Here is a 110,988-nt window from a genome sequence, read left to right as displayed (position 1 = left end):
AAAAAGTTAAAAAAAATGCTTTAATCTATTGGTCAAAATAAAATCATCTAAAGCGAATTTCAAAGTTTAAATTTCAGTTAAAACCTAAAAGCTGTCTTTTTCTTTTTTTTTTTTTTTTTACTGGCATTCACAGTGAGCTCTTGCTGATGGTTATCCCTTTTCCTTATTTATTATTATTTTTTTTGCATGTAATGTTCAGATCTGTATACAAATCTAAATTATTATTGCCCAAATATTATAATTTATTCTTATTCATATCTTGAAATTTTATTCTCAGAGCTAGTTTTGAGTTATTATTGTTACTAGTTTTGAGTTATTACAGTTATGCAAAAAGCAGTGTAGATCTCTTCTCTAATAGTAGAATGAAGAAATTTGAAGGTAACTAGATCGGACTTGTAGAAAGACCATGGAATCAAACAATTGTCATGAATAGGCCAATGTCACAAATATTATGCTCTGAAAATTCAAGATGTGTTTTTTTATTCTTTGTATGAGTAATTTATTATTAGACTTTCTATAAAAATTTATTAATCTGTATTCCATATTTGTATATAGTTTAAAAAAAAAAAATTTACATCTCAGTTCGGATAAATTTGGATAGAATAGATTTTAAAAAAGTTTGAATCAAATTAAAAATAAAGAGGATTACTTTTCCAAAGATTTTAGAATCAAAATCTATAAATCTAATCTAATTTAATTTCAAATTTAAAGAAAAGTAGACAAAAGAAGAAGAATAAAATATCAACGCAAAAACCAATTTAACTAGAATCAAAACTAAGTCAAAATAGTTTCTCATGTAACGATTAGTATTTTGACTTATTTTTATTATTAATAATGTTTGGTGGCGTAATATTTATAACAGTATTTAGAGTTTAAGAGAACATATTGTAAAACGTTACTCTCCCAGTAACTATAATATTTTTTATCTACCAGCCATAATGTTCAAATCTAGCTAGCTTTTATATGACATTATCAGTCAGTAGAACTTAGTGCATTTTTTTTTTCACTCTATTATCATTTCATTTTTTAAAAAAATAAAAGAAACATTACTTTAAAATTTATAACAGGTGTTTAATGTTTTATTGGAAATTTACCTGCATGGGAATAATAAATTTAATAAAGGCAATTAGTAAAAATTGGATAAAAAAAATACAAGAAAAATAATGAGCCAGAATTGAATGTATAAGGAATGGATTGGCAAGCATTTTCCCCCTTTTCTTTTTTATACGGAAAAGGTTGAATGAACCGAAATACTACATGGTAAGGTAACTCTCATCTTTAAATAACATTCACTAAATTGATTAAGGAAGACCAATCAAATCACATCTGATTGGTAAGTATTTAAAACTTGTTTCTTGTAAATGACAAATAAATTAACATGTAAATTTCAAATTAATATATTAAGACAGAATACGAATTTTTTAGAATAAAATATTTTATTTTCTATTGCCATGTTAGTATTTTTTATGATGGTATTCCGATAAGTGAACTCCCGTTGAAACAAAAATCAAAATTTAATGACTAAAAAATGACAAATTAAAGTTAGGTGACCTTATAAAATTAAATGTGAATTTAGGTGACTCTTAGTATAATTTGACCATTTAAAAGTGAGAATACATCACATATTTGAATTTGAGGAGGATAAGAATTTATTTAAAAAAATAAATATTACATAATTTATTTTAATTCGAAATATAAGTAAAATTGTGATGGATAGAATTATTGATCGAAGTGGTAAGTAATCTGAATTTTTATAAGATTGATAACACAAATTCAATTATGGAGAAACTCACCTTGCAACAAAAAAAAAACATGGTAATAATTTTGGACAGACCAACACATTAAATAGCATGAAGAATTAATAATTATAATTTCTACCTATCGGGATGGATTTTTTATTTTCTTTGTGAATAAAAAAAAAATTACCTGTTCTCGAATCACTCTCACGCTATAAACAGCAAAATCAAATGCTTATTTACATCGTATTTAACAATAATATTTTTAATAGCTTTTAGCTTTTTGAAGAGTTAATAATTATAATTTCTACCTATCAGGTTGGATTTTTTTATTTTCTTTAAAAAAAAAATAGTTGTTATCGAACCGCGGTCATACTATAAATAGCAAAATCAAATGCATATATTTAGACCGTGTTTGGAATAATATTTTAAGTAGATTTTAACTTTTTAACTGGTGAAAACGCTAAATGTTATTTTTTATAGTGTTCTGTGATATAACAATTGAATTAACTTTTAGAGGTCAACGTTTTATAAAAAATTAATTCATGTAACGTTTAGCTTTTAACGTTTCATGAAAAGCTACTTAAACACTAATAGCCAAACGTTATTAAAACAGTTAACAACCATCAAAATAGTTAAGAACTAACTCAAGTCAATATGCTTCCTAACACTATATTTGGGTGTTAAGAACTTATCCCGATTTAAAATTTGAAAGTGCAGCAAAATTAAAAAAAAAAAAATTCATAAGCAAATTTATATATTCAGCCCACTATAAACCCAACAATAACAACAATAAAATAATTTTCAAAAATTGACAAAGTAATAATTTATAAATTTTTATTAATTAAAATTTATTTTTAAAATTGTAAATAGAACATTTTTAAGCACTGTAAAATCAAAATTCAATAATTTTTTAGTAATTTTTAACAACTAGTCCCTCGCCGAGCCTGCGGGATGAACGGATTGTAATATGGGTTTTAAGACTTTTTTCCAAGATCCAGTCGCTAAATCCAGCTGTAATAATGATGATATGAATTTGGTAAAGTTTTATGGTTTTATATATATATATATATATATATTTTTTTTTTTTTTTTTTTTCTGGATCTTATATTTTAAGCTCCATTTGTAAAGTTTATTTTATTTACCCTTTGTTAAAAAAACAGTTAAAAAAATTTCAAAAAACTTTTTTTCTGAACAGTAATTGAATTGACAATAAATGCGAACAAAAATACTATGGACCCACCACTTTTTTTTTTATTTGTACCATATACCGTACCTCTACAGTCCAAAAGCAAAGTGCATTACTGATCACACCATAGCTCCTCCTCCTTCCTTCTGTATATATATCCCCTCAAGCTCAACCCCCAAACCCACTACCACCTCCACCACCACTACCCTCAGTTGTTTTCTTTGCTTCTTTCTACTCCTCTACTTATTCTTGCATGGCAGTGAGGTTGCTCGCACTTGAGGTATCCGACCTCTGTTTAGGCAAGCCTGCTTTGAGGTCTCTTCCAGTCACAGCCACCATAGCTGAAGCTCTTTCAGCTCTGAAGAACTCTGACGATAACTTCTTAAGTTTATGGAATTGTGACCATACCAAAAAAACAAATTCTGGGTTTGAAACAGAGGAGTGTAAATGTGTAGGGAAAGTAAGCATTGTAGATGTGATATGTTATCTTTGTCGAGATGAAAATTTGTTGTCACCTTCAACTGCTTTAAATTCTCCTGTCTCCGTTCTTTTGCCTAAGATTCCTCACCTTGTTATGCATGTGGAACCATCTTCAAGGTATTGAAAATTGTGTTTTTGGCTTTTTGGTTACCTTTTTAGTTTCAGATTTTTTGTCTGAATCTTATCTGGGTTTTTATTCTTTATTTTTTCAGTTTATTTTCTTTATGGGAGTTTCTTCTTCCAAGGTGTTCTGTTTTATGCTTGTTGAAAGATAGATATGAGCAAATGGTAAAAGCTTCCCATCATAGACTTTATCTTTCGCTTCAAAGTTTTGTTTAATTTTGACATTTTTCTGATTAATTACTTTACTTCCCCCCATAATCTTTTTTGGCTACTATTCCCTTTTTTTTTTTTTACTTTGTTTTTGTTAATTAATTGCTTTCTTAATCAGATTAAGAATGTTTTTGTTTTATAATTGGATCTTTTTTTTTTTTTTTTTCTAATCTGAAATTTTGTTGTCAATTTTGGAGTTAGGGGTTTATCCAAATTTAAAGATTTTGTTCTTTTTCTTGTAATCCTGTTAATCTCAATCACTGTATCTGTTTGTAACTTGTATATATAAATTTTAGTTGCAGCTAAGATTTGAATCTTGCTCTGTTTATTGCAATTCTGTTAATACTTACTCTGTTTTCTTTTTTACTTTCAGCTTATTAGAAGCAATTGACCGAATCCTTCAAGGAGCTCAAAACCTAGTGGTGCCAATAAAGACTAGGCTCAGTTCGTCCAGTTTAAGAAGAAAACAGCAGCAGAAACTCTCAGCAGCAACCACCACCATTCACGACGGCCGTGAATTTTGCTGGCTAACTCAAGAAGATATAATCAGATTCCTTTTGAGCTCCATCGGCCTTTTCTCTCCCTTCCCTGCTCTCTCCATTGACGAACTTGGCATCATTAGCACTGATATAATCACCATAGACTACAATTCCCCTGCTTCCTCTGCGCTTGAACCCATTTATCGCGCTCTCACTACTCAGACCTCTATTGCAGTTGTGGACGAGGATGAGGGAATCTTGATTGGTGAACTCTCGCCACTCGCACTAGACTGCTGCGATGAAACTGTCGCAGCAGCCATAGCTACCCTGTCTTGTGCGGATTTAATGTCCTACATTGATTGTAGAGGCCCGCCAGAGGACCTAGTCCGTCTGGTGATGTCAAGATTGAAGCAAAGAGGACTAGACACTCTGCTTCATCAGTTCACTAACTCAACAAATTCACTTGGTCCTGTTTTATCATCATCATCTTCATCAGATGAAGAATCAGGAGGAGCAACAATGTGTAGATCAGGGAAGTACAGTAGGTCCTTGAGTTACTCTGCAAGAATGGTGAGAAGAGCAGAAGCAATAGTTTGTCATCCAAAAAGCTCACTTGTTGCAGTGATGATCCAAGCTATTACTCATAGAGTTAATTATGTGTGGGTAATAGAGGAAGATTGTGGTTTAGTTGGCATTGTCACGTTCTGTAACATGTTAAAAGTTTTTAGGGAACATTTAGAGGACATGGCCTAACATAAATAAATAAAAAAACCAAGTTTGGGGAGATGAGAGGGTGTGAAGAACAACTTTTCTAGTAAAAGTTTTCTTCTTTTTGGTGTTCAATCATCTTCTAAGGCTTTAAAATGCTAACTTGGTGAGAGATTAGTTGAAGAGAATAAGGGATTAGCAATGTTTATGTGATGTGGATATGCAACTTTTTTTCTGTTTTTTGTGTTTGTTTAATCAATTTGGATGAGGGGTTTGTTGGTTCTTTGTATTCTTTCTTTTCTTTGTTTATGTCATGTGATTTTTACCCTTTTCTTTGTTTTTTCACTGTGAATTCAAGAAAGTAGAAATGGGTAGGGGAGATGATGTTTTATGTCATCTATCTTCTTTATTTTCATTATTTGCTTGTTTGATATTATTAATAATAGAAGTGTTAACATCTTTTTTAGGTATTATAGTGGATAGGTATCAATCCTTGTCACATGTAACCATAGTGATATGTTACTTCACTTTTACTTATCATTTTAAGAACAGTCCATGGAAGGAATGGAGCCATTTGAGAAAAATCCAGACAATGGAGTTTGCTCATCCGCTTTAATGATGACAACTCAGAGGTGTGTGGATTACACATTCTAGAACAAAATCTCTCTCTCTCTCAAATTATTCATTTCTTCATTTTTGGAATATAAAATGCAAATCAATATGTTTGTATGCAAAAATATTTCTATACTTTTATATAACAATTCTAATAATAAATTACTTATACATATATAAAAATAATATTAATTTGAAGTATTTAATAGAATCGACAAAGCATAATATTTGTGTTGTAGGAAATCACTTGCTCCATTTTGTGGCTATTCATTGTCATGTTTGATTCCATAGTCTTTTTATAAATTTAATATGATCACTTTCAAATTTTTTACTTTTATCAAAGATGAGATCAACACTGTTTTCTGCATAATTATCGAAATAATAAAAGACCTTCAACAAAATTACTATAATGGTAACAACAATAAATCAGAACTGAAAATAAAATCTTAAGATATGAGTAATAATAAATCTCAATTTTTAGACGATAATAATTTCAATTTATATATAAATTTAAAAATCATTTTAAAAAAATACAAATGAAAAAATAAATAAATGATCATCGGTGAGAGCTCACGGTTACCATATGAGGAAAAGAAAACACTTTTACATTTGAAGTTTTCGAAGAAAGAAAAAGCCCAAGGACTGCAAGTCTTTTATTAGAGTGACATATCTCCCTAAAATTATCTGTAGCAGTTTAATTTGCAAGCTTACATTAGAAATATGTATATTCTATAGTTCTTGGATCTAGTAGTGTGAATTGTTTTACACGCAACTTTGCCTCATCTCACGCGCCTTTGCCAATCGGTGTAACGTTAACAACAAACTTTTAATTGGTATAGACAAAAACAATTGTAATACGTATAAAAATATATAAAAGCTCAAACATAGTAGTTGAGATGGCATAATGCTAGAAATATTATTTTATTGAGTTGGAGTCTTTTTTTTTTTAAGAAAATTATTTTTTAATACAATTGATAGAAAAATTAATAATATTAATGATATTCCTCAGTTTTTTATTAACTTAATAGAATTAATAATATTTAATTTTTAAAAATAATTAACGATATCAATAATATTTACACTGGAAAAAAAACCCAGCGACAGACTAAAATTAATTGCTACATTGCGATTACACAATGACTAATTGCGACCGATACATGATTAAATGAAAGGATATTTTCAGCGAACAAAACAACCTATTTGCGATCGAGTCCAAAGCAGTCACTAAACGTGGCACCAAAAATTTCCACGAACGTTAGTCATTGATTTGCGATTGATGTGTGACTATCATTGATGTTCATTTTCTTCAAATTTTTTTTTTTTATTGTTATGGAATTTATATAGTTTTCAATGTGGCACAATATCAAAGTATTAAGGTGCTACCATTGCATAATACAAAAAAAATTATCCTGCTGAATTATAATTAATATTTTTACTTTTTAATATAACTAGTCTTTTTTTTTTCAACGTGCTTGTACTCGTTTTTTTACTTGTAAATAATTCTTTTACTCTTTTATATTATATAACATTATTATTTTTAAAATATATTTTTAATTGTCACAATTTATTGTTACTTTTCTTAATTTTTTTTATAGTAAATTCATTTGATTTAATAATTGATTGTTTTGATAATTTTAGCACTTATACATACATGTTTTTCATTATATTTTACTTGTTATTCTTACTTGTATTTTAATTTTTGTACATCTATGAACCTCTTGCTAATTCAATATTTTTCTCAATTAGTTTTAAGTTTATAAAATTATTTGAGCTAAGTTATAGCTAATGCTCCAGAGTTACCGTTTAAAGTTGAATTTGGCAAAATAGTTAATCAAATATGAAATTAACAACTAAATTTATAGTTCTTATAATATTTTCCTTAATTTAGCATATAATTTATAAGATTTGCTGAAATTCATGTTGTAATTATTTTATTTACTTTTATTTTATTTATTAGTTAGAGTATAATTTAATTTACATAAGAAACTAATATAATCGATTAAATTAAATTAAATTTACTTTATTTTTTCAACAAATGAAATTAAAAGCTTTCTAAAGATATTTTTTATAATAGATATTTTTTTAGTCACTAATCCATTCATCTAATCAATATAACAAAATATGTTAGTTATAATCAATACAACAAAATATTATCAATGCATTTAATAATGTAATAGAAAGAATTCATTCATTTTAATAGAATGATTTGCAATATATATATTATACCAAATTATATGTGTTGACACTAAATTATAAAATAATATATGAACTTACACATAAATATATTATCAGTATATATGTATGCACCTTTTTAAAAGAAAATTAATTTGTCTAGGAAAAATAGTTAACAAATAATAGTACATGTGTTTTATATATGAAAATAAATACATACATAAATTCTTGATATTCAAATTGAAAAGATTTTTGTGATAGTATACCAAAATAAAAAAGTTATAAATATTATGAATGTTTTAAGATAATAGACATCAACTAAAAAAGACATTGACTGTCAAAATATAATATAATATAATTTATATATGATTTATTTAAGTATTGTTTTATGTTTATCGATAATCTTTCATTATAAAATTTATTTATTATTGTGAATTTAATAATTCCAATTGTAAATGGCAAAGAATTTGTTTTTGGCTCTTCGATTATATCTAATAAATCAAATGGGATTTTTTTAGATATTGTATGCAATTAATTACCCCTCATATGGTATTCATAATATAATTTTTTTTAATAGATTTTAAATGTAGTTTCAAATTTTCGTAACTATAAATATAAGTAAACAGTTTAACGAAATAAATATTGTACAATAAAAAATTTCAAATACTTTAATATATAAAATAAATATATTAAAATGTACTATTTAATTACATGCAATAAGTTTCCTATTTAAAATTAAATTAAACTTTCTAATATAATTTATATTCAAATTGAAAATTAACTTACCCAATCAAAATTAAACTATCTTTATTTTTCAATTAATAAAATCAAAATATAATATTTAATTTATCAGTTATTAAAAATTCATGTTATTTAATAAAATCAAATTATTATCAATTATCCAAAAGGATATTTTAGAACTTTTAAAATTTCATTGAGCTTATTATAGGTAATCTCGTTATTCCCTCTCTCATTTTCACTTTTATATATAGTACTAGTCGTTTGTATTATTCCCTCCCTCATTCCCACTTTTATATATATTACTAGTCGTTTGTATGGCATGCATTGCACATTGACTATATTCGTTATATGCTCATTTTTTTATCCATATAATATTAAATCATAAGTCCTGTTTAGATTAAAATAAATGTAAATGATTAATTTGTATTATATTTTATTGTACAAACTATTTGCAATACTACTTATTATGTACTTAATTCTATATATAATGAAGTGATCTTAGAATAAAGTTGGACCCAATTCTTAGACTTAATTCTTTAGGCCATAATTTATAATATGCAGATTTTCAAACTCTAATAAGTGCTTGAAAGGAAAATAAAGTCATTACTCAATCTCCAACCTACTGGCCTCAACCCCAAATCAACCCAATCCTTAAATTTAATTCTTTAAGCCATAATTTATAAAATGCAGATTTTCAAAACCTTAATAGATACTCAAAAAGAAAATTAAGTCATTACTCAATCTCCAACCTCATGCCCTTAACCCTAAATCAATATCTATATACAATTATAATGAAGAATAATATATCCAATCAAATCTTACAAACATAAAGAACAAAAACATTAATAAAAATGATATTTTTTTTTCTTCTTTTTTATATGTCTCCTAAATAAAATATTATACATATACTATTTGAAAATTTATTTTTTTAAAAGAATATCCAATCATATCATACAAAGCAAAAAATATATATATTTTTTCTTTTTTTATATATTTTCTAAAAAGAATTAAACGTTTAATAAATAAAATATAAAAAAATTTCAAATATCTCATTATCGTGGTATATTCATTTAGAAAAATAAATTTAGTAAAAATAAAAATTAAAAATTTGAAATGTTTAATTATTTATATGTATTTATTTAAAAAATGGTTTTTTTATTCATTTGGAAACATAATCGGCCAAAATAACACTGTGAATTACACAATAATCAAATGGTGAAAACACTCGTGATCGAGAGATATCTACTCTTCACATAAGTGAGAAGACAATCAAACTGCATATGATTGGCTTAAAATTAATTTTTATAAATTATATCCAATCAACTAATAAACTGTAATTTTATAATTGAACATCATTACGGGTATTTAGAATATTTTAAATTGCATTAAGGGTGATATAAAAAATCACATTATTCCCACTCATTCCCACTTTTATATTAGTATAGATAGATTGATAGAGAACTTGAATTCGTATCATTAAATGATATTCTTCAATTTTTCCAATAAATTAATTATATTATTAACATTCTAAAAACTTTTCACTTTCTTTTTTTAAATAATTAACAATATCATTAATATTTATATCCATATAAATATAACATTAATATTTATTATCTTTATATTTTTTATATTGTTATGGAATTTTGTATGGATTTTCTTTTTAATATAATGAAACTATAAAGAAAATCAGAATTATACATTCACCAAAAATGAAGTGAATTTCTCTTTGCAAATAATATCAAGATTATTTCCATGGTATTTTATTGATGTGAATTTGATCGATATAACAATGGTTGTGTGATTACAGAGTTGTTCGATTTTTATGATCAATTGAGATATGATTTTATGATTTGTGAATCAATAGATAACTATTAGCGTTTTAGGTCCACACAAAAACATATTAGGTATTGTTATTCTACTTAGATGTTAATTATTGACGTATAAAATTTGAATTATTTATTCAAAATGAATTTAACGACTGATATTTATAAATATCATTAATAATATTAAATGTTAACTAAATAATTAATAATAATATCATTAATATTATTTCATATTTTAAAAGTTTTCAGTTTCCTTTTTCTGGTGATATAAAATTAATAATATTATTTAATAACATTATCGTTAATAAAAAATAAAAAACATTGTTTTCTTATACAATTAAAAATTTGTAAAATGTAACTAAGTTGACAAGAAAAACAGTATTTTATGCTATTTTCAATTTTATTTTTTTTCAATTTAGATATTAGTTGAATTAACATTAATATTAATATCATTAATAATATTATACTTTTTTCAATTGTTTTCAATAGTTAAATAATTAATAATATTATCATTAATATTATTTTCAAATAATAAAACTTTTCAGTTTATTTTTTTAATAATTAATGAAATTAACAATATAATTTAATAATTCATTAATTAAAATTTCATAACTGTTCTTCTTATACTATTACTAATTTGTAAAGTGATTATAAATAGAAAAAAATAGTGAAAAATTTAAATTTAAAATTTATATATGATTATTAATTATTAAAATATCTGAAGAATTTTTTCATTAATATAATCAAATTATTGTTGAAATTATTAATTTAAAAAAAAGAGTTTTTTTTGTAGAAAAAAAAATAGTTTTTTAGTAATACAATAAACTTATTATAGGCTTATTCATTATTACTGCATACAAGTAATTAAAATTTATATCTCATGACTTTAGAATATAATGATAAGAACAAAAATATTAAATTAATATAATGCTATTTAAATTTCTAAAAATAATATATTAAAATGGCATATTTCGCGTAACGTACCACACATAACTAGATTGGTAATATTTAAAATTTTTTTTTGGTACAAATACTTTATAATACGTGTAGGCGTGTCAACTATCAACCTTTCAATATTTTTTTTTATTATGGAAGTTGTTAGGTAATACATGAGCACATTATGTGTTTTAAACTTTTAAAATTGCATTGCAAGTAAAATTCACTTAAAAATGTGATTTAACCGTTTGTTTGAAAATATCACTTTCGGTAACAACTTTTAAACTAGTAAAAGCTTTTAACGTTTTAATCAAATCAAAAATTTATTTGTAACATTCGGTAACATAACTTTTATAATAACTTATAGAGAGATTATTTCATAAAACGTTAAATATTCTAACATTTAGCTTTTAACGTTTATCATATTCATTATTATTTTTCCTCTAAATTCAGCTAATTAAACAATTAAAATGACTTTTTTTATCATTTTAAATCAAAACAACTAATTACACAGCTACTTTTACACTTCTAATTTAAATTGTTATATAAACAGTTAACAGCTACTACAATTAACAGATGCTAAAACGATTAATATTGCCCAACAGACAAACGTGCAGTCTACTTTTTGATGAATACATTTCATTATTTGTTTGACTTTAAAAAATTGAAATGGAAATGGAAGTAGATGTTTTGAATTCAAAAAATCTAATTGTAAATTTATTTTTTAAATAATCAAATAAAATCAATTAATTATATGAAGAGCTAAATTTAAAACATATATTATTTCAATATAAATTAGAGATATTTACATATAGAAATATAAACAAAATTAAAATTCTCGTGAACCAAACAAAAAAAAAAAAAAGAATCAGATTTTAAGAATTGCATTTATTTTCAGTTCTGGAGTGAATCGAACATAGTCTTAATAAAATTTTATCACACTTGTATTAAAATTCAAAATTTATCACACTTGTATTAAAATTTGCTTTCCTCGTAGCCTCCCTACACTGGTGCACTTCTTTCATCTTCTTTAATTTGAGACAGATGGTCAATCCCTCTCCTTCAGACATTTTCTTTTTAGTTTTATTTTTCTTTGAATAATCCTCACACATGTGTCCTTTTAATACAGGTTTTGAATAAATATCCTCAGATCTACCAATTTTAATAGATTTTCAATATTTATTTTCAGATCTATCTGTTTTGATAGACTTTTTAAGTTTTCTTTTTAAGTTTGCTTTCACATTGATTTTATGTACGTCATTTCGTTATTTAAACAGTAATATAGATCGAAATACAGATCTCTTCTCCAGTAGATAAAATAACTTTGAAAGTTATCATATTGTATTTGTTGAAAGATCATAAAATCGACTAGTAGCCATAAATCACCAAATAGAGCATACTTACCACCGGTGGCATAATTTTATTACTCTGTCAATTCAATTGAAACCCTCAAATCAAGCTAAAAGTATGTATTCTTTGTATAATTGATTTGTTATTAGACTCCTTATGTAAAAATATAGAAGCTTGTTAATTCATATATGTATTTCATGTTTATATTGTATTTCCTTTTAATGAAATTTCCACATTCTTTCTTCCAAAAAAAAAAACACATCTAAGCTTTATATAAGGGAAGGAAAACATGCCTTTCTTCCGTTAATATTTCATCTCCTTGGGGAAGGAAAACATGCCTTTCTTCCATTAATATTTCATCTCCTTGTATAATATTGCCCTTCATTATTCTCTTCCCTTCCTCTAATACTCCCCAAAAGGGGTATATACAAATAGAGCAAGAAATCTCATTTTAGTCATTGAAATTCAATTAACTAATTAATATAAGAATTTAGAAAGTACCTAATTGATTTTAAATTAAAATAAAGGATTTAATTGATAAAAATCTCAATTCATGAAATGGGCACATAGAGCAAGTTACGGTGGAGATTTTATAAGCTAATCCTGCGCCATTGAAAATCTCAGGACATACCAATAGAAATGGGCTTCAGGTTTTTATCAACAGTGGTCCTCAACGATATTTTTGTGTGGTCCTTAAGGATGCTTGTGCGGTTACGATAGCACACAGTTACTGCTATTAATTGTATGCTATGGTACGGACTGATTCTGATTCTGATTCTTCTTTTTCTGCTGGCCTTTCTCCCTCCAAAGCTACCATTTAACATGTAATGTGCAAGTCCAATCACATTTCATCACAAAAAATCTGTGGTTGATTACTGTTCTTGTACTGTAAACAAAAAATTTAATTAAACTTCCAATGATTTCTCATTTAGCAACACAACACAAGCCGGATATGCAGAAAAAGCCCTCAGATTCAATTTTTACTAAAAACACCTTTAAAGAGAGGCGAAGAGTCTTAATCGCGAGCCCCGAGCAGGATTAGACGTATATGATAATAGCATCCGGATACCGATGGTTAAAAAAAAAAAAAAAAAGGTATGGTCATAATTATCCAATTCCAGCCAAGCTCATAATTATCACCCTACTTAGACTTAACTCTTTCTATAGTTAGGTTAAGTCATCCCCAGAGAAGTACTGTTTCAGATTTTAACCATTTATGAGAAAAAATTGAAACAAAAATTGTGGCTTGTTCATAAAGGTATGGTCATATCAATACAGCTGGTGGATATATTAATAAGCATTGAAAACGAAAGGAAACTGAAAAAGAAAATATTAATATTGGCCAACTTCTGTTCTGTGACTTACACAGAAAGACCCTTTAATAAAATCTAAATTGATAATGCATGTATTGTACATTTTTGTTTGGTTATTAATGAAGGAAAAATGATATAATATTATAGTGTTTGGCTTCAAAGAAAAAGGACATAATAATTTATTTATATATAATCTATATTTCTAGATTGCACATGCTTATTATCTCCTATCTATTTACCCACTACAACTTCCATGTCATGTTAGTCATGTTTTGGGGAGAAAATTTTGCCCAAATTATAACAATCTCGTTATTAGATAATAGAGAATTATTGTTTCAAAAATTATATTTACTATCAATGAAGTGTTGACTGAAATGATAAGCGACTTCAATCTCCATAAGGATCAGAACACAAACTCAATTTCTAAAAAGCAGAAGGGCAAAAAATATTTACGCTATAATGTCACAAAATTTTTTATGAAAAATAAATTGTGAATTTATGCATTTAGCAAAAAAGATTTTTTTTGATGAAATGAAATTCTTTTGATAGCTAAAAAGGGTAAGCGAAGAGAGGAATTATGCTATGCTTTTTCAGACAAGCTCTTTTAGTGTCATTTAAGGACAATATAACTGAATCAAGCTGATAAAGCCATGTCTACAAAATGTTAAGACATAAGATAGAGTTTGTCTCGGAAAGAAAAAAAAAAAAATGGAAAAAGGGCATAGAAGTAATTTACATGTATAGAAATTATTGAATGTATTTGGTGTTTGTAAAAATTAACCGACTTAATTTTATTTTATAGATAATTCAATTTAGTTTAATTTTCTTTATATAAAAATTTGGTTCATTTGACTTGTATTAGTTCGGTTTGATTTAAACCAAATCAATCCAATGCTTACCTTTAGCATTGAAAAATTTCATGTAGCAGGAAATACTTTACAATTATCAGTTTCTTTATTTGGTTTTGCATAAATAATTTGATTTAATTTTTATGAAAAAATATCTATTAATAAGTTTTTTTATCTTAGATATTTATTATTAATATTTGCAATGGCGAAAATGGATTATGCTACACAAGGCCCACGTTTTACTCATCTCCTATGCAGACTATTGTGATAACTTTAATGCTTAGTACTGAGTAATGATCATTATAGTACCTTTTCTTTAAAAAAAAAAAAAAAAAGGGATTATTAGGAAAATAAAATTGAGAAGAAAAAGGTGTAACGATGAATGGTGGAAAATCATAGATGATTTGTAATTTATATTCTATTTGGACTTTATTAATCTCGTAAAAATGATTTTAAATTAATTTTTGTAAATATTTTGTTTATAATTATTTAAATAATTTTTTTCTGTTAAACATTATTTTTAAGAAAATTTTATTTATATAATACATTAAAATAAAAAATATATATTTTCACCTTAATAAGTTTTCAAAAAAATATTCGTTATACATCATAAATATAAAAATAATTATATCCTTAATTGTACTTTGCTTTTTTAGCAAACGCCCACATTCATCAACTGACCCATAACTAAACCAAACGGGCTTTCATATTGGGTGAAATATGAAATTTCCCAACCAAAAAGATCTAATGAACATTACCAAATATAAATTATAATCCACCACTAACATTTGAGACAAATTTACAATACTAACGACAATGTTCTTTCTGGCTTATTTCCTTATCAGTTAGCAAATTTGTACTTGCTAGTTGGTAATGACCCTCTCAACGTAGGGTGTTAGCCTTAATCTCTTGGAGGGTTGTTCCTCTTTTAGAGAGATTTTTTTTTCTCAATTTAATGTATTCAATATTGAATTTACTAGAATTTAACCTGGTGTATGCAGGAGAAGAATAAGTATCTCAATATTTTCAAAACAAATATAATGATAAAATAGTAATTAAACGTTACAATGTTACACCTGCTAGTCTTTTTCATGAAAACATTAACTTAACACTGTACTCAAATAGCTACATTTTGCCAAATTCTCTGATGAAAAAAATAAAAAATCTACCAGTATCCAGTTATTACACAAATCCATAAAATTAATGGCAGCCCCTCAACACTCATTCAGAAGCAACGTCTGTATCATCTGCCAATTCTGGAACAAAAATTTCTGTTGGTTCAAGGCAACCTCTCAATGTGTCATGCCCAAGTTGTGCTCTTTCATTATCTCCAAATCCAAATATCTGCCCTTGGCTAGTGACTGCAACGGTGTGATACAGGCCTGTGCTGATCTGAGAAACTCGATATGCTCTCAAGCTATCGAGAATTCGAGGCCTCATCACTTTGTCAGACACTCTTCTATCTGGAAAACCAAGGCTACCAAAACCCATCCAACCAAAGCCATAAACACGGCCACCATCAACCAGAACAAAGGTTTTCCTTTTTCTTGCACAGACCTAAAAGATAATAATAAACAAAGCCATTGATGGGTCTCGCACGATACATAAACAGAGAAAAGAATGTGTAAGGGAAAGATGATGTGAGTTATATTTCAGCTGATTTCATGATTGTTCTACAGAATCGTGGTTGCATTTCCTAAGAAAATCACAGAAAAAGTTGTTGAACCTCTTGATACAAAAGCTTCAAGAAATTTCTGCCATACCACACAATCAGGCATAAGAGAAGTAAAGCGCTTTAAGGACAAACAAAAGCAAACCCCATAACTAGCACGAATACTTAGCTCATCTACTTTCTTGAGTATCCAAAATTAAAAATCACAAAAAGGTGAAAGGGCCAACACATGTATGGCTCTAGTAATTTACAGTATAAACTATAATAATATGGAAACAAGCATTGTAATCCCTCCCCAATTTCTTACATGCTTTTCATTGTTGAGAAATGTTAAAATAGATGCACCAAGACGGTGTTTTCTATCTCACCATGAAAACTCCATAATCCATTATAAAGAGGCATCCAACTGCCTTCATTTATCCTTGTCTCTATAAAAAATGTTGCCTCAATGTGCAATAATTTGTATGTACTGAGCTATCATTAGTACACTTGGAGTTAAACATTCAGTTCTTATCGGGTAGCTCTTTGACATGCATCAGCAAGAGAATTTTGAGCAATATCACTAAGCCAACCTCAAACTCCAGTAGTGAATTCACAGAGGAGAAATCAAGCTCTAATCTAAACTGGTAGGTAACGACTTACATGTGGAAGGTCAATGGAAAAGCTTCAGAACAAGAATAATCCATGGAGTTTTCTCTTTGCAGTTTAGTGGAGGAAAGGTCTTCCAAATGTTATACCACAATAGATATTATTAGTTTTCTTTTAGTTTTAGATCAATTTTAACGTCAGGTTCATGGGTTTTTAGTAGTTGACTAGTTAGTCTGAGCTTAATTGTCTCCTTTTTCAAACAATAACAGTGGATTGGACTTAGAGGAATTATAACTTGGAATGACTGATACAGATATCAATGACTGTCAAATAGGACTTGGGACCAATCATGGAAATATCTAGTGCATGCTTTCACAGGTCAGAACGCATTTTGCACAAGTAAATTCTCTTCCTTGGAAGGAATAAACAGGGGATAAAGATTAATAAATTCACTTCCAATATAAACAATATCAGTATTTTGGGGGAATAAGGTAGCTATGAGAATCGAACTTCATATAGACACATCCTGCATATTCATTAGGTCCTAAGAGGGTTCTAGTTCTACCCCTCAATTAGAGTATTAGAGTCGACCATAGGTGGCCTACGACTAAGATTAAAGTTAATGACAATCAAGTAGACTGAACGAACCTGCACAGCAAGGTGGCTTTTAAGGCTGTTCAAGGGTTCGGGAAGAGTCTTATCAATCTCATCTCCATGGCCAAGTGCACCACAGTAACCTTTTCCCCAAGTATATACCTACAATCGCCATAACAAAAAATTAAAGTTATTGAAAGTGTTAAGCCAAAGAAAGTAAGGACTGAAAAAAAAAATCTTTAATGAAGAGACTAACAAATCCACTGGAATCAAGTGCCACTGCATGTTCATCTCCAGCAGACACACGAACCACATGAATTCCCTTTCTTCTGAAAGTCTGGATTGCACGAGGCAGAAACTCATTATGCTGCTCTCCATGGCCAAGACAAAAATTAGAACCAGAGCCAAAAGAGTAAACTGTCCCATTGTCAGTTACAGCTAAGACATAACTGGGACCAGCTGCAATTTGGACAACAGAGCCAACTCCCTCAAGTGCTTCGATGATTTTGGGTGTTGGTCGGTCCAGTGTGTCACCATGACCAAGCTGCCCATGTGTGTTGGTCCCACAGCTGTATACATGGCCTTGTCTTGTGAGGAATACAGTAAAGTTCAATCCCGCAGCAACCTGAAACAAGTTTAGCACTTTAGTATTAATTTTCAGTAGGTCTGACTTGTCTTCATTTCAGGAGAAGCATAATCCAGATGCTAACTATATTAATGTCCCACAGAGAGAAGAAGACGATTTAATACCCAACTTAAATTCTCAAATAAGAGCTTTGGCCCCTTCATTTAGTAAACATTTCAGAAATAATCATGAAATATGTTCCCAAAATGCTCAATACTTCACAAATGAGCAGAGTACTTTATTAGATGAAATGCAAAATACTTCACGAATGAGCAGAGTACTTTATGGCATGAAAAGATTTAACTATTACGCTCATGATATATTTCTAAGATATTGCAGATGATCACTAAACCAAGAACCAGACTGATAGTATTGAAACAATAACCGAATACAGCAGTAGAACTCCTAACCTCCTTCAAATAAAGCAACAAATATCTGCACCCTATATTCAGGACCAACTAAATACCACATATCTGTTCTTATCTAACTCATAAACAATTTATTTTGGCAACATAAAAGTACACTATATATAATAACATGTAATGACATTTACCTGCTTACAAGGAACTCCCTTAAATGCCTCAACAAGTCTAGGCCTAAATATTGGGCGGCTTGTATCTTGGTGACCACAGCAAGATGATGAATTATCTCCACATGTGAAAACCTGCATCAGTAGTTGACAACATTAGGTTCATATGAAAGAAAAACTTTTCCCCAAAACTACACTCAATTTTATAAACCACGTGTAACACTGCCAGTCTATAAGGTTCATATTGTGAAGGTTCTTGGTTGCAATATGAAAATCTTTAAAGGAAAAAAGAGAAACAATAATATCAGTGCAGCAACCTGTCCAGTAGGGTTGACAGTATGCGTTTAATCTCCCTACATGACAAAATCCTGAGTATACATATGCACCACTAGATCAATATTTCATAGATGCATGAGAAAAAAAGAAACAAAACCAAGGCAATGCTATGAAGTTTAAGCCAGCAGAACTAAATACATATCCGTGACAAAAAGATTCATATATAGCCCCCTCTTCGCAATGCTAAACACCAATAACCGTGTCTATAAAACATTGGACTCAATCAAGGATGCTTTGTCAAGATAAAGGCACAAGCAAGCCGAGCAGTGAGCCTAAAACTTAGTAATTAAAGCACGAGTTCTGTTCAAATTACAAGCTTGTATTTGTGTTGAAGAAAAAGCATTTCACACAAGTTCTCAAGCCAAGGTTATGGTTGCATTTATTTCATCTTGTAAACAAAACATTGCGTTTTGTTTGAATATGGAAATTAAGCATGGAAATTAAGCCAACAAGTTCCAAGCCTAATAAAATTAAAACTTCTAACTTATTTTGCATTTTCCATAACAACATAGTTTGCTTATAAATTTCAATGACACGGCATTCCTCTAACACTTAAGCAGCAGTACTTCAGTGATGAGTGAAATGCCTTAGATCCTCGCACAGCAAATGATTTTCCCCGTGCATGTGGGTTGGCAACCCCTTGTTGCTATTGAATGATATCGTTCTCTTTGCAGCCTGTCTTATTTTCATTTTTCTTGGAATTTGGGCTTCCAAGTTAAATAATACCTGAGATATTATAGATGAGGACCCTCACTTTTCTCTTTAAAAATATTGAATTCATATTGGACAAAGACTCCTGGCCATAATTTATTTAGTGAGTTTTATTTTGGCCATTTTTAATTTTTACCAAGCATATGTGTGCACCTCACTACAAGTTGGCTTTGTTCATTTACATCACAGGTCAAGCACCACTTCCACATCAAACACATAGCTGTAAAAGCATACTCAATAATTTTATATTAGCCTTTTGACAAATATCAGATTAGTCTTCCGAAGCTATAGCAACCTAAAGCAACTACTAATTGGTTCAGAATAAAGTATGTCCCTCATGAAGAACGATTACAAACCTTTCCAGACTCCATAACAAAAGCTGCATGATTGTGGGAGGCTGAGACTTGAACCACACGACCCAAATATGGGAAATTAATCCGATTAAATGCCACACATTGTGTCGTTTCAGGGCCATGTCCAAGAACACCACACAAGCTGGAACCACAAGAATAGACAGATGAATTGCTGATCAGCAATGTGTGATACCTTCCAGTTGTGATCTGCATCTGCTGATTTAACCAAATGGAGGGGGGAAATGACAAATATAAGAACTCTTCTAGAATCATCAGAGAATGAAAGAGGCAATTGCACAAACAATGAGAATACAATCACATGAACAAGAAAGCTATTGCCGGAAATCAAAAATTATATTACAAAGATGGAATGTAGTAAATAGTTTTTTATCATTCTTCAAAGGTAAATGACCTGGTGCTAATTGTGTCAATTGCTCATAGGTAAATGAAAATGATGACTCAAGGCCTCTTAATAGGTTTTATATCTATAACAATTGGGCCTGTTTCACAAGTGGAAGCACTGGCAAATGATATTCATCATCAGAATTCAAATAAGTGAATATTTCCTATTTTACTTGAATGATCATAATAAATATTCACAAATGCTAAGAATCATTTGCCAGACATGAATATTCCAAAAAGAAAAAAAATAGAGAAAGAAAGAAAGAAAAGAAAATATAGTATATTTGTTATTTTTTCACTGCTTTTGAGTTGCTTGATAACTAAAATTTGAATGATAAGCAAATGGTTTGGAGTGGTAGTACCTTGCATACTTAATAACTCTACCATATGCAATATGCAATTCATATTTCATTCAATTAATCTAATCAAAACATAAAAGCAAATATATAAAGAAATAGTACATTGCCTGCTGAAGTCTTGACCATGCTAGACGATTCCTCCACAGTCTGCAAGAATCTTAAGACCCGCTTCCAATTCCCTCCACACCGATCAAACAATTCTTTCTGAGCATTCCATCCCATCCCATTATAAACGCCATGAGAAACACAAAGCTGAAATGCTGCAAAATCTACCATTGACTTGAACTTGTGAGGGTACAGCCCATGGCTCCCTCCAAAAGTCTTTGAAGTTAACTCTAAACAAACAAGATCAATGGCACTAAGCCTGCCTGTTGTCAATATTTCTAAAACCAAATGTGATGGTAAGTCCTCAATTGACACCAACGTATACCTATCTGCCATTTATATCAATTCTTCACTTTTCACCTCCACAGTTAAAACCCACCAACTTTCTCACCCTCAAATTTCAAATTCAAGGCTTAACCACAAAAATGAGCTCAAAAGCACAGAGGTACCGAAGACGTCAAATTTTCAGGCGAAATCTAAAGCAATTAAAGCCACTTATAAAGAAAACAACATCAGAGGGAAGGAAAATAGATGGGATGGAGTACAAGAAAGGGGGCCTAGATGAGAAATTCACAGGTTTTTGATTCAGTGATTGAAAATAAAACATCAGAAGGGACGTTTCACACACAAAAAACCCGAGAAATTATTGTAAATTTTGTCAAAACGTGGGACCTCACCTGCCAATGAAATACAATTCAATCAGATTAGTGCAAAAAGAAGAATGAATTAATCAAAATTTGATAACTTGAAGCAATAGATAACGAAATGTGAGGTTATTTGAGATCATAACTCGGTTCAAACCAATAAAAAATATAAAGGGTTCTTACAATAAAGTAGGCAATTAGCGATAACTTACTAGGAAAAGAAACGCAAGTGACGCTTTTCGGTGCCGATCTCAACTTTTTAAACCGAAATGCAGCAATTTGAGCTCAAAAGAAACAGTAAATTAGGAAATTATAGAGTGTAAAAGAAGAGAGACACCAAATAAGAGAAGAAAGTTTAGGGTTTTGGTATCTTTACAGCCGAATTCCCTTAGCTGTCATGCGCCCTCTCTCTAGACCTTTTGATTCTATTATGGATTTTTCTCTCTCTAGAGAGATGAGGGAATTAGGGCACAAAATTGGAAAGAAAGAGAAAGAAATGTCTTTTGGTCAGTTTTTACATCTGGGATTCGACATGTTCTAGTTCACTGTTTTCCTACTTCGTTTTGACACGTGGATGTCTGTGATATTGCCACGTGGGAAGCGTTTATAGGCTTTTGTGACTCGCGCAGCACTATTGGAGGAGCGAGAAAATGTGGATGCTTACCCACCAATTGTGCGATCGAGTAGGTAACAGCTAGACGCTCTACGCGCTAACAAGCTGACAATGCCAAATGTAGCTAATTCGTATCTACATTGTGTTTGATTCTGATTGGTACATCTAGGCATGCCCCGGTTCGTCAATTTAACCCCTGGAGTGAATAAATGGATTACGATAATCCGCGTCCGGTTCAGATTCAATAGGTCGGGTACCCATTATCCAGGTCGAGTATCCGATATCCGTTTGTTTTAAAACCAAAATTTTATGATGAATGATGGAATTAAACTAACGAGTTCCTCCATGCAATAATTAAACTATTTTACCACCGGCTATTTGTCATTTTATCTTATTTTTTAGTATCATTATATATATTATTATTATACTTATACATATACGTCTAGTGTTGAAAATTTAAGAATTACAATGATTATAAATAATTATAACCTAAAAAATATATTATCTAATAAAGAATTACTAAGCTTAATACTTTATCTAGTATTATTGTCACTACAATACTGAAATATAATTACGGCCTTTTAATTAATAGCTAACATTATAATAATAAAGTAATTTTTACTATTAAAATAACGTAACAAGTCTAAATCACAAATAAAACTATATCGCTTAGAGTTGCATTCAGAAGTATTATTAATAATTATAAATACTATTAAGAATATATTTTTTAAAATATTAATATTATTTACATATAATTATAAATTTATAATATTTGTTATGTATTGTACCTATTATCTAGCATACCATCGCTTTAAGGTATAATTACAATATTACTTAGTATAATAATAATTGTGATACCAGACATAATTATAATTAAAAAGTTTTATAATTAATTAATTTATTTGAATAATATTCATAATTAAAATAATTGTGATTAGAATAATATTAGAAACACACAATTATAATGATATCAAAATATTAATGATAATTAAAATAAAGCAAGTATGAATAGATTTATAAATGAGCCCTTCGTTAGCCTAGTAAACAAACTAACTCGTGAACTCACTAACCCTGTTCACGAACTTACTAAACGAGTCCATTCACATGCTTGCTCATGAGCCTTGTAAACGAAACTGTTCACATGCGTTAACCTCATGCTCAAGCTTGGTTCGTTTATTTAAACGAGTCTAAAATTTTGTTCAAGTTTGGTTAGTTTAGAAAATGAACTCGAATCGAGCCAAACTTTTATCGAGCTGAACCTCAACTAGTCCACAAACAATTTGGTTCATTTACATCCTTAATTTCCAGTGCATATTGTTAATAAAGAGTTCAGCTCCGGATTATCCTTGCATTGAAAATCAACAAAATGATGATGAAGAAAGCAAATAGGGAAAAATCAATGGTAATCCAACCATTTGTTTACACAACTGTATATGCTACAAACTGTTACTCTCAGAATTACAAACATGAGGTTTTTCAAATCAAGCTTCCAGACAAATTTTAAGAATACAAAAATTTGAAGCAGGAGTACCGAAGGGACATGAATGAGCTACTGGTCTGGAATTTTGTCCTTCAAATATTTCAGAACAGCTTTTGTTCCTCTATCTAAAATTGTTCTTCGGATGCTGTAGAATAAAAAAAAAAAATACAGAATTATAATCAGTACGGTGATGCAAATGCTCGGGAGAACCAGAAGGTTAAACTTATCTCTTTTGCTTAGACCCTATTTGGTATAAAATAATTCTAAAAAATTTTGTAGAATTCATTTGGAATTTCATGTTTTTTGCATATTATTTCAGAAAAAGTTCAACTACCAAGTACCAAGATATCAAACTATCAAATGAAATTCATGCATCAAAACCATCTAGTCAACTCAATCAAAATCAAGCTATAACTTGAACTAGCAAATAAATCCTTTTGTTACCATACCTTCTCAATGGATTTCCATCGAGTCTCAAGGCCTGCAGGCTTGGTTCAAGCAAACCCTGGACCAACAAAAAAGAAGGAAAAAAAAAAATTATTCCACAATAGCACAACTCTATAACGTTAAAATAGTTAATAAAGATAAATGCTTCAATGATTTACATAGCAAGTTCTAATGGCAAAAAGTGCACAAAAAGCTAAAATAAACAGGTTCTTGTACCAATTAACAAATGCTTGGAGAAAACAACATTTTAGTTATCTATGACTATGACCCATAGCAATAGAATTGACAGTCAGTATAGGAGAAACAAATTCATGTCTTATCTGTGGTTCATAACATTAAAATTGGGAGCTAAAGAAGGTCTGGTTCCTTTTTATAGCACAGCTTCTTTATATAATTTCATTAGCATGATATTTTTAATTTGCTACAAATAGACTAACATTCACAACCCTCAATCATACAACACCTGTTCATTAGGAATATGAGGACTATCACTATAATAGCAGAGATTAAGCTCATTCTGAAAAATGGTGATTTGATATTACCAAACCAACCATCTCTTCTCTTTTCGTTTAAGTTGGAGAAGAGGTAGGGAAGTTTTTCGAACAAGATTTCCTATAACCCATAAATAGCGAAAGGATTTGGTATACTGACCAGCTCTGGTGGAAGTGCTGAAATATTATTGTCAGACAGGTCAAGCTCTGTAAGAGAAGTAAGATTTTTGAAACCCTGCATGGAAAAGTAACAAACAGTCAAGCACCTGCAGGCTGGCAATCCAGTGTAAATGATTTTCTTTTATTTCTCCAAAGAGGGAAATGAAGGCATTTCATTTATTTCTAACATACAATTAAATAACTTACTAAAATAATTTTTTATTGGCTTAACACACACAGAGAGAGACACAGAAAGGAATTTGTATGCAGAAATCACGTAGCAGATGAATCGTTTCCCATGTTTCTTATCTATCAGAATCGAAGTCATGGCAATCATGACGACTTTAACCATTTCTTAGCTAATGGTTTCATATGCTGAATTTTTTATCCAGCAAATAAATATTGTTACCTCAGGGATTGATTGCAGAGAGTTTCGGCTCAAGTCAAGGATCCGCAGTTGTTGTAAGCTCAATATATCTGATGGTAACTCATTAAGTTGAACTTGTCTGTCATGTTAAAACAGAAAAAAGATAAATGAAATTTTGATATCCACAAAACTACTTTGCATGTCAAAGCATAAATAAATGCAGAGAACGTCACACATATTTATGAAACAATTATACATGTGTGCATGCCCCAGCCACAATTACCAGCTGACTGACCTCAAGTAAAGCTCTTGCAAATGTGACAAGCTAGAAAATGCTGGATGGTCACGAAACGAAGCTGGATTACCACTTAGATCCAGAATCTGAAGTTTTGAAAATGCTTGGAATCCATCTGATGGAATCTACAGGTCAAGTAAGATAAAATATACCCAATTGATCAGAGTAGAAATGCACATATAAATACAAAAGGAAAACTTGAAATCCAGCACATGCAACAATGGATCAAGACAATAGGATGACCAGATCATACTAAATGAAAGCAGGCAGCATTACACAAAAGGATAAGTTTTGAGCTGCATCCACTGTTAAAAACCACAAGATGTCTATAAACACAAAAGGAAAACTTGAAAACCTCAAGATGTCTGACGTATGCAATCTTGACAAGACAAAAAGGGGAGAATGGGAAGAAGAATGAAGACCTTAAGGAAACATCTTTGGAACCCAGACTAGCCGCAACATCATCTTAACTTTTTTAATGAAGGATTAATTTTTTCATGATCGATAACTAACAATTCTTACTGGGCACAAACTGGCTGGATATCAATTTTCTATCTCAATGCCCCTATATTAATGACAGCAAAGATCGAAAGTTATCCTCGAAAAGTTGAGAAGAACATGATAAAAGAAAAACATCTACCAAAAAAAAAAAAGAATTCTATAACGAATCCCTTAGTCCATTTTATAAGAATCATAAATCAGGTGTTTTATACCTGTCTAAGTGGATTATTGTCCAGCTTCAAACATGCAAGATTAGAAAGTGATTTCAGAATTGCACCAGGCCACTCTTGGATCTTGTTCCTGGATAAAATCAAAGTCTGCAGATTTGCATAAATATGAAGATAAATCAGTGATAGTTTACATGACACCTCCTATCGGTAGGCCATACTCTTACCCTTTTCAGCCTCCAGAGAGTATTGTTAATTACATGACATAAAATCAATTTTTTTTTATCACACAAAACAATCATAGATGGCAAATATCAAATAATCTATGACCTGGTAATGCCAACAACCTCCCCACTCAAAGCATATGAAAAACATCAGTTTCAATGTTCACGGTGCCAGGCACTAGTACCTAATCAAGATGTTCAAGATTAAACACAACGACAGTAGATGTTAGCATCTACATGATTAACAGATTCTTGTCGACAGATCCTTTAAACATGACATGCAATGTTATCTATCAAACCTATTTCTGCATTTCTTATACTTCATACCCATTATAAAAATTCTGAAATAAGATAAGAAACAAAAAAAAAAAAAAAATGGACTGGCTCAAATTTTTATCATACTTGGGAAAAGAGTAAAAATAATAAAATACTAGCATTTTTCATCTGAAATTCCAGTATGTTAATAAATACAGAAAATAAAATAAATTTACCTTGAGGGAAACACATGAAGAAAGTTGAACTGGAAGCTCTTGAATGGAATTCCTAGAGAGATCAACTTTTAAAACTTCACCCGATTCCCATACTTCTGATGGAACAGCACTCAAACCCAGCCCTTCCAGAGAAAGTTCCTGAAAGTACAAGCATTAATTGAGCTAAAGAAATCAAATATATAAGTTATAGACTAATTAGACAGAAAGAAAATTTAAGCTGTCTGCTAGGATTACCACATTATTTATGGGGAACAATGCAATTAACAGCACAGTAATATAATAAGATTTGTAGGCACCAGGCACCAGCCAGCTTAGCTGGAAACATCTCTTGGTATCAATACCAATGACATTAGACTGTATTCTATTCATACCTCGATTGCGATGTCTAAGGGAAAGGAAAGGCAAGGCTACCCCAATGCATACTGCAAATGATTACCAAAAATGTCCCACATCTCGCATGTGGGAAGTGGGAGACTGACGGTGCCATCCTTCTAAGCAGAATTTAACTACCCCAAATGCATAATTAGCATGTTTTAGAATAAACCCAAAGTAAGACAATATCATGTTTAAGAATCCACAACACGTTGGCTCCAAGTTATTTTATGCAGCAGATTACTAAGCCTCAATCTCAAACTAGTTGGGGTCGGTTATATGAATCCTTTGTTATCATTTCCACTCTGATCAATTAATAGCAAGAAATAAATTTTTTAAAAAAGCATAAACTAGGGAAACAAAGGATTTTGAAATGAGAAAATAATGCTGGTAAAAACTTTAAAAATTTTTAAAATCATTTGCTTTATTAAGTAATAAACAAGCATATGCCTTAAGCCTATACTAGTTTGGGTCGGATCTGGTCATTCAGATTCAAGTTGGATGTAGTACAGAATTACATACAAAATTAGCTAAGAGAACAGCCTCTGAAGAAAAACCCAGTAAATAGAAGAAATTAGTTTATTGCATTGACAAGATCACAAGTGCACATAAATGGTCAAAATTTCAACGGTCAATTTCAAGCTCAAAGCTTCCAAGTAAGCCTAATCTACAAAAAAATCTAAAAAAAGGTCAAGTTGAAATTAAAAATGACGGGTACCTTTGAACTAACAGATAATCGAGCCGCCTTGGAAATAACTTCCTCCTTTGCTGGAGTAGTAGCTTCAGAATCTATATGAGAAGGACAATTCTTTTAAGTGATTTATAGATGTAAATCATGTGCATCTAGTACTGGGAAGAAATCAGTACTTTAACAACAACAGAATGAATGAAGGGAAAAACATGGTAGAAGGCAACAAACTTAGAAATGAATTATTAATCATGCAAATGGGTAAAAAAAATACTAGCATACCTTCACCTTCAGAAAGTCTACTTCGAAGATACTTCAATAAAGCAGGGGTAGGTCCAGAAACCAATGAGCTGGCAGAGGGGAAAATATCATTTAATGAACTTGTATGAATAAGCATGGTGAATTCATGCAGAATAAAGCTATGGCCCTCACCTTCGTATAGTTCGCAATGGATTGCCAGTAAGCAGCAATTTTCGTAGGGTAGTCATCTTGCCTGTACAATGAATGAGAGGTGTTCTGTTTTTTTTATTTTAAACAATCAACAAGTTTAACTCCTCAGAGCCCAACAAGCAAAGTGAAAACTAAAGAAAGGAAAGCATGATAGAGGTGCAAATGGACCAACAGACCACGGTTATATTTGCATCCTTAGCACTAAAACTAGATATTTCACGTTTGAGAATAAGTAAAATGATAATGATCATTAGAAGAGTCCAGGAGTAAATTCTGTATGCTGTATTCCCTCATTTCACACAAGGACAGTTGCTTTTCAGATCATGTCAATTCCACCAAGTATCTCAGTACATGGAGATAGAAAATGGTCCTCCCTCAGTATGTTTCATTTTTGGAATTTTAATATCATGAAACACAACATCTAATGATAAGCATGCACTATAGGTTTCAATGTTTTCTTGGCCATGATAGAAATTGCCCCCAATGATTTTGTTTTAGCCCAATGGATTAATCCCCTCTCGTAAAAACGATTCCTTCATATGCTCCAACATTTGTGAAACACGCAAAATTTCTTAGACTATTGCATCCAATCCATAGAGAACTGATTCAATTTCATATCAATCTATAATTTGCTAAGCTTACCAATTTCTGAGGGCAGTCCACTCAATGAATTATTTGAAAGATCCAGGACTGAAAGACGTAATTTGCATGCTTCAGCAGGGAACTCCTTCAGCTGCACACAGTATAAAGTAATTAGTATGCAGGCCATAATTTAGTGACCAACACCTCGAGTCTGAGGTAATATTGAATGCAATCACACCACATGATAGTGCAATTAACTTTGTTTTGAAATGTTTCTGCAGAAACCAATTAATGAGGCAAGACAAGAAACAAAAGTATTGCCAATGGAGCACTCTTAGATGACTAGTGCAAATAAATCTTCTCAACAATTACTATGAAAGCATGGGTTCAAAAACACAAAATTCAGGTACCAAAAAACTGATAAAACATGTTAATACAGAATGGAACTTCATGTCAAATGAAGTTGAATGAGTTATTATCAAATAGACCATTGCGCTCTAACCTATCCCAATAACCAAATATAGAGGGAAAGTTCTTTTATTATATTAGAACAAATTCAATAAAGCACACCTGGTTTGAGTGGAGATCTAGTGTTGCTAAGCGACAAAGTTCCCCCATCTCAGAAGGTAAAGTAGACAGTGAATTGTTCCTGAAAAGAGGTCACAAATGCAAGATGAATTTCAAAAGTGGAACTTTTTAAGTAAGATACAATATCCACATACTCCAAATATCCCAAATAACTCAAATGTATTATTTAAAAATGGGTGAGACTAAGACCCCATATAAAATTCTGTAAGGGAAGTGCAGCCCCTTATTGATGGCGGAATGGATGAAATTTCTGCAAAACTCAGATACAGGCAACTTATTATGATATATTTAACAAAATGAGGATATTGAGCAAGGAAACACTAGGTTAATACTGACTGTTCTGATGAAGGTCAAGACGAATGAGTCGTGAAAGGCTTCCAAGGTTATCCGGTATACCAGTCAGCAAGTTCTTTGCTGCTCAGATTGGAACAATGAAAATATTTTTAGATTTCCACATATGTAAAACATAGAAATTTGATACTGTTATCAGAGAACTAACTCAACAGCTACCAGAGGTCATTACATGCATTAAGTTCTGTAAGCATGGTCCATGAAACCATCAAATTCCCTGACAAAGTTCTTAGCTTGTTTCCCTGGCATAGGTAGAAGTTTCATTATGATACAAGAGACGATTTACCTGGATATATATTTAGATTCCCAAACAAAAAACTAAACAGCCATCACTGAGTAATAAAGAAGACAAATCTTGCTAATACCTCCACTTCTACTTTTGTCAATTTTGAACATCTTGCTATATCTTCAGGCAAGTTGGTGATAGTGTTGTTTGATGCCTGTGGAAAACGTAGCATAAGCAAGTTTTCATAAGAGATCAGATACTTAAAAATGTTTGAATCCTGATCTCTTGAAAAGAATATTTAAGCATAATACAGTGTAAAAACTAGGTTGTAAACAAGCCCCAATAAGAGATGCTTCTTCACTCCTAATTTACAAAAACCACAAATATGTTCTTTTTCTTTCCTTTGCCTTACAACTAACCCAATTAAAGATCAATTAAAAAAAACTATTAGAAGTATGTGTTAGATAATGTAATAGTAATCACAAACCTTTGACTTTAAAAATATGAACTTACCAGCTAGCACATTTACTTCTATACAAGCAACAATGATATTGGAATTTGTAAATTACCACCTTCTGTATGATTACCCGATGAGTAACTAGGTAATGTAGTTGTCTAAAGGTAAGGAACTATACGTTTCTATTAAATGCATGGGTTTTGCAAATTACAAACAGCTCTCATTTAGCAGCATCAAGAGACTCAGATTCAAACGTTACAACATTGACATTATAAGCATCTGATACTAACAATAGAAAGTTGTAGTTTGTGTCAGATTTACAAATTGAGATGCATAGCCATCATTTATCATGGTAAGCATTACCTTCAATTCAGACAAATCTAAACATCTTCCAAGTGAACTTGGGAGTTCCTTAAGCTGATTGCTCGAACAATCAAACCTAGAATGCACACACACATGCACAATGACAAATCAAACACAAGATTAGAATTCAACGAGATATTGATGGTCAAATGAAGGTACTAGACCAAAAGTAGTTTTCACATGAACTAAATTAACAAGTTCAATTACCACTATTAGAATGTGACAGAAATTAATCATTTTCACAATTTGACTTACATATCTTCCATGATCTTAGCATAGCCCACTTCAATGGTCTCAAAAGATGGAGTTATAGTACCTAGAAAATAGGTTTTCATGTAAGTCTTAACTCTTAAGTATTTTGGTTTTCTTAAATACTTTGGTCTTTGTTTGGTCATCACACATCTTAATTAACTCGACTTTGGGTTAGATATGATAAACAACAATTTCTTTCTGTTTATTTCAACTTGATATCTGACAGGGCTAATTGAGAATGATTCTCAATCATTTATAGATAACACATAACTGAGATGCTTGGTCATAAATTTTTCAGTTAGGCACTTGCAATCAGAAAAATGTTATTGTTCAAACTCAAGTGATTAAAGACATGATGCAGATTTAAGTCTTTACTGTAGCTACATTATGGATAAATGCTGAAGGTTAGTCAGGTAAAAAATGTCTAGCCAAAGATTGGTTTTGGAAGAGTGTGATTGCTTACAACAAGGAACAAAAGAGATGCACTACCAGGGAAAAGTAGTTCATTCAAAATGAAGGGAATTAGAGGCCAAAATTAAGTACATATAAAAGACTGAGAACCAGATTTCATTTAGAAGTTAAACCTTTGCTCTCTTAGTTTTAAGACAAAAACAATTAACCAGTGTGAAGTATTACAAGCAATTGGTTAAGACACCTGTGTCCAAAACTATCATTTTCTTTTCTTTTCTTTTCTTTCTTCACATCAAATTTTGTTAGGATACAAAATTTGAACAAGGTAAAAAATACATGCATGCGCATGTGCAATCATATAAAGACACAATAATTCAAGGGGGAGAAAAGCATACAAAGATCTTCAAATGTACAATGTCAATCAAATGGCCAGCAATGCCATCATAAACATTGAAGAGGCAACACTGAGCAAAAGAAGTGCAATGAAAATTGAAACAGCGTAAGTATTTTTGGTAGAAGCCTACTTGACAAGAGAAGTTGCTGATCCAATTTCCTCAGGCACTTGTTGTATCATATTAAATGACACATCCAATGATTTAAGCAAGGGAAGCCTGTTAAATAAAAGAGAAATCCCACATTAAGCATCAAACACAAAAAGTAAGGAACCCAAAATCAGAGAAAGGATAGTTACAGGTTGGAAGCAGCCCATATAAATAAGCCAAAACACTCACTCTCCAATTGCAGCTGGAAGAGCAGTGAGTTTGTTGTTGCTAACATTCAAAACAACAAGTTGAGGTAAATTCCTCAGGTCTTCCTTTATCAATTCAATATTATTATGGGCCAAAATTAGCTTTTGCAGCTCCACAGCCTACAATTACCATCAAGCAATAACAAGTCACCAATCATATCTCCAGTTCCATTATAGATCCAACTTATAATAATTATAATAAAATAAAATAAAAAGTTACCTCCCACCAGTTCTCACCCTCTCCAACCGCATCCAAACTTCTATATACCTCATCGGGCACATCCCTAAAGATCGAAACCCATAAATAAAAGATAAATTACCATTAATTATCAGAATTTGAAACAGATTTTCAATTTTAGTAGCTTAGATTCAATCACATTTATTCATTTTGTCATTCTCGAAGAATGCGACATTAAAAAGTAGTTTTAATGAACTTGCCTTAAAGAGCGATTAGAGAGGTTAAGAGAACCAGATGCTCGTGCAGCTTTCAAGAGCCGATCCATTCCTTTTGTTTATTTGACATGTACAGATCTGCTCTCCTCTTGCGGATGTAAATGAAAGCATAAATTTTCAGTTGTTATAACTTGCAGCAAGAAGATCAGAAGTCGCTGTCCAGTGCGGTTATCTAGTGTACAATTATAAAAAAATAGTATGAATAATATACTAAATTAAAAATAATTAGTTTGAAACGGCAGCGTTTCTTCCATTTGTTTTTCAAGATAAGATAGTGAAAAATAGGGGCGGATATAGAAAATTTAATTAGTGCAGGTCATATATAAAATTAATAATTCAACGGAGATAAAGGGTAAAAATCTAATGGAGTAAATTCAAATTAATGTAAATACAAAATCAATAAGTTAAAATGTAAAAAACCAGTGGAATTACTAATCACATGTGGTCTTGCCTTCCCTTCTTGGATAGTCTTGCAATTTATTTTTCTTTTTCTATCTTTTCTCTTTTAACAGTTTATAATATCCTAACTTATTTGTAATTCTTGATATTATTATTAATGAATTACATTCAAAAAAAAAAAATTAATTCAAGCTAAGAAAGTCACATGTGAGAGTAAGTCAGTGTAGGTCATTTGTTTAATTTAAATCCGAATGGAGTAGCTTAGCGGCAAATAGTACTTACGAAATTTGATCTTCCGCGATATAAACTCTCCTCGGATCAGCCTCTTTACCCATGAGGACGAGCGCAAATTAGTCAAATTTAAACGGTTAGGCCTACTACTTAAAATTTTTACTAAACAATTTAGATACAAAACATTTATTATATTTAGGTAATTCATTGGTTTATCATTAGAACTCCATAAATCGAATGAAAAATCATTATCACACCATTATTTTGTTGATTTTTTTAAATTTTGTGATGTTTTTATAATATATATAATATAAAAATTAAATTAAGTATATACGATGAATATAAATATTATGCAACCTACGGGTTATGACTCAATTGATAATGTATGCTAGACATGTTAAAAGAGCTTTTGAGTTCGATTTTCACTAAACGCACCTGTAAAGAGGAGCAAAAAATTTTAACTGTGAGTCTGTGACCAAGCTTTAAACAGTCCCTATATATATATATATATATATTATGCAAGACACATTTGAAAAAATACACTAATTAATAACTTTTAAACGGTCAATCACCGACACCATTTTACCGCTCCCGAATTGGTAGATTAAGCTTGGAATTGGTCATTTGTCATTGTCTCTAATTAAAGAAATTAGACAAATAAACTTTGTCCAAAGTCAATTTTGGTGAACAAATGCATGTTGTGGGTCAAACGTGAAACTATCTAATGGGACTTGTAGTTATCTTCCTTTTTTTTTCTAGTTTTGGGGTTGGGATAACATGTCTCTTTCCATTTGCTTTTAGGAGTCCACAATACTCGGTTTCTCCTTCAAAATTGAACAATCGAATTTGAATGGTTATTTTAAACATTTTAGTCGATTCATTTGAATAGAGAAAACCGTTTAATTTTTTATTTTAATTTATTACCACATATAATTAATCGAATTTATTTTTGAGCCCAAAGTAATTAACTAAGTTTGAAATAATTGGATCCAATTTGATTTGAATAGATTCTTACACTATTCATTTTCGGATTCGATTATCAAAAATATATATATATATATATATATTCAGTTAGACCAAAAACAAACTAATTCGACTTAGTTTGGCTAGACCCATTTGCTTTCACAATTCATAGTATTTTTTATTTGGAAATAATCAGAATTTGTAGTTCTCCTTATGCCGTAAAGCGTAAAGATTTTTTATTCGTCGTACAACGTAAAGATTTTTGCAAGAATTAAGACTGTTTATCATCTCAACCAACACTTTGTTGGTCTCAATTGATAGTATATTTGGTATTACCTAAGTTACGCAGACACTTTAATAAGTACCCATGTCGTACCCGTGTTGGACAACACCCCTCAGAAACTCCCGAGTATGTGTCGAATACTTCGAAAATGCATTCTATTATTTAAATTCAAACATTTTATGGACACATTTGAGACACTTATTGGACACTTTAAAAACATATTTGAATATTTTATTAGACTTTTAAAATAATGCATTACTAGAAATTTTAAATTTATTATTTTAAATATATGTTAATTATTGATATTTAAAATAAAAAATAAAAAGACATAAAAGAATGAAAAAGCTCTATCTTATAATTTACAATTTGTATTACATAACTATTATTATCAAATTCCATAATTAATTTACAATGTCGATTTAAAATCAGTAATTCACAGAACTTTTATATAAAAAAAAATTGACTATTATATTAAATAAATTAAAATGTAGAAATCATTGGGATTAATTTAATCTCTTTTAAAGATGTTGGAATTTTTGAAATTGTCAATATATGTCCAAATAAGCCATGGGTTATAGGATTTTCAATGAAGTTGTTATTTTTGAAAATTTGATAATTACATTGAAATAAGAAATTGAGTATTTTTATTTTATGTTTATGACTTATTTTATGTTCATTTACTTCATATGTAATTATAAATTTATTTCAATACAAGCAATCTAAGTTCACTTTTACAAATTTATTTGTCCAATTTATTTTAATTGCACAACTGGTGAAGTGTATGTTGTAGATCTAACACACAATATAAAAGTCACATCAAACGCATTTTATTTTTTTAGTTGATGTACTACATCACCTGGCACCCGCAATTCTCCATTCAAGTGATCAGCCATCAGTTTCGTTGCTCTTTCTGAAAGGACCAACACCTCCCTTCCTACTTTACACTTGCCACGTGGAGAACATGGACAACATGCATCTACGGTTGGAAGCGGGGTGGGTATCTATAAATTTCATTATCTGTATCCATTTCAAACCCATTTATAACCATCTATATCTTCTCTAAAAGGAACGGAGCGGATATTACCCTAAAATACAGCGGGGGCTTCTATCCCACATGCATCATTGGACTTACAAAAAGATTGAGAAAGAGTAAGTCATGGGAATAATGGTTGCTATTTTTTCTTCCAACTTCATCATTTTTTTTTTTTTGGTTGTCTTTTTTACCATTCAAATTCAGTTTGGGATTTTTATAAATATATCTCAAATGAATGTAATTGGATCAAGCCGTGTCTTTTTTTCTCTCGAAAAATCTAAAAGCTCACTTTTCTTTTTCTACAAACGACCATTGATAAACTTCCACCGGTGATCACTTATTACCCTGATTTATATTTTTTTCAAATAAACCTCAGATATATCTTTTTTATACAGATCGGAGTTATTATTATCTAAAAGTTCTGAATAGCCACAAAATGAAGTAAGTGATCACATATGACACATATATTATGCTCTATCAACTCGATTTAATAATTTAAACAAAATTATATTTTTTATTTTTTATATATAAGTGATTTATTATTAGACTTTTTATACAAAAATATAAAAATATATTGATTTATATCTCATATCTATACATGGTTCCTCTTATTTAATTTGATTCTTTCTAAAAATAATGTAGTTTGGTCAAGCACAAATCATGCCAAATATATTTATAGTCTAGCAAAATAATAGCAAATATGTTTGTCTTAAAAAAGAATTCATAAATTATTTTCTGCTATGAAAAAGATCAGTCGGTAACCTTTAAATTAATCAGTGGTTGGGGACTGAAATTGGAGTGGTTCCAATTTACATGTCTCTTTCCATGCATGAAGACATGCCACTACCGCCCATATGATTTTGTTTGCCAGTTACTATACATATATGTTAAAGTTAACAAATTGAATGGGTCCTAGGATGTCTGCCTTGCCCTTCCTTTTAAATTATTCTCTAGCCTTTGTCTGTTCCACCTTCTATGTTTTCCCTAAATTCGACTCGTACCATGTAAGAATTATCCTCCACACGTGTGCAAGTTTCATGACTCAACAAAAAAAGAGAAAAAAAATAAAAAATAAAAGTAATAAATCACTCAAATTTTTATTGCTTTCTTTTACTTGATTTTTATTTGTAGGTCAGTTGAATTATTGTTTTTTTTTTTTTGGCACGAGTCTAATCAAAATTTTTTAGTGAAATTTTATGTATTTAAGAATAACCTGACCTGTATATTGACATAAATTTTTTTGGTTGTCTATAAATATTTTCAAATTAAATGGAAACCAAATTACTTTCACAATCAAATCGAATAAAATGGTAGATTCAATTCGGCTAGTTCAAATTTAATTTTAGACAATTTAAGTCATTTTATATAATTGAATCCAAAATCGAAATTTCTTAAAATTATAACTAAAATTAAACTGATTAATTTAAATAATTGAAAATAAAAATTTAAACTAAATCAATTCGGTTCAGCTTTTTAATTTTACTTAATATGCAAGAGATTATATAATGATATAGTTTTATTTCCTAAATTCTCCTTTCAATTTTTCTTACAATGGAAATATTAACTTTATGAAATAGCTACATGGAAAAGTCTACAACTAATTTTTGTCATGTAATCAATTAAAAGTTATAAATTAATTAGGTAAAAGCTCACCCATCGTTTTTAATTTTTTTTTAAAAAGAAAAATAAAATCTTGAAAAATGAGAGGTCCATGTCAACCATAATAATTAAAGGCATAAAACGCGCTAAGGCTCAAAGGTTGCTGGAGCCTAGGCGCTAGCCTCCAGATGAAGGCGCGTGCCTGAGTAAAGTTAGACGCGGAAAAAAAAAATACATAAATCTAAAAAATATATTTTAAGATGTCAATAAAAATATGAAAAAAAAGTAGAAAACATGGAAAGAAACACACATAAATCAGAAAAAAAGGCAACATGATAAGTTATATTTTAAGATATTAAAGTTAAGACAAAAAAAGAGTATAATTAAAAAAAAAAAAGAAAGAAATAGAAAGCAAATGTAGGAAGAAAAACTAAAAGAGTTATACTTGGATGGAATGGGGGTGAAGACTAGATTGCAAGAGGTGAGTGGTAGATGAAGGAGTGGAGGTTGGATCACAAAGCACATCACCAGTTTTTGCGTTGCATTTTATTTCTTTTATATTTATTAATTTATTTTGTGTAAGTTGATATTTGCTAGATAGCTTTATATTGAAAAAACAATCCTAGGTGAGTTGTTCTGGAAAACAAAAAATAGAAAGGTGCGCCTTGCTCAAGCCTGAGGCACAAAAAAGGCGCATGTTTCTACCTAGAGGCAATATGCTGAGTGAAGTCGCTCACCTCAGAACTGTTAAGGCGCAAGCCCTTGAGCCTTAAGTAAGGTATTTGAGGCGTGTCTAAGACGCGCCTTTAATAACTATGATGTCAATATTTTTAAAATGTTTTTCTTTAATATTATATATATATATATATTAATTGCCTAAATGTGAATATTCGGCATAAGCCCAATATTAAAAAAGAAAAATTATTGAATAGATCAAAGTGTATTGACATTATTACTTTCTAGAGCACAATTGACCAATTTCCAAATAATAAAATGGTGGTGACCGACTGACCGTTGACATGGATTATTTTTTACATGTTTTTTTTAACTGAAATAAGGGAGAATATTAGGTGTGTTAGTCGCTTCCCGATATGCTTGAGTTTCCGGTTAGGTATTGATGTATTAATTTAAAACATCTTTATATGGTGCGTCAATTCCTGAAATCTGACGAGAGGCGTTGTCTTTTTTTTATAGAATTGTAGTGTTGCGATCCTTAATCCCGATAGTAGAGGCCCTCCTAAAACACCTCAATATTTTGACATCATGTATAACGAAATACTCTTGTAAAAAATTAAATCTGGATCAAATATATAGATGATGAACGTCTTTACCTGCCACCACTTCGAACTGCTGTGGTGGAGGCTATGATCAAGCAGGCAGATTATTTTCTATATGATCATGTTTACTTTCCCCTGAAAATGACAAAAAAGCACCAATCTCTCCTTAACGTGCGAATGGGACCTGTAGAATTTGCAAAGACTAGAACAGTAATTTGTCCTTTTCAAACTGATTTTGTCACAGGACAAAATGTTAGCAAATCAGATCTGAAATGTCATTTAGTCAAATTAGGTGTTTTTACCTACTTTTCTTTTCTTTTATTTTTTAAAACTTAGAATATGATTTCTTTATTTAGTTAAAAATTAGATAAATTATCCGAAGTAATTTTATTTTTAATTTATTTTAGGAATGGTTTTTATAGTCAAATCAAGCTTTGTTTTATTTATAAATTTATATATTAACAAGTTTGATTTAATTATAAGCTAAACTAAACAGAATCTTTACTCTTAATCATGGTTTGAGTTAAGTGGACCGTGAGGGAAGGAAAAAAATGACGTCGTTTTCGCTTCTCATTCCAGATTTGAAAGCTGCAAGTGCAACTATCCTCTCTCTGGCTCTCATCGGCATATTTAATTTCTGTGCTGGCATATCGGTGTTGTCCATTGAAACACAGAGATCAAAAACCAGAATTATCAAAGCAGTTCCGGAACTCGAGACCTCAATCAAAGTTATTTTCTTTTCATTTCCCTGATAATAAAAATCCTAAAGACCCAACTTCAATGACTCTCTATTTCTTAACAATTTTATAGGATCAATAAAAAAAAAAAACCTTTAATTCTCCGCTTCTTTCTCCACTGGATCTGCTTTCTTTCAATATGGTCAGTTCAATTCAATTACTTCAGTTTCCATGAAAATATAGGGACGTTTCCCAGAAACTGTGTCTAGAAAGAGAGAGTGAGGTTATTCAGTGAGAAAGCTGTGTTTAGGCGTTTTCTCTACTCAAAGAAGGGTGACAAAAAGGAAAAATTCATTTCTTTTGTTTAGTTATAATCATATATAGCTTGAAAATGTGAGTTACCCATAATTTAGAGTTGTCTTTTGTGCATTGTTACTGTTGAATATAGGAAAAAAGATCCAACTTTAGGATTCTGTGAATTTGAGAAGCTAAGTGTTTAATGTAATTGTAGTTTTAGAAAATGGCTCCTGGTTTGTTTTTTGTGGTTCGCTTAAGAGGGATTTTAGGGGTCAAGTTTTAAAAGAAAGTGTTCTTTTTGGTATATGAGTAGGATTTGTTAAATATGGCAGAAAATAGTAAAGAAATGCGATCATTGGCTTTAACTCCAACATGGTCTGTTGCAACTGTGTTGACAATCTTTGTGGCTGTTTCTTTGATTGTGGAGCGCTCAATACACAGACTAAGCAATGTGAGTGTTATTTTGCATTTACCTCATTACCGTTTGTTATTGTTATTATTTTCTTCAAGATACTGAAAAGTGTCTTTTTTTATTTATTTTTTATTTTTTTAGGATTTGATGTGAAGTAAGTTTATTTTCTTTTGTAACACGATTCTTTAATCATTTATTTTTGAGCCCACAATTTTTTGTAAGATTAGACTTTCTTCGGTTGTTTGAATTGCTTTAAGGATCTGAAGCTTTCAGATATTTTTTCACTGTCGCAAAAGGAAATCTGGTTTAGCTTTCGTGGGAAGACATTGCTAGTCTTAAGTTACAAATTGAAGAATAAAAAATAAGGGAACTCTTTTGCTATCAAGTTTAAGGCTAATAATATGGACATTAGCCCGTAATTAAGTTGGAGATACGAAGCCACCAGATTTGCTTGATTATAGGCAGAGCACTGCAAATATTTGGCGTGGAGATAGTTTTATGCTATATTCCAACGTTTGTCTTAGAAAGATATCCATCATATGTTGAAACAAGGAAATACTCTGAACATTATAATTATTGAACAGCCAGCACTCAAGATCATCATCGTGAGGATATTACTAAGTGAAACCAACTCCAAGTTACTTCATCCTAATATTAGTATTCGTCTTAGTTTCAACAGTTTTTGTGTTTCACATATTTTCATTCCTTTGTTTCAGTGGCTTCGGACAACTAATCGGAAACCTTTGCTTGCAGCCGTGGAAAAAATGAAAGAAGGTATATGCTCAAGTTCTATATGCAATTCCAAATATTTTAGTAAGTACTTTTTTTTTCTTTATATGTATGCTAACTCATTTTCAGCCTTAATTTTTTGCCCTTGTCTTCAGAGTTGATGCTGCTTGGATTCATATCACTCCTTCTTACAGCTACATCAAGGACAATAGCAAATATTTGCATTCCATCAAAGTTCTATGATAGTACTTTTACTCCTTGCTCTTTGTCTGAGATTGGTGAAGAGAAGGAAGATGATTCTTCCCTAGGGCGTAAACTACTAATCCTTTCTGTTCTTCGTTTCTCATCCCGGAGAATGCTGAATGGCTTGGATAGGAATACCTGCAAAGAGGCAAGTATTTTTCCTCGTAAATATTGTTAATGCTCGTATTTCAATGTGTTCTATGGTTCCCATAATATTTTTTTTTTTTTTGGTTTGGGGGGGGGGGGGGGGGGGGAGAATGAGAGAGAGAGGGAGTTTTCAATTGAAAGAAGAAATTATTAAACATTGAAAATGAAGTATTATAACTTTGGGAGAATCACACCTCAAGAACTAGCTGTTGAGTTTGGAGAGTCCAAGTTCATATAAACCCCCCATTGAAATCTCATACTTCCAATGTGGGATCCAAAACAAGTCCCATACCTTGCCTTGCAACTAGTATCCTAACTTGAAGAGAGGAAATCCAATGAGGATGGGTTATCAGTTATTGGATGAAGTGGGAGCTTAAGGGAAAAAATAACAAAGAAAAATCTTAAAAGCCCCGAAAGTTCATATATATTGAAGTGTTGAAGAATACTACTTTCTAGTTCTTGTGTGTGTTAAATGTAGTACAAGGACATTTTTTTTAATATAATGTAACAATCTATCTGATTCTTTTCTTTTCTCTCATTGGAAATGCATAATAGTATACTAATAGTTGTTTTGTTGCTCAGGGACATGAACCATTTGTGTCATATGAAGGTCTTGAGCAGTTGCATCGCTTCATCTTCGTCATGGCTGTCACACACGTATCTTACAGTTGCTTAACAATGCTGTTAGCTATTGTGAAGGTTATAAAACGATTCATCATTTAGTAGAAAATTTTGCATTTTACTCTAATGAATCTTTTAGGAATGGCCAAGTTAGTAGAAGTAATGGTGCCTTGTTTGCAATGTCTGTTTTTTCCCTTTTCCATTTAGCTGACTGAATTTGATAAACAGACTGAATGGTAATTGAATTTGTATGTTGTGATGCACAACGAATTTAAAAATCTGGCCTATAATGCTCGTCACTCTGTAGATGATGATATAAAATCCAGGTACTGTTGAGTAGCTATATGGTGTGAACTATGAATCCTTAGTGACCATGTCTAATAAATATTCACCGATAAGGAGGTTCATAGGTTTAATAAACTATGCGACCTTCTTGCTTAAATGAAAATTCTGTAAGTTAAGCATTTTTTTTTTTATTATTAAAAAAGATGTTATTGCAGTTGGTTCTCAGATTTAAAGAAATAATATAATGAGAGTAACTCTCTAAATTTTGTTAAAGATACATCATCTATGTGATTACTCCTGTAGGCTGAGTGTGAGAAATGGTGTTGCTTTAGACAATGAATGGACCACTTTACTTGGTAGGTTGTTTATACTTTAGGTCTGAAACAGTGATATGGTATTAGAGTCGGGTATTATTGCTTTTCATTTTTGTTATTTCTGCTCTGCATTTTCCCATCTGAGAGTTATGTAATCCTTTATCATTAGGTACTATGTTTGGCCTACATGCATGGGAAGTTGTTACTTTGAATTATGAAATTAGAAAGCCTTTGCTTTCTATAACTGTTCTAGAATTGTAATTGTTTAACCAGATTCATAGTTGGAGGATATGGGAAGAAGAGGCTCATATGGACCACCATGATACATTAACAGGTATTGCTGAAAACAGCATATTGATATTGTTTGTAGATTTAGATAGCAGAAAGCTCTTGGTACATTCTTCTTGTTTACTTCTGGGTTGCGTTCAAATGGTTAATCCAGAGCATGCTCATTTATTTTTTATTTACTTATTTATTTTTTGACTTTCATATTATTCCTGGTAGCACTTAACTTTAAGAATTTATATTCTCAAATATTAAGGGCATACTGAGAATTACTTAAGAATGGGAGTTGCAAGAACATACATATCTGGGACACCTGCGGAACATTGTCTTCAGTAACCTTTAGGTGGATTTCAAAATCCAATAAATTTATGAATATGTTTTGGAATTGAGAAAATTTTAAGAGATACACTTTGAAAACAATTCAAGGAGAGAAAAGTTAAATAGGAGAATCTTGAATTTAAGATGGTTCTGGAATAGTTTCTTGTAAATCTTCATCCAATTTCTTCCTTCTTCTAGGGCAAATCAAATTTGGAAGGATGTGTTTTGTCTCATGGCCTTTGTTTGGTATGAAAGTTTCCAGAAAATTAATACCAGCGGTTTTTGCAGATATTGAGACCAGATTTTTTGTTTCTTAACATGTTTGTATCTCATTAGGGCAGTGACCTCATTCTCATATGTTTCTTCTTTCCATTGCTTCTGCATATTTTTGGAGGTGCTGATTTGGTTTTCTTGAGAATAGTTAGGCATATCCTGATAGATTATATACATTTTTTTCTTTTCTGAAACATTAAGTGTAGAGCTCTTGATAGTAGTAATGATGCTCAAAGATTATGGTATCCTGGAGAAATTGGATGAAGAAATAATGGTTCTTTGAGCAGAAATTTTCCTTGTGCTTGCTTGGGTCAGAATAGATTTTTCTGGCATCTTCCAGGTTTCCACTTTAGGAAGTTTCATGTCCCGTTATCGAATATCCGGGCAACATATATTAGCTGTTATATCATTTATTTTATTGACATGATAAGTGAGCATTGTGATATAACAGGCATCTTGATGCTTCATTTAGTTCCAAAGTAAAAATGGTTAAATCCAGATTACTGAGTTTTAGGACAAAAATTATAAGTTGGTATTTTCTTCTGCACCAGAAATCACAAGAGAGGAGACCATGAGAAGGCAAACAACCTTTGTCAGATATCATGCATCAAATCCTTTGGCCAGGAATAGTTTTCTTATCTGGGTGGTAGGTGCAAAACTTTATCTTTCTTGCTCTTCACTATTTGTATGTTGTAAAGTTTGCTCATTTGCCGTTCACTCTAATTCCTTCTGCTAAAACAACCTAATGGATTTGTCTACCTCAAATTTTGCTTGCTTTTCCAGTTGCACTTGCACTCCATTTTGAAACTTGAATAATTAATCCCCAATTTGGAAGCTTTGTCACAATTTACCCCAAAGCTAACTGGGGAGAGTTTTATCATGTCTCTCTCCTTGCTAGCACTTCCAGTGCAATAAAAAATAATTTTATACATTTAATTAAAACTAATTTTAAAAGAATAAATGAACCTGCAGACTTGTTATACATTTAATTTAACTATGTTTCTGGTTCTATTGACATGCAGACTTGTTTCTTTCGGCAATTTGGGCGTTCAGTGGTACGCATGGACTACTTAATTCTCCGCAAGGGCTTTATCACGGTATGATGTAGTCCCATCTGTCGGCAATTAAGTGATATGTGTTTTTCTTTTTAAAATATGTTTTTAATATTTATGGACAGGTACCTTGAAAGATTATTGCTTTTCACTTCTCTCTGCTCCTTTTTTTCTCATTTATCATTTGTCTCCATCTTTTGCAAAGCTAAAAAATCTGCCCTCTGTATTTACATATAAATCTTGCTGCTTCATAATAGGATAAGTTATGAAGACACCAGTACATATAGCTAAATATTTGTGTGGAGTAACATTATTTAAAAACTTCTATGGAGCAGCAGGAATAAAGTACTACTCGCGCTTGATTGTCCCATACAAGGTTTAGTAAAGCAAAAGACATGTTGAGGTTTAGTTATATTTTTTAACTTACTGCTTATGCTTTGATCCAATTGAAAAAGCAAAGGCTGCACAACCTTCTTGGAATATGGTTTATGGTTCCCAATTCTAGCTAGGAATTCAACGGCTTTGTCGGACTGTGGAGCCAGGGACTTTGAATAAGATGAGAAAAATTAACTGTTTTAGGCAAAGTCAAACTCATCTTTATGTCACAATCCGACCACCTTCACACTACCAAACACAAAAAACAAAAACAAAAAAGGAGATGAAGAATAAGAGTGCAGAGGTGCCATTAAAAGGAGTACTGGCATGTGCTAAAATGAACCTGATACAGGTTGCATATTATCAGTAAAACATGACCCCTGATGCACATGGCCTTGTCATTGATTCTTATGAGTAAAATAAATGTTAAGAATTAGTATTGGACTGCTGGGACTTTAAGCAAAGTATATATTGGGATTGTTACCATCTGAATGTCTTTGCTAATTTACTCCTTTTGTTTTCTTCATCCTTTTGTTTTTAACATGTAATCCTTTTGTTTTCCTAATCTTGGCAGAATCACAACCTTCCATTGAAATATGATTTTCATAGCTATATGATTCGCTCCATGGAAGAAGAATTCCAAAGGATAGTTGGTGTGAGGTAAAAGAAGTTTATTTGAGAGTTTGTTGTGTTGGATTAAATGCTAACTTTTGTGGAAGTCAAAAATAAAATTCTTGGGTTGGTTTTGCACGATTGAGTGCCGCATATAATAAGCCAAGCTAAGATACCTGTTTATTTATTGTCTTGCAGTGGCCCATTGTGGGGATTTGTTGTTGCTTTTATGCTGTTTAATATAAAAGGTATGGCATTAAAATGAATTTGCACTTGCTAAGGCAAATGTTGGGAACATTGCACCTGTGTGCAATGATGGATTTACTTCTGCCTTTTTACCTTCATCTCATAATGACTATTATCTGCTTCAATAATGAAAGCTTTATTGTCTTGAATGTTGTATGATCAATTCTATTCTGAGTTTCAAACTCATTAAATTTGTGTTTCTTTGTTTTTTCTTCTACTAAAGGATCTAATCTCTACTTCTGGATAGCCATCATTCCTATCACCGTAAGTATTCTTACTTTTCAGTTTCAGTTTTACCAAGCCCCAATGTGATGGAAAACGACATTTTCTATGTGCAGGAAAACAGCATCTTTAGGCAGTAGCACAAGTAGTGGTGAAAATGTTTTTAACTTCAAACTCATCAAAACAGCCTGAAGCTGTACTAGAAACCAAAATCACTTGAAAGTTTTTGTTCTGAACTGAAGGAAGCCGTATGACTTAAATAATTTGTTTTTAGAAAAATTGCAAAAGGAAAAGAAAAGTTTACTACAATGGTCCAAATAACTTAAAACGAATTCCTAAAGATCTACCTTTAGGATGGCCCAAACCCGTCCAAAAACTGTAGCAACCTATACCCACAATAATTTGAAAAGATGATTCTTGAGAACATCTGAACCTGAAAATTGCCAAACTCTTACATCTGGCTAGTCCTGATTGCGGTCTCTAAGAGCAAATATGCATTAATGATTAGACACTTGAAAAGACGATTGATTTTATCCATAAAGTTAACGGAGCTTATGGAGAGTGAATTCTACATAACCATACATAAAAATATTGTAGTAGAAGTCCGATGTGCTTTCAAATTTCATTTTCTGATATTTCAGTTCATGACTTCATGGGCAGCTTGTCCTCTTGGTTGGTGCAAAACTACAGCATGTTATTGCAACCTTAGTGTTGGAGAATGCAGGCATAACTGGATACTTTGCAGGAACAAAGTTAAAGCCTCGAGATGATCTTTTCTGGTTCAAGAAGCCAGAACTATTGCTGTCCTTAATCCATTTTATTCTGTTCCAGGTTAGTAGTGCCATAGTGATAAGTTGCTTCAAGCATTGTAACTTATTTCGTCTATTCTTTTCTTTTTTCCGCTAAAAGATTATATAAGACCTTGTCCCAGAGCAGCAGGACTGACGCATGTTTTTCCATTTATCTGAATTTTGTTGCAGAATGCGTTTGAGTTGGCTTCATTCTTTTGGTTCTGGGTACCTCCTCTTCCATTATTGGATTGGTATTCAATTAATTGCTGGAGATGACTGTTCCTATAATTTCAATTACCACACTTAAATTTACTTGGAAATCAATTTCTTAACAATAGCTCCCATTCTCATTGGTATTGTTGCTTCAATATAACAAACTGAATATGAGGATTGTGGGCACTTGAAAAGCTGATCTCAGACTACGAGGAAAAGAACTATAATATTCTTTTTTCTGTCTTTATTTTCAGGAAGCTTGATCTAGTTGCTCTTAACTTTTTTTTTTTTTTTCTTTTGTTGGTTTATATACAGTGGCAATTTGGGTATAATTCCTGCTTTATTAGAAACCATTTACTGGTGTACATACGGCTTATCTTGGGGTATGCTTAGATTTCAGCTCCTTGTGATTTTCTTAGAGGTGTGAACAGCTATACCACTTGTTTTCTTTTATTGTAGGTTTGCTGGACAATTCCTCTGCAGCTACAGCACCTTGCCACTTTATGCCCTTGTTACTCAGGTACATTTTCAACAAAAATCATTTCTTGAGGAACATATTTTTCAAGACATATATGGAAAACACCATCGTAAACAATCGAGTTGTGGAATTTTGCCCACAAAATATTGCACCTTGTAGTTGCAGGTCTTCAGCAATGTTTATCCAAAATCCCTGTGACACAGCTTTCTAGGAAATGTTTAGCCCAAAATTGTATTAAGATTTTCAATGTAGATTGTCATAGGATGGGATCTCATGTTCCACTGTACTAAGAAGCTCCTCAGCCAGGGGCCCTGGCCAGCCTTACTCTAGGGATGGCAAACTTGTCCATAAGTTAACAGAACACTTTGATAGATTATATGCGTACATGCACCTGCATAGATATGTCATTATTAGCTATAGAAGGTTATAGGATCATACCATGGAGCTTGTAGGGACGTAACTATCAGCCCATGACAAAATGCATTGGTGTATCACACTTGGATTTGTGGAAGTACTCTGATGCTTGTTCCATGAAGTAATGACTGTTTAGTTGATAGATACAGCACAACAAAGTTGATGGAAAAATTTTTTTCAAGCATAATCTTTTTTAATTTGATGATTTCGATGGATAATGGATTAATGACTGCAAGTCTTGAACTCCAAGTCTCTGCTCTCTTAACTTTTTTGTTGGGATATTGATGACTCTCTGACTGAGCTAATTCTAATCTGGAAAATCATATAAACCAATAAACCATTATTTGTAGATATGCAAAATTACATGAGAGGCTATTTCTGAACGTTTAGATTATTCCGTGTCTTCCTATTCACTTCTGCATTCATATTTTTATTCTGTAATTTCATTTGAAAAATGTGAAACTGGCAAATTTCATTTCCTTTACAGCCACTTCTTACTAGAAGACCTGGCAGAAGTGTGTGCCTTTTGATAGGGGTCCATTTGTTCTTATGGTTGGATGGTGGATGACATTTAGCTGCGTCTTTTAGATAGGGACTTTCTCGGGCAATGTCGTATTAATGTATGACTTGCAATGTTGTTCAACAAACTTTGTAATTAGAAAATATGAGAGTAAGCTGCAAGTTTGAGTTCCCTAAATCACCTCCAAATTTGAGAGGTATTCAGGTTATTACAGCATGATTACCTGCTTCGTAGGTGACTGTTGGTGTCCTGCCTTTTCTGCATAAGTGGCTGCAAGCATGGCGTAAACAGATTGTTATGGGTGAAAGCTGTTGCATTTCACATATTTATCGTGCTTGATTTTGTACCGTAATCAAATGTGATTTCCTTTCCTTTGGTTTCCAGATGGGAACAAACTATAAAGCGGCACTGATCCCACATAGGATAAGGGAGACAATCCATGGATGGGGAAAGCAAGCTAGAAGGAAGAGAAGGCATGGGGGTTTGGCTGATGATGCTACAATACATACCGACACGAGTACAGTATTGTCACTCGAAGAAGATGAGCACCAATTTCTTGATATTCCCACGAATGCCAGTAATCACAATGAAATCGAGATACAGCCAGCTACTATTACCTCAAGTAGTCCTGCTCCATATGCTAATGAATATTCAAGTAGGGCCGGTACTCCTCTCCTTCGACCCTCAACTTCTGTTTCTTTAAATAAGACCTCAAATTCTTTCAAGGAAAGCGTTCCTAGATCTTCTTCTATGCCAACTAGAAAAGAATGAAGCAGCTTATAAAATGATGATACTCGAGAAGACTTCCAGCGATGGAGTTAGGTCTTATAGGAATTTTATAAGAAATGAGTGAAAAAAAAAAAAACAGAAAAACAGAGTGCTAGTATTAGTTTGTCAGCTCAAGCAAGGTGCATTATTCCTTTCCTTCGCCGGTTCTTTTGCTTATACATAATATAATCAATGTTCATAAGATACTTCCAGGATCGAAGTTGTAGCGCAAGTAACCTACTAGGGTGTCAATACACCAGCTTTATTACAATGGAATATTTGCAGTATTACAATGTAACTTGGGTTTAGAAATCATACAAATTCATAAATGTTTATATTTGCTGGATTTTTATAGAACTACTGTCATGTAATTTTTTAGTGGTCTTCAATGATAAAGTGTAACTCGGCCATTTATCCAATGGAAACAAGAACCAAACTACTATGAAATAGCTTATATGCTGAAAGTAATGCAATGCTAACCCTCGACAAATTTCACGTGAATGTTGTTTTCCCCTCTTCATCGTTTCTGTTTATTGGGCTGTTTTAGCTATTTTAGAAGATTAGATTATTTTTGGGAAATGCCTTTTTGTTTCTGTTTTTCTTCTTCCTTTTATATTTGAAAGGTAAGAGAATTTTGATATGAAACATTGTAAAATAATTGAGCTTTTTATTGAACTTCTTCTGAAGCTGCATTCTAATTTCCAAATTATTATGCTCAATAAATTACAGTATTGAGCTTAATCATGGAGCTCTTCCTTTGAGACCAGTCTTCAATGAGCTTTTTGCCGCTTCATTTGTAGGTTTCATCATTTTCTTATGATATACAGATGGCCAACTCGGCAGACATTGTGGGGGGCAATTACAGCCCCCGAAGTATGGAGGACATCCTGGATAATAGTAACCACTTCCACCTCCGCCACCTCCTCCACCTCCCCCACCATAAATTGGAGCAGATCCTCCTGGGGCATTATAACCACCTCCGCCTCCACCTATGCCGCCTCCCCCTCCATTACCTGGACCAGATCCTCCTGGGGCATTATAACCACCTCCGCCTCCACCTATGCCCCCTCCCCCTCCATTACCTGGACCAGATCCTCCTGGGACATTACCACTATTTCCTCCACCACCTCCTCCTCCCCATCCACTGGCTGGAGGAGGCATCCATGGGACAAAACCACCTCCACCCCAACCTCCACCTCCTCCCCAACCTCCACCATAGCCTGGACTAGGTGGGTCATTACCTCCACCACCACCACCTCCACCTCCACCTCCACCTCCACCACCAAAGCCCTTTCCTCCACCAAATCCCCCATTTAAACCAATACCTTTACCATGGTGCATATTTTCGTGTCCTTGGACACGAGAAGAGGAATCCAAAAGAACCTCATGAGCAAAACCAAAGCTTAAACCCAGTAAGACCAAGAAACAGATAGAGCCACATTTTAGTGGAACCATTTTCGTTAAGTATTGTGTTTATTTGCTTTTTTGCATGGCCATATATATAGAGAAACATTTGAGAAAGCAAGAAGAAAGACAAACGTCTGTGTTGGTTTGATCTTGAAAGCCGGAGCCATAATTTGTGTGAATATGAACTGTCGTGCTGTGATTGTGTTCAAAGCCCATTACTCAACCCTTACTTCCAAGCAACCTGTACATACTTTCAGACAATTACCAATTACAATCAAACATGAAACCTAGCCAACACTGTGCATGAGAAGTCCTAAGAAGTATTAATATTACAATACAGCGTTTTCTTAAGCTAATAACAGTTTGAAGGAAGCATGTAAGACATATGCTAGCTTCTCTCTTATGTCTTATCTTCTCTTGAAAGAAAAAAAAGTATGGTAGTCTCATGTTAAAACTTCATTGATGAAAATAGAATAATCACATTTTAATTGATATGGAACTATCTAAGTATCCATCAAAAGTAAAGATTTGGTCGATCTTATTCAGACTGAAAAGCAATTATAAATTTAAAAAAGAAAAAGAAAATCACATGAAACAAAAATATATTTACTATACATGCATATAATTTCTTTGAACATTATTTTAACATGAACAAATTGTTTCTTTTGTTGATACCCAAACTCCAAGAATAAATGACAATTTCTTATAATAGGATGTTTCTTGTACTTGTATGGATAAATTGTTGTGTTTCATTAGACCTAATGACCTATTTTATAGGTTAACAAGGCCCATGTGAGTGAAGTATTTAAATTCTAAATTGCTACTTAAGAGGAATATAAATAATAAAATAAAGAAAGTTTTAACTTTTTATCAGGCATTGCATTCCTATAAATATTCCAGGACGAGCATTATCAATTGACAAAGGAGAGACCACCTACAAGAGATATACATCGATACATATGTATATCAAAATCAAAAGGCCACCCCATCTTATATTCCCTTATTCACTAAAACCTCTGAATCATATCATTCATCTGAGATTCTGAAAGTAGATAAAGTTATTATTAGAGCTAAATCCTCAAAACATCAAATGCCGAAAACAAAGAGGTAACCTTTTGCATAAAGCTGCCCATTTTGGAATGAAATGAGCTTACAAAAAGCTTATGACATTTAGAGAATCCTGAATTTAAACAGTCTCCCCACTGCCTGATTCTGCTTCCATAGCATTTAAACTTTCAGCCATCGCTCGTTCTCTATTTTGTGCTTGTCTTTCTACAGCAACCATATATAAGCCTAAACAAGCAATAAACAAAAATATCACAAGGATGGCCAAAAAAAAAAAAAAAGAGAGAGAGAAGAGAAAACTAAAGAGGCTTGTGATGTGACCATTCCAATAGGGCATCACCTATTTAAGGCAATGAAAAACTTAAAATTAAACAAGCTGATAATAAGATCTAAATACATACTGATTGCACTTCCAATAGCACAGGCCCAAAGAATCCTCATGGACCATTTATCCCCAATAACTCCTCTGGTTCCCATGCCTAGCAGCAAAAAGAGTATCACATTGCTCAAAGTAAATCAGCATGCCCATAAACTACTCCCCGATAAAAGAATCTTTTGCTTGAAATAATAGTTTTTAAGTACTATAATGAAGGTCAAAATTATCTCAGAAACTTGTCACTATAAAGGAGGACACATAAAAATATGCAAATGCTGTGTTTCTGATCAGTCCTTTGGTTGTGAACCCAAAAATGCAAGTGAGAAAGTAAAAGGTGAAAATCATAGGGGTGTCAAACAGTTAAGCTGATTTTAACAAATGCTCTTGGCATTTCAAGCCACCACCAGAACCTTGTTTTTAGTGGGCAATCACTGAATGAGACTCAATTTCGAGGATGTCAAGTGCTAAAAAATGAACCGGTGCAATCAAAGATCCAGAAAATGTCATATACTTGGAGAAACATATTTGGAATACTTTCTAGTTGGATCTTTATCATGTTTGTAGATTTTGTCAAGATCATCATCTTGCATTTGCAATGCAAATGTGTGCTTGAAGTAAGATAATAATGTGGAAGAGAACATAATTGAATGATATAAACCATCAACTATAAAAGGTATGCTGAAAACAGCGACTCATCCTGAAATAATAACCAATGCAACCCATTAAAGCAAGGGTGGTAAGCAATTCTCATAAAGCTATCTCATGCTTTAATTTCACGAACAAGAAACATAAATTCATTTGTTTTGAAGTACTTATTGGTAATATTTAAAGGCATGCTTCTTTTTGTTGTCAGTATCATGCTAACAACTATTATTTGTTTACTTGCAAAGGTATTCTAAATCTTTTTAGCTAATACGATTATATGAATACAAGGAGAGCAACAGAAGAACTCACTATCAAGAGTATAAAATAACCTTAATAATCATCAAGTAACCTAACAATCAACACAAGTACGCAATTGACACCGGGTTGAGAACTGGAGAGTGGAGATCAATAAAATATTCAAGAATCTAACTTTCACAATCCACTGTAGAAAACGTTAAATTTTTTGTTAACATTTTCTTAACACAAATGTGCAAGATATACCTAAATTTGTAGATATTTAAAATTCAGTCTAACTAGCCCAATAAATATATAGGCAGTCTGGGAGATTGACAGCACTAAAGCACTCATGAAACTTCTCTATTCTTCCATTACCAAAGTTTGAATCTACTATCTGGTCATTCTTAATCAGTGCAAAGTGGGCAAGTAAAACAGGGGCACTCCCCAAATCAGCTATTCATGAAGAACACATATAGCAGAAAAACACTCTCTTGTTAAAATTTAACTGTCATCACCAGCAAAAGCCTTAGAACCTGAGATGCCATTCCATTTTTATTGATAAATTAGTTCAAACCGAACAAAAAATTACCTGAGATAAATGAAGCGTTATGCCTACTATTCTTTCAATATAAAAAATGAACAAATCCAATTAAAAATTGAATAATTATTACTTGGAAACAGCAAACGTGAGTATACAACAACAAAGCCCATCAAACATTGTCAACAAAATTCTATGTAAAATCAATGAAAGATAATATATTTGCAAGATACAGATTTTTATACTCTTGACTTATGATAGTAACAATAATAATAATAATAATAATAATAATAAAGTAGAGAGATCAAGAAAATACCTTGAAGTGATTGGGTATGATTAAGAAGAGTCTCTTCCAAAATGTAGGATTCAGGCAGGTGTCTTTTGGATTTGTGTATTAGTTAGGGTTTTGAACTGCAAGATTGAGGGATTGATATTATTTTAAAAATAATGATAAAACAAAAGAAATGATTGATAGTAGTAGGGTTGGCAGCGGGGCGGGTACCCGCAAAAAACAAACTACCCGAATCCGTTAATAATTTAAGTTCTCGGATCTGTTAAGGAATAAACCAATAATACCCAAATCCGTCCCAAATCCGTTTAGAAATACCCGCATACTGCCCAACATATTTGTCTCATTTTTGCTACTATCTTCACAATCTATACCTTCAAATGTTGACATTATATCCTACAAAATAAAATCAATGTTTAGATAAAATATATTTAAAATATATAAAATATTTAAATAGAAAAAGAAAACCAAGAACAATTTAATTTAAAACTAAAAGAAAAGGCAATTTAGAATATCAAATCAACTAGTTAGTTAGGCTTAGCTAATTTAAAACTACCCACAGCAAATTAAACGAGCCACAATCAAGTTTAGGAATAATAAACAAGTTTGCAAATTAAACTAGCAGATTCAATGTCTAGCAATATGACCATAACACTTATATGTTTAAGCTATCCAAGTCAGTCCTATATACTGCTCAAAAAGAAAAATTCAGCCCTATACAAAATAGAAAACATTAAACCCTGTGTTTAATCCCCTATGTGATTTGTGTTATTGCTTTTAAAAGCTTATTTCTAGATACATTTGTATAAATATCTCATGGTAAAAAAATAAAAACAAGAACAAATTAAACCTGTTAACATCTGAATTTTTTCACATTTTGTACAAAAGCAGATTCCTTTTAATCATTCTCAGGATCTCTAGACAATCTCAATCATTATTAACAAAGCAAACTTTGAATTAACAAACCAAACATATCAGATTTCACTTAATATATATATTTTCAACAAATAAAACATGCACAAAAACCATAAATCAAAAAAAATAAAACAATATGCAAATAATCTCGGCTGAACCCATAAATTAATTAAACAATTCCTCCTCTTTGTCTGTTTATATATGTTTATAAAAAAAAAAGGGAAAAAGGACGATTCACGAAGCAAAACGAAAAAATAAACAAACTGAGAATGGAATAAAAAAAATCAAGAACGAACCTATGGCTGAGGAGCGCTTGTACGCTTGAAGAGCACAACTGCTGCGGCGATGATGGCCAAGAACGAAAGCAACGGGAAGGTATAAAGAAAGACTGTGGCTGTAGAAGTGCAGAAGACGAGCGGCGCAGGGCAGGGACGGAGGAGAAATACGTTTGAGTTGAGTTGAGTTGAGTTTGAGAGAATTTCTGTTAGTATGATTAAAATGCAACCCTAGGCTAAAACTACATGGTTTTGGTCGTGGATTCATTTAAAGTTATTATTATTATTCTTACTATTTTTCAAGTTATTATTATTATTATTATTATTATTATTATTTAAAAATTATATTTATATTTCAATATTATAGTAAGTGTAAAAACAAAATATTATATAAAGTATTAAAATTAATATTTTTTATTAAAAATATACGTAGTAGGGTATAATTAATTATGATTGTTTTAATCCTTAATCTACATAAACTAGACTTCTAAGTATAGTTATACTAATATATATGATGATACTGATAAAAAAATAAAAAGACATTTAATTAAGATCTAATTATAATTATTTTTATAAATTTATTGGTGATATTTTATACGAGTCATATTATAATTTACTAAAAATCTATCTAGATTTTATATTCCACATGAGTCATATTTTAAATTAAAATCTAATTATGATTATCATTAGAAATTTATTAGTGATGTTGATAAGTAGCTTTAAAAATTTGTAATTATAATATTATTAGCATTTTATTCAATTAATAATTTTTTTTAATAAATTTCATAATTACCAAACTATAAAAAATTTAATTAAATTACTAATATTTGACATGAATAATATATATATATAATTTTGTTTGATATATTTTATGAAAAAAACATTAAATTCAATTTATTAAGATATTATAATTTAATGTATGTAATTTACTTATGGATAAGATTATATTGCTATTTAATAATATTTTATTCATTAAAGTATAAATTACTATAGTTGTTAGTCTATATATCTTTTGCGTATTTTGTTAAATAAGAATGTTAAGTAGTTTGGTAGTAAATTAACTTAATTGATACACAAAGATCTTGGGTTCAATGCTTTTGATCAACATAAAGTTTTAACATGAACTCGAATCTGATGCGGGTACTAAAATCACTACCCAAACCCACCATAATCAAGTCAAGTATCCAGGTTGAACTGTGAACTTCACTTTACTCCCATATCTAATCCCCTTTCTATTAATCATTATTTTATTTTCCTCCTCTAAAATGACGGTATTTAACTAAAATTTCCATTCGAGTTGGGTGTTACATAAAATTCAATAAATAATTCATTCTCTAAAAATCTTAAGAGAAGAGATGGAATCCTCTCAACTGGTTCCCTCTCCTTTGCCAGTTGATGTGTCTGTCTCGAGTGGGGCAACCACCAGGTGTCGCACCCCTTTCTTTTCATGATTGTCTTCTTTCTCAGTCTTCTCGGGCATTGAAGCAGCCTTCTATTCTGAAAACTTTTGGTTTTCAGTAATTGGTTCCCTCTCCTTTGCCAGTTGACGTGTTTGTCCTCGTGGGGTAACCACCAGGTGTCGCGCCTCTTTCTTTCGTGATTGTCTTCTTTTTCAATCTTCTCGGGCATTGAAGCAGCTTTCTATTTTGAAAAGTTTTGGTTTTCAGTTAGGAGATACGTATGTTGGTAGGATTCATTTGGAATATGAAAATGTGGACCCTTTCAAGCCAAAAGTTATGGTTGATTCGGAGGTGATTCAAGAACTTAGTGAGCAATGGATTGATTCCTTGATAGTGACGGTCTATGGTAAATCGATTAGCTATACCTATTTAGTTAATCGCTTGAATTTATTATGGAAGCCAGGTGTAGGTTTGGATGTGATTGACTTAGGTTATGGTTTTTATTTAACTAAGTTTGAAGATAAAGATGATATGTTATGTATTATTTCTAAAGGTCCTTATTTGGTTGGCGGTCAACCTCTTTATATTCAAAAGTAGAAACCTAGATTTCAGCGTTTGACAACATCTATTTTTTCCATGGTGATATGGGTGAGGTTGATTGAATTCCCTATGGACTTTTATTACGGTGAAGTTCTTTTTGCTGCTGCTAGTGTGATAGGGACCCTGATTAAGATTGACAGGCAAATGGCTCTAGCTACACGTGGCAGATTTGCTAGAGTGTTTGTTGAATTAGATTTATCTTGTCCTTTGATTCCACGAGTTTTTGTTGGTGGTGCTTGGAGGAGGGTTGAGTATGAAGGCATTATAGGCCTGTGTTCCTCCTGTGGTAGGGTCGGTTATTGGCCGGAAGTTTGCTCGGAGTCCACTTGATTGGAAGTTGAGGTTGTTAAGGAGTCTTCTTATCCTCCGGACATGGCTATAAGTGAATTTGTTTTGAATTCAAATGCGAATATTGAGAATTTCGGTCCTTAGATGGTGGCTCAGTGCAAGCCAAGACGCAAATTTAAAAATAAAGATTTAAGTGTGGATAAGCCTTCGTCTCGTTCGGTTGGGGTGAGAGCCAATCGCTTTCCTTCCTTGGCTAAGGAGAGTCACGTGGTGAAATCTGCTATGGGTCATTTGGGCTCTAATGGGCCTACAACGGTGAAGCATCGGACTAGGGGGTGTTAATAAGAGGAAGGATGTTATTGTGGATCTAAGTTAAGGTTTGGGTTTGGGCCTGTTTGTTCTAGAAGATGGGCTTTTAATGCGTTAGCAAGATATTGTTCCTTTAATAGGGCCTGTTCATGGTGTGGGCCGATATGCGACTTGTTCGCCTAGCGGCCCTTCGGGCATGTTGGTGGAGCTAGTTAATGGTCTCAGTTGCCAGCGGACAAGGGGGATCAGGCAGGTGATGTTATTAGACATAGGTCTATTGCGGATGGGGTCCTCTAGGCTTCATATGATGTTACTTTGGATCTTGACTTGGCAAAGTCCACTGTGCCTACTTATGTGGGTGCGGGTTTGAATATGGTTAAGGATGGGTATAGTTGGGTCCTGCGAATGTTGACAAGTTGAAAGATCCTGACCCAATAGTCGTTGCTTGGTTTTCTTCGATTTTGCAGGTGCAGTTTGTTGGCATTGGTGGGGTTGGTGTTGACTATGTGGCATTAGGTTCTTCTTCTAGTGATAATAAGAAGAGCGATTTTCTAGTGGTGTTGTGGCTAGAGGTACTGTGTTGTCCGGCCGTGGCTCTAGTAGTTGCAGTCGTAGCTCTCGGCAGTCTTGTTGGAAGGTGCTTTTCTTGTGTTCTTTTTTTAATTCACTTTTTATGGATTTAAAAGTTATTATGTGGAATTATGGTGGTGCAACTAAGAGGGGCTTTAGAATTCCAGTTAAGGAGTTTCATAAATTGCACAAACATGATATTTTGATTAGTGGAGTCTCGTATCTTTGATGCTCGTGTTGTTTCTGTAGCCCATAAGCTTGGATTTTCAAATTTTATTCTTTCTCACCCTATTGGTTTTGCTGGTGGTGTGTGGATTTTATGGCAAAATTATTCTTGTAGTATTCAGGAGTTGCAGTTAATTCTCAATTTGTGCATTGTTCTGTATTTGTGCCTGGTTATGCTATTTGGTTTTTAACTGCTGTTTATACTAGTCATGTCCATTCTCAGAAGGATTGTTTTGGTCTCGGATGTTTGATATTGCTGGTCAAATGGTTGCACCTTGGTTGCTTTTTGGTGATTTTAATGATATTGCTAGACCTGTGGAGAAGAAGGGTGGTGCTATTGCTTTTATTGTAAATTGTAGACGCTTTATGGATAACTGAGACCATTGTTCCTTGATGGATTCGGGTTTCTTAGGGTGTCAGTTTATATGGACTCATTCTATTGTTGATGTTGGGGTCATTCAGGAGCATGTAAATAGGGCTTTATGTAATTCAGATTGGACGTCTGCTTTTCCCGAGGCGTCTGTTATGTTTTTGCCTTATTTTGCTTTTGATCATTTTCCTTTGTTGTTGGCTACTAAAGGTTTTTCTCTTGTCCCTGTGTTTAAACCTTTTCGATTTGAAGCTGGTTGGGCTACGAGGGAAGATTTTTCAGTAATGTTAGAGTCGGCTTGGGCTCAGCCACATTCTTCTATATCTGGTGCTCTTTCTAATGTTCAGGAGTAAGCTTGTAGTTGGAATCAGAAAGTGTTTGGTAATATCCATTGTAATAAGCGGGTAGTTCTTTGTCGTATTAAAAGGGTTCAGGCAGCTTTGCAGCGTCGGGTCTCTACCTTCTTTCTTAATTTAGAGAAGGATTTGCTATCTCAGTATAATTTGATTTTGCAGCGGGAGGAGGTTTTCTGATTTCAGAAATCTCGCAGTTCTTGGCTTTGGGATGGTGATCAGCGCACTAAATATTATCATGTTATTACTCGGGTTCGTCGAAAACAACATAAGATCGAATGTTTTAAAAATGATGCTGGTGATTGGATTTCAGATCCTCCTACTCTGAAGGGTTTAGCCTGTGATTATTATGCTTATTTGTTTTCTGCTGATTCTCAATTTTCTCCATCTGTGTTCTCTGGTATTGTTTTTCCTCATTTATCAGCAGATGTTGTGGCGGATATGATAAGGTCAGTTTCTAGGGATGAGGTTTGGGTGACGGTCTCTAGTATGGGTTCTTTTAAAGCTCTGGGGCTTGATGGGTTCCAACCTTTATTTTTTAAGAAGTATTGGGATATTATAGGTAATGAGGTGGTCTCCTTTGTTAATCATACATTTTCTACTGGTGTGATGGATCCCCATTGTCCAAAGGTTTTATTGTTCTCATTCCTAAGGTTGCTACTCCGAAATTTATCTCTCAGTTCAGGTTGATCACTCTTTGTAATGTCTTATATAAGGTGATTATGAAGGTTTTGGCTCTTCGCTTATGGCCCTTTACGGACGGATTGATTAGTCCTTTTCAGAGTAGCTTTATTCCGGGATGTTCTATGGTAGATAATATTATTATCACTCAAGAGCTTCTTCATTATTTCTAGAGATCTAAGTCTAAAATATATTATTTTGCTTTGAAAGTTGATTTGGAAGAAGCTTATGATAGAGTGTATTGGGATTTTTTACGGGTTATTCTAGTTTCTTTTGGCTTTCCTGACTTATGGGATTCTTTGATTACGAGTGCTCTTGTCCAGTCTTCTTTGGCAGTGTTTTGGAATGGGAGTCCTTCTGGTTATTTTGTGTCTTCTCGGGGTTTGCGTCAGGGTGACCCTTTATCCCCGTATCTATTTGTCCTTTGTATGGAGGGACTATCTTTACTGATTCAGCGTCAGGTGGTTAGGAAAAAGTGGGTCCTGGTCGTGCTTCGAGGGGTGGTCTTCTTATTAGTTATTTGCTATTTGTCAACAACTTGATTATTTTTGGGAAAGCTTCTGTGCTGCAAGCTGAATTAGTTCATGATTTTTTGGTGGACTTTTGTGGAGCTAGTGGGCAGAAGGCTAATCTGACCAAATCTCGCATTTTCTTCTCCAAGAGAGTCTCTCGTCTTATGCGACATAGCTCCATCAGTTATTGGGTGTGGCAGTTACCTTAAATTCAGGCAAGTATTTGGGGGTTCCTTTACTTCATAGGCAGTCTTCTGTGGCATTGTATCAGGACATTATTCAGAAGGTGGAGGTTCATTTGGCGAATTTGAGGTCCCGTTCGCTTAGTCCTACCGGTAAGGAAGTTCTTATTAAATCTCCTATTTCTTCTTTACTTGTTTATACTATGCAAACTGTGTGGTTACCTTCTTCTATTTGTGGGACTATTGATAAGTTCTCTCTAGTTTTTATTGGGTGTCTACGTTGGAGTGTTGTAAGATGCATTTGGTTGGGTGAAATTGACTTATTAAGCCTAAGAAGCTTAGGGGTTTGGATTTCTAAAGTGCCCGGTTGTTTAATGTTGCTATGTAGGGTAAGTTGGGTTAGAAGATTTTATGCATGACTCGGCTCTTTGGGTCCAGGTTTTGATTCATAAATATTATCATGGTTTCTCTTTTCCTCTAGTCTTGCGGGTTGTGATTCTTGTACTTGGAAGGGGATTGTTTGTAGTTTCTAACATCTTCAGTCTCATGTTTCTTGGCAGGTAGGGGATGGTTAACTAATCAGTTTATGGTATTCTTGGTTGCCTGTGGATCCTTTGGTAGATTTGGTAGGGTTTATTTCTGGGGGTGAGGCGCATCTTTGGATGGGCAATCTTATTCATAATGGTTCTTGAGTGCTTTCTGTGTTATGTACTTGTCTTTCCGATGATATTAAGTGTTTAATTTATGCGGTTCCTCTTCCTTTGGTTGCCTCTGTTCGAGATTCCATTTGTGGAGTTTTTCTTCTAACGGTGAGTTTTCTGTTAAAGCAGCCTATTTATCTTTATTATTAGAGGAGGTGCATATTGGTATTGATTTTGTTTCTTTCTCATGGATTTAGTCTGTTGATGGTTTACCTAAATTGAGACATTTTCTTTGGCTGATTCTGCAGCTATTTGCCGACTAATTATTTTCGATTTCAGAGAGTTATGGCTCTTTCTAGTTTATGTAGTTTATGTTCTATGGATGAGGAGTCTCTATTGCATCTTTTTCGTGATTGTGTTGTGGTACGAGCATGGTGGCAGCAGTGGAGTTTGCTCCTAATTTTTTTGCGGTGGGTGATGTTGTGTTGTGTTTGTGTTGAAATTTATCCTTGCACATGTTTGGTCCTTATGGTATCTCTTAGCATCATTGGTTTTTAGCTACTATTTGATGGGTTTGGAAAGCGAGGAACTTGTATGTTTTTCAGAATGCACTTGTTGCTGTTTCTGCTTTAAATCGTTGTGTTTTTAAAGTAGCTTTGGATATTGTGAATTCTTCTACTCTTGCTGTTGCTTCAACTAGAGTTAATAGGCAATTTTGTGTGGCTTGGGTTAAGCCTCAGGAGGGTTGGGTGAAGTTAAATTGTGATGGTAGTAGTCTTTCTAATCCGGGTTTGACTGGTGGTGGTGTATTCCGTGATTGTTGAGGAAGGTGGCTTGGAAGCTATTCTCTTAATATTGGTCACTCTACTATTTTAGTTGGTGAGTTGTCCTCTATTTAGACATGGCTTATTCTTGCTTGAGACCGTGGTTTCCGTAAAGTTGTTATTGAGTTTGATTGTTTGGAGGTTTTTAGGCTGGTGAGCTCAGGGTTATCTATTTTGGATATTCGGAGCTTGATGACTCGTGATTAGGAGTGTTTTATCCATCATGTGTTTTGTGAAGCTAATTTTGCGGCTGATCATTTGGTCAAGTTGAGACATGTCATCCTTCTTCTTTATTCATTTGGGAAGCTAGTCCTAGTTCCTTATTTTTTATTCTTTGGGCTGGTGCTTATAGTATTGGCTTTTTGAGATAGGTTTCTGCTTTTTGTTCTGCTCTTCTTTTGCCACAAAAAAAAAAAAAAAAAGCATTCTCTTATCATCCAATTTGATTTAAGAGCTTCTAACATGTCCTACCAGAAAATGTACCTTTAACATAAAAACGTTAAAATTTTAATTTTTAAGTTTTAGAGTATCTTTAATGCCAGGATGGATTATTCTTATCTAAGAGTTATATCAGAAGAATGGAGAGATTTTATCAATGTTTAAAAATTACAAAGAATAATTTATTAAAATTTATTGACAAAAAAATTATTAAAATTAAAATATTATTAAATATCTTGCATAATAATTAAAAATATTAAAATAATAGAAAAATAGACTTTAAAAACTACATAAATAATTAATTACATAACTAAAATTAGTAATAAAAAGAATCTGAAGATTTTTTTTTTTGTTATTTTTATAAAAAGATTACTTAAGTTCATTCTATGTATAAAAAGCAACTCAAAAACTATAAAATTAATTATATAGCCTGCCAGTTAAGCTACGCTAAAATTTGCATAATAAATAAAAGTAAATCTAATTAAAAAATAAAAAATACACTTTAAGAATTAAATAACTAAAATTAGTAATAGAGAAAATAATACAAAAACTTAATTAACATAATATGTAAAATTAAATCTTAAAACTTAGAAAAATTTATTATAATAACTAAAATTAATATTAGAGAAATAAAAAACAATAAAAAAAGTCAAACAATAACTCTCCTTATCTAAACCTCTTTTGTCTCTCTTTCTTGTGTTCTTTTAGATTTTATTTTTAAATCACCGCCGACCGTCTTCTTTGGTCTGTGATGGTTTCTTTTCATCATTCTCTATCGTTTTTATTTATTTTGTTTAGTTTTCTTTTTAATATTTTTCAAACCTATAATCATTTAGAACAAATTTGGATTTAGTCTCTCAGATTTGCAGATCTTGAGTGTTTTTGCTACCCTCTTAGTGGAGTTATTAATTTATTTCCTTTCATGGGTTATTCCTCATTGTTGAGGAGTTCTTATATGAATATTTTATTTTTCAAGTAGTTCGAAAGATAAGATGGATTGTTGATTGCTTGTGGTTGAAAACCTCAAATCTTCAATTTTAGATAAGTTTCTTTTATCAATAGAGCCTGGTAGTGCTGACTGTTCCCCAATAAAATTTGATATATTAAACTTTTACGAGTGTCTGTAACAAGTTTTCAAAAAAAAAAAAAACAATATTCATAACAATATTGTGGAAGGTTTCTTTTGTCGTCCTATTTAAAAATGTATCCGTTTTTTACCTGAAAGATTAATCTCTTCTGCCAAGATCAAGAATATCTCCAAATAAACGATTTTAATTTTCTATATTTGTGTTTCTTATACCTATCGGAATATTATGATGTATCCAATTTATATTCATTATTAATAAATTATTAACTTAAAAAAAAAAAAATCCTCTTTTGTATAGATATGTTAATTATTGTAAACTCAACGGCGGCGCTGCCATGGAAACTATGGTATCTGAAGATATTGTGGCGAGATATTCTTAAAGCTACAGGTAAAATTGCTTGTGCGTTTCAAGTCCATATCAAAATCATTCGATTCTTTAATCTCCAGTCCATACTTCATCAAATCACACCTCCACCGCCTTTCCCAATTTGAATCATCCAAATTTGTACGTGTTTAGCGTTTCTATGATCTTATTCAGGAGAAGCCACGCCAATCCAGTGTCCCTTAGAGCAATAACTGCCTTATTGAAGAACAAGTATTTTGGGGTTTTATCGTCCATTCATTGAAATCTAATTCTCTGCGAAAGACACTAGATTCTAAGTTCGAATTTCTATTTTATCGTCAGGAAACCTATACCCGTTCAGAAGAGGATTTGCTTGTTATAAATAAATTAACGTTCTCTCTACAGGAGCAAATCCATTAGATCACATAGCCATGGAAGAGAAAGTAGAAGCTGATTCAGTTGATTATATATCAGAATTATCTGCGCCAATATTGCATCACATCTTATCTTTACTTCCCATCAAAGAAATTGTTCGAACCAGTTTATTGTCGAAGACTTGGTATGAGCTATGGAACACCTACTCCTGCATTCTGGAGTTCGACTTTTTTGCATTCTTTAGAGAGAATATGGAACTTTACTATTTCCCAGATGAAGAAACAAAAGAAAGGAACCGTCAACGGCTATATAATTTTGTTGAGTAAATCTTATTAAGCCGTAGCAGACAGATGATAAGTTTTGGCAAGTTTACTGTTGTGATGCCCTTTGTTTACCAACCCCCACAAGTGGTATCTTTTATGGACAGATGGATTGGGTATGTTGTGCAGAGTAATTTCAGAGAATTGAAAATTACCGTTGGTCCATTTATGGATGATGAAAAATACAAGTGTAACTTGTCTCATTCTTTTTTTTTTTTTTGACATTTGTCTCATTCTGTTCTTAGTGCAGAATCTATACAAAAATTATTCTTGCATGACTGCAACTTGGAGTTACCCTGTAGTGACAATTTTGTTGAGCTATCTTTCCTCACAAACTTGAACCTTTTTACAGTCTATCTAGATGATAACTTAATCAGCAAACTAATTGCTGGATGTCCTCTGATTGAAGATCTCACTCTCCGTAACTGTTATGGTTTCAAGACTCTACATGTTCTTGATCTTCCTAAACTTGTCAGAATTAGTGTAGAACAACATGAGGAACTCGAGAATCTCGAAATAAAGGGGCCAAATCTTAGATTAATTTATCTACAAGGTACTAGGCGATCCTAGCCCGCTAAGGTAATGTTGGGTTCTTGCCCAATATTGAAGGAATTAATGATATCATATGCTACTATCACCGATAAATGGCTTCATGAGCATTTGAATAATTTTCCTGTCCTCAGATATTTGACTTTGTTCAATTGCCCTATGCTAGAGAGTATTAAGATTCCGAGTTCTGGTTCTCATCTTCTTAAATTAATCATTAATGAATATAAGAAGGTAGCTAGAGTTGAGATTGATGGACCTAACCTGCAAATCTTTTGGTATGAGGGCGATATAATTTCATTTTCTTCAAATGGTTGGATTCTTGAACATGTTTCTTTCCGTTTCAAATCTGAGTCTGAAAATAGGGGCATTCATTACTATACTGGAATAATTGAATTGCTTGCCAAGTTGAATCAATTTTCCAAGAAATTGAGTTTGGGAGGTCTAACTGGTGAGGTATGTCAAAAAAAAAAGATTATTTCCTTTAATTATTTGAATCTTTTCTTTTAATATAGTATAAAGAATCTGATTATGCAATATTACTAACGATTTTGTTTTGGTTGTCTAGTGTTACATAATTCCAAAGGAACTGAGACAATCCCTGACTTGTCGACTGAGTAAGATTGAAAACTTGTATATTTCAATTTTACCTTCAAGTGAGAGTTATTCAATTGCACAGCTTGTGGATTCTTTGCTTTGGATTTTTCCTCGCATAATAGTCTAACAATAAAATCCATTATGAGATCTTCTTTCAAGGTATGTATGATGTTTTACTATATATATATATATATATATATATATATATATATATGTTTATGCCTTTCATTTTAATTTATTGAAGTCTTAATAGCATCAACTGATCAGGCAATTAAGCTTTCTTATATGTATTACATGTTAATTTCAGTTCTTGTATCGGAAGCCAACAACTTGTGAGGAGGAGACTCCATTTTATAATTCCCTTCCTGTCTCATGTTGGCAACATTGCATAGAGGATGTAAACATAAAACAATTTTTTCATAACGAAGATAGAAAAGAAGAAAAGGAGCACATATTCAATCAAGATGGTTGGGAAAAAAAAAAATCCAAGGTGGTATCTTAGATATCATCCATCCGCAGTCTACAATCTGCTCAACCTTAAATTCCTCTTATGATGTTTTTGCTGGAATTGAGTTTGCATGTCCCAGCAAAAGTAAGGAACTCCATTTGGTGATCTTGCAGAGGACCATTGCCGACAAGGGATATTTTAGCTCATAGAGATGTACCTTTGATTGCTAATTGTTCTTTCTGTGGTCATCTGGAAACCGCTCTTCATGCTCTTACGAATTGTGAAAGATCATCTATATATGTGTTGGGTTATGCATGGTTTTTCTTCACCTGATGGATCATGTCGCAGTTTTCGGGGATGTTTCCAATTAGTTCTGTCAAATGTAATGTATGATAAGGCGAACTTCAAAGAGTTAATTTTGCTGCTGTCAATGTTCCTGTTTCTGCTGTAATTACATTGCAAAAACCAGCAAATGGTTAATTAAATTAGAAATTTTAATATTTATTTTTATTTTTAAAAACGATTAATATTTTTACATATTATTTTTAAACATTCTTAAAAGTATTATGAGTTATAGTCTATAATTATTAAATTAATTTTAAATTTTAACTTATATATTTTAATTTATAGCCTATAATTATGTTGCAGATTATGAAAAAAAAAGAGTATGAAAATCATTTTTTTTATCTATTTGGATAGCTTTGTAATCGCAACTGCCAATCACTTTTCACCGTGAGCTATCGGTTGTGACAGGCATGTAACTTTAACATGAACCTCCGCAGTGAATAATTTGCAAGATAAGCTGATGATAGGCGCATTAACTTCATGACCGCGCTTTCCATTTTCCATTCAAGACCAACCGTTGCCTTTCTTCTTGCTCAAAACACCATTGACAAATAGGATACTAACTCACCAACTCTCAATTTACCCTCCAATTCAATGGCTATATACTCTCAGGCCCACATTTGCCAGTGCTTGACTCGCTTATCGACTCTCCGTCGAAATTCCGTCATCACAATCACCGCCAAACGACAAAAGACCGGAGACCAGTTTGTTACAGACGTCTTGAGTCTGGCTCGTGGACTTCTTGAACTTGGCCTCAGGAGCGGCGACATTGTCGCAATCTGTGCCTTTAACAGGTTCCACCTCTGTAGCCCATATCTCTCTATATTGTATATTCATAACGGACGTTAACGGCGGATATTTTCAGTGATTGTTATTTGGAGTGGTTATTGGCGGTGGCCTACGTGGGCGGCATAGTGGCTCTTTTGAATTATCGATGGGTAAGCATGTAGACTGTAGAGTAGTCTTTTGGTCAATGCCTATGAAGGTGAAATTTAAAATTGGGTTGCAGAGCTTTGAAGAGGCAAAATCAGCAATGTTGAGTGTGGAGCCAGTGATGCTGGTGAGCGATGAGAGTTGTAATTTCTGGAATTTAGAGCTCTATAGTGATACTATACCTTCATTAAGGTGGCGTGTCGTTTTGGGTTCCTCTTCTTTTGATTTGACTGAAGCATCAAATAGTATGTCGTTTCCTTCCTTCCTTATTGCTAATTTTCTTTGTTGAGAGTTAAAGATTTCATCTTTAATAATTCAGTGATTGAGGTTATAATTTTGTGGATTTTCCTTCATTTTTTTGACAGTCTTAACTGCTGAAACGCTTAGTATGCACAGCGTAAGATCTCTACCATTGAATTATTCTTGGGCACCGGAGGGCGCTGTCATGATATGCTTCACTTCAGGTATTTGTGCATTTTCAATTTGTTGTTTACTATTTACCCCCAGAGTATCTTGTTTTCGAAAGTTCAATCTGCTAAAACGTATTTCTGATATGAAAGGGTACTGAATTTTTATGGGAAAACTGTGCTCCATTGAAGTAAAGAAAAGGGAAAGGCCTTTCTAGTGGGGACCAGGAAAACTGCCCTGCTCTTTCTTTTTCTTCTTCTTTTTTAAGGTTCATCCATTGTAATTCATTAAGCCTTATCAGGGATGGAGTAGAAGAGAAATAGTATAGAATTGATAGCTCAGTAATTCCAGCAATTTACAGGGATTCCCAAAAAAAATTCTTTTTCCTTATGATTTCAACTTTCTGTTGCCTGCTTTGGTTTCTTTTAGGCCATTTAACCAATTAGCACTAAAAATCAGTTATCAAAATCAATAAAATACAACTTTTCTACCTAAAAATTGAGAAATCTGTCAATTGTCATTGTAAGTTAGGATTTGGAGGTACAAGCCACAATCAGAAATATTTTAGTGGAGTCACTTAAAATTTCTCTTTTTAGCTAAACTTGGGTAACTTAGTTTGGAAGTCTGAGAGGTTTGTAACATTTCGCTTCCCCAAATCACCTTTTTACCTGAAGCGTCATTCCAAAAGCATGGCAGCAAAGTTATGGAAAAAGAAACTATCTTCAATACTCAAATATGAAATTAAGCCGAGATTTTTTAGCCATTTTCTTTCATCTTCCTCCTCAATAGAACCTAACTGGCACAGAAAATCTATCTGTCTTATTAATATTTTAGCTTTATTGTTTTATTGCTATAGGAACGACTGGAAGACCAAAAGGAGTTGTCATAAGCCACTCAGCTTTGATAGTACAATCCTTAGCAAAAGTTGCCATTGTTGGTTACTGTGAGGATGATGTATGCTATCTCTCAATAATTTTTCTATGCAGTCTAATGTACGAAGGATATTGTAATTTGAAGGGCATAAGAATAATTGAAAATACAAAGCATTGAGGCTTTCTGAATCTTAAGTGGAGTTGCATTCATAAAGACAGAAGAACTCTGATACCACTGAAGAAATAATGCCTGATTCCATTCCTTATTTTGCGGATTTCTGCAGGTTTATTTGCACATTTCTCCACTGTGCCATATTGGTGGATTGTCATCTGCAATAGCTATGCTAATGATTGGAGCTTGCCATATCTTGATACCCAAGTTTGAAGCTGCATTAGCTATAGAAGTCATAGAGAAATACTGTGTGACTTCTCTAATCACTGTCCCCGCAATAATGGGTGATTTGATTTCCTTCACCAGGTAATCATAGGATCCAATCAGTAATACAAACTGATGTTATTATTTAGGCTGCTTGGAGGCAATTATATTTGATATTGGAACTGCTGCCTAGCCTTTCTTTTTCTGCCCCCTGTATGCACCATACATGTTAGCAATTTTATAGTAGAAATCTTGTGCAATTTCTTAGCTCATGCTTAGAGACCTTGTTTTCTGACACTAAGCCTTGCCAAAAGAAGTTCTTTTTTTCAATTCTTCCCCCCCTTCACAACAGTAACCACATCTTTAATGTTTGGTTTATTTGGTAATTTTGTTGTATGGTAGTCAGTTTGCTCAGTATATTTTCCAGAGATATTTTGTCAGGGGAAAGGAAATTTGGCAAGGTAGTCAAACTGTGAAGAAAATATTAAATGGAGGTGGGAGTCTGTCGGTTGGGCTGATAAAAGATGCTATCAAATTCTTCCCAAGGGCAAAGCTTCTTTCAGCTTATGGTAAGTAATTTTTCCTTCTCTGTTTCTGTCACTCATGTGAATGTATTCTGCAACCGTTTAATGAAATTGAATGATTGCTGTATCTCTTCTTTAAATGATCTCTCGACGAAACTCGAAACCTTTTAAGTGTGAGTTTGTTTGAAAGATACCTTAAGCAATCTGTTAATTACTCCTTGTTTCTTCCATACATTAACCTCTAGAATGCTAAAGATTGAGCAATGTAACTGCACAAAGAGTTGGCATCTCCAATTTGTTGCAATCCTTTTGTCTCTTAAAGTGGTAATGTGGCTCTAGAACGGAGAACAAATTTTTCAAGCCTATTGTGCTATTGCTAAAGAGTATCTTGGTTAGGCTCATGAACATATTTTGAATTTTGAGTCCCATCACACATAGATAGCCATGCTCATTAAGGGCACTGGAGTTTGAATCAAACTTAAATGAGCCAAATTCATGAAACCAAGTTAAGTTTAAAGAACTTAGACTAATTGTTTTAATATATGTTATCCATCAGTCCATGAATTTATATGAACTGACAACTATTCCGTTTACTAGATGTATTAGTGTTCTTACTCTTCTTTTTTCACTTTCCTTTTTATCTTGAAGGAATGACTGAGAGCTGCTCTTCTCTAACCTTCATGACGCACTACGATCCAAGAATTAAAATCCCTGGTCAGACATATAGTAAAAGGAAATCTAATTCTGTTAACCAACTGCAAGGCGTATGTGTTGGCAAACCTGCACCACATGTGGAACTGAAAATATGTACTGATGGCTCTTCTTCTCAAATTGGGAGAATTTTAACTAGAGGCCCACATGTAATGCTTAGATATTACAATCAAAATCCGTCAAATGCACTAAACTATCCCAATGAGGATTGGCTTGACACAGGTGACATTGGTTCCATAGATGACTCTGGTAATTTATGGCTCATTGGACGGTCAAATAATCGTATCAAGAGTGGCGGGGAGAATGTTCACCCGGAAGAGGTCAGTGTGCTATACAATAAAGTAATAGGTTCTAACATTTCTATTCCTTGCTATTTGCTATGACGGGACAAAAATTTTGGCTTCATGTTATTAATGTGTGTCGGTGATTCTTTTTTTTTTTTTTTTTTTTTTTTTTTTTTTTTTTTTTTTTATGTTCCCTGCTGTAAAGTGCAATATTTTGGTGATGCAGGTGGAAGCAATCTTGTTGCAACATCCAGGAATTGTTGCTGCCATTGTTCTGGGAATTCCAGATTCTCGCCTGTCAGAGATGGTTGTTGCTTGTATTAAATTAAGGCAAGGTTGGCGATGGTTGGACAGCAATTATAGACCCCTTGATGAAAATGAACTACTCTTATGCAGTGAGATTCTCCATAAGTACTGCAGAGAGAAGAACTTGTCCGGGTATTGCTCATCCTAAGGTCATTCTATAAATGCCAATCCAGCCATTTTGGCTGGAAACTGCAGCAAACCATAATTAGCATACTAATCCTAGCATTTTAAAATTATTAATTTTAATCCCTGAAGTGTTAATACCTAATACTTCATCCTTATATATAAAATTATGAATTTTTCACTAATACTTTAGCCTTTGTCTGAATCCTGAGCCGGGGACACGTCATCAAATGTCCGAGCGAAAATCATGGGCTATTAAATGAAAATCTTGACTGAGCATTATATATTTTGAATGAGATATGTAACGCAATGTGTCAAATGCAAAGAAATTTTAAAATATAAGTGTAATTAGTCCTTGAATTAATATATTAAAAGACATTTAGTCACTTTACAAGACAAGAAATATTGGCTTTTGCAACCTAGTCAGTTGTATTTTCTATTCTTCACATAAACATTTAGTTGCTTACTATTGTTTTTATAATCTATCTTTGCAGGTTTAAAGTACCAAAAAAATTCATCTTATGGAGGAAGCCATTTCCCCTCACAACTACTGGAAAGATAAGAAGAGATCAAATTCGAAGAGAAGCAATGTCCCATCTTCAGTTCTTGTCCTGTAACCTTTAGTGCTGCACCAGCTAAATAGCTAATTTTATCACCACATTGGTGGGAACAAGAATGAAAAATCACTGTGCCATTTCATTTTGTCATCACTTTATTCTTCCATAACTTGTAATTGTCAATTACAATTGGTTCATTGCCATTTTTTTAAAAGAAAATAACAATCAACTGTTAGCTGGAGCATAAATGATGAATATATATTGCCAATCACGCGTGATTTGATTAATTTTCCTACTTCTCGTAAAAGATGTAGAGAGTGAAATGTCTCAAATTTTAGTCCTTTCCATCACAAAGGTTATCACTATCCTTAGTGTAGCTTACAACATTATTTCAATTTATTAGGCCTCCCATATATCCAAAAGAAAATGAATATGGGTAAGCAAGTATTCGATAAATATGATTATTAACTTGAATTCAATAAACTTGGAAGTTAATGATATTCCCTTCTCACTATATATTTTTCCTTTCTTATTACTCTCATACTTCATAAGTGCGACCATGAACCCGGTTCATGCAAATTTTTTTTTTTTTTCTAATCCACAATCCACATATAGTATCAATTTATTTTTTTATTAAAAACTGATGCAATATGCTTTGGAAAAACTACCAAATTCTTTATTAAAAACTGATGCAATATGCAATATGTTTCATTTGGCAGTGAAACAAATGCATGCGGATAAAAGCCCAGGGATGGATGGACTAAATCCTAGATTCTACCAGAGGTTTTGGGATATTGTGGGCCATGATGTTGTTCAAGGTTGTCGAGACTGGTTTAATGCAGGTGTTTTTCCAGATAATCTGAACAATACCCTAATTGTGCTGATACCAAAAGTAGAAGACCCAGAGGCAGTGAAGGACTTTCGACCTATTTCACTTTGTAATGTAATTTACAAAGTCTTTGCTAAGATTCTGGCAAACAGGCTGAAGACCATCCTACCTAATCTTATCTCATTATCTCAGTCGGCTTTTGTCCCGAACCGGTTGATTTCAGATAATGTGTTAGTTGCTTTCGAATTAATACACTCTATGCAAACCAGAATGACCGGTCGACAAGGAGCTTCCGCACTGAAAGTTGATATTTCAAAAGCCTATGACAAAGTCAACTGGTGCTATTTACGGGCTGTTATGCAGGGCTTAGGTTTTAGCCAGCGTTGGGTTGACTTGATTATGTTGTGTGTTTCCTCTGTCAAATATTGGGTTGGTGTGAATGGGGACGAGGTTGGCCCAATTATCCCGGAACGGGGTTTGAGACAAGGTTGTCCATTATCTCCCTACTTATTTATACTCTGTGCTGAAGGACTGTCAAAGTTGTTTAGTAAGTCTGAAAATGAAGGTCGTCTCCAAGGCTGTAGAGTCTCGAGAGCTGCGCCTCGGCTATCTCACTTGTTGTTTGCGGATGATAGTTTGTTCTTCTTTGAGGCATCTCGGATTCAAGCTTTAGAGATAAAAAATATTCTAGTCACTTACGAAGAGCTTCGGGTCAAGCGGTCAATTGGAACAAATCTGGTATTTTCTTCAGCTCAAACACTTCTGAACCGGACAAGGATGCCGTTAATGGAGTTTTTGGTGTGCTTGCTCCTTTAAACCACGGAAGGTATCTAGGCTTGCCCTCATTAATTGGCCGGGAAACGAGGCGCATTTTTTCTTTCTTGAAGGATCGAGTGAGGAAGTTGGTCAGTGGTTGGAACCAGAAACTTCTATCCAAAGCGGGTAAAGAGGTGCTAATAAAGTCTGTGGCACAAGCTATTCCTTCATTCTGTATGAGTGCTTTCCTTATACCGGTATCCATCTTACAGGAGATTCAGAGGTTAATGAATTCTTACTGGTGGGGAGGAAAGATGAGATGGTTAAGTTGGGAAAGGCTGTGTGTAGCGAGGGAAAAAGGAGGTTTAAGCTTCAGACATTTGCGCAGTTTCAATCTCGCCATGCTAGGAAAACACTGTTGGCGGCTTTTGCATAACACAAATTCTCTTCTTTATAGTTCTTTCAAATCTAAATATTTCCCAAGTGGGAATTTCCTTGGTGCAGGCATTGGCCGTAATCCAAGTTTTGTATGGAGAGGAATTTGTGCAGCTAAGGATGCTATTCGTTCAGGTTTTCGGTGGAGAATTGGAGATGGTCAGTCAGTAAATGTTTGGACCGAGCCATGGCTATTGAGGGATAACCAGCTCCGCATTAACTTGCCTATTCTTCCTGGTTTTGAGCATATAAGGGTTTCAGACCTTATTTTGCAACAAGGGGAACGTGCTTGGAATTTGCCCCTGATACAAGGTCTTTTCAATTCTTCAATTGCTGAACTTATTGCTTCCATTCCTTTAGCTACAAACATTCAGGAAGACACCCTTATATGGCACTGGACAGACTCAGGGATATATTCTGTGAAATCTGGTTACAAAATAGTAGCATCTCAATGTGTGGATATTGAAGATAATTTGCAGTCCAATTTTTGGAAAGCTCTTTGGTCTCTGAAAATTCAGCCGAAAGTGAGGCATTTCCTCTGGAGGTGCTGCCGAGACATTCTGCCAGTTAAAACAACTTTGGAAAGAAGGGGAATGGAGCTTGATACAAGATGCGATTATTGTGGTGTTGCTGAAACGTTAGCCCATGCTCTTGTTGAGTGTCCAAAAGCAAGATTTAGTTGGCAGTTTTTTGGTGTTCAACCAAATATTGGCAATTTTCCAAATTTCTTACAGATGTTCGAACACTTGCACAAGGTGTGGGAAAGCGACTTTTTTGAGAGTTTTATTATGGGTCTATGGAGTATTTGGCTGAGCCGTAATGATCTCAAATGGAACCAAATGAATGTAGGACCTTATCATGTGGTTACTCGAGCTAGAAGTTTGCTCGCATCTTGGAAGAAAGCCCAGCTAAAGCTGTCAGGTTCAGCTATAGGCATCGGTGCTTCTACAAGTAGTCAATGGTTTCCACCACCTTCTGGCACTTTTAAAATAAACTTTGATGCCGCTCTTCTCCCCTCCGCTGGGCATGGAGCTGTCGGTGCTGTACTCTCAAACTGCCTTGGCAGGTTTGTATCAGCAGCAACGTCTTCCTTGCATGGCTGCTCTTCTCCAGCAGTAGCAGAAGCTCAGGCGTTAAGAAATGTATTATCCTGGGTGCTGTCGAGCCACCATACTTTGACGATTCAGGTTGAGACCGATTGCCTTCAAGTCTATCATGCTATGAGGAGTTCTGTCCACGACTGGTCCGAGTTTGGTGTTGTCATCTCTGAATGTAAGCTACTCTTAGTCCAATTGCCTAATGTCAAACTGGCTTGGATTAGAAGACAAGCAAATGATCTAGCTCACGTGTTGGCTAAATCCGTCCCCAGTGGGGCTTGTTTTCAAACTTGGGATAGTGTTCCCGATTGTATCGCTCGTTTTTTCTCTTATTAATATAATCCATAATTCAAATGTCAAAAAAAAAAAAAAAAAAAAATCTCTACCACACACTATGAGTAGCTTCGCTACTTATCGTGCATAATTTTTTTATAACCATGTTAATGAATTTTGTTATTTGATAATGTTTGTTGTTATATTTTAGTGGTCAATGCTTCAATTCTTATTTTGGCGGTTACTGTTTATTGTTAATGTTTCTCTATTATATCGTGAATTAGGCGGTTTTCATATTTCACACGACAGTACAGTATTATTTTTTAGGTATAAGATATGTGTATCGAATAAATTATTAAAAAAAATTAAAATATACAATATATAGAAAGTATGATTTAAATGTATCATGTAGAATTAAAATTTTTATTGTAATTAAAATAAAACATCACTTTGCAAGTGAAAAAAAAAAATCTTATTTAATTTGAGATGGCTAAGGCATCATTTTATCAAATCAAATCAATTTTTGCCTTTGTTGAACTAAATTCCACGTAAAGAATACCCTCTTGAAGCTAAATTCCGGTTTCATTATTTGGCTGAATAACAAAAGTCATAAATTTAAAAGATGTTTTTTTTTTTTTAAATGAAATTATGTTATTTAAATCCTATCATTAATAATAAAAAAAAGATTAAATTTTCTCCCACCTCTTATGTGAGATTTTTTTTTTCCTTCTAAAATACTGAAATTAGGTCATAATGGAATCCAACAACATTCTATGGATTACGCCATTACGCCCTATTTTTTCTCAATTAAACGAAATAGTTTGACAAATTCATAAAATACCAAGTTCTACGGTTCAAATTTTATCAAGCTATATGTTGGGATATTCTCCTAAGTCCCTCAGAAAAAATTGAGAAGAGAAACCAAAATATAATGATTCAAATTCAATCCATTAGTATGAGGCCTTTTGGGAAGTGTCTAAAAACAAATTCATGAGGGCTTGGCCCAAAGCGGACAATATCATACTAATCCGGGGTTGGATGAAGGTACACGCGGTCCCATCACTATACAACCTTTATAATTCAATTAACATAGATGAGTTATTATTTTGGCATTTGAATCAATTAACGGACTAATTATTATTATGAAGATTTATATCTTTTATCAAGATAAACTCAAAACAGAAATTATAATATTATACTCATTTCGTTCCATTTTGTTTGCTTGTTATTCATTTTTTAGATGTCTCAAAATGTTTGCAAGGTTTCTAAATTCAGACACGTAAACAATTATTTTTCCCATCATGATCTTTATAATTGTTCATTGAATGAAGGGTTTTTAGTATCTTAATGTGCTATTAAGGGTAAAATAACTTTTGTCGACTAAATTTTCAATATGCGTGTTTTGTCAAATCATGCAAACAAAATGAGACAGAGGGAATATTTTATAGTTTTAGTTTTATTATTTAAAAGGATATGAATTTCTTTATTTCGTTAAAAGATCAGCAAACTCTATTAGTTAGTAATAGTAAAATTTATGTCTGGTCTATATGCTCATTCATAATTCTTGCTATTATTATTAATGAATTACATTTCAAAAAAATTAATGATAATTGTTAATTGTGAATTAAATAAGGAATTTTTAAAATTTTCTTGAGACTTAAATAATTAATTGCATTAATGAGTTCTTAAGTTTCATTAACGGTTAAATAAGAGTAAAAAAAATTATTAGAAATCCTAGCCGCGCTTTCTTTCTTTCTCTGTTTTTTCTTTTTTCCATTAAATCACTTTCTCTTTAAAGCCCAAAAATCAATAATGTAGATATTGGAAGAGCCATTCATATCTCTTATGACTATTAATATCGAAATTAAATTGCATATCTTTGTATTTTTGAAACTACATTAATATATCCTAAATTTTGCTTCCATTAGACTATTTTATCTTTCCGTCCATATTTTATTTTTTTCTGGTTAAATACTTAATGAAAAGGCAAACACACTCTAGGAGAATGCTTTTCTTCTTCTTGTTAGCATTAACATGCAAAAAGCAATTGTGCCTCCTTTTGGCGGATTTTTGATCGATCTTCAATGAACTCCAGTCATAGTAGCCGTGAAACCCTCTTCTCAACCTCCATTTCTCATTTCTACTATTAATTTCATTTTTCTTTTTTTAAAGTGTGGAATGCAAATTAAAAATAATAGATAGTTCATATTGCGGCGAAGTACTCTCTTTCTGGCGACTTTAAGGAACTGAGGTGAGCTAAAATCGATTCCTTATCACCTTTGAGTATTTTTATTTTTCTCTCTTTTTATTGAGACTTTAGACATATATAGCAAATCATCATTCTGTGAAGCAATTGTCGAGCATATATAGCCAAACGGCTTTAAAATATTTTAAATTGATTGCACATCTTGAATTCCCATGAAATTTCGAGTATTTTGGTGTGTAATTCATTGGATGCGTTTTAATTTTCTAACCATCATGCATGGTGGCCATCGCGGCAACACTCCGACAATTAGTTTTTCCAAAATACAGAGATATGCGAGTTAATTTTGATATTTTATAGGGACAAAATCAAAATTTTTCCTTTATCTCTCTCCTTTGACTAACCTTTTTGCATTTAATTAACGTGGAAAAGTGGAAAATTGGATGAAAGGATTTGATAGTAAGATGGAACGAAAATTTAGGGATATACTATTTATTTTTCAAAATACAAGGATATGCAAATTAATTTTGATATTTTATCTGGATAAAATTGTAATTTATCTTTATAATTTATCAAATAAATTCAAATGTATTTATTTGGCACAAATAAACATATTTTATGTTTTTATTTATTTATTTTATTGTTTTCTTGTGGTTTCACCTCCATCTTGTGTCCATTTTATATGGATTTTTTTTGGTGTTTGATTTGTTTTATTTGGATACGAGTATAATTTGTGGACAATTTATTTAATATATAATGATCTTTGTCTTCTGAAACCCTATTCCTTTGGTATGTTTAGTGATTCAAATTATTTGTGTTGATTATAAGGTTAATTATTTTATGGATAAGCTTTTGTTGTTAAATTAAGTGTTTAAACCGTAGAATTCTTAACTCAATTGATTATTTTCTATCCATTTATTTACATTTTTTTTTACTAAGGAGAGTCTATATTCACGATTTTAAATTGCTTAAGGAATAAGAAAATTGTTAAACAATCTTAATAGTAGAAAAAAATGTACTTAAATTTAATCTTTTATCAAATTTCTAAATGATTAATACTTAGAAAAATATAAAAGGATAAAATTAAAAATTTTAATATTTTTTTTTGAATTTTATAGAATGATAGATAAAATGAGAAAAAAATTTGATATCTTATCACTTAAAATAGGAAAGTAGCAGGGTATAAATGAGCCCAGTCGAGCTCGAATCTGTCAGACTCGAAACTCGATTCGATAGGATTAGCTTGGCTCGAAACAAAATGATCCTAAAAATTTTAATCTCGAGCTCGAGTTCAGCTTGAAAAATTTTAAGCTCGGGTTGAAGTTCAAGTAAGTTTAAAATAAATTTATATGCATATATAAAATCTTAACATAGTTCGATAAGGTTTGATAAACTTTCATGTTTAACATTGTCATTAGGCTCGAGCTTAATTTGTTTGCCAAACGAGCTGGCTCGAACTTGATTAGAGTTGAATTTTTTAAAATTTTTTTTCCAACAGTTCACAAGTTTGCTGACTCACTTATATCCTCTAGAAAAGAGGGAGTGATTTGTAATTTCAAAGTAATAATCAACGGAAAAAAAAGTGCGTGTGCAACCTCCTTCGAGTACCGCGTTGGAATGTTCTCTTCCGCCTTCCTCCGACTTTCGTACCTGTAACAACATGATCACAAATGTGCCAAACGACTAACGCATTATAGACCTTACCTTCCTCTTCATGGATTCCTCGTTAAACAATAAACAAAACATAAATTAGAATTAGACAATTAATTATAAATTTATAATCTAAATAATCATCTTCACTAAATTTATTAATTATGATGTCATTATCTAATACTAATAGTAGTATTCATCACCTCCGTCAACAAAATGCAAACAATTAATGCTGCCATACTACTAATAGTAGTACCATACTGTACCATCTCCACTGACGCTTTGTTTTTCCTTGCACAAGAAGCATAACTTAGAAACTAGAGCAGGACGTTCTCTCTCTCATTCTCTCAAAACGTAAGTTGGTCTCTCTCTCAATAATCATTGTAAGAATTTCTGTTTGATTGCCTAGAAAATTAGCATGGAAAATCATTAAACGATTTCAGTTCTTTCGTCTTTGGTTGAGGAGAAAAGGATTATTACTCTGTTGATTCATTTATGGTAATTTTTCTTTTTCTCTCTTTTCATACCAAAAAAAAAAAAAGTAAATGAACAATGGTTTAGCTGATTATTTATTTTTCTTTCTTGATGTTCGGTAAATTCTGTGATTCTACATTTTTTTTTTTTTGGAATAACTCTCCAGGAATGCTTCATCTCATTTTTTCAGGATTTTGATTTAAAATTCCTTTGAAAGGTTTTGAATGGAAATTTCAAATCTAAACATTGTGCTTTCTTGATTTTTTTCATTTTGCTCCCTTATTAACTTTCTTCTCCCCTCCCTATTGCTGTGAAGTATTTGTGATAATGGAAGCAATTTCAACCGCTGCTCCTTACGTGGACGAGGATTTGGAAAAGCTAGTTGAATTTTTTGGCTCAACTTTTTCTGTTGAGGATGTTGCCTCTGCTTTTTGTGAGGCGGGGCGGGACTCAAATTTGGCTGCTGAAATTCTCTGTGGAGTGCATGGAACTAACTCAAATGCATTACCATTAAAGTGTCCTTCCGGATTGGATAGTGCAAGATCAGTGTCATCAGAATTGCCATCTGATAAATATCTTGAGAAGGTTTCCGATGGACAAAAACGGACAAAAGAGCTTGGGTCAAAAAAATATTCTGCATCAATGGGTACTGTTTCAAGTGTAATTGGCAAAGAGTATACTAAACCTAGGCCAAAGACAAATGAATATATTGAAGCAAAGAAACCATTGATGTTAGAATCTAAGGACTTTCCAGTCTCAATGATTTGGAGTGAGGACAATACGCCAAATGTGACAACAAGGAATTGCCCCCCAAAAGCTGATATAGAGGAATTTCTTTTTAAGATGCTTGGAGATGGTTCTCAGATCGATATGCCTGTGATTCAACAGGTTCTTGGTAAGTCTTTTTTTTTGTTTTGTTTTGTTTTGAATTTATATATTTGAGCTGTATAGGAACCTATGTGAAAGTTTTAGAGTTCACGAGCAGTCTCATCTATGGCTTAGATGAATCACTAATGTCTATGCTACGTATGGTTGAGAACTTAAAGAAGGGTAATTTACAAATTGAAGAGAGCCTATATATTTTTAAAATTAGCATTTTGTATGGTCGAGAACCTTAAAAACATATTGAGGCAGCCTACTGGGCTCTGTTTTTAATCTTTGAAATAGATGGAAATGTTAGATAATTGGAATCTGTACACTTTTGATGTTTTTTGTTCAATTGTTTGCTTTTCATTCTTTTCTTTAATCCTTTCTTTAAATCTAAAGCATTGTCTTCAGCTTGTAAATTGTGATGTTATCAAAATAGAAGATTGAGCTTGCTGGTTATTGTATGTTGGAGTAGCATTGCAATGATGTACTTTAAATATCAAGTCGTTTTGTTTTATTAATGATAGTTTAATCTGGCATTCATTTTGATCTGCAGGCCTTTGTGGGTATGATGTGCAAAAGGTAAAGTGGAAATTCTTTTTACACTTTAGGTTCTTCTATTGTTTCATATTTTTTTTGGAGAAAAATAAAAGCATCTTATAGATTCTATGTACTTGCAATCTTGAAAGTTCAAAAAAAAACTGCACGTGAATTCCTGGAAATTTGGATGGCCATAATTTGCTTAATGATGCTTGATAACAGAAAAGGTGGAAAACATTTTTATTTTTATCAATAGGAGCTGATTAAACAACCACAAATGTGTTGTGAGCTGTAAATTATAATATCACAATAAAAATTTGGCCAAAGCATATGTATTAAATAAACTTTTGTCTATATATTTTTCGAAGAGAATAGGATTACCATTCTCAAACTGTATAATTTTTTTAGTGCTATGTGTCTTCAATGTATTATTTCAGGATGGCCAATGCTAAAGTTAAAGCTAACTGAGTTTTGTGATAAAACAATGCTTGTTACTATTATCACTCCTTTTAAGTGCTATCTTTTGCAGTTTCTTTTGCTCCTTTTAATTATCAATCTTCAATTACCATTGATCAATGATGCTGTTAGAAATTTCTTAACTTGAATTTTAATTGCCGATACAATGGTTCGAAAAGCTCAGTCTTTGTCCCATATTTTTGTTGTTGGAACTCCACTTGCTAGTGGATAACTTAGCTAGTGGAACCCAAATGACAAATCTTTCATCCTAAAATATTTAATCATAGTATCCTTAGTTGATTTGTGGTTCAATATCTTCAACTGGTGCTTATTTAATCTTCTGGCTAAAGTAACTAATTTTCCTAATTGGTCATGCAGAGCATTGACAAACTTCTTGATTTATCAGCTTCAACATTGGAAAACTGTGAAGGAGTTGGCGTGGCTGCTGACAATGTACAGGCCTTTTGTTTTGGCATTTGATTCATGCAATTCACAATTTATATTTAATAGATGCAATTTTCATAAATATTTCAATCTTGAAGCAAAGTGATAAGAGTTCCTTTTACCTACATTTTTTAAACAGTCAACAGGAAAATGTTCAGAGCAGGAATCTGTTTCACTTAGAGAACGAGTGCAACATCTAGATTCTGATCGAAGGTTTATAATTCCCTTCATATTGCTTGATAGTTTACTTCCATGAATCTTAATTTTAGCAAGAGAAAAAATCTTTTCTAGAAGGGAATCTTTAATTTATTCATCTTTTTGACCAGCAAAGATCAACATTTCCTTTTGTTTGTGCCCCACGCAGGGATGGAGGTGAACTGAAGGCTAGCAACTTAACAAGTTCTCCAAAAGGAGAAATGGATAGAACAGGTCTTCAGAAGGAAGTTCTGCAAGCATTGTTTGATGTTCCAAATAGATCTGAGGAAGCACCAAAATTTGCACGCCCACGCCGATTTATGCCAGGAAAGAGATTAAAAGCATTTGGCAAACTTGTGACTGAACGTCATAAGGATGCTACAAGAGAACATAAACCTTCTGCTGCAGAGCAACATATAGTTTCTGAAGAAGGTGTGAACCCTAATCTATGTGCTGCATAAAAGTTTGAAAGTGTATTTAAACAGTCAAGATTATATATATATAAGCGCTCGCTTTTCTTATACAGCTTCGGGAAATATAAATAACAAGCATTGTCAGAAAGTCTCCAGCTTCTTTAATCCATAATGCTGTATGTTATTTCAGTCAAAGAGTACATGTCTGCTGCATTGACTGAATTTGTCTATCTTCAACATTTCAGTCACCTAATATCACTTCCTACTGGTTTTGGTGACTATCATTTTGGTGACTGATAGTCACAATCGTAGCTGAGCTTTTTCTTTGCTAAATGTATCAATTGGATTAGACTCGTTCCATTTTGGTTCCTGGTCTCTGCCACAATGACACTGTTGTCATTGCAGGCTTCAGACTTATTCTAAGGCTAGTCTAGGGGGCCAGTCATATTCACTGACACATGAGCTAAGATTATCTTATATAAGGCCAGTCCATATAAGTCCAATAATCATTATAACACAAATAAGCAATACATTTTTGAATTTGTGGATTGATTTCAAATTTTCTTCTTATTATAGGAATTTTATAGTTAATTCTAACTCTACTAATAACACTGCTTTCTGGAATACAAATCTTTGATGGACAAAGTAGAGGATGCTGATAACAACTATGAGGTCCTACGTGCAGCTGTCAAGGAATATTTGATTACCATGAAAGAGTACTATAAAGCTGTAAGCTCTCCATTTTATTAACGTCTGGAAATTGTAAATTGTAGAAGATTTGCTTAGATTCAAGGGAAATAATGTGGCGAAGAGAATTGTTGAGATTGATACAATAATGGGATAACATTGTTTTCTATTGCAGAGATTGCAGAGACTCTGTCTGCTCAATTTTAGTTTTTTATTGCTGATTTTTGGTTTTATCAGTGGATATAGATGCTTTGTTTTAAATTTTCTAGTTCCATTGCAGGCTGTTGATGCATTTGTCAAGGGTGATCATGCAAGAGCACATAAACTGCAAGAGCAGGTTTTGTTTTGATGTTTTTTTTTTTTTTTTTTTTTTTTTTTTCAGATAAATTAATTTTTAGTCATGACCATAATTGCAATTATAATTACTCCCCTGTTTCTTCTCTGAAAATTTATTCCTTCACTTACGAGTGGCTTGAATTTTGAATCTGATGGAAATTAGAAATATATAGTGCTGCTGCATTTCATTTTTCATTGTTGTCCACAAGTTCATCATATTGTTAACTAGTTAACATATCACATGCAATTGTAGTAACTGGAGCTGAATGCCTTACTCTGTACATATGACTGTGCAACTGATGTTGTTCTACCATTCTTTTGCTAAAATAGTGGTACCTGATGTTTTTGCATTAAATTTATGTCCTAATGGCTGCTACTTTTGTCAAATAACTGTGTTTGTTGCCAGTGCCAACTGGTATTCTTGCCTCCTTTAGGGGGCTGTGGCCTGATTTTTGGGCTTAGAAGTTTGAGCAGTGGATAAAACAGCTCAGTCCTTGCTGATTTATGATGAGTCCAGTGAGTAACATGATAAAAACTTAACCATTAGCTTTTGCTATTGTGAAAGAGTTGATACGGTATTTCAAGTTCAAGTTATCAAATATGGGCGATATACTTGGAAATTGTCTGTATTATGTGAAGTTCACATTTTTGTGATGCACTATTGAGTTGGAATGTTCAGGGACAATTTTTTAAGGAAAAGGCTCGCGAAGCAGATGATAGATCTTGTCAAAAACTTGTTGAAACCAGGTTCCTGTAAATTTTATTTCTTTAAATTCAATTTGAGTCTAGGGTATATCACTTCATTCAATAACTTGATCTGTGACTTTCACTGTAGAAATGAGGAGGTAATGTGTGTCGAGTTGCACGATAATGAACCGAAGGAATCTTTACGTCTTCTGAGACTTCACTTAACCTCTCTTTCTGGTATCCCGTGTAAGTTTTTATTCTCTCGTCCTGTTTTCATCTTTTTGCATTGAATTACCAAAACATGACATGAGTTTTTTATCTTGGCTTTTTATCAGCTATTAAGTACCTTAGACTCAAATTGGAAAGCAACAACGAAGATGCCATGAAAGGGAAAAGGAAGAGACTGGTACGACTAGATTACCAAGCAATTTTCAGATAACAGTTCAATTAACAAAAGGAAGAGCTATTTCTGTTTAAAGACTCAATGTTGTTTGCTTTCTGGTTTTTGTTTATACTATAGTTGATGAATTACTGGTATTTGAGTTCTCATCTCAGGACCTGAATAGCCCAAACTGTTGGACCTTTTTGACTTGATTTGGGACCACGTCTAAACATTTGATTATCACCAATTATACAATTAAAAACTCAAGAGTTGAACAAAGTATGCATCATTCATGTTTAAGTCCCATATTAGTAATAATACTTAATTGCAAAATTATATTAAAACATAGTTTTTTCTAGATTGCACCTCTATTCTCTCTTGCTAAATCTCTACATTTTGGCTTATTGCTTATATTCCTCTCTAGAGCATTAAATATGGAAATGGCTTTTTTTTCGTACGCAGATTCTGAAGCAACTGGAGAAGGAATCCATCAAATGGAATGAGGAAGGGGATGGTGAGACAATATTAATCCAGGTCGATGTGATTAATCCAAAGAGCTTGAGCTTTGCGAAGAAGCAAGGAGCAGGAGATCAGAGCAAAAGGAGGTCTTATACTGGTTATTTGTGATTTTCTTTCTACTGAAAAAACTTTAATGAAACACATCTCTGACTAGGTATGACCATTTTGTCTTCAAGAACAAAATGACTAGGTACAATGTTGCTGAATGCTGCTGATGAAAACATTTTTTGATCTTTTGGCTGAAACTAGAGATTGCTGATTGCTGTTTTGTAATCCTTGTGATGCTTATATGCTTTAATTAAACTGTTAGCTCTTTTCCTTTTCCTTTTTTTAACATGTGGAATTTTTAATCTTGGGGAATTTATGTTTGCAGCTTTTACTAAAAATACAGAGTTTTTTTTTTTTTTTTTGCTTCATCAGAATATAAATAACTTACAAGGTATAAAGATTTTGATTCTAAATTTATTTTGAAAATAACTATATAAAAATTTGCTTGTGATATGAAAAATTGTATGTTAAACGTAAATGTTATTTCAACAAAAACTAAATTATTTAAATATAAAAACAAAACACAAATTTCTAAATTTTTATTTTACTAAGTAAATCCAATGAGATCGTATCTAAAAAGAATCCTATTCTTAAGTTGATCCAAAAACTAATTAAATGATTTCTATTTTCAGCTATGTGAAATAAATTTCTTTGATTCTAATTTATAATAGAAGAAATATACAAATACAGGTATTATAATTAAAAAAAAAAAAAAAACAAGACTTTTATAATGAAAGTAATTAAATTTTTCTTTTTATTTTTAACAAAAGCAATGTGGAGCTTCTCGATGTCAGTTTGTCATAGATATATATCCCACCGTTGAATGGATGTGGGGACGTGTGCTCAAAAGCATCAACGGTTTGATTGGTGGGAGAATATGTAGAGCAGAGGGTGACGGTAACAAATTCCAGAGTCCTTGCAGTGTCTTTATCAACTCCGCGGCGCAAAATATATATATATAAAAGATTCTTCCATAATGCATTGTTTTGTTGCTTCTCGGCTTCGGCTAATAGCGAATGGCTCCACCTCCACCTAAACGCTCACATTTGGGCTTCTTGCCCAAATTTTTTTGGGAAGAATTTCACACTGACAAAATTATTTTAATTAATGATTGAAAGAGCGCATAATGAAATTATAACATTGTTCTAATTGATCAGTTAGTCCATTTTTTTTTCTCAATTTATCTGATTATCTATATGGGTATTGACAGTTTTTGTTTATTTAAAATTTCTCAATTATTATTATTACTAATAATTCCAGAAAAAACTTAATTTAGAGGATCCATATTGAACTGAAGTCATCCGACGTGTTCATACATACAGCCAATCTAGAATCCAAAAAGTTAGGTGAAAAGAAACCTGAATGAGAAACATCAATCAACAATAGGAATTAAAACTCTAAATTTTTTGCACAAAATAGTGGAATTGGAATACATAAATAGAGCATCAGCTTAGCCGATTAGCCGGGCTATCTAAACCAGTCAATATCTAAGCCAAGAGACATGGATTCCATATAAAGTAAAAAAAAAAAAAAAAAAAAAGAGAAACACAAGTCTTACAAAACACAGTATAAAATCTTTGTCTTAAAATCAAAAGCAAGATTATTAAATTAATCATCTTTATTTCCCTCTTAAAAGAGGAAAAATGTTAAAAATATTCCAAATCTAAGGATGCCCATCAGTTCAGTTCTATCATTCTTCTTCCTTTCACACCCTTTTTAGCTTCCACTCTACTACTGTCCCTTCTCTCACTTAAAAGCTCTCTTTTTTCTCTCTAAAAATTATCTCTTTCTTTCTGCATTCTCCATCTTGCTGTTAAAGAGAAGATTTTGACAGATAGATATAGAGATTGAGAGATATACTTACAGTGACTATTAGAGATGAGAGGACCCTTGGGGCCAGTTATAGGAAGGTACCCATCAAGTGATGGAAGTACCCAAATTGGTGGAATTATTCGACACAATAGGAAATGCAGAGATGTTGCTTTTCTTGTGATTTTTATAGCATTTTGGGTTGCTATGATTGTTAACTCCAGTTTTGGATTTAATAAAGGAAACCCTTTAAGGTGAGTGTTTTTAGCTTTAACTAGTTAGAAATTCAACTGGGGATCTCCTAATTTTGGTAATTTAGTTTTGTTTTAATTTCCGAGCTGAGATTCACTGTTACTTGAATTGGTTATAATTTTTGGAGTTCATTCGTTTAAGGGATCTTTCAATGTATTTCTACGTTTCTTTTTGTTTTCCTTTTTTTATTTGGTGAAGTATTTGGAGCAATTTGCTAATAGGATCATTTTACTTGTACAACAGTTGAGTATTGTTTAGTGTTCCTTATTGTTGGGGTATTCTTCAGGCAAGATTTATTTATCTCAGTTGTTTTTTTTTTTTTTTTTTTTTTTTTTTTTTTAAATAAGCTTTGATATAATTAATTTAGTCTCTGTTCTTTCTTTTAGTTTATATGTATGTATGGGGTTTGAAAAGGCCATTAAGGAAAGAAACGTATTGGAATTTCATCTTGAGTTTGTAGAAAGAGATTTTGATATTGATGGTGTGCTTTTTTGAGTGTTAGACAGTGAATTTAAGGATTTTCAATTTAGTGAAATTCCAGTTAGAAGATGGTTTTCTTTTTTACTTTATATATTAAAAAACCAAATGATGCATTACTGTAATTTGTAAAGCAGAATTCGTATTATCTTTAGCAGCTTGTGCTTGAGGGAGTGAGTGTGTTGCGTGCAATTTGACAGGGAACATGATGTTGCAATTTTTTTTTTTTTTTTTTTTTAAATTCTGCTTTCCTGTAACTGCCTTATCAAAGAATTCGTGCTTGCATTCAGTATCCAAATAATTGTCTGCCCAAGGAAAGGTTTTATCCAACAAGATTCCACGAATGAGCTCCTTTTAACATTGGTATCACTTTTCTTATTTGCTTTGAGATTTAGTATTAGACTGGTTTGCTTTCCCCTTGGTTGTACTGCTTCTGGTTTAAGTTCCAATTCTGAAGGAGGGAATTTTTTCTTTTTCCAAATATGTTCTGCTGCTTTATTAGTGCATTGACTAATCGTCTTTTTATTTTACTGTAACTTCCTTCATCTGTTCAAGTCATTATAATTGGTTCATTTCTGGCTTATTTCTGGCTTTTCTCTGTGCTTCTTTGTTGAAATCTGGTGCTGGTTTCTTGTGTTAAAGGCATAGATATATAAATTACATGGCTTTATTGGTTCAGTAGTTTACCAAAGTACTCGTACACATCCCTGCACCCATCCAGTCTTTTGATGTGGAATTTATGGTGTTACGGATGCAGTTTGTGTTTGGCTGCATCTATTTATTTTCCCTGTATTTTGTGACTACTAGATATCTTTCAGCATTGTTCTTGTATGTTTTAATTTTAGCAAATTCTCCGTCTGTCCTTCATTTCATTAACTTGATAGGCTCTGCTGTGTTTGCTAGGCTTACTTATGGGCTGGACTACAAAGGAAATGTGTGTGGGGATAGGCATGCAGGTCTTCGTGAATTGGAGCTTATGTATTGGGTAAATCCTAACCAGGTCTATCTTAGTGGTTTAAAAGACAGTCAATTCAAGTTGGCCAATGCTCGGAGCATATGTCTATTGGATTGTCCCATTCCATCTGAAGATGCACTCAATTGGGTATGTGATTATCCAGAGGGAGATATCCGTTTGTCAATGGATGATTGGATTGATAGGAACTATGATTATTTTGAGTTCCTTACTCCCGAAATGAGAAACACTTCCCTTCAACTCCAGGGTCCTTGTTACCCTGTTATATTTCCTAGTGTGAATGGTAGGTGAATTAGATTTTTTTTTTTTTTTTAAATTATCATTTCCATGGTAAAAAATAAGTCTAGAACCACCTAGAGATTGTGCATGTTTTGTTTTAGTGTAGGCCATGTTGATCTTTAGTTTTGATGTTGTGGCATAACTGATTTATTTTTACTAATCTCAGTTTTCTGGAGGTGTCAATTTATTGCTCACGCATCAAATGTCTCGATGCGGCATTGGCAGCAAATGAATGGAGTGAACATCAACGAGGACATTATCATAGACAAATCCATCCATAAGTCCATTAATTCTCGGTCATCGGTGTTGAAGGTTGATGAAATTATGTATATTGCTTCTTTAGATGAGTTATAAAGAAAAATGTACAAGTTGCTTTTCAACTATCAAGTTGCTGCATTCTACTTTGTTCAACAATTGGATTTTACTTCACTAAAGAATTGTGTATCCAATCTGAAATGGTTTTTAAATAGACAGTGTAAGCATCTTGCACCATGCATGCATAAACTAGTTTGCACTCATTTTAATTGATATGTTTTTTAGCGTTGTTAAGCTGCTCAAGAGTGTTATACTACAACTTCAGTACATCCTTCTTCATTTTGTGCCTTGTAGTTGAATAGAGATTATGGTTAATTGTCTAATCCAAAAGTTTGGTACCTCTGCTAACCCCTGTTCATATGGCACCTGCCTCCTTAAATGAACCATACAGACTGCAAATTATATTCTGGGGGCCTCATAATTCTTCATGTTTACTAGACTGCTTGAAGCTGGGTCGCTGGTTAAATATGCTGCAATTAATTGTGTCAATCAATTTGTCCTTTTGATATTCATGTTATGTTTTTCCATTGTGATAATTAAGCACATTATGGTTTCTAGACTTCACAGTTCATTGCTTACATTTTGCAGAGATACATGGCTGATATTGGGAAGTCATGGCCTGTTTTGATTGTTTGTGGGGGGCTCTTGCCACTTTTTTTATCAGTGATTTGGCTGCTAATGATTCGGCACTTTGTTGCTGCAATGCCTTGGATAACAGTTGTTCTCTTTGATCTTCTCATAGTATCAGTAACAATGTTTTACTACTTGAAAGGTCAGAATTCTATCTTTTATTTTCATTTTCTAAAGTTGGTAAGCCAAAATCTTTTAGTCAGGTGTTTGCCAGAAAATATTATATATTTTAGTGAAAAAATGCGTTCGATATATTCCTTGCTCTACACTTGTGAGTGGCTTGAACTTTGCTGCCTGAAATCCTAATTTCACAAATGGCCTTGTTATTTTTTGCTGATATTTATTTCGAAATCTCTAATTTGGTTGTTAATGGTCTGTTTTAATGTTCCCATTTTTCATCTTCATCCCATGGTAGGATATTAGCTTTTTGTTTGATTCTTCACCTTTTGTAATGGATGTTGCACAAAAATATGTCTTGGAGTATGACTTTGTATGTGATGATATAGGATGATAATAGAAAAAATTATGGTACAAATTTACTTCTAGAGTCGACCTTGTTGACTGAAGGGGAACAAATGCTGCTGACATATATGGGCATATCTTTCTTGAAGTTTGCATGTCTAGCATTGTTTTGTTCAGTTTTGGTCCTCAAAAATCACATGCATTGCAATTTTATACAGAGAAAATCCTTCAGCCTTCTCATTTTCTTTTTCCCGTTGCTTACTCTTGAATATCTTACTAATTATTGTGGAGACGTGACACTGAATTCATTTTTTTTCTCTTTTATTTCAGCTGGATGGATTGGGAATGATGCCATCTCTCCCATCATTGGTGAGCATGATCCATACTATCATGTATCTGGACGGGTGAGTTCTATAATTCTCTGAACATTGAGTTGTTTACTTTTTCCCACTCGTCAACTCTTGCTATTTATGTGATATGTGTGTAATTGACTTGAGTGGTTTATGTCTTTCAGGAGCTAAATCATCTCCGTGGTGTTACTGTTCTAATGACTTTTATAATGGTTGTTGCTATCCTTACATCAATTGCCATCGTGCGCCGCATTCTTATGGCAACATCTGTTCTCAAGGTAAAGCATAATGTTCAAGCCACAATGTAAAGTAACAAGCAACAATAGCATTTAGAAACTTTTCTCAGACCAAAGTGCTGGCTCTTTTGGCGGTTCAATTTGCAATGGCTTAGCAATCCAAATTAAGCAAGTAAAAAAATGCTGAAATCCTTTTGCGAAAGTTTACTTATTTTACATCTTTCATTGAGGTTGAGCTGCAGAACAACAGGCTACTCTTCCTCAGTGGATCCCATACTTGTAATTACTTTTATTTTAAGTCTTAGCCTCTTAGGAAGGCCATGCAAAAACATAAGTAGGATCTCTCATTTGCCTAGCGTGTAAAGGAAGATTCCATCCATCATGCTATTATGCAATGGAAATGCAGTGGATAGCTGTATGGTTTTCTGAACTGAATACACATCAAGTTTAGCTGCATCTGGAATTTCACTGAATTGTAGTTTCAATTTTTGTAAGTAATACATAAGCCCTTCACACTAAAGGTGAAATGCCTCCTCCATTAACATTGGAAATTAGGATACTTAAAAATCACCCTTCTCTAGATACCAAAAAATTTATTGGGACTTCTACATGCAGTTGACGTTTCTGATCATGTGAAGGGTTGTGCCATCCTTTTTTTTCTTAAAAATTTAAAAAGCAAGAATATGTTCCTAAAATATGTCAATGCAATCCTGGGTGACTAAAGTCGGTTTTAAACTTTATGCAGGTTGCTGCAAAGGTTATAGGAGAAGTTCAAGCACTCATAATTTTCCCAGTTATACCATATGCTGTGCTTGCAATCTTTTATATGTTCTGGTTTTCAGCTGCTTTTCATCTCTTTAGTTCGGGTGAGATTGTCCAAAACAACTGCAACTCCAACTGTTGTGCCTATGACCTTGGGTCAAAACGTGTTAATTGTGATCGTTGCTGTGGCTATAGCATCCATTATACTCCTCATATAGCAGTTGCCATCTTTTTCCACTTGTTTGGGTGTTATTGGGCTACACAATTTTTTATAGCAAGCTCTGCAACTGTGATTGCTGGTTCTATTGCCTCCTACTACTGGGCTCGTGGTGAGACATCGGTAAGCTACTAAGCTATTAGTGTACTTCTGAATTTGTTATATTCCATAATAGAAAAAGTTGTTGGCATTTTGGCATAGTTGTGAAGACAATTTGCAGTGATTCTCTGATGGATTTTTTCTGACATTTTTGCACAATTGCGTGTACCATTTTGGTGTAGATCAACTAAAGAATTCTTAATGTATTTGAATTTTGGTAGATTATCTGCTTATAATCTGTTTAATAGGTGGAGATATTCACTTTATTTTCATGAATCGATTCTTCTTAAGTTCATCTTTTCATTTCTGGTGATGCAGGCAGAGATCCCTTTTCTTCCAGTTTTTTCCTCTATGAAGCGGCTTATGCGTTACAGCCTTGGATCTGTTGCCCTTGGCTCCCTGATAGTGTCATTTGTGGAATCAATTCGCTTTATTCTTGAGTCTATCCGTCGCAAACTGAAAGTTGCCAATGCTACACCTGACAGCTGGATAGGAAAGATGGTGCACCACACTTCCCAGTTCTGTCTGAGATGTGTTGAGTTGACTATAAAATCTGTCAACCGCAATGCTTACATAATGGTAATGCCTATAACTAATTGCAGCAAAATTCAACGTGTATTATGTCTTGTGTGAATTGCTTGTGATTATTTGGATTCCCCTATACTACTAGTGACTTTTCTGAAGTGTGATTATAGAGAGGAGGCAATGAAAAGCGGAAGATATATATCATTGAAGATCTTTTACTTTCTATTACTTGCATCTTTATCATAACCGTGTCATGGTCTTTTTCCTTTTCCCACTTCCAGTAATTTTATTGTAAGGACGCGTTACGTCTCAGAGTTGGTCTTTTGTATAATTCATATTCAAATATATTGACATTTTTGGAGTTAAATTGTTTTTTGATTTTGGTTGTTGCTTCTGCAGATAGCAATAACAGGCAAAAGCTTCTGTAGGGCATCTGCAATTGCAACTGAATTGATCATGAACAACATTCTTAGGATTGGGAAGGTGAATGTGATTGGAGATGTTATCCTATTTCTTGGAAAGTTATGTGTCAGCCTTTCAAGTGCGGTTTTCGCTTTCCTCATGTTGGATACCCACAAATATAGATCTTCTCATAACAAGATATCCTCCCCATTGTTTCCTGTAATGGTAGGTGTTTATACAAGATTTGCTTCCAAGCAGTATTCATGAACTTTTACATCATTTTGCATCGAAACTAGTGCTTATGACTTGATTGTCTCGTTTTCGTGTTTATGCAGGTATGCTGGGCTCTAGGTTATGTAGTTGCAACCCTATTCTTTGCAGTGGTGGAGATGTCAATTGATACTATCATTCTTTCATTCTGTCAGGATTCTGAGGAGCACCAAGGGACAGCCCAGTATGCTCCTCCACTTCTCATTGAGACCCTCAATGATCAAAATGAGACGCAGAGACTTACTCAATGATCGTGTGAATGTATAAGTTGCCTGTTTCACATTTTCCTACTGAAAATTTATAATCTTATCATATTTCTTAGAGCATTTAGTTATAAAGAAAAGAAAAATGAAAAGTCTGATGCCTGTCCTACTTCCTTCCTCTGTTCCTTATTATTTTTCTGCTTTTTCGTTTTTCCAAGTTAGCTTTTCTCCTTGCTTTAGCCAGTTAGTCTTTGAATTTTTATATGTTTGTCTGTTTATTTAGTTTAGTTTAAAATTAAGAAGTACAAGTAGAATTTATAACCATATTAAAACTATTTATAAAAATGCATCATACATTTGATATAATAATATTTAAAATAAAACGTATTTATTTAAAAGAAAAAGAAAAATAAAAATCGTCCATATGATTAAAATTCATGAATTAAATAATGTTTTTATATTTTAAATTAAAAGCTATGTAGATGCATAAATGCTACATAAACAATAATAAATAATTATAAATTTAATTTTTTTTTTTAAAAAAAATTTGAAATTCGCACCAGGAAACCTTACCTGTCTTATACATATATGTGATGGTTAGGGTTCGATGATGTGTATTGGATGCGCAGCGGCAACGCAAATTAAGTTTTTGGGTGTTATACAATGGAATTTGAGGCAGAGAATCATTTGCACAGGCTACCGTTGATGTGATCTACGACATCTTTTCCAGGCAGTCTATTGAAACATAGTTTATTTCGCGATGCGTTTGCAAATTTTGGCTGAACATCATTGATGCTCCATCTTTTACTAGCAAGTATATTGCTGTGTCCAACACACAACTCTTGCTTTTTGGGCCTCCGATCTACAGGAGCTTAACCGCTCACGCACAAAATGAATATCCATCTCTATATGCTTTGTTCGCTGATGCTGTACCGGATTACTAGACAAATAAACTGCACTAACATTATCACAGTAAACCAATGTGGCTTTGCTAATCGGCACCTTTAACTCCAATAGTAAATTGCGAAGCCAACAAGATTCTGCAACAACATTAGCGACTCCACGATATTCAGCTTCAGCGCTGGAGCGTGATAATGTCGGTTGTCTTTTAGAAGACCAAGATATCAGATTATCACCAAGAAAAACACAATAGCCAGAAGTGGAGCGTCTAGTATCAGGACAACCACCCCAATCAGCATCGGAGTAAGCTGTAAGACATGAAAAAGGGGAGTTCGAAAGGTGCAAACCATAAGAAAGAGTGCCTTTGAGATACCTCAAAATTCGCTTCAAAGCACTCATATGAGCCGTTGTTGGATTGTGCATATGTAAGCAAATTTGTTGAACAGCATAAGACAAATCCGGTCTAGTGAATGTGAGATATTGAAGAGCACCAGCTAGACGACGATATAAGAGAGGATCATCATATGAAGAACCAGAATCAGTACTGAGTTTCAGCTTGGTGTCAACAGGCGTCGAGACAGATTTGCAACTAGACATGCCTGCTCTGTCAAGAATTTCTGCAGCATACTTACGCTGAGAAAGGAATAAACCGGAGGAGTTTCGGTGAACAGAGATGCCCAAAAAGTAATTCAAAGGACCCAAGTCTTTCATGGCAAACTCTGAAGACATCAAAGACATAATAGATAGCCGAAGCTTTTCGGAAGAAGTGGTGAGAATAATGTCATCAACATAGAGCAGAAGATACGCCAAATCAGTCCCCTTGCTATAAATGAAAAGTGAATGATCAGATTTGCTGTGAATAAAACCAATAGTAAGAGCATAATCAGCAAACCGTTGGTACCAAGCTCGTGGAGCTTGTTTTAAACTGTATAAAGATTTGCGAAGGAGGCAAACATAATCTGGATGTGCCGAATCCTTAAATCCCAAAGGTTGATACATGTAGACTGTTTCACTTAAATTTCCATGCAGAAATGCATTTTGAACATCCAGTTGATTTATACACCACCGTTTTGAAACAGCGAGACTGAGGACAGTGCGAATGGTAGCCGGTTTAACAACTGGACTGAAAGTCTCATCACAATCCACACCAACCTGTTGGGACCTACCATCACAAACAAGACGAGCTTTGTATCGCTCAAAAGAACCATCAGACTTAGTTTTGATGCGAAAAACCCACATAGACCGAACCACATTAGCATTGGTAGGACGGGGTACCAACTCCCACGTCTTATTTTTAATTAAAGCAGCAAATTCATCAAGCATGGCAGCCTTCCAATTTGGATCTTTTAGGGCAGCAATTGGGCTATTAGGTAGGGTGAAAGAAGACGAAGAAGCAAACAAATTAAAATGCTTCTTAGGACGGGTGATGCCATGCATACTGCGGGTGGTCATGGTTCGGACTGGAGCAGGAGGAGGTGGTGGTGTAACAGGTTGTGGTGGCTGTGGAGAAACATTTTCAGATGGGACGGGTTGCGTGACCATAGGTGAAGGAGAAGATGACAATGGAGGTGGAGAAGATGTGGAGTTTTGTAAATGATATTGTAATAAGGGATGAACACTGTCATCCAAAAAGTGATAGGTAGACGGAAATTGAGGTTTGACGGAAGCGAAGGGAAAAATTGACTCATCAAAAGAAACATGCCTAGAAAGAATGATTTTGTTTGTGGACAAATCATAACACTTGTAACCCCTATGATTAGTCGGATAACCAAGAAAAACACAAGATGTAGAACGAGGTTGGAGTTTATGAATAGTAGGAGAGGGAGACAAAGGAAAACACAAACACCCAAAAACTCGTAAATGACTGTAAGAGGGAACCCGACCATAAAGGAGAGATGTAGGAGATGAAAAATTAAAATTTTTGTGAGGAACAATATTGATCAAATAAGTAGCCATTTGCAAAGCATGAGGCCAAAAAGAAGGAGGCATGGAAGATTGAGAAAGTAATGTTCTAACCATGTTATTTATGGTGCGGATTTTTCGTTCGGCTTTCCCATTTTGAGAGGATGTAAAAGGACATGAAAATCGAAAACTCATACCATTCACATGACAAAATTGTTTGAATTGATTATTATCATATTCTTTGCCATTGTCACACTGTAAACACTTAATTTTCCTACCAAATTGGGTCTTTATGAACACAGAAAATGATTGAAAAATTTGGAAGACTTGTGATTTTCGGCTTAATGGGAAAGTCCACAAAAAATCGATATAATCATCAAGAAACAAAACATAATACTTATGACCAGCAGAACTCAATATAGGGGAAGTCCACACATCACTATGAATAATATCAAAAGGCATAAGAGTATTAGAATTGGAATCTGAAAAAGGTAATCTAGCTTGTTTCCCAAAAACACAAGAATGACAACTATTAGAAAAAGAAAAATTACAATCAATTAATTTATTTCTATAAAGATATTGTAAAAGAGGAGGTCCCGGGTGCCCCAATCTACGATGCCATAAATCAGCGGACAAGGTAACAAAAGCCAATGGTGAAGACTTTGAGAGACTTGAAGGAAAACTGCTAGTTATTGGATATAAATCCCCAACGCTATTACATCTCATGAGAAGACTCCCCATCCATAAATCCTTCACAGAAAACCCAAAAGGATCAAACTCAACAGTGACATGATTATCAATAGTAAAACGACGGACAGAGACTAGATTTTTAATTATTTTTGGTGCATGGAGAACATTAGATAAACATAAAGGAGGGTGGGGTGGTTTAAGGTAAGCATGCCCATATCCTGCAATGGGTATTTTCTGTCCACTACCAACAATAACATCATTATTTTTACTGCTCAAATTAAAATAAGACGAGAGAGTACCTGAAGAAGATGTCATATGCGAGGTAGCTCCTGTGTCCATGAGCCAAGGTTCTTCAAGTGGATTGAGAGACATACTTTGCATAGCAGCATCAATGTCCGTAGGTGCATAGCCAGAAGAAGATGCTTGAGCAGTATAGGCCTGCGGTGGACGAGAACCAAGTATGCCAGGTTGACGAGCAGATGGGCGTGCCCAAGCAGTGGTTAGATAAGGACATGGTGGAGGAACAGCCCAAGCTTGCTGCCCCCATGCAGGCCAAGGAGGATAAGCCGACCAAGGATAATAAGGTGGTTGTTGCTGATGAGAAAAATTATTGTTAAATCGCTGCCCACCTGATTGATTATTTCCTTGTCGATTAGAGCCAGAATTCTGATTGCTATTATTATTTCGTCCTCTGCCGCGTCCATTATTGCCTCTCCCGCAATAATTATGAGTGTTGCGAGACTGTCCTCTACGTTGCCCAGTATAATTACGAGGAGCAGTATTGGTGTGGTCTGAAATAGCAACACGAGAAGAAGAAGAATTTTCCTCAGTAACACCTGTAGTAAAAAGTGCAGTGCCAGTGGCAGCAGAAGCAGTGGCAGCCTGCTTAGCCTTGCGTGTTTCTTCAAGAATCAATTTTGATCGTGCTTCATAAAAGAGAGGCAACGGGTCACTTTGCTGAATTATGGTTGCTACACCATCATAAGCCTCATTTAATCCAGCAATCAATTGAAGAACAAGGCGTTGGTTTGAAACAGGGGCACCAACATTTGAAAGCTGATCGGAGAGCATTTTGAGCTCTTGACAATAAGCAGAAATATTTGGAAAATCGTCCAACAGAACATGAGAAAATTGGTTTTCCAAATATAAGGCACGAGAATTCTTATTGTCTTGGAAAATACCTTTCAAACGATCCCAAGCGTTTTGAGCAGTGGAATCCGTTTCCAAAATAGTATTGAGAAGATCAACAGAAATTGTCCCATAAATCCATTGAAGAACTGTAGCATCCAATTGAGACCGCAGTCTTGGATCGACTTCAGTAGCTGTAGAAGATTCCTTGTCTTTATCAGATGGCAAGGGTGGAATAATGAAATCGAGAACTTTATAGGCACGGCAATGAATTTTGAACAATTCCGCCCAAGAGGAATATTGCCCCTTTTCAGTCTCAAGAATGATTGGAATAAAATTTCGTATATTGTTAACAGCAAGGGTTGGATGAAAATCATGCTTGCCTGCCATGGTTTAGAAAAGAGAAGAAAAAAAAAAGATAAAGATGAAGAAAAGAACTAGGGTTTAGAGAGAGCGGCTTGAAATTTTGAGCTCTGATACCATATAGGAAATCCTGCCACCGTGTATTCCTTTAGAATAAGCTTATATACATGTGTGGTATTATGTAATTACAAATATACCACTAACTCAATTTACATAGCCAAAATATACATCAGTACATAGTCTAACAAATATGATGCCTTGCGGAAAGAAAAGAAGAAGACGAAGAAGAGCATATTAAAGTTATTTCCATTTATGACTGTTGACGAACAATTGTCTTATGAATCCATTCATTCTAAGGTTGTTCCTCACTTCCCCACAAGAAGCTTGCCAATGGGTAAAATCCTAAGTTGTTGCTTTGATCTTTCCCCAAGATGCATCTCTTATGGGTTGATTTTATTTGCGAATTCTTATTACGTGATGGGTAAGGGATTAGAGTTTCTCTTCAATCCTCTAAGAGGAGGGGAGCTGCTGTTACTTCCTCCTCCAGCTCGACCTGAAATTGCACCGAAAACTAATCCTTTCGATTTATATGATTTGGGTGTTGATGGAAACGCTGAAACCTACAAAACCGTCCGTGTATATTGCAAGAATTGGGATTCCAACTCCAACAAGTTTACATTGGCTACCCAAATTCATTAAATGGGCACAACATTATGGCGAGATATTCCCCTATCCCACCTTATAACATATCCACGAGCAAACTTTGCTGCACCGTCTCTGCTCATGGAGATGTCCATTGGATGGCTTCTACTACTGTTGATTCTTTCGACACTATAATTTCTTTTGACATAAAGAAAGAAACTATCAAATTTACTAGTCTTCCTCCTAAACCTGAACACAATTATGAATTCTTTGAATTTTTTGAGTTGCAAGGATGTTTGGCTGTGGTTGGTTTTTCGGATTGCAAGAGCTTTGACAGCTGGGCATTGAAAGATTATCAGAAAAACGAGTGGGAGTTGAAATATACAGTCAAAACTGATGATTATGGACCTTCGTCTTCTAGTAATTCACCACCAATGGAGTTAATGGGATCTGGTCTTGGTATTTTGGGGGTTTGGGAAGATGATCTAGTTTTCTATTTGCACCAACAATTGTATTTTTACAATTCTTGAACTCAGATAACAAGATGTGCTAGAGTGAATGACACTAAATATGGTTTGCTTTCTGCTGCTTATAGTACTGGTGGCTTGCTCTCTCTTGAAAAATATGGCCATTTGGTAGCAAGAGATCCTCGGCTTAGACATGCTTTTGTGTTGCCCAATTACGAGTGAAAAATAGGTGTTTCTGTTTACGAATTAATAGCTTCTATAGTTCTGATTTTGGTTGTGTGATTATTTTATTTTTAATGGAATGAAATTTTTTTTTCCTTCTCTTTTCTTTATTTGGTATTTTTCTTCTGGATTCATTAGACATTGTGCATTTTATAAGTTCACCGTGCAATTTAGCTCAACACACAAGATTAAATTTAGCCGGTTAAATTTACGTATTAGGCCATTAATATTCTTTCAATGCAATAAAACTTTTTATTTTTTTTTATAATTAATGAAATTTATAATATTATTAATAGCTATTTTAAAGTTTTTTTTTTCTATTTTTCATTATTTTTAGATTCCAAATTTTTTTAATTTAAATATTAATAGAATTAAAATCAACACCATTAAGAACATTAATTATATGTTCTTCAATTTTTTAATAATTAATTAAATTAATAATATTATCAATATTCTTTTAAATAATAAAACTTTTCAATTTCTTTTTTCTAATAATTAATGAAATTGATAATATTAATATTATTTCAAAGTAATAAAATTTTGAGAATTGACTTTTATTAGAACTTTTAAGTTTCAATTTTTTTTTTTATATTCCTATTCAATTTAAGACATATATTAACATATATCAAAGTCTTACTCATCTCAAATTTTATATTGTTAAATAAATTATAGATTTTTAATAGCATTAGAATTGAAATTGGTATGCACAATTAGCATAGGAGACTCATTTGGACAAAATTCATGTTAATAAGGAGATTAACAATGGTTGATTGAATATGTCACGACCCATTTCCGTGGGCCGGACCGGCACTAGGGCCTAGGTAAGCTTAAGGCCCCCGAGGCCCGTAGTAAGCCTAAACCACTCAACTCAAGCATAGCACATCATTCAATAGGAACAGTAGCCCATGCAAGATAGGATATAATTTTTACATAATGCGGTCCAATTTTAATTTTCTCAAACAAGTTTAGTTTGGGCCTAATCATAATCAATCACATTCATAATATGGCATACTGGTCCACCTGCACCTAATAACATAACAAACCATACATATAAGGTAACACATACGGCAGGCCCAACTGAAAATACACGACCCTACAACTGCGGAGTTCAACAATAATTGAAACTAAAGTAGTGTATGTAATTAATAATACAAATCTCAAATTATAATAACAAAAGTTATAAGTTTACTTTTGTAGCTCCGCGAGGAAAATGACAGAGCTTCAGTTGGATCAGCGACTTCCTACTACCTGAGAGGTTTGGAGAGAAGGGGGGGGGGTGAGTTTTGCAACTCAGTGAATAATAATAAATAATACACACCACACACATTCACGCAAAATGCATCCTAATATTCTAAAATGAGCATGCTGCAGTCATTCATATGGCACAACACTAGCACCCACAAGTAATGTCACCTTCAAGTAATCAAGTAAGTGGAAATTAGTCAGTGGCACCACCTGAAACCCCAACGAGCCGTCCTCACACATGGCTCGCCCTCTCGTACATGTGCACCAGGGAGCCGATCCCCCATACGGCCAACTGGTCTAAACCTCACTGACCAGTCCTCTCATTGTTTTTCCATTCTCTCTTTCCTTTTCCATATCAACAGGAGGCAACTCGGTGGTCTCCATCCAATCTAGATCGTCAAGTGCTCAACAGGAGGCCACCCTGCGAACTACAATCAAACCTAGATTGTCAGGTGCGCATCAACAAGAAGCCATCCTGTGAATTTCCATATAATCTAAATCATCAGGTGCACAAGGGGGCGCCGATCTCCCATTTTCCCGGCCGACGGTCAAGTATCATATCATAACCGGATCCATATCACAGACCGTCCTCACAAACCCCTAGTGGTCCACTTCATCCCAATTCCACACAAACAAGGCAACGTATAGCACAACACAAGTAATCAAACAATGCTTTCAAGTAATGCACCAATACATCCAAATGTACAATCACAAATATAATTATGTAGTAATAGTGACATAATATATATATTTAGTAAATAATTACTATGCAAATGCAATGTTGATATGCATTATTTATTATTACTCACTGTGATGGAGAGCGAAGCTCTAGCCTTGATTCTGTCCTGGAGGAGCACTAGATGGACCCGGGCGATCTAAGAAGTAAGAATGACACAAAAGAAATAATTCTATCAGACAAAACACCTCATTACCTTTCTAAGAATTTTATTTTATATTCTAAATTTTCTACGTAATTAAATCTCGATATTTAAATTCTTTTCTGCACTAACACTTTATCTTTCTATCTAACTCTATTTTATTTGTTTTCGTTTGAATTATATTTTATCTCTTATTTTATTTTCTATAAAAAATTTATTTTATTTTCTACCGGAATTTCGGCAGCATCTCCCCTAAAAATTGGACTATCTACCTGTTAAAATGTCAACAATATATCTAATATTTCCAAATCACACAGCCCATCCATCGGGCAATCAATCAATCAAATTTCCATCCTCCATCAATCTCAACATCACCACACAATCCAAATCATATATTACAATAACATTATATTTAATTTATCTTTATTAAATTAACACTAAAATTATAAAACTATTAACTACTCAAATTAACCAAATTAAATTAATCACGTTAATTCACTACAAAATAATAAGTTTAATTTAACTAACTAACATTAACTTAACTAACTTAACTAAACTCATTAATTACAAATAATAAAATTAAATTCATTAACTAATATTACTACATTAATTAACTACAATTAATAAACTTAATTTAATTAACTATTATTATTAACCTTAACTAACTCAACTAACAGTATTAAATTTAAACTAACTAAATTTAATTAACTCTCATCATTAGTATTAAATTAATTAACTAAAATATACTTAAATTAATTGTCTAAAATTACTAAAATTAATTATCTAATTTAATTATACCTAAAAAAAATGGATGCTGGAATTACTTGTCCGGAGATGGAGGCTACACGTGCCGGAGTGAAGAGCAGGTGGAGGCTGATGGCCGGAGGTGCCCTGGAGCAGCGGCAGTAGTGGCAGTGGCAATGGCGTGAGGAGCTGGGTGAGGCGCTGCACGATCGAGGGCAGAAGGAGCTGGCGCTGCACAATCTGGCAGCGAGTGGAGCTGCTGGCAGTGGCGCGCGGAGGAGCAGCGAGGCGACGGAGGTGATGCGACTGCCGGCGTGGAGTGGCGGCGAGGCTGGGTGGCGCGCAGCGAACCTGCTGTCTCTCGCTAGTCACACGAAGACAGACGCAGGGAAGAAGGAAGGAAAAGGAAAGAAAGAAAGAAAAGAAAGAAGAAGAAGAAGAAAAAGAAAAGAGAAGAGAGGGAGGAGGGTGGTGGCTGGGGAGGCTGTGGGTCACCGGTGACTGACTGGAAGTGTGTGAGAGGTGAGGGGTGAGCGTTGAATATAGAGAGGAGAAGAGCTTTCTAGATGGTTTGGGTCGAACCGGTTCGATTCGGTCCGATTCGGCCCAAATCTTTGGTTTTCAATGGTTTTCGACTTTCTCATTCGGTTTTCGGTTTGGTTTCTCACAGTATTCGCACTAAAATATTAATATTGATTTTCAGGCTGTCGGTACATTAAATTTAATTGGAAAAGTTTTTGAAAATATAATTTCGGGTCGTTTCAGTCTTCCCCCCTTACAAAAAAATTCGTCCTCGAATTTTGAAATAAGCAAGATAAGATCATAGTATATATGAAGCATAAAGAAGTATCGTACTCAACAAAAGAGAAACCATTTACAGTCGATCACTAGAAGTACAAAACATTTTACATGGAAGGAAAAAGATGGGGATAATTTCTTTGCATTTCAGCTGCCACTTCCCATGTGCATTCCTCCATCGAGTGATTTCTCCATAAAACTTTAACCATAGGAATCTCCTTAGACCGAAGTTTACGAATCTGGAAATCGAGAATACTAATCGGTACTTCTTCATACGTCAAATCTTCACCCACCTGAATCTCCTGCGGCTCTAACACATGAGATGGATCAGGAACGTACTTCCGTAGCATGGACACATGAAATACTGGGTGTACATGAGAAAATTCGTTAGGCATGTCCAACTGATAAGCCACTTCTCCAATCCTTGCAACTACAGGATACGGTCCAATATATCTCGGAGCTAGTTTTCCTTTCTTACCGAAGCGGAGAACACCTTTCATAGGAGATACCTTCAGAAAGACCAAATCTCCCACTTGAAATGTCACCTCTCTGTGCTTAGGGTCAGCGTAGCTCTTCTGTCGATCAAATGCTGTCTTAATCCTGTCCCGAATGATAGGAACCTTTTCAGATGTGATTTGAATCAACTCAGGCCCTACCAGTTGTCTATCTCCTATTTCCCCCCAACAGATAGGAGACCTGCATTTTCTGCCATACAGAGCTTCATAAGGCGCCATGCCGATACTTGCTTGGTAACTGTTATTATAGGCAAACTCGATTAATGGTAAGTGCGTGTCCCAAAATCCTCCAAAGTCTAATACGCACATCCGAAGCATATCTTCCAGTGTTTGAATAGTCCTCTCAGATTGCCCATCAGTCTGCGGATGGAAAGCTGTACTAAAGTCAAGCCGGGTTCCCAAAGCTTTCTGCAACGACTGCCAAAATCTCGAGGTGAACTGCGTCCCCCTATCCGAGATGATAGATACCGGAACCCCATGAAGGCGCACTATCTCTTTAACGTACAACCTTGCCAACCTGTCAGCATTATAAGAGGATCTCACTGGTAAGAAATGAGCTGTCTTGGTAAGTCGATCCACTATTACCCAAATTGAATCATAGCCTCCTGGCGTTTTCGGTAGTCCAACCACAAAGTCCATAGTGATCCTTTCCCATTTCCATTCTGGTATCGGTAATTGTTGCATTAATCTAGAAGGTCTTTGATGCTCTGCTTTTACCTGCTGACATGCGAGACATTTGGATACGAATTCTGCTACATCTTTCTTCATTCCAGTCCACCAATAATTCTCCTTCAAATCCCGATACATTTTTGTAGTACCCGGATGCACATTATAAGCAGCATAGTGGGCTTCATCTAAGATCTCCTTCCTAAGATTATCGACATCGGGTACGCAAACACGAGTACCCTTCCTGAGTACACCATCATTGTCGATTACAAAGTCTCCTGATCCACCAGTGACTACCTCTTGCATAATTCTTTGTACTTGTGGATCCCGGTCCTGTGCAGCTTTAATTCTGTCAAACAGCATCGGTCTCATTCTGAAATGAGCCAATAGACAGTTTGAAGCAGGAATTTCCAAGTTAAGGCCTTCATCAAGCATGCCATCCAATTCCCGAATTAACGGCCTTCTTTCAACCGAAATATGAGCTAAGCTTCCCAAGGATTTCCGACTTAAAGCATCTGCTACTACATTAGCCTTCCCCGCGTGATACTGAATAGTACAATCATAATCTTTAAGAAATTCCATCCAGCGTCGCTGTCTCAAATTCAGATCCCTCTGATCGAAAATGTACTTCAAACTCTTATGATCGGTGAAGATTTCACAAGTCACACCGTACAAGTAATGCCTCCATATTTTTAGTGCGAAAATGATAGCTGCCATTTCCAAATCGTGAGTGGGATAATTCTGTTCATGTTTCTTCAACTGTCTGGAAGCATACGCAATGACTCGACCATGCTGCATTAAAACACATCCCAACCCCACTCTGGATGCATCACAAAACACCACGTATCCTTCATCACCTGATGGCAAGGCTAATACCGGAGCTGTGGTTAAGCACTCTTTCAACTTCTGGAAACTTGCTTCACAAGAATCGGACCATACAAACTTAGCATTCTTCTGGGTCAATCTGGTTAATGGTGCTGCTATTCGAGAAAAGTCTTGCACAAAACGGCGATAATAGCCAGCTAAACCCAGAAAGCTGCGAATTTCAGTGACAGTAGTCGGTCTCGGCCAATCGATGATTGCCTCAATCTTCTTGGGATCAACCCTGATTCCATCCTTAGATACCACATGACCCAAGAAATTTACACTCTCCAGCCAGAATTCACATTTAGAAAACTTGGCATATAACTGATGCTCCCTCAAAGTTTGTAGCACAATTCTCAGATGATGAACATGATCTGCTTCAGTTCTAGAATAAACTAGAATGTCATCTATGAACACAATCACAAACCGGTCCAAGTATGGCTTGAACACACGGTTCATCAAATCCATGAAAGCTGCTGGGGCATTTGTGAGTCCGAAGGACATGACAAGGAATTCATAATGACCATATCTGGTTCTAAAAGCCGTTTTAGGAATGTCTTGTTCCCTGATCTTTAGCTGATGGTAACCAGATCTAAGATCAATCTTTGAGAAACATGTAGCCCCTTGCAATTGATCGAACAGGTCATCAATTCTAGGAAGCGGGTATTTGTTCTTCACAGTCACCTTATTCAATTGCCTATAATCAATGCATAGGCGAAGCGAACCATCCTTTTTCTTCACAAATAGGACTGGAGCACCCCAAGGTGAAGTGCTCGGTCTGATGAAGCCCTTATCCAACAGTTCCTGCAACTGTTCTTTCAACTCTTTCAATTCCGCTGGTGCCATACGATACGGCGGCATGGAAATAGGTTCTGTGCCAGGAATCAAATCAATACAGAATTCAATTCCCCTATCTGGAGGAAGACCGGGTAATTCTTCTGGAAACACGTCGATAAACTCATTCACGATCGGCATACTTTCAACTTTACGAATTTCTGTTGCGGTATCCTTTACCAACGCTAAGTACCCTTGACAGCCTTTCCTCAACAGTTTTCTAGCGCTGATTGCAGAAATTAGATTATAAGGAGCTATATTCTTATCTACCCTATAAACAAGTTTCTTGCCATCAGGTAGATTGAAAACAATTTCTTTCCTTTTACAATGAACCTCTGCATCATACTTTGCTAACCAATCCATCCCCAAGATTACATCAAAATCTATCACATCTAAGATAATTAAATCTGCGGGTAAGTCTACGCCTTCAAGAACAATAGGACAGTTTAAAATAACTGAATCAGTATAAATAGGTTCACTTAAAGGCGTCGATATCAGTAAGGGAATGTCTAACTGATTGAGCATTCTGTCTATTTTCACAGCAAACCTAGGAGATGCAAATGAATGGGTGGCACCAGGGTCAAATAGTACTCGTGCTTCCAAAGAACAAATAGTAAAAGTACCTGCCACCACGGCATTAGATGCCTGAGCATCTCCCTGTGTCAAGTGGAAGAGTCGGGGTTGTACTCCAGAAGCATGCAAACTCTGTCCTGAACTCTGGCCTCTGCCCCTACCAACAGAACCACGGCCCTGCTGGCCAATAAATCTAGTACCAGATACCGACGGTGTAGAGAAAGGAGGTCTAGACACACTACCCATGGAAGACTGGGGTGGCACTGTACGTGACTGAAGTGGGCAATCTCTAGCATAATGTCCCGTCTGATGGCATCTGAAACAGACAATAGCATCAAAATTACACATTCCTCTATGAGCCTTGCCACACCTATGACAAGCAGGTATACTAGGTCTGCTGCTGCCTGAACTATGTCCACTACTAGAACCACTTGGATAACTACTCCTTCTCGGCCAAAATTTCTTCTTGTCCTTCCTTCTACTGATACTACCCTTGCCTTGGAAGAGAGAGCTCGAAGATTGTGTACCCATAAGAAAAGACCCGCTCATACCTGGCACAATCGGATTCCCTGACTGAGCTGCTGTTCTGTTACCTCTTCTGCCTGAAATAAACCCATCAGAAATGTATTTATTTTCCATCTGCCGGGCTGAGTCAACAATGGCACTAAAGTCTTGCTCCCTTTGCTGAAATAAAGTGGCATATATTGCATTTAGACCGCTAATGAATCTGTATACTTTAGTGCCTTCATCAGGTATGGACCCCGGAGCATATCTACTCAATTCAACGAACTTGGTGGCGTACTCATCCACCGACATATCCCCTTGAACTAAGGATTCGAATTCTCTCATTTTGGCTCTTCTGGTTCCTTCCGGCACAAAATAGTTCATAAAGAGTGTAGTAAATTGTTCCCAGGACATCCTAGTGACAGAAGGCTGAATATAATCTCGAAACCACGCTTCTGCTATTCCCTCCATTCTACGGCCGGCAAACACAATGGTCCTTTCATCATCACAGCCTAGCTCAGCACAAAACTCCCTTATTCTAGCCAAAAAGGAATGAGCATCTTCAGTGCCTGTGAACTTAGGCGGTTTATAACGAATGAATCTGTCATACAGGTTATCAGTAGCAGCCCTCGGAACAGTAGGAGGTGGAGCCAGTTGAACTGGTTGTGCTGCTGGATCGGGCATAGATGGATGCATCTGTTGCTGTTGCTGTTGCTGAGCTTGGAAGAATTGTTGTTGCTGCATTAACACATTATAACCTAACTGAAAATAGGACTCATACGGTGATCACGCTGAAACTTAAGAGGCAAGAGAAAACTATATCAAGACGTGACGGAAATAACTCCGCAGTTATCTCTAGACTCCTAAACTTATGCTCTGATACCACCTTTGTCACGACCCATTTCCGTGGGCCGGACCGGCACTAGGGCCTAGGTAAGCTTAAGGCCCCCGAGGCCCGTAGTAAGCCTAAACCACTCAACTCAAGCATAGCACATCATTCAATAGGAACAGTAGCCCATGCAAGATAGGATATAATTTTTACATAATGCGGTCCAATTTTAATTTTCTCAAACAAGTTTAGTTTGGGCCTAATCATAATCAATCACATTCATAATATGGCATACTGGTCCACCTGCACCTAATAACATAACAAACCATACATATAAGGTAACACATACGGCAGGCCCAACTGAAAATACACGACCCTACAACTGCGGAGTTCAACAATAATTGAAACTAAAGTAGTGTATGTAATTAATAATACAAATCTCAAATTATAATAACAAAAGTTATAAGTTTACTTTTGTAGCTCCGCGAGGAAAATGACAGAGCTTCAGTTGGATCAGCGACTTCCTACTACCTGAGAGGTTTGGAGAGAAGGGGGGGGGGTGAGTTTTGCAACTCAGTGAATAATAATAAATAATACACACCACACACATTCACGCAAAATGCATCCTAATATTCTAAAATGAGCATGCTGCAGTCATTCATATGGCACAACACTAGCACCCACAAGTAATGTCACCTTCAAGTAATCAAGTAAGTGGAAATTAGTCAGTGGCACCACCTGAAACCCCAACGAGCCGTCCTCACACATGGCTCGCCCTCTCGTACATGTGCACCAGGGAGCCGATCCCCCATACGGCCAACTGGTCTAAACCTCACTGACCAGTCCTCTCATTGTTTTTCCATTCTCTCTTTCCTTTTCCATATCAACAGGAGGCAACTCGGTGGTCTCCATCCAATCTAGATCGTCAAGTGCTCAACAGGAGGCCACCCTGCGAACTACAATCAAACCTAGATTGTCAGGTGCGCATCAACAAGAAGCCATCCTGTGAATTTCCATATAATCTAAATCATCAGGTGCACAAGGGGGCGCCGATCTCCCATTTTCCCGGCCGACGGTCAAGTATCATATCATAACCGGATCCATATCACAGACCGTCCTCACAAACCCCTAGTGGTCCACTTCATCCCAATTCCACACAAACAAGGCAACGTATAGCACAACACAAGTAATCAAACAATGCTTTCAAGTAATGCACCAATACATCCAAATGTACAATCACAAATATAATTATGTAGTAATAGTGACATAATATATATATTTAGTAAATAATTACTATGCAAATGCAATGTTGATATGCATTATTTATTATTACTCACTGTGATGGAGAGCGAAGCTCTAGCCTTGATTCTGTCCTGGAGGAGCACTAGATGGACCCGGGCGATCTAAGAAGTAAGAATGACACAAAAGAAATAATTCTATCAGACAAAACACCTCATTACCTTTCTAAGAATTTTATTTTATATTCTAAATTTTCTACGTAATTAAATCTCGATATTTAAATTCTTTTCTGCACTAACACTTTATCTTTCTATCTAACTCTATTTTATTTGTTTTCGTTTGAATTATATTTTATCTCTTATTTTATTTTCTATAAAAAAATTTATTTTATTTTCTACCGGAATTTCGGCAGCATCTCCCCTAAAAATTGGACTATCTACCTGTTAAAATGTCAACAATATATCTAATATTTCCAAATCACACAGCCCATCCATCGGGCAATCAATCAATCAAATTTCCATCCTCCATCAATCTCAACATCACCACACAATCCAAATCATATATTACAATAACATTATATTTAATTTATCTTTATTAAATTAACACTAAAATTATAAAACTATTAACTACTCAAATTAACCAAATTAAATTAATCACGTTAATTCACTACAAAATAATAAGTTTAATTTAACTAACTAACATTAACTTAACTAACTTAACTAAACTCATTAATTACAAATAATAAAATTAAATTCATTAACTAATATTACTACATTAATTAACTACAATTAATAAACTTAATTTAATTAACTATTATTATTAACCTTAACTAACTCAACTAACAGTATTAAATTTAAACTAACTAAATTTAATTAACTCTCATCATTAGTATTAAATTAATTAACTAAAATATACTTAAATTAATTGTCTAAAATTACTAAAATTAATTATCTAATTTAATTATACCTAAAAAAAATGGATGCTGGAATTACTTGTCCGGAGATGGAGGCTACACGTGCCGGAGTGAAGAGCAGGTGGAGGCTGATGGCCGGAGGTGCCCTGGAGCAGCGGCAGTAGTGGCAGTGGCAATGGCGTGAGGAGCTGGGTGAGGCGCTGCACGATCGAGGGCAGAAGGAGCTGGCGCTGCACAATCTGGCAGCGAGTGGAGCTGCTGGCAGTGGCGCGCGGAGGAGCAGCGAGGCGACGGAGGTGATGCGACTGCCGGCGTGGAGTGGCGGCGAGGCTGGGTGGCGCGCAGCGAACCTGCTGTCTCTCGCTAGTCACACGAAGACAGACGCAGGGAAGAAGGAAGGAAAAGGAAAGAAAGAAAGAAAAGAAAGAAGAAGAAGAAGAAAAAGAAAAGAGAAGAGAGGGAGGAGGGTGGTGGCTGGGGAGGCTGTGGGTCACCGGTGACTGACTGGAAGTGTGTGAGAGGTGAGGGGTGAGCGTTGAATATAGAGAGGAGAAGAGCTTTCTAGATGGTTTGGGTCGAACCGGTTCGATTCGGTCCGATTCGGCCCAAATCTTTGGTTTTCAATGGTTTTCGACTTTCTCATTCGGTTTTCGGTTTGGTTTCTCACAGTATTCGCACTAAAATATTAATATTGATTTTCAGGCTGTCGGTACATTAAATTTAATTGGAAAAGTTTTTGAAAATATAATTTCGGGTCGTTTCAGAATATATATATATATACACACACAGAGACACACGTACAAAGTGTACACAATTTAACTTCATTATTTTAAAAAAGAACTTTAGTTTTTTTTTTTTTTTTCGTTTGAAATGAAATTATACTTACTTTAATTTCATGTTATGTGTAGTGAAATAAGCCTAAATTTAACAGGGTAAAATAATTCATTTCGATTTTTTTTATAACAAATTCTAGATAAATGTATTTTAAATATTTATTAATTCAGGCATTAAAGTGATAAAAAATAAAGTTGATTACTGTAATAGAAAAATGGAAAATTTCAGATTAAATTTATAATTATTTCCAATTAATTGAATTAAAGGTTTTAGGACCTATTTGGTTCAGCAGTTTCAAACAGCTGATAGCGATTGCTAATGGGTGATAGCGAATAAACAATGAATGTTTGATAAATGTATGATCAATTGTTGTTAATATGTAAAATCCAATAAGAGTATATTTTAAATAAATTAAAAGTTACACATAAAATATTTCTAAACTATTTTAATTAAACTATATATCTTAATTAATAAAATCTGAGCATATAGATAAAACTATG

At 33.6% G+C, this 110,988-nt stretch overlaps 9 protein-coding genes and 1 long non-coding RNA gene across 23 annotated transcripts; 5 read left to right on the top strand and 5 right to left on the bottom strand.

Moving 5' to 3' along the window:
- The first annotated feature begins 3,066 nt into the window (after nucleotides 1-3,066).
- Nucleotides 3,067-5,321, top strand: LOC105644247 (CBS domain-containing protein CBSX5). The gene is made up of 2 exons (XM_012229533.4): nucleotides 3,067-3,522; nucleotides 4,112-5,321. Exons 1-2 carry the CDS (start codon nucleotides 3,179-3,181, stop codon nucleotides 4,968-4,970), a joined length of 1,203 nt encoding a protein of 400 aa, XP_012084923.1. The 5' UTR covers nucleotides 3,067-3,178; the 3' UTR covers nucleotides 4,971-5,321.
- A 10,422-nt stretch (nucleotides 5,322-15,743) lies between these two features.
- Nucleotides 15,744-22,142, bottom strand: LOC105644248 (Regulator of chromosome condensation (RCC1) family protein). Of its 2 annotated transcripts, none has more exons than XM_020683276.2 (7): nucleotides 21,851-22,142; nucleotides 20,992-21,671; nucleotides 20,132-20,344; nucleotides 18,753-18,863; nucleotides 17,831-18,199; nucleotides 17,629-17,736; nucleotides 15,744-16,277 (listed from the first exon to the last, which is right to left on the bottom strand). In XM_020683276.2, exons 2-7 carry the CDS (start codon nucleotides 21,328-21,330, stop codon nucleotides 15,942-15,944), a joined length of 1,476 nt encoding a protein of 491 aa, XP_020538935.1. In that variant the 5' UTR covers nucleotides 21,331-21,671; nucleotides 21,851-22,142; the 3' UTR covers nucleotides 15,744-15,941. The 2 variants fall into 2 exon arrangements, with proteins under 2 accessions (XP_020538935.1, XP_012084924.1); XM_012229534.3 differs by having other exon boundaries at nucleotides 20,132-20,341.
- Nucleotides 22,143-23,637: 1,495 nt separating this feature from the next.
- On the bottom strand, nucleotides 23,638-32,984 carry LOC105644250 (Leucine-rich repeat (LRR) family protein). Of its 3 annotated transcripts, XM_012229536.4 has the most exons (21): nucleotides 32,800-32,984; nucleotides 32,582-32,645; nucleotides 32,345-32,481; nucleotides 32,138-32,224; nucleotides 30,951-31,026; nucleotides 30,270-30,344; nucleotides 30,077-30,146; nucleotides 29,890-29,967; nucleotides 29,743-29,803; nucleotides 29,536-29,614; nucleotides 29,026-29,116; nucleotides 28,366-28,426; nucleotides 28,216-28,283; nucleotides 27,964-28,034; nucleotides 26,874-27,011; nucleotides 26,204-26,308; nucleotides 25,491-25,615; nucleotides 25,238-25,334; nucleotides 24,830-24,904; nucleotides 24,181-24,236; nucleotides 23,638-23,876 (listed from the first exon to the last, which is right to left on the bottom strand). In XM_012229536.4, exons 1-21 carry the CDS (start codon nucleotides 32,862-32,864, stop codon nucleotides 23,801-23,803), a joined length of 1,755 nt encoding a protein of 584 aa, XP_012084926.1. In that variant the 5' UTR covers nucleotides 32,865-32,984; the 3' UTR covers nucleotides 23,638-23,800. The 3 variants fall into 3 exon arrangements, with proteins under 3 accessions (XP_012084926.1, XP_020538942.1, XP_089580303.1); XM_020683283.2 differs by lacking the exon at nucleotides 32,800-32,984 and having other exon boundaries at nucleotides 32,305-32,481; XM_089724177.1 differs by lacking the exons at nucleotides 32,345-32,481; nucleotides 32,582-32,645; nucleotides 32,800-32,984 and adding an exon at nucleotides 31,206-31,266.
- Nucleotides 32,985-39,141: 6,157 nt separating this feature from the next.
- Nucleotides 39,142-49,392, top strand: LOC105644251 (MLO-like protein 11). 4 transcript variants are annotated; one of them, XM_020683261.3, is made up of 15 exons: nucleotides 39,142-40,024; nucleotides 40,702-40,759; nucleotides 40,870-41,105; nucleotides 41,687-41,803; nucleotides 42,598-42,658; nucleotides 43,752-43,846; nucleotides 44,223-44,297; nucleotides 45,202-45,287; nucleotides 45,438-45,487; nucleotides 45,709-45,749; nucleotides 46,368-46,538; nucleotides 46,688-46,749; nucleotides 47,027-47,094; nucleotides 47,171-47,231; nucleotides 48,508-48,773. In XM_020683261.3, exons 1-15 carry the CDS (start codon nucleotides 39,899-39,901, stop codon nucleotides 48,533-48,535), a joined length of 1,335 nt encoding a protein of 444 aa, XP_020538920.1. In that variant the 5' UTR covers nucleotides 39,142-39,898; the 3' UTR covers nucleotides 48,536-48,773. The 4 variants fall into 4 exon arrangements, with proteins under 4 accessions (XP_020538920.1, XP_012084931.1, XP_012084932.1 ...); XM_012229541.4 differs by having other exon boundaries at nucleotides 39,151-40,024; nucleotides 46,688-46,723; nucleotides 48,508-49,392; XM_012229542.4 differs by having other exon boundaries at nucleotides 39,943-40,024; nucleotides 40,844-41,105; nucleotides 46,688-46,723; nucleotides 48,508-49,392.
- A 146-nt stretch (nucleotides 49,393-49,538) lies between these two features.
- On the bottom strand, nucleotides 49,539-50,375 carry LOC105644282 (uncharacterized). The gene has a single exon (XM_089723637.1). The coding sequence runs from the start codon at nucleotides 50,344-50,346 to the stop codon at nucleotides 49,633-49,635; it is 714 nt and encodes a 237-aa protein (XP_089579763.1). The 5' UTR covers nucleotides 50,347-50,375; the 3' UTR covers nucleotides 49,539-49,632.
- A 771-nt stretch (nucleotides 50,376-51,146) lies between these two features.
- LOC105644253 (HrpN-interacting protein from malus protein) lies at nucleotides 51,147-54,896 on the bottom strand. Of its 3 annotated transcripts, none has more exons than XM_020683262.3 (5): nucleotides 54,660-54,896; nucleotides 53,662-53,844; nucleotides 53,476-53,570; nucleotides 51,765-51,842; nucleotides 51,147-51,591 (listed from the first exon to the last, which is right to left on the bottom strand). In XM_020683262.3, exons 4-5 carry the CDS (start codon nucleotides 51,838-51,840, stop codon nucleotides 51,485-51,487), a joined length of 183 nt encoding a protein of 60 aa, XP_020538921.1. In that variant the 5' UTR covers nucleotides 51,841-51,842; nucleotides 53,476-53,570; nucleotides 53,662-53,844; nucleotides 54,660-54,896; the 3' UTR covers nucleotides 51,147-51,484. The 3 variants fall into 3 exon arrangements, with proteins under 3 accessions (XP_020538921.1, XP_089579764.1, XP_012084934.1); XM_089723638.1 differs by having other exon boundaries at nucleotides 53,680-53,844; XM_012229544.4 differs by having other exon boundaries at nucleotides 53,823-53,844.
- An 11,668-nt stretch (nucleotides 54,897-66,564) lies between these two features.
- On the top strand, nucleotides 66,565-71,434 carry AAE14 (acyl-activating enzyme 14). 2 transcript variants are annotated; one of them, XM_012229545.4, is made up of 10 exons: nucleotides 66,565-66,886; nucleotides 66,958-67,030; nucleotides 67,102-67,270; nucleotides 67,391-67,489; nucleotides 68,290-68,387; nucleotides 68,590-68,783; nucleotides 69,123-69,250; nucleotides 69,854-70,236; nucleotides 70,427-70,638; nucleotides 71,124-71,434. In XM_012229545.4, the coding sequence occupies exons 1-10, from the start codon at nucleotides 66,687-66,689 to the stop codon at nucleotides 71,251-71,253; spliced, it is 1,686 nt and encodes a 561-aa protein (XP_012084935.1). In that variant the 5' UTR covers nucleotides 66,565-66,686; the 3' UTR covers nucleotides 71,254-71,434. The 2 variants fall into 2 exon arrangements, with proteins under 2 accessions (XP_012084935.1, XP_089580490.1); XM_089724364.1 differs by having other exon boundaries at nucleotides 69,084-69,250.
- A 5,158-nt stretch (nucleotides 71,435-76,592) lies between these two features.
- SDE5 (silencing defective 5) lies at nucleotides 76,593-84,763 on the top strand. Of its 5 annotated transcripts, XM_012229546.4 has the most exons (13): nucleotides 78,626-78,783; nucleotides 79,220-79,798; nucleotides 80,327-80,352; nucleotides 81,145-81,219; nucleotides 81,350-81,423; nucleotides 81,575-81,837; nucleotides 82,465-82,547; nucleotides 82,786-82,842; nucleotides 83,521-83,588; nucleotides 83,677-83,774; nucleotides 83,864-83,934; nucleotides 84,373-84,515; nucleotides 84,606-84,763. In XM_012229546.4, exons 2-13 carry the CDS (start codon nucleotides 79,231-79,233, stop codon nucleotides 84,613-84,615), a joined length of 1,536 nt encoding a protein of 511 aa, XP_012084936.1. In that variant the 5' UTR covers nucleotides 78,626-78,783; nucleotides 79,220-79,230; the 3' UTR covers nucleotides 84,616-84,763. The 5 variants fall into 5 exon arrangements, with proteins under 5 accessions (XP_037493107.1, XP_012084936.1, XP_020538928.1 ...); XM_037637179.2 differs by lacking the exon at nucleotides 78,626-78,783 and adding an exon at nucleotides 76,593-76,827 and having other exon boundaries at nucleotides 84,373-84,763; XM_020683269.3 differs by having other exon boundaries at nucleotides 84,373-84,763.
- A 1,346-nt stretch (nucleotides 84,764-86,109) lies between these two features.
- LOC105644257 (Plasma-membrane choline transporter family protein) lies at nucleotides 86,110-92,907 on the top strand. Its single transcript, XM_012229550.4, has 10 exons — nucleotides 86,110-86,540; nucleotides 87,919-88,271; nucleotides 88,434-88,579; nucleotides 89,171-89,354; nucleotides 90,005-90,078; nucleotides 90,189-90,302; nucleotides 91,006-91,362; nucleotides 91,657-91,917; nucleotides 92,263-92,490; nucleotides 92,601-92,907. Exons 1-10 carry the CDS (start codon nucleotides 86,356-86,358, stop codon nucleotides 92,784-92,786), a joined length of 2,088 nt encoding a protein of 695 aa, XP_012084940.1. The 5' UTR covers nucleotides 86,110-86,355; the 3' UTR covers nucleotides 92,787-92,907.
- Nucleotides 92,908-107,708: 14,801 nt separating this feature from the next.
- On the bottom strand, nucleotides 107,709-110,339 carry LOC149494975 (uncharacterized). The gene is made up of 3 exons (XR_016321637.1): nucleotides 109,734-110,339; nucleotides 108,840-108,905; nucleotides 107,709-108,033 (listed from the first exon to the last, which is right to left on the bottom strand). It is a non-coding gene; the product is annotated as an uncharacterized LOC149494975 (long non-coding RNA).
- Between the last annotated feature and the right edge of the window lie 649 nt (nucleotides 110,340-110,988).

The sequence above is a fragment of the Jatropha curcas genome, chromosome 7 (genome assembly GCF_041381405.1).
Source record: "Jatropha curcas cultivar XTBG-Jc1 chromosome 7, XTBG_Jcur_1.0, whole genome shotgun sequence".
NCBI lineage: Eukaryota > Viridiplantae > Streptophyta > Magnoliopsida > Malpighiales > Euphorbiaceae > Jatropha > Jatropha curcas.
Note: the sequence above shows the minus strand (reverse complement) of the source record. Positions and strands in the feature narration are given on the sequence as shown.

Excerpts from the sequence above, each read along its gene's own strand:
- LOC105644251 (XM_012229541.4), top strand. The coding sequence starts at position 39,899 with ATGGCAGAAAATAGTAAAGAAATGCGATCATTGGCTTTAACTCCAACA. Across the intron at positions 41,106-41,686 it reads ATAGGAATACCTGCAAAGAG|GGACATGAACCATTTGTGTC; the intron begins GCAAGTATTTTT and ends TTTGTTGCTCAG. Across the intron at positions 45,750-46,367 it reads TAGCCATCATTCCTATCACC|CTTGTCCTCTTGGTTGGTGC; the intron begins GTAAGTATTCTT and ends CTTCATGGGCAG.
- SDE5 (XM_037637179.2), top strand. The coding sequence starts at position 79,231 with ATGGAAGCAATTTCAACCGCTGCTCCTTACGTGGACGAGGATTTGGAA. Across the intron at positions 82,843-83,520 it reads CACATAAACTGCAAGAGCAG|GGACAATTTTTTAAGGAAAA; the intron begins GTTTTGTTTTGA and ends TGGAATGTTCAG. Across the intron at positions 83,775-83,863 it reads CTCTCTTTCTGGTATCCCGT|CTATTAAGTACCTTAGACTC; the intron begins GTAAGTTTTTAT and ends GCTTTTTATCAG.
- LOC105644248 (XM_020683276.2), bottom strand. The coding sequence starts at position 21,330 with ATGGCAGATAGGTATACGTTGGTGTCAATTGAGGACTTACCATCACAT. Across the intron at positions 17,737-17,830 it reads CACTTGATTCCAGTGGATTT|GTATATACTTGGGGAAAAGG; the intron begins GTTAGTCTCTTC and ends TGGCGATTGTAG. Across the intron at positions 16,278-17,628 it reads AAAGCCACCTTGCTGTGCAG|GTCTGTGCAAGAAAAAGGAA; the intron begins GTTCGTTCAGTC and ends ATTATCTTTTAG.
- LOC105644282 (XM_089723637.1), bottom strand. The coding sequence starts at position 50,346 with ATGGTTCCACTAAAATGTGGCTCTATCTGTTTCTTGGTCTTACTGGGT.
- AAE14 (XM_089724364.1), top strand. The coding sequence starts at position 66,687 with ATGGCTATATACTCTCAGGCCCACATTTGCCAGTGCTTGACTCGCTTA. Across the intron at positions 68,388-68,589 it reads TTGGTTACTGTGAGGATGAT|GTTTATTTGCACATTTCTCC; the intron begins GTATGCTATCTC and ends GGATTTCTGCAG. Across the intron at positions 70,639-71,123 it reads AGAGAGAAGAACTTGTCCGG|GTTTAAAGTACCAAAAAAAT; the intron begins GTATTGCTCATC and ends CTATCTTTGCAG.
- LOC105644257 (XM_012229550.4), top strand. The coding sequence starts at position 86,356 with ATGAGAGGACCCTTGGGGCCAGTTATAGGAAGGTACCCATCAAGTGAT. Across the intron at positions 90,079-90,188 it reads ACTATCATGTATCTGGACGG|GAGCTAAATCATCTCCGTGG; the intron begins GTGAGTTCTATA and ends TATGTCTTTCAG. Across the intron at positions 91,363-91,656 it reads GGGCTCGTGGTGAGACATCG|GCAGAGATCCCTTTTCTTCC; the intron begins GTAAGCTACTAA and ends CTGGTGATGCAG.
- LOC105644250 (XM_012229536.4), bottom strand. The coding sequence starts at position 32,864 with ATGGATCGGCTCTTGAAAGCTGCACGAGCATCTGGTTCTCTTAACCTC. Across the intron at positions 30,345-30,950 it reads TAGATTTGTCTGAATTGAAG|GCATCAAACAACACTATCAC; the intron begins GTAATGCTTACC and ends CGTTTTCCACAG. Across the intron at positions 25,335-25,490 it reads TTGCAAGAGCTTTACTTGAG|ACAAGTTCAACTTAATGAGT; the intron begins GTCAGTCAGCTG and ends TTAACATGACAG.
- LOC105644253 (XM_020683262.3), bottom strand. The coding sequence starts at position 51,840 with ATGGGAACCAGAGGAGTTATTGGGGATAAATGGTCCATGAGGATTCTT. Across the intron at positions 51,592-51,764 it reads TGCTATTGGAAGTGCAATCA|GCTTATATATGGTTGCTGTA; the intron begins GTATGTATTTAG and ends TTGCTTGTTTAG.
- LOC105644247 (XM_012229533.4), top strand. The coding sequence starts at position 3,179 with ATGGCAGTGAGGTTGCTCGCACTTGAGGTATCCGACCTCTGTTTAGGC. Across the intron at positions 3,523-4,111 it reads CATGTGGAACCATCTTCAAG|CTTATTAGAAGCAATTGACC; the intron begins GTATTGAAAATT and ends TTTTACTTTCAG.